Source organism: Sander vitreus, chromosome 16 (assembly GCF_031162955.1).
Source record: "Sander vitreus isolate 19-12246 chromosome 16, sanVit1, whole genome shotgun sequence".
NCBI classification, from domain to species: domain Eukaryota; kingdom Metazoa; phylum Chordata; class Actinopteri; order Perciformes; family Percidae; genus Sander; species Sander vitreus.
Window position 1 is genome coordinate 20,492,814 of NC_135870.1, and position 140,679 is coordinate 20,633,492.

At 40.0% G+C, this 140,679-nt stretch overlaps 6 protein-coding genes across 13 annotated transcripts in view; 4 read left to right on the top strand and 2 right to left on the bottom strand.

Annotated features, from left to right (window-relative positions):
* cntfr (ciliary neurotrophic factor receptor) overlaps window positions 1-9,639 on the top strand; it is a 265,866-nt gene extending 256,227 nt beyond the window's left edge. For all 3 annotated transcript variants that reach the window (XM_078272045.1, XM_078272044.1, XM_078272043.1), the window contains 2 exons: window positions 6,203-6,329; window positions 8,126-9,639. In XM_078272045.1, the coding sequence (XP_078128171.1) occupies window positions 6,203-6,329; window position 8,126 (128 nt within the window). In that variant the 3' untranslated portion in view covers window positions 8,127-9,639. The remainder of the gene's footprint in view (window positions 1-6,202; window positions 6,330-8,125) is intronic.
* An 11,373-nt stretch (window positions 9,640-21,012) lies between these two features.
* tmem267 (transmembrane protein 267) lies at window positions 21,013-27,560 on the top strand. Of its 2 annotated transcripts, none has more exons than XM_078271787.1 (3): window positions 21,013-21,088; window positions 23,018-23,482; window positions 24,577-27,560. In XM_078271787.1, exons 2-3 carry the CDS (start codon window positions 23,075-23,077, stop codon window positions 24,910-24,912), a joined length of 744 nt encoding a protein of 247 aa, XP_078127913.1. In that variant the 5' UTR covers window positions 21,013-21,088; window positions 23,018-23,074; the 3' UTR covers window positions 24,913-27,560. The 2 variants fall into 2 exon arrangements, with proteins under 2 accessions (XP_078127913.1, XP_078127914.1); XM_078271788.1 differs by lacking the exon at window positions 21,013-21,088 and adding an exon at window positions 21,147-21,337.
* Window positions 27,561-32,890: 5,330 nt separating this feature from the next.
* Window positions 32,891-89,994, bottom strand: il11ra (interleukin 11 receptor subunit alpha). The gene is made up of 12 exons (XM_078271352.1): window positions 89,877-89,994; window positions 52,427-52,523; window positions 47,530-47,596; window positions 45,537-45,703; window positions 44,654-44,768; window positions 44,111-44,274; window positions 42,912-43,075; window positions 42,120-42,264; window positions 40,922-41,014; window positions 38,494-38,593; window positions 38,273-38,352; window positions 32,891-37,591 (listed from the first exon to the last, which is right to left on the bottom strand). Exons 2-11 carry the CDS (start codon window positions 52,521-52,523, stop codon window positions 38,274-38,276), a joined length of 1,191 nt encoding a protein of 396 aa, XP_078127478.1. The 5' UTR covers window positions 89,877-89,994; the 3' UTR covers window positions 32,891-37,591; window position 38,273.
* Window positions 89,995-97,360: 7,366 nt separating this feature from the next.
* Window positions 97,361-101,232, top strand: LOC144531709 (cystatin). The gene is made up of 4 exons (XM_078271965.1): window positions 97,361-97,463; window positions 100,023-100,174; window positions 100,300-100,401; window positions 101,029-101,232. The coding sequence occupies exons 1-4, from the start codon at window positions 97,376-97,378 to the stop codon at window positions 101,122-101,124; spliced, it is 438 nt and encodes a 145-aa protein (XP_078128091.1). The 5' UTR covers window positions 97,361-97,375; the 3' UTR covers window positions 101,125-101,232.
* Window positions 101,233-104,863: 3,631 nt separating this feature from the next.
* On the bottom strand, window positions 104,864-121,513 carry rassf6 (Ras association domain family member 6). Of its 5 annotated transcripts, none has more exons than XM_078271682.1 (11): window positions 121,302-121,513; window positions 117,610-117,677; window positions 117,022-117,145; window positions 115,986-116,146; window positions 114,619-114,713; window positions 109,740-109,939; window positions 109,453-109,554; window positions 107,603-107,654; window positions 107,163-107,281; window positions 105,581-105,678; window positions 104,864-105,195 (listed from the first exon to the last, which is right to left on the bottom strand). In XM_078271682.1, exons 2-11 carry the CDS (start codon window positions 117,666-117,668, stop codon window positions 105,120-105,122), a joined length of 1,086 nt encoding a protein of 361 aa, XP_078127808.1. In that variant the 5' UTR covers window positions 117,669-117,677; window positions 121,302-121,513; the 3' UTR covers window positions 104,864-105,119. The 5 variants fall into 5 exon arrangements, 4 of the variants coding, with proteins under 4 accessions (XP_078127808.1, XP_078127811.1, XP_078127807.1 ...); XM_078271685.1 differs by having other exon boundaries at window positions 117,022-117,100; window positions 121,302-121,512; XM_078271681.1 differs by lacking the exon at window positions 121,302-121,513 and adding an exon at window positions 117,884-118,425.
* A 14,405-nt stretch (window positions 121,514-135,918) lies between these two features.
* Window positions 135,919-140,679, top strand: part of musk (muscle, skeletal, receptor tyrosine kinase) — a 30,871-nt gene continuing 26,110 nt past the window's right edge. The window contains exons 1-6 of the mRNA XM_078271964.1: window positions 135,919-135,946; window positions 136,115-136,241; window positions 137,829-137,980; window positions 138,344-138,471; window positions 139,088-139,229; window positions 139,394-139,518. Coding sequence (XP_078128090.1) covers window positions 135,919-135,946; window positions 136,115-136,241; window positions 137,829-137,980; window positions 138,344-138,471; window positions 139,088-139,229; window positions 139,394-139,518 — 702 coding nt within the window. The remainder of the gene's footprint in view (window positions 135,947-136,114; window positions 136,242-137,828; window positions 137,981-138,343; window positions 138,472-139,087; window positions 139,230-139,393; window positions 139,519-140,679) is intronic.

Below are 140,679 nucleotides of genomic sequence, written 5' to 3' on the forward strand. Positions count from 1 at the left end.
ATCATTAAATTGAGTACGCTATAAGCGTTTGATGGCCATGAACTTTTATCGCAGCTTAAGCTACAAGATCCAGCAGCCTCTAGGCAAGTCGACACACATGAACCTGAGCGCCTGAACACGGCCTCGGGGAAACACTGTGCCATCTTTAAAAAAAAGCTCACGTCCCTCCTACAGCCTCAGATTGACTCACCTACAGTACACCAGCACTACACTTTCTAGGTTTTAGTTATGCATGACAAATTATCATTTAAAATTAAATTCATCAGAGATTATTATATTCTGTGTGTCCCTTGACACACACACACACACACACACACACACACACACACACACACACACACACACACACACACACACACACACACACACACACACACACACACACACACACACACACACACAAGGATAAAAACTATCTCTGGGAATTATCTAGTTGGCACCCCTTCAGCATGTGGCTGAGATCAAGGATGGCTCTCTTGTCAAACCGAAATCTCTCAACGCACGTGATGATCCCGAACAACAAGACACCTATTCCAGATCTGATCGCTCTCCGCCATTCTCTCCGACCACGCTGGAATAGCAAAGTACAAATGGAAGGACTCATTTTAAATGAATACTGAATACTAGTGGAAGGTTTAAATTGCAAACCTGCAATAATCATGATCCTGAGGGTTTATCTACACCATCACCAAGTTGCATATCAGGCTATCAAACACGTTATTATATAATATTTAAGGTTTAAGGTGTTTTGTGTGTGGTTGAGACTTTCATGTGTGTGTCACCTCTTTGCTACTCTTACATTGCCAGACCTTCCTGCACAGCGCCGTGGAGGAGGGTCTGGCTAGTCCACACAGCATTCCCGGAGGGGAGAAAAACGTGCTCTGGTTTATTGACATTTATTTAAACCAATCACAATCGTCTTGGTCGACGCAAAGCACCGGACGGAGCCACGGTGCCGCTGCAAAATAGCCTCGGGAAGGAGCTTTGATGGAACATGCACGTTCAAAGGCTGTTTTAGTCGTGCAACAGAAAACTCAGATTGGACAGATAGTCTAGCTAGCTGTCTGGATTTACCCTGCAGAGATCTGAGAAAAGGTTAACCATAGTCCTCATAAATCCACCGGAGTCTAAAATGCCAAAACAAAGGAAGCCCAAGGCAACGGATATCCAGCCTAAATGAGTGAAATCCAGCGGAATTTCCGTCAGCAACGGAGCAATCCCGGAAGTGGAACGTCGTGGATATAGACTACCTCTTTTCAGTTTAAGGCGGTGCGAGGTGTGCTTTTGCACCTGTAACCACACCCTATAGTGATGTCACAGTGCACTGACCACACCCTAAGTACACTTCAACATCATTGCAACAACTTGTTGGCAAAAATTTAATTGTGTTTTTAAATTTCTTGCAGAGGTCAAATTTAGGGAGAGCAATCTGAATTGTTACAGTCTCACTGGATACAGCTCCTGACTAGAGCAGTAACTGTACCAGGCAAGGGAAAAAGCACGTACATCGGTCAGATACCGACATGTGCAGTTTCAGGATCAATATGTCCGTTTTAAAAACGCTCTCAGCAAGTATCCAAAGAAAAGATTTCCAACACAGAGGAGAATCTTTTTATTGACAGGTTACAGCCCGAATCGAACCACCAACTTTAACTATATTGTACCACATAACTTTTGGACAGACAATCTACAGTTATTTGCTTTTCACACTCAAAGTGTATCTGCTACACTAAAGATTTACATTTCGTTCCTCACACCAATAAAGGCTTCACAAACTGCAAACCTTTCTTTTTTTAACCTGGATTTTGCCTCAAAAAAACTAAACCTAAACTAAAAACTACCTCCACCTCAGTCTTTATGTTTTTAATACTAATAATATTCTCCTAATAGCAGGTCTCAATCAGTCATTAAAATGTGATTATAAATATGATTTGTGAATAAATAACACTGCACACTAACGTAGCATTCCTTTCACCGTTGCATGTCATCATAAAGATAAAGTCACTTGAGTAAGCCGTTTATTTATCAACTGGTGCAACTTGAGTTTTACATTAAGCAGTTTCATATGAGGCAAAGTAGGGGCGAGCAATCATACAGCTGTGACTTACTGACAATATGATCCAAATTTGAAATCTTTCTAAGAAAAGATTCTGTCTGTCTTCCTGTCTTTCTCTCCCTCTCGCGACCTGTCCATTAACATTTCTCAACGGTTTTAAAGTCCAACAGTGACTCCTGTTGGTCATGAGCAGCACAGACCACTCTGAATGTGCTTACACATGACTAGAAACACACAAACAAATGCTAAACAGCACACACATAACATGCTCTAACACTCCCGCACACACACACATGCACATAAACAGTGCTACACACACATACACAGTTCCTCCCTCTGATACCATACGGTGTACACACACTCCCACATAAACCCTGACTCAGTACACGGTGTATTATTCTTGATCTCAAAGAAACAACAGGAGGTTATTGGGATTCATCTCATGCCTCTTCTCGAACCAGCTGCGGCGTCTCTGCTTCCCTTCCCTCTCTCCTTGTCCCGTTCTCTTGTTCGCTCTCCCTCTCCTTTTCAGTCTTTTTCTTTCTCTTTTCCTCTCATTTCTCTGTCTATTGGTTACTCACTCTCTTTCTCTTACCTTTCCTCACCTCACCCTTTTTACTTTTTTCTTTTTCTGGCCTTCTGCCACCTTCTTTACAGATGTTACTCGCTGAGCGACTGATTACATCTGTTGTAGCTGTGTGCAGCTATAACTGCTTTGTTGATATCAATAAAGTGATTTTAGGTTTGGTTGTCGTTCCCATTGATGGACACCCCATTTCTCCATGTTTCTTTTTTGCCCCTCTGGTCTTTAAAATAAAAACAGTTGAGAAATAAGAAACAGTAGGTACTTTTCTGTAAAGGTTTGTTTAAGTTTAAAAAACAACAAAAAAAACCACATCATTTGTCAAAGTCCAGACAGGAGCCCTATTTTACAGAAATTTCAAAAATCAATCAAGTAATTTTTCACTTTCCACTTTCTAATTGAAATGATTGTACGTGAATCAGAATCAGGTAATCACGTAATCAGTAGGGAAACAAGGAAAATATCTTATTTCCAGAATCAGAATCAGGTAATCACGTAATCAGTAGGGAAACAAGGAAAATAGCTTATTTCCTGTCCACAGATGGACCAATAAACACAAAAACAGTTCAGCCAGGGCCAACTTTTTTTTCTCTGCTGACCAGCTTGTTAACATCTACACACTGACCATAATTTCCAGGCTGCTCAGTCGAATAGGTAATGAACGGACTTCCTGTGGCTTATTGATTGTGTAGTTTACAGTCGAAACACACGGATACACTTTCTCCATTTCCTCTCTGCCTTGTTCCCGTCTCTGCCACATTTCCACTTTCTCTTTTTTTTTGATGTTTGTTTCTGGTTTGTTTTCTGTTCATGGATCAGCAAGAACAGGTCGACCGTACCTCATGGAGAGTTGCACTTACGCGCCCGGTCTGTTTCCATCAACAGCCTCATTTTACATCAGAAGGATAGCGCAGTGACAGACGGACGACATTTAGAAATCCCATCCTCAGTGATTGGACCATCGCTTAGCAACCACATTCCAGGAAGTAAAAAGCAGATATAGTCGAGGCTTAAAAAAAGTTGCAGACATCCTTAGTGTTGCAACCATTTAAGATATACGTTTCGGCCTCGCCCACTCTGAGAGACAGAAACTGGACACTGTCTAGCACCAAACAGGCAGCACTAGATATCACTTCTTATATCCTTCATGTCTAGATCTATTTATAAATGCTTAGTTTCTGCGTAATAAGCAGAAACCACCACAGCTAAAGGTTGAAGCAAATGCTGAGGTGGCTTAAGGTCCTCTTCTGCTGCATGCTGGCTCCAATTCATAGAAAAACCACTACCTTTGTTATACTTATTATGTCATTAAGGTGATATAAAGTATTGAAACGGGAGGTGTTATTTCAGGCGTAAGGGATTCTAAAAGTAAAAATCTCATTCAATTCCTGGACAATGTTAGGTGAAATATATCTAATATAGTAAAATACATCTGTTTTGAAAGTCAAAGGTACGAAACAACGTGAGGCAAGAAGTTAACTAAAACTCCCAAGGTGTATTTTGATAAAAAAGATCCAATCATTGATCCTAAAAAGTAGGTGTGTGCACGTCTAAGGGCAAGCAGTGGAAAAGGCTTTGTGGAAAATACATGCAAGTTTAATCAGCTCACTTCTGGAGATAAGGTCAATTTTGGATGACTCTGGCTATGTGTTTTGGTTTTCTGCAAAGACAAACCATTTTGTATTCACCACAGCTATTGGTGCCTCTGACTGGCTTCTTCTTCATAGCACCGACAATTGAGGCTCATAAGTACAGTATAGAGCTATTCGCCACACCAAACTAGCTTAAAAAAAACAGCATTTCTCCGAAAAAGATGAGTAAATAAAACTCATGGAACATAAATAAGATCGTCCTACAATTTTGTTTATCCAGGAGACTCCTGTGTTTCTGTGTGGAAATCTTGGAGAATTTACAGTGGGAGAAGAAAACATTGTCTCCTCTGTTGAGATGTCTCCACTGACTGGCAACAAGCAGAACCTAAATTGAAGCTTAAAAACAGATCATCTCTGATGATCCCAGATGCTGATTTTCTTACCGTCTTTTACCTTTGAATATCCTAAAGACTCAGACATCAACATTATCAGCTTAAACAGGCAGAGTAATTGGAGTTGAAGTCATTCAGTAAATTTAATCTCATTAACTTCTCTTCCCCGTGTGCATTCTTCACTTTTTTTTTTGTTTTTCTCTTGTTTTTTTTGTACAATCTCCCTCTCACTTCCCTGCCTGCTCCGCTCCTTCTCTCCTCCTTTACCTGTTTTTCTTCCCCGCTGTTGTTCATCAATCTTCTCTCCCCGTCAAATCATTGTCTTGTCTCCTTGTCTCCAACTACCTTGTTACATCAACGTACACCCCATAACTGTCTCTTCTTGTCGCCACGACATTAGGTCTGCATAATTTGTATTTCCTCCACCACTCCGAAGCAAAATGCTGTGCTGCAGGCGGGATAGTATTGCACTGAGCTGCTGACTATGTTAAATGTGTCCTAGTTCTCTCTCTCTCTCTCTGGCTATTTCACACCTGGCTGCTTCTTCCCGACTCCCAACACAGTACTACACAACAGTCATTAATTGGAAGGAGAGGGAAATCATATTCTCTCTCCAGTAACAACAATAATGTTGGTTATAGACTGAGCTGCAAACAGTGTGCATGAGTTAATATCTACTGTGCTGCCTGCAGCTGTAGCAATAGCCCCGTTTTTATAAAACATTAAACTGTGATATTTGTATTTGTCAAGCTATGTAAAACCAAACTGAAGCACTAAAAACTGTTTAAGCATATAGTCATTTTAAGCATATTTATGTTTGCCACAAGCTTTCAAGTACCAGCCCCATACACTTGCACATTACCGTATTGGCTGGGAATGTCACTGTCAATGTCAATTGTTTCTGTTTCTTTAAAAAAGAAAAAAAAAGGATCATTTTTATGATCATTTTTGTATTGATTTATTGTTCTGGTATTTTACCAGGGCATGAATGGTTTTGTTTCCAAGTATGAATTCTAAAATCTCAGTCCAGTCAAATGCAAAAAAACAAACAAAAGTCAGCAAAAGTCTCAAGTCCTCAATTGTGTGACTTGAATTGGAATTAATTGGTCTACAGCTCTGGTTCTGTGCTGTAAAATCAAAATATGCAGCGTTATATGGGTGTGTAAATGGGTAGATTTTGTATCCGACCGTTTCTTATCAGCAGATGTGTCCTTTACCTCAGGGTTTTTTCCTCAACCTCTGTTTCCCTTTCTCGTATTTCCATCTATCTATTTTGCTCTCTTTTTTTTTGTCCTGTTCACTTCATAACTGCCTTGACATAAGTCCCATATTGATTGTGCTTGCAGATTAGAATTGATTCCACTCTGCACTGTATTTTTCCTTTCTGTGTGGTTCTTCCCCGTATGATGAGCGTTTTTCAGTGTCCATTCATCAAAATGACATTTTGGGTGTTTTGTCCCTTAGGAACAAAATGAATAAAAAAACTAAGGAAAAGGGGGGGGATCAGATTATAGATTTAGAGGAGTTTATTAAAAATATGCTCAGTAAGGTTTATTTTGTTTTCTGCTTGTTTTTCCAGAGACTAAGACGTCCCCCATACCGTCCTCCAACGCACCACAAAAGGCTGAACCTCCAGTGGGCAGAGCTGCCAGGCTCCTCACATTTTTCTCTCCTTTGCTGTTAGGCATGCTGCTGCTGTTCATGTGGTGAGCAAACACCACACACACCCACACACACACACATATACACTTGTAATGAGTCTACAACCCCTCATCTTTGAATTGATTATCAACTCAGTCATTCAGTCACATATTGGCAAGACGATGCATGTCTATTGATGCCCAAAAGCACGTTTAATAGAACAAGAGCCACAATGATTGGGTGAGTTTGTTTTATGACCCAGTGGGGCATTTGTTTTCATATGTTTCTGCAGAACCCCTGAAGGGATTGAGGTAAAAATCCAATCCAAAGCTGTCCCATTTCATTAATTTTACAGGTTTCACTCTGTAAATCATGCCGTAATAGTACGTCTCCAGTCGAAGATGTAGATATTGAAGAATGAATGTTGAAAAGCTTAATGTCATGGGTTAGAACAAAGCTCGCTGTAAAGGTGTGCAAACAGGAAATGCTTTTTGCAACCTATCTAGTATTGACTAGTCGTGTGGATTGCCTCCACACGGCTCTCACAGACCGTTCGCGAATACCGGTGCTTTCTCGCGGCCCTCGGCATCAGATACTGACACACAAGGTACTCACATGCACTAAGAAGCACGCATGGCCGGACCTGCAATCAAAACAAAGAACAGAGAAGCTCAGATAACAACACACACACAGGAGTGTGACTTCATTCTCTGCTCAGCACGCCATTGCTCCACTATATCTTTACACAGCAAATTGTTTTTTGCTGCTTATTAATGTTCTGCATATCAAGCAGACCCCCTTGTAACCCCACCAAATTATATTAAACATGGCTGCATCTCCAACTAAACACCTGTTGCTCAATTTAACTACTGAAGGATGAAGAAAACCAGGTTTAGTTGGATGAATATGCTAAAGACAAAATTATGCCAATTTCCTGACCATACCCTCTACTACAGCGAGTCCAACTGGGAATCTGTAGTGTGCTGTTTAAACACAGTAGTATCTCTTCAGAGCATGAATAATGGATCACGATTTGTTTTTGTAATACAGACCAATGCTAGTTTATAGTTCTACTCAACCACAGTTCAGAGGGAAATATTCTTCTTTTTGCTCCACTACATTTATCTGACAGCTACTAACATCTACTTTACAGATTAAGATTTAGCATACAAAAACATGTGAAATACAATGCATAGTTAAATATTAAACCAGTGGTTCCTACATGGTTCAATTTATATAACTATTTGAGGCCCCAAGTCCAAAAACTGAATTAGTGTATACACGTGGTTTTAAAAATGTGTCCCGGGCGATTGGATCACAAGTGCACAGCACTAAATACAAGTGTAAACGAGCACCAAGATGCATTGTGATCCGATCGCTCAAACCACTTGCGAGGTGGTACGGGGTGCATTTGACCACGCATCTTTTTGTAGTGTAAACACTAATGCATCCTGATGCGTCCCCAATAAGGACGAAATACGAAAATACGTCATTAATGCAGGATATGCTAGTTGTTTTGGTGACAGTGCACCAACGCTCTATAACTTGCCTATTTTACGACGAGTTGGGCAAAGTGTTGCATAATCGTCCATCGTTTTGCCCTATGGAACGAGATGTGTTTGATTCTGCTGACAGCGATTTCAGATCACCGAAATGCATTTTAAAACCAAGTGTGAACAGAGCCTTTAAAAGGGCCTGACCCACAGGCTGGGAATTGGTACTTTTACCTATAGTTAAAAGGTTAATGACCGACTGATAGATGGACAGATACAAACATAAACAACCAGTAAAAGTACTAACCAATAACAGATTCTGTTTGCAGCTTGTGATGCCTAATTTGTGCTTGTGTCTCTTTCTCCAGATGTAAATGTCTTATTCCTGAAGGGAGTAGGAGGAAGAAGAGGAGGAGGAGGAGGAGGAGGAGGATGATCTTTTTTCTATTTTGCACATGTTTCAAGGATACAGTGCATTGATCATTTCTGTCCATCACACAGTTACTCACCGAGATTACTTAGACATGAAACCAGACGATGATAATGCGGTTCAGCATTTTTTAATAATGGTGACAAAGAAATTCATCAGAGGAACTTTTGAAAGCGGCATCATCAACAACAGCAGCAACAGGAGCAGCAACAACCACAACAACAGCAGTGATATCAGCATAAACAGTCTTATATTTCCCCCTGGTGGCTTCCATGGGCCACAGCAGACTTTGTTTGGCAGACAACAGATGGTTTGGGAATCTCCTCTTCAGAGCAAGAAAAGCTTCAAAATCCTCATTATCTTTATTTTTTTTTATTTTTTTTATTGATCGATAGTCTTCATTTTCACTTTCTTGAAATTGCAGCACCGTACAGACAAACACACATATATAGAGCATTCGTGTGTGTGTTTGTGTGTATAGTCCCCGTAGCAGCCCCCATACAGCTAAATCATCATGCCAAAGACTCAACTTCACCTCCCAACAAATTGATTCCCAAACAATTCACTGAAGCCTGTGTCTGCCTTCGTCGTGGGTTAAAAAGCCCAGCAAGTTATGTGCGTCTGTGTGCGTGTACACAACACCTGATTGATGCCGACTCAAACCGTATACAAATGAAACTTGGGACAAGTCTGAGGAACCCCTACAGCAGCTGTCTGGTAACAAAGAAGCCACAAAAATACTCAATCAGACTCTGAATCTGTCAACTCCCAACGACTGAATCAAAATGACGGAGCAAGTGGTTTTTTTCGATATGAGGACTAACACTTTGAAGAATTCAGTAAGGGTAGTCTGGCTTATTTAGACAATTAGCTTTACACTCTGCTTTCAGCGACTGGCAAAGAGGACCTGGATTGTAAAACAATAAATAAAGTGGATTTGAGACTGAACATTTCTTTGCCCACCCATTTGTTTTGGTTCGACGATGACAAAGTTGGTTATTGAAACATTGGAACGAGCTATGTTGGTTTTCCAATCTGCTCTGTGTTGTAAATTACAATTACACAAAACAGTTTGCTTTCCAAATTCTGACGCCTTTACAAACGTTTTGCAGTTTACACTTCAATAGCCAATATCATCAGTTAATATTATGTTATTCAAAGGAATATTGATGTGTTTTATTGTATTTTTTTCTATCTTATGGACAAAAAAATACAAACACACATATAGGATTTTAGTTTGTTTTTCAGACATTCATAATGGCTTAATTTTCCTTGATCCTATTTTGTAAACTATGATATGTAACTTTAACATTGAACAAAAAGTTTATTATTTAATAATAATAATAATAATGTATGTAGTAGCAGTAGAATGTTGTAACCTGTACCTGGGGTCTTTTTTATAGATGTATATACAATGACAGGTTTCAACCATTAAATGTGACCATTTCACAATGAATGATGACACACTGGCCTCATACTCATTTTGCCTTTTGACTGATTCACTGAGACACAATATATATATATCAGTGCTGTTATTCTGACCGGGTGATCCAGATTATTTTCTCCTGGTAAAGCAAGAATGAAACCACCGCATGAAAGTCAGGTGTAAATGCAGGGTTTTAAACTGGCATGAGGACACAAGTAACTTTTCAGTGGAGTAACAATGATGATGCATTTCTTACTTCCCACAATCTGCCATAAACAAACACTGCTTCATTTCCAAATCAATACTTGTTTTCGCTTTGGCTCAATGGGAGAAGTGTATTTTACAGATTCAGATGAGCTATATTGGCATTGCATGGATTAAAGTTCTGTTTGGGTGTGATGCATCACTCTGTATTCACTTAATTGTTTGTTCCTCAGCACTTAAAATGTATCCTCAGTTGGTATTTCAACATGTATCCATTCTTTTTGATTTCATTTCAAATTGATTTCATTATGCATCAATCATTTGACATTAGTTATGTCCACTTTAGCGACTGATTTGAGCAACTTTGAGAAGTGCATTTGTAAAAGGACGCATTAAGTTAGTTTCTCACTCAATGAAAAGGCCAATGCTAACATCAGCATGCTAGCATGCTCACAATGACATGCTAACGTGGACGTTTAGCAGGTATGATGTAGCATGTTCACCAATGTAGTTTAGCGTGTTAGCATGCTGACATTTGCTAATTAGCACTCAACACAGCTGAAAGTACAGCTGAGGCTGATGGGAATGTCATTAGTGTTGCAAGTATGCCAACATAGATGAAAGTATTGGACAAATTTAAGTTTAGACCTGATAATAGTGCTAGAGAAAAAGTCAGGGGATGAAAGTAATCGCAATTCATCCTCTAGGGAGCATGCATGTCTGTACCAAATTTCACAGCAATCCATCTTTCACTAAAAACCAATAATGTCAACCAGCTATAGGAAAAGTGAAAGGACCACTAAAGTCAAAGATCATTATCTGAAGGCAATGAATGCCTTCACAGAATGCATCCACTTTGTGAGTTATTCCAGTCTGGACCAAAGTAGTGGAGCATGCCGCTAGCATGACTAAAAATGAAATAACTTGAAAAACAGACACCTGTATGATCATCTGCCACTTTTTTGCATTGTGTTTCAGAGGTGCATTTATTTTAAGGAAGGCATAAAGTAATTATTCATCAATGGAACAAAAATTCTGAGTAAGGACTTTAATCACTCCATATAATGTCAAAAGAGTATTAGTTCTTTTGAATCTACTAACAACAACCAAAACTGTTCTGCAGCTCTGCCACATTTTTCCTCTTTGTTCTGGTTCTCAGGTCTGTACAGGGATTCTTCACCTGCTGAAGACCATCTTTTTTATTTGAAACCTTTTTAGTCATGCTCACTTAACCCATCTGACATCACCATGTTCACATCTTGGCAGATAACTCTCCCAGATTAATACAATTATCAACATTCAGCCTGATTCAACCAGGAATTAAGAACAAATGAGATATGCTTGGTCAAAACTCTCTTTTTGACCTTTAGCTATCACTCTCTGTGCTTTCCTCTCTCTTAAGTCTGTCTTACACTCACTCTTCTTTCTTTCAATACTTTCTTTCAATATTCTGACAAATTCTGGCAGGCCGACGTGGAGGCCGAGGACAAATCAATACACCATCTAATAGCTGTCAGCTAAAGTCCTCTGTGTGTGTGTGTGTGTGTGTGTGTGTGTGTGCGTGTGTGTGCGTGCGTGCGTGCGTGCATGTGTGCATGTGTTGTGCGCGTGCATGTGCATGTGCCGTGTGTCCGTGCGTGCAGATGAGTTTATCTGCTGCCGTGGTATTGCATTCATTACTCCTTCCTTCCTTTCCGTTCCTTCTCCCCCTGCTGGGCTAGGGCACATGGTGTGTGTGTGTGTGTGTGTGTGTGTGTGTGTGTGTGTGTGTGTGTGTGTGTGTGTGTGTGTGTGTGTTTGTGTGTGTGTGTGTGTGTGTGTGTGTGTGTGTGCCATACAGAGCCTGTCAGTTTCAACAGCCTTGCTCTGCTCAAATGATTAGTTTGACCTTTCACTGATAACAGGATGAATGACACAATCTCTCCTTCCCTCTCACTTCTGCCCTTGCTTCTGGCTCTCGCCTCTTTGAACACTCAACTTGCTGTCTCTCCATCTTTGCTCTCCATGACTTTGTCTCTCCATGACTTCCTATATATATATATATACACATACCTGTCTGTTTTAACATTCCTGTCTCTGTCTGTTTATCACACAGTGTTTCAACTTACTTTTTACGTGCTACTTATTCAAAGTACCTTCCCTTGTCTGAGCATTATTTCACCAGTTTATATTTCATACAGTGTTGAAGCCACATATACAGAATATGATATACATCAAAGCCAGTTCAACACAATGCAATACAGTACCACACCACCACTAAGTGTGACCACAGTAACAAACTTGTAGTCAGTCTTGTATAAAGTACCTGAAAGCAGTACTTGAGTAAAAGTACAAGTATCTTTCCAGAAAATGACTTTGGTAGAAGTTAAGGTCACCTTTCAGAATATTACTTGAGTAAAAGTCTTAAAGTATCTGGTATTTACTGTACTTAAGTAATTAAAAGTAGTTTTATGATATTAAATGAAGTATTATAAGAAGTAAAAGTGAAAAAGAAATAATTATTATGAACTTTATTGTGGCTTCCTTATAGTAAAGCATAATATTCAGGGTTTTCACACCTTCTTAAACATCTAACTCAAAGTCTGAAATCAACAAGTAACGAAGATGCTTAGGGGAAATGTAGTGGAGTAAAGTTTACATGTTTTTTAGGATATGAAATGGAGTTAAAGTGAAATTTCCAGAAAAATGGTGATTTACATTTTTACCGTCTTATTATTATTAAAACATAATGTTTGCATAAGAATACCATATTATACACAGATTGTACTCTAAACAAGATACCATGGAGCCATAGACTGTACTTGTCTGAGCACGGTGATGCTGAGGAAAGAACAGGCGCTCCCTGACAGAGAAAGAAAGACAATGACTTCATTATGACTACATGTATATTCCACTTCTGATTACAAAAGCAGCTATAGAGCGCTTTTTGAGCCAGTCATATGTTGTGCTTTGCTGTAAGTGCTAGAATTTGACTCTACTTGCAAGTAAACAGGTTTTGAGATAATTCCAGTGTTTCTGTCCATTCCTTGGTAATTAATTATCTTAACCTCTCAAAACGTTTTAACAAAAACTGGCCAATATAAGCTTTGTAAAGGTAGAATATGTGGCTGTGCTGTTGTACTGGATTGCATTAGATTGTAGGAGTACCTAATAAAGTGTAACAATAGCATCCATAATTTTTTTAACAAATTCCACACAAAACAACGCACTTGTAATGAATGCTCAAACCAACTTATTATTCAATTCTTTGTCATACTCTAAACTGGCTCAGCTCTACGTTCAAACCGTCAAATTAAAAACGTGTTCATTTTATTTATTCATTAATTTAACACAATTGGAGAAAAGTGAAAAATAATGCTGCTTTTGGCTACTGGAGGGCAGCAGAGACAACCTCTTTCAATGTGCGCTGTCTATGGTGCTGAAACATTCAAACGCATTCTCTAGCTCTGTGCCTCTCTTCAAGGTGCAGAACCATTCAGACGCATGGTTTATCCCACTTCTTTGATATCATTTTTCCTCTGTCCCTGTGTGACCCGCAAATCAATCATCATGATGGACTGTCCAGTTCCTTCGCTATGTGCAAAAGGGAACGGTGTAGTAGTATGTCACATTAGCAAACATTTGTTAGTGAGTTTTGACACTCTGCTTGACCAGGTGGTTAGAATCCTGATGTTCACCTCTCAAATCCACCAATCACAGCAATTGGTGTCTGAGATGTTACTCACTACAGAATTCTGCAGGCCCATTCTCCAAATTGTTGTGCTATTCGTGATTACATTGATCTAGTAACTCTTTTCAAGAACTGAGGCTTATTGTCCTTAAACAGATACATTCAGAACACATTTAGACCATTAAACAAAATCAAGCAAAATATGCAAGCTTGGTGAGTCACTGTGTAAGAAGACATGCAGACAAAATACAAAGCAACTGTGGACACTATACCTTCATTCAAAACACAGAAATAGAAAAAAAAACAACAAGGAAACATGAAGCTCAGCGGTACAATGAGTCACTAAATCACTAAACAGGCACACAGAGGTTAAATGGAGAAAAAGCTAATCCCAGATTGAATTTGAAATTCTAACAGCTATCTACTGAGGAAGTTATTCAAAATAAAGAGAACCAGGCTCATTAAGACATCCCATTAAAGGGGATTTAACAGACTTCTTTAATAGATACATTACTAAAATTGGATTGTACATGAGTGGTGAAATTTAAATGTCTTGCATGGCAAGTTTCAGCATTTGAACTGACACACCTATTTAAAAACCCTGCACTCAGCAGGTTTGCCTCATTTGAAATACGGGAGACATTATTATCTACCAGGTAGGCTTTAATATTGGGATTATTCTGCCTGTCATATTCATGAAATACAAATACTATTTTAACAAAACTAAAAGCAACATTTATATGCAAGACAACCTTGTAGGGTTCATTCAACAGCACATTTTATATCCTGAAACAGTGTAATCTATTGTGAGATAAGTAAGCCATTAATATCTGACAATGGACACCTCGAAGGGCATTAACCTGTCAAATAAAAACATTTTAAACCAATGTTTTATGTTTTATTGCGTTTTACAATCAAAATCTAAAGTTTTTTTTAGACAATAACTTTGTTTCGCTGGTTACGCCTGAGGGTTTGACTAATACCGGGAACAATCATTCCCATCCCATATTGTTCTTATGCAATGCAAACATTGTTCACTGCTCCAGTAAATAGGACGGGCCTTAGATACGACTTGCCACGCTCAGCTCATAGAACCCTTCAGCTCAGACAGCTACAAGCCAGAAAGCTAACGCTATGCTAGCAAGATTCAAAGTCAATAAAATTAGGTACAGTTGGCAATCAGTAAATATAATTTCACAGTATGTTTCACAACAGGACAAGCTAGCTATCCAGCCATGCCATTGTCCCCAAAACAATATAAAGATTTTCACGAACAATTATCCGCCATGTGTACTGTCGGCCGCAGCCTGAAGTAGCGACCTGAACGGTTAACTGGATGTGAGATAACAGTTATTCGCTGTGAAACAAAGGCTGTGTCTCAAACCGCCTACTTGCACACTTCAAATACTTAGTTTTAAGTATATAGTGTAGATAACGCAAAACGTCAGTGCACTGAAAGTACCCGGACAAAAAACAATCAAAAAGTTCAGTGTGGAACAATGGACCCTACTCGCACTAAACAGGCGCCATCTTGACTACAACGCAGAAGGGGAGGGACCAGGGATGTCGGCAAGTTTATATTGCATGCTCCACGCCCCTGGACCAGCAGCTGATTGGACGAATGTGTCACGTGGGTCTGGCTGCTCCCGAATTTCAAAACCGACCATAATGGCGGCTCGTTCGGAATACGATCTCGTATTTTACGAAAATAGTTCACCGAAACGTGTTTCTGAAAACATTTTAAGGTAAATAGGCCATACAGTCTGTTTTTTTGATCGACAAGGTCAGTTTAAAAGATTTTTGTCAGATTTTAAGAGGCAGCGAGCCGAACAACCGCTACTCATTTGCATACAGGAAAGCCCGTGTTTTTGGCGGGCTGGAAAATCGTGTTCACGTGTTGCGTTTGTCGCGTTCGTCACGCTTATCCCACTTGTCATTTCCGGTAAGTGTTTTAACATAAGTGTTCCTTTTGGGACAATACTAACCATCGAAAGTGGGCACTACGGCAGTAAGTGGAGTCAGTGCACATTAGCAGTGTACTGTCGGAAGTATGCAGAATGAGACACAGCCAAAGTCAGTTCAGAGGGGCAAGAAGCACTTACTTCTTGCAGCTTGAGTGTTAGCGCCATCCTGTGGTGTTAAGAGGACGAGACACTGGAGCACCACAGTGTTGGAAACAACAGATTCACATTTTCGTTTTCTTTGAATGTAGTCAATTCATTTAGAACAGTAAAGGTGTCCAATAACACTTTTTATGGACATCCTGCAGCCAATCCGAATCAAGTATTCACCAAGACCATGGTATAATTCTTGAAACACCAAGGAAGGGAGCCAGGCTGCAGACAGTGTCAGTCACTTTGTTAAAGTATGTAGTTAGTTACAAAGGTTAGTACCCAGACATGTTTTCATTCTGTGATCTATTTCGCCCTCTAGTGGTGCTCAGAGCAACTGCAGACACTTAAAGTTAGATCTCTTTTGTAAGTGATCAAAAGACTTTCAGCTGTAGCTATAGAAACAGCAGTGCTCCAAAATGAATACACTAAAAGCGTATCACATATATGACAATTAAATTCCCTGTGTTCACCCTATGTTGTATGTGCTTTACCTTAGCCATGATACATGTTTTTTTGTAGAGGAGTGTTTGGTATTCTCTCTTCCACCTTTGGTTAGAATTAACCAGATATAATGGTGTGTTTTTTGCAGAATAGAGTCATACTTTTCTTTTCTCAGTATGTAGTCCTTCCGTGCAAGTTATAGACTTTTTACTAGAGGTTTAAAGCAAAGGTGTATTCAAGCTCTCCATTTCCAACTACAAAATTCAAAATAGACCAGTAAACAAGACTTCCAGTGTTCAACAAAGAACCTTTGATAATGTGTGGTTTGTGTTAATAATGTTTAATCCTAGTCCTGGTCACAGTACCAGTCTGGGCCCATAATGCCATAGAAGCGATATATGTGATTAATTGTATAAATAGTCACAGCCATTTTTTTTTAAATGTATTAGACTATTGACATGTTGGACTAAATAATAACTAGGCTAACATTTGTAATGTAAATATGTAATGTACCATTGATTGAAGTTGAAAAAGGCCACAACTGGACATTTTAATGTTTGACTGTGTTATGTGCTGTCCCTCAAAGATAGACAGGGTTTATAACCAGACCTCTGCTGACACTGTATTTGAATTACATTTTAATAGAGAGGAAAACAAGTAAAAGGGCTAACCCATTATCACTATAATAATAATAATAATAATAATAATAATAATAATAATAATAATAATAATAATAATAATAATAATAATAATACATTTTATTTAAAGGCGCCTTTCTTGGCACTCAAGGACACCACACACACAGCTGAGCCGAGATGTGTGTGCGTTAAAACACGCAGTATCTGACTGGGAACGATACAAAGAGGATAACCAACGACCGCTGGGGCAGATGAACTCACGTTAGTCTCGTTACTGTAAGTAGGCTACAATAAAACCTTTGTGAGTAAAAAGTCAAAACTTATCAATGCACTCACCTGTGTAGACCGGCATAAACATGTAGAAAGTGATATTTCAATCTGCTCTGTCTGCTCAGTCCACTCTTGTCCACCGCGCAAACACAGCTCTACTCTGCAAATAGCGAATTTTTACAAACAAGCTCAAACAAAAGCTGTCGGTTTGTAGTCTAACTGTTTCTTAGTTTGCCGGGAATCTTGAAATTTGGACAAATTCTTATGAACTTAACTGCTGGCTGAGCGAACCATCCTCTCCGCCGGAGCCGTAAATCTATGGATGTATAAGACCAAAACATATAGCCTACATGTGGCTACTTAATATGCACGTGAATGACGCGACCATTATGTTCGCGTTCTTCATTCTTGATGATGATGCTGGTTGTATTATTTTGCAACATCGTTTCATTGCAAATGATGCATACATGACGAATGCTTAGCCTGCTTATCTGTCCATTCATCATTAAAGCTGGGCTTTTCCACGTCAACTTTTCGCTTCAGCCTCTTTGACAGTGACATTCTTACCTGACTACAGCCGTTTCTTTCTGCAAGCATTTTCCACCAATCAGGACGCTGCATACTACAACCATGTTTCCTAATCACAGACTTTAACCATCACTCCTCGGTGAACTGCCTCCTAGTCTGAGATCTTTTTCTACTTAAAGAGCCAGTTATCATGATGGAGTTTCCATGTTTTTTAGGAGTTTGCTCACACTAATACATGTAAAAATAATAAATAAATATGTATAGCCTATATATAGCATTAATTCAGCAAGAAAGTGAACATTTCGAACAAGAATAGGCGTATTAGGTATAAATTCATTTTATTTTCTTTATTTGAAAGTCTGGCCCCCGGAGTGTCTGCTTAGAAAAATTCTGGCCCTTGGAAAAATGTAGTTGATGACCCCTGCCGTACAGGCATACATAAGACATTTAAAAGCAGCAAAAAATAAACAAAAAAGGTAGCCCAGTCAATGGTCCAATTCTTCAAATAACACAGAAGTTAGTGCGTTGTCCAACAACCTTCCGTTTTTTTGTTTTTTGTTTTTTTAAATAGATAGATAGATACATTTTTTGTATCTCTTCTAAAAACTCATCCCCCACTAGAATGTGATAATAAGAGATGTTGGAAATTATTTTTCTCTCGGGGTTCTATGGTGTTAAAAATCATCCCGCTAAATACTACTTCATATAACTAAAAAATCAAACGATACAAGCCTCTCAAACAAAGGACTGATTTTATCTGGCTGTTCCACCTATGACCTGTGGGTGGCAGCTAAGCGCCGCCGACGACCATCATACTACCACCATACAACAAAGAAGAAATGTCAAGCCAGGCGGTCATTCCTGTCCTCCACTGTGATGGAGATGAAGCTGTAAATAATAAAGGGAAAGCTAGTATGTTGGTCAAGCAATTCCAAAAACTCACAGCTCCAAAAATGTAGATGATATAAACAGGAGATGGAGATGTCAAATATCAAGAATTAATATGGCTAAATTGCTAATTGATTGTGATAATTCTGATGATATTAATGTATCTCAATAGAAGAACTAAAAACAGCTATTACTCAGGGTAAAGATACCTCGCCTGGCAGGGATGGGTTCAAATTATATCAATTATTTAAAAATTCTGGAGATTTGTTAGGAGAAGAAGTTCTTACCCTAATTAATAATGTATGGGAGAGTGGATGTCTTCCTAAAGAGTGGAAACATGCTGTAATTAATTCCAATTGTGAAAACAGGGGAAAAAACAGATAGCCCAGTCGCTTATAGACCAATTGCATTAACCTCTGTTTTATGTAAGATTATGGAGTGCATGATAACAGATAGACTTGTGGATAAACTGGAGAAAAGTGGATATTTTGTGGAATATCAGAGTGGATTTAGGCAGGGGCGTTCAACAATGGATGCTGTTTTAGATTTAGATATTGACATTAAAAAAGCCATCGCAAATAAAGAAGCCGTTGTTGCAGTGTTTCTGGACATTGAAAAAGCTTATGATATGCTTTGGAAGGAGGGGTTGCTCATTGCACTGAATGTTTAATTGGATTAAGAATTTTTTAAGTAACAGGACAATTCAGGTAAGGGTGGGAAGTGAATTATCAGAGGAGCTTGGGGTAGAGAATGGAACCCCTCAAGGTAGTGTTATAAGTCTGGTTCTTTTTAATATACTAGTTAATGTTGTTGCTATGTTTAGCAGAGTGGGGAAAGAATTTCGGTTTTCATTGTTTGCAGATGATGGAGCTCTCTGGAAGCGAGGGAGGAACTTTTCCTATATTTTTGGCCAAATTCAAACTGCTTTGGAGAGGGTATCTGAATGGGCTAATGATTGGGGCTTTAAAATATCAATAGAAAAATCAAAATACATGGTATTTGGACACACCAACACGGCTGATACAAATATATAATACGACTATTGAAAGAGTAAAAAACTTCAAATTCTTGGGGATGTGGTTAGATGAAAGACTGACATGGAAAAAACATACTGAGATGGTTTTGTCTAAATAAAAAATAATGAATGTTCTAAGGTGTGTGGCTGGGTCTGATTGGGGGCCTGATAGTGACTCTATGATGATGATATACAGAGCAATGATAAGATCAACTATTGATTATGGCTGTATGTTATATGGGTCAGCAGCCCCTTCAGTGATTAGTCAACTTGATATAGTACAAGCAAAAGCCCTTAGAGTGTGTAGTGGGGCGGTTCATACAACTCCAATACCGACGCTATTAATAGAAACAGGGAAGATGCCGTTAGATATAAGAAGACGTAAACTTGGGTTGAAGTATTTAATGAAACTAAAAGGACAGACTGGAAAATTACCAACAAAAAACCTGTTGAGTCAGCATTGGGAATTTATGGGAACAGCAAGATTGGTCAAAACAAACTTTACAGAAACACTTAAATCTATGGCAGATGAAATTGGTATTGTGAATTTGAATGTATGTCCACCAATATGTCGTTCAGATGTACCTTTGTGGTTGATTCCAGATCCCATTGTTGATTTATATTTTTTGAAAAAAAGCAAAAGAAAGATGTCAGAGGGGGTAGTGGAGGAGATAAAAGCCTGGCAGTGTCAAATGTGGGGAGGCTATACCTACAAATTCATACTGACGGGTCGAAGGATCCAGAGAGCGGTAAAGTGGCTTTTGGTATTAGTATACCTGAAATAGGTTATAAAAAAGGTTGTAGGATTCCAGATCATTTATCAGTATTTACTGCAGAGTTGGTGGCAGTTCTATGGGCAGTAAGGTGGGTTGAAGATAACAAACAGGAACATTCTGTCATATGTAGTGATTCAGCTGCATCCCTAATTACAATTAAAGGTACCAAAACTAAGTCCCGGCCAGATTTTCTTGTGGAAATTATGCAGGTGTTGAGTAGAATTCATAAAGCAGGGTATGAGGTGGGGTTTCTGTGGGTTCCGGCGCACATGGGTGTGGAGGGTAATGAGGAGGCAGATGAGGTGGCAAAGAAAGCAGTGCAGGAGGAAAGAGTTCAAATTAATGTGCAGTATGGGTCACCAGATTACGCAGAAGTAATTAATAGGTCAGTAAAAGAAATTTGGCAAAATTCATGGGATTGTGAAAGGAAGGGGAGAACGTATTATTCAGTACAATGAATGGTAGAGAAAGAAAGATGTGATTATAGATGTAAGAGAAGAGATGCAGTAGTTTTATCCAGATTGAGGCTTGGGCATTGTGGGCTGAGGAGTGGGCTGGCTCTGATTAGTGGACATCCTGATGGAAAGTGTGAATGTGGAGACAAGGAAACATTGAAGCATGTATTATTGCAGTGCAGGAAGTACTCTCGTCAGAGGAAGAAACTGTTCAGAGAACTGGGTGCAACTGGAAAAACTGTTTTTACTTTACGCACTTTATCGAATTTGGACAGTTGGAACAAATAGAAGAAACTGATGGAGTACCTGCGACATATTGGAGTATATAAAAAGATATAGATAATTACTTTTAATTAAGTTGTGAATAGCGATTAGAGAACAGTGGAGGGCAGCAATACGCCATAGATGCGTTTAGTCTGCCGGAAACAAAAAGAAGAAGAAGCCTGGCGGTCGGATAACCAATGCAGGGCAATGGGGTAAGTGTCGTTATATTCATAAGCCGGTCGATCAAAAATGACTCAAAAGACATATGAATTAGCCAATATACAACTGAATTACACATGTTAATTGCAAACAAAGAGTGCCATGTTGTGAAATCCACTGCAGTTATTGCTGAGCTAATCGTGACAGCTGCTGTCCGCCTACACAAAGCAGCATCTTCACTGTCACTGTTAGCCAGTTAGCTCCTAGCTAGCTGTCATCGTCAGTGATGTTATTGTAGCGAGGTAAGATAAGGTTATCCAACATGTCTTTCTTTTTAAACAGTCTAACGTTGACTTGTGAATGTCAGTCGGATATAACGTTAAGTGACGTTAAACACAGTTAGCCTTCCTGTCGTACAACAGATAACCTGGAGCTGAAAGCAGGTGACAACTAACGTTAGCTAGCGTTAGCTAATTAAAATGTCATACTAGGGGCATAACGTTAGAAGAAAAAACAAAAAAATTAAAAGCGAGACTGCTGTTCCATCAGCGACTTGTAACGAGATGCTGATGTAACAGATAACTACACTATTCAGATAGACTGCCAATTGACTCTGTCCTACATTTCAGTCAATTGCATCAGAGACAGAGACCTATTTTTAATATTCCCTCTGGGTTCAAAAGGCGAGACATGAACAGTGGTCTCTCAGATGAACACGCTGTGTTTGTAGTTACGGAAATGCTGCCTCAGGCTTTTTGACTTTAACAGTTTCTTATATTCGAATGCAGGATAACCTTCAGGTTAGGACTGTATGTGTATGCAGGGTTTTTTAAGGGTCTTTTTTTTTGTTGCTAATTGTGGTGCTGCAATGCTTCAGCAAAATCTAGCTGATGTACATGTTTTCGAATGTGATACTTTGTGCTTTTTATTATTGGGGAGGGTTAAGCCCCACTGTCATGTCTGTAATGCTCAGTCTGGTCAAATAGTTAAAACTAGGGTTTCACAATGAATTGCAAATGTATCCAAATCGCAGTATGGACTAGTGCAATATCCAAATCGCAGGTGGGGGGGCAATATTTGTTAAAGGCAAAATATTTGTCAAACCATTCTGAATTAAGTATTGTGGTGCTGCCGAGACGTCCCAGCCTACAAATCGTATCCAACAGACTAAGTCCTCGCAAAAATCGCACTATAAACAATTTCATTTGAATATTTTTCAATGAAAATGAGAATAATGATACGAAATTGATCATTCCCTCCAATATTGTAAATCATATCGCAATCGCAATATCAGTCAAAGTAATTGCAATTAGATATTTTCCTCATATCGTGCAGCCCTATTGCATACATTATGTGTACCAAGCAGAGTTAGTATAATGGAGAAGTGGCACTAAAATACCGTCATACTGAGAAGCTTTATTCATATAATCTGTAGGAACCTGCTTTTTTTACAGTCTATGGTATTAACGAGGGTTGGGCATCGAGAACTGATTCCTACTTGGAATTGTTTCAAAAATTAAGATTCCAGTGGAATCGTTTCTTTATTGGAATCGTTTGGAGGATTTGGTTTCAAATCTGATCATGGGTTCCAAATTTAACATGCGCAAGTTTTAGTTTCCGTAGCGGCCAGGCGCTTGTTGTGTTGCAGCATTGGAGCACAGTAAGCAGCGCTCTAGTGTGGCTTTATTTTACGTTGAAAAAGCATTGCCAAAACCTCAGGGGGGTCTCATTCCTCATTCATTCATTGAATGATATCAAAACAATACATATTTCTTTCTTAAAATGAGGAGGTGTTTAAGTCGCAGGTACTGTACTGTGATAGACTCAAACAGAACATTATACAGAGGTACACATCTTACCAGGATTTCATTTTATTATAAAGAACTGCTTGTTTACCTGGAACGTACTATTTGCATATGCGTTGTTAATACACCGGCCCAAAAAAGTAATCCTAACTCCTTCTCCCTTCCTTTCTTCTCCAGTCTACCTGACTCTTGCTGACCTTCAGTGGCGATTGGCCCCCACAGCCATCTGTCAACATGCAAGGATTCTACTCCAAGCTGGACTCCTCCCCCGCCTCATCCCCGTTATTGAGGGTGGGCCTCGGGGGAGAAGGTGCTCCAGTACCTCTCAGCCTGGCTGTGGAGACGGAGAAAGCTCAGGCTCTCCTACAGACATTCAGCTCCGCCTCTCTGCTGGCGTCTGCAGGACTTGGTATGTTCTGTGTGGTGGCGGACCACGCTCTCCAGCTGTCTGTCATCCAGAACCACCTGTGGCTGCGCGCTGCCTTAGACAACTCCACGCACGGATTGGTGGGGCTGTGGTCATGGGCAGTTGTTATCGGACTAAGGAAAAAGAGCGATCTGTATGAGGTGCTGCTTGCCGGTCTCCTGGCATCAATCATAGACCTGGACCACTTCTATATGGCTGGATCCCTGTCACTCAAGGTAAGAACTGCACCCTTACTGACGACTCTCACATATTTGATAAGATGAAAAAATGTACCAAACATGGCAAATTTGCAGAGTGAGCAAGAGTGTATAACTAATTCATATTCATTTTAGAGAACGGGTAATTCCACTTTTCTTTGTGTGCCAGAATTGTGCAAAATAAAAATGAAATAAAGAGTAAATTTACTCTGTAATGTTGATCAGTTTTTTTTAACATCTTGTAGTCAGTCCAGGTTTGCAATGAGTAAAGAGGCCGTCAGTGTTTACCCTTTTATTAAATATTGTGCAATGATGTGTTTGTCTGGCACCATCCGTCTTTAATTGTAGGAATATTCCATATTTACACTAAACAAGCTTTTTTTGTTTTTTTTGCTTCGCTTAAGATATAATTTCCCCTGAAAGCAGCCCAAGGATAAGAAAACAAGACCAGAGTGTGTAGATAAATTGTAAATTTAAAAGTCCAGTATCCTCAGTGACCGTAGATTATTTAAATGACTCTTCTTTTGGAGTATGTATTATTTTTCAACCAATTTCTTCTTGAGATGTTATCAAAGGACAGTTACAAAAGCTACATACCTGGCATGCCATCTTGCAGATTTGGACCACTTTTGACATACTGTGTTCACTTAACACATTTTAATTGACCTCATGACCACTTTCGTTTCATATCGAAGAACATCTGAACAAGGGGGCAGACGACAAGTTAAAACTCAACATTTCACAGAGCAGTCATTACGTGTTTAGCTCTTTCTGTTTTCAACATGGCACAAAACATTGACTGCTGAATTGATATTTGGAAGAACTGAGCTGAATAAGTAGCAATCGGATGAGGGAAACCCTTTTTTTGAAATATATATATGCTATAAACTGATTACATGGGAAATTGTGTGGTGAGCAGTGCCTTTAAAAAAATCTGGCAGAAATCAAGCAAATTGCTTATCAGTAGTGAGACGTGACACATAATTCTGCAGCAAATGGCTTGCAGTAATACTATTTGTGGATTGTGTAATGATATTATTTCACTTTCAATGTCGATATTATTTATCTTGCAAACATACTTAGGGGTAATTCCCTCTCCCACTTTCTTCCAGGCTGCTGTCTCGCTCCCTCAGCGTCCTCCTCTGCACTGTTCCTCTCTCATCCCCGTCCTCTGTCTCTCCCTCCGCTTCCTCATGTGGATCGGACGCCTCAAAGATGCGTGGTGCTCCTTGCCGTGGATGATTTTCATTTCCATGGCGACGCACCACGTCCGGGATGCCGTGCGCCGCGGCCTGTGGGTGTGCCCATTCGGCAACACGGCGCCGCTCCCTTACTGGCTGTACGTCAGCACCACGGCGACGCTTCCTCACCTGTGCTCTGTGCTGATGTATCTGACGGGAACCAGGGACGTGATCTCCACCAAACACGGGGTGGCCATCGATGTTTAGAAGTCACCACTTACCAACAACATCTAACGCTGATCTGGTATCGATCGCCTCTGGGCAAACATGTTCGTCGCCGTTTGAAAACAACTTTAAGATATTTGAATTACCGGAGAAAACATTTCTGGCACTAGACCAGAATGGCACTTAGAAGATGATGCTGAAAGATTAATATTGAGACATGTTTGTTCAGCTTAGTTGAAGAGAAATGTTGGCTGAGAATCCTTATTTTTTTATTTTTTTCAGTCACAAGGATGAGGAAACTGTCACTAAATAATAACGGGAAAAACAAAACAAAACATACAATTTGGGTTTCCATAGATGGAGACTGAGATGGATCTGTAAAATAACAAATTTTGAAAAAGGGACGTTCCCGAGTGCCAATAATGGATTTGTTTCTTTGATTTTTTTTTTTCCGGTATTATGGAAATGTATCAGAATCCTGTTCACTTACCTGCAGTGTAATGCCAATCTTTAGTAACTGTCTTTAAGTGCTTATGGAGTGACCCTTTAAAGCTTTGACATATCGTTTTGCAGAGGCTTGCGTGCTATCAGTTCATCTGCCCAAGCCCTGATAAGGGGCCGAGACTTCATCATAATGCTTTCTTGGCCCCTGAACTCTATATCACTATATCCATCCTCGTCCTATGATGGAACACTCAAGGAAAAGTCAACCAAAGCTCAACCACAGGCTGTATTACACTCTAACGTATATTGTTATCAGTGTCACTTTTCACCCTCAGTATGTTACCACTGTTATTCCACTGTCCATTTAAAATAGTGACATTTAATGTATTGTGCATTCATTGTGGAGTGATTTCTAAATCGTCAACATTCCAATGACAGATCCACCATTAATCACCACCAAACACAAATTATCTTTGTCTGTTAACGCCTGTGCTAGCCAGCTGTCACCTCTCTGCCGCTTTAACAGACTCTAACTCTGCTGCTTGATTGAGCCTTATTGTGAAGCCACTTTTTGCAAATCGGAGGTTTCAGTGCCAACCATGTCAGCCATGGTTATGGATCAGGACTTTGTTGCTGTGTAACCTGGCAGTTTGTTCGTTTGTTTGTTTCTAAAATTAGACATGGCATCGGCGTTGTTGGATTTAGCTGAAAACACATATCCTTATTCTAATTTCTGTTGGTTGTACTTGTTAAAAGTTGAAAAGGCTCTTTTAAATCAACCTGGGGAGTGAGAGGTTTTCCACTTATAAGAGATGCTGGCCTCAAGATGCTGTACAACTTAGGATTGTTGGCTAGTTTTCTGACTTCCTACTGTACCAATGCCAGAAATTGTATAGTTTCAAACAGGAAAATCCACTTTTGAGTATCATTTATGACATGTTGTGCCTCAGTTGTTGCAGCACAAGTTAAGGATGTTGAACAGACAGATGATTTTGTACTTTACTGTCAGTGTGATAAGTGTCATGACGTCTCTATTTTACATCAAGCATGGAAAGGATACGGGACCTGGAGAGATGCTGGATAATTATTTTTGAAGTTTTAAACATTCAAGGGAATTATTTGTTTAAAAGTGTGTCCATTGCCAGTAATATCTTCATATTTACAGAAATATAAAATGAAAAAAAAATGTTATTGCTGCATTAACTTGTTGTATATTGTTCCACTGCAGTTTTTGATATGTTACTCTAATTAAATGATTGATACAGTGCATAATACATACTGAAAGTCCCAGTTGGCTTTTATTTGGTGTTTATTTGAACTATGTATCACACATGAATATCATCATCCACTTAGACTTAGAACATTTAGAGGTAGAAGTCATTACACTGTTTTAGATGTAGACCAATCAAACACATTAATTCATGAAGTTAACAGTATTGTTTGCTATATTATACATGATGCATAATATGTGGTAAAAAGTGGATTTAATAGGTTTTAGAGGCATTATTCTAGTTATTGAAGGTGATTGCTTTTAGTATAAAAGGGTTGGTGGACCCCTAAAGACATTTCTAACAGTCTGCTTCAATCTTGAATTGAGACATATTTTAGTTTATGCTGAAAACATAATCCCAGTATTCTTAAATAACGGCCACAAATAAATATTTTAATTGAGTTTTTTTTTTTTTTTTCTTGTGGAGCTGCTGATTGTAAGGTTGCAGTTAGGCTTGCTGTCCACTAGGTTGCTGCACTGAGCTGTATGGATTCACAATTTGTTAATTTGGTACTAATCATGTCCTAAAGTATGAGATGTTATGGAAAAGAAAATGTATTTTTAGTTTTGGTACTGTCTTTGTGTTTGTTTGTTTTTTTATTTGCTTTTGCTATCATCTGTGTTTTCATTTTGGAAATATTTCCCTTTTCTGGATTGGAAACTGGATTGAAAGTCAGTTTTAGGAAGAAAAGTTTACACAATGGCTGCTATCCCATTTTAATTACCATTTAGTTATCATTTTGAGTAAAATGTGATCTCTTTTACTGCTGCTTCTGTTTACAATGTAATGACCTTCATTTATGCAATATTATGTTGAATTCTGCACATTTTAAGTTTTTTTTGTTTAAATTATGTTTTGTATTTGTTGAATGTTTTTTATGACAAAGTTTTGATTTCAATAGTAATAAAGTATAGATAGTAACAAGATAGTTTTAATGTAGTGTTCTTTTTATCTCAATAAAATATATCCTGTGTATATATTCTGTGTTTGTGCATTAATACATGCTGTAAACTAGAAGAATACATTAAAGGGCACATTATGAGATTGACATACTATGGCTTTTTTAGAAATACTATACTATATACTATTGTTTTCAACATACTATATAATATGACTTATTTCCACATTTCCGACATACTATACTATGAATTTTTTCGCCATACTATACAATGACTTTTTTATCACTTTTTTCGACATACTATACTATGACTGTTTTCGACATACTATACTATGACTTGTTTATCACTTTTTTCAACATACTATACTATGACTTTTTATCACTTTTTCCGACATACTATACTATGACTTTTTTCGACATACTATACTGTGACTTTTTTACCACTTTTTTCGACATACTATACTATGACTTTTTTTATCACTTTTTTCGACATACTATACTATGACTTTTTTCGACATACTATGACTTTTTTATCACTTATTTCGACATACTATACTATGACTTTTTTATCACTTTTTTCCGACATACTATACTATGACTTTTTTCAACATACTATACTATTACTCTTTAATCACTTTTATCAACATACTATACTATGACTTTTTTCGACATACTATACTATGACTTGTTTATCACTTTTTTTTGACATACTATACTATTACTTTTTATCACTTTATTCGACATATTATACTATGACTTTTTTCGACATACTATACTATGACTTTTTACGACATACTATGACTTTTTTATCACTTATTTCGACATACTATACTATGACTCATGTTTTTCGACATACTATACTATGACTTTTTATCACTTTTTTCAACATATACTATGACTTTTTTCGACATACTATGACTTTTTTTATCACTTATTTCAACATACTATACTATGACTTTTTATCACTCTTTTCAACATACTATGACTGCTTTCGACATACTATACTATTACTCTTTAATCACTTTTTTCAACATACTGTACTATGACTGTTTTCGACATACTATACTGTTACTCTTTATTCACTTTTTTCAACATATCATACTATAACTTTTTTCGACATACTATACTATGACTTTTTAATCACTTTTTTCAACACACTTTACTATGACTTTTTTCGACATACTATACTATGACTTTTTTCGACATACTATACTATGACTTGTTTATCACTTTTTTCGACGTACTATACTATGACTTTTTTACCACTTTTTTCAGCATATCATACTATGACTTTTTTCGACATACTATACTATGACTTGTTTATCACTTTTTTTTGACATACTATACTATGACTTTTTTCAACATACTATACTATGACTTTTTTATCACTTTTTTCAACATACTATAGTATGACTTTTTTCGACATACTATACTATGACTTTTTTATCACTTTTTTCAACATACTATACTATGACTTTTTTACTACTTTTTTCAGCATATCATACTATGACTTTTTTCAACATACTATACTATGACTTTTTTCAACATACTATACTATGACTTTTTTCAACATACTATACTATGACTTTTTAGCACTTTTTTCAACATACTATACTATGACTTTTTACGCCATACTATACATTGACTTTTTTATCACTTTTTTCAACATACTATACTATGACTGTTTTCGACATACTATACTATTACTCTTTAATCACTTTTTTCAACATACTGTACTATGACTGTTTTCGACATACTATGACTTTTTTATCAAATTTTTCAACATACTATTCTATGACTTTTTATCACTCTTTTCAACATACTATTCTATGACTTTTTTATCACTTTTTTCAACATACTATTCTATGACTTTTTTCGACGTACTATACTATGACTGTTTTCGACATACTATACTATTACTCTTTAATCACTTTTTTCAACATACTATACTATGACTTTTTTATAATTTTTTTCAACATACTCATACTATGCCATTTTTCGACATACTATACTATTACTCTTTATTCATTTTTTTCAACATATCATACTATGACTTTTTTCGCCATACTATACTATGACTTTTTTATCACTTTTTTCAACATACTATACTATGCCATTTTTCGACATACTATACTATGACTTTTTATCACTTTTTCAACATACTATACTATGACTTTTTTTATCACTTTTTTCAACATATCATACTATGACTTTTTTCAACATACTATACTATGACTCTTTTACCACTTTTTTCGACATATTATACTATGACTTTTTTATCACTTTTTTCAATATATACTATGACTTTTTTCGACATACTATACTATGACTTTTTAATCACTTTTTTCAACATATCATACTATGACTGATTTCGACATACTATACATTGACTTTTTTATCATTTTTTTCAACATACTATACTATGACTGTTTTCGACATACTATACTATTACTTTTTAATAAATTTTTCAAAACATACTATACTATGACTTTTTATCAGTCTTTTCCACATACTATGACTTGTTTATCACTTTTTCAACATACTATACTGACTTTTTTTATCACTTTTTTCAACATATCATACTATGACTTTTTTCGATCACTTTCTTTTCGACATACTATACTATTACTCTTTAATTACTTTTTTCCACATGCTATACTATGACTTGTTTATCACTTTTTTCAACATACTATACTATGACTGTTTTCGACATACTATACTATTACTTTTTATTCACTTTTTTCAACATATCTATACTATGACTTTTTTCGACATACTATACTATTACTTTTTATCACTTTTTTCAACATACTATACTATGCCATTTTTCGACATACTATACTATGACTTTTTTCGCCATACTATACTATGACTTTTTTATCACTTTTTTCGACATACTATACTATGACTTTTTATCAGTCTTTTCCACATACTATGACTTGTTTATCACTTTTTCAACATACTATACTATACTGACTTTTTTTATCACTTTTTTCAACATATCATACTATGACTTTTTTTACCACTTTTTTCAACATACTATACTATGACTTTTTTTATCACTTTTTTCGACATAGTATACTATGACTTTTTATCAGTCTTTTCCACATGCTATACTATGACTTGTTTATCACTTTTTTCAACATACTATACTATGACTTTTTTCAAAATACTATACTATGACTTTTTTTTATCACTTTTTTCGACATACTATACTATGACTTTTTTCGACATACTTACAATTACTTTTTTTGACAACCAATTCAATTTTCAATTCAATTCAATTTTATGTATAGTATCAAATCATAACAAGAGTTATCTCAGGACACTTTACAGATAAAGTAGTTTTAGACCACACTGTATAATTTCCAAAACCCATCAATTTCAGTAATTCCCCCAAGAGCAAGCATTTAATGCGACAGTGGCGAGGAAAAACTCCTTTCAGTAAGAAACCTCAGTGATGAGAAACCTCAGACAGACCCAGGCTCTTGGTAGGCGGTGTCTGATGATGTCGGTTGGGGGTGTGATGAACAGTAACAATAATAGTAACAATAAATATAATGGAACAATGACCAGAAATAGTAGTTGTAGTAGTTCATGGCATAGCAGGGCACCGCAGGGCGTTACAGGACATAGCAGGGCACAGCAGAGCATAGCAGGGCATAGCAGGACGTAGCAGGGCGTAGCAGGACGCAGCAGGTCGTAGCAGGGCACTGCAGGACGTAGCAGGGTGTAACAGGGCATAGCAGGGCGCAGAGCAGGACCACCGGGACAGCTGCAACCATGATTTAGGTGCCACCCTAAGCCAAGGAAACATGCTGGGTGAAAAAAAAACATAATGACTCCGTGGAATAAGCTCCCCAAAGCTAAGTTAGTAACAAGCATTTCTGGGACAAGGATGCACACAGATGGAAAGAGAGAGAGAGAAAAGCTCAGTGTGTCAAAGGAAGTCCCCTGGCAGTCTAAAACTATTAGAGCATAATTAAGGGAGACAGGTTAAGGAGAGGAGCCTGGTCGGGCTAGAACTCTCCCCTGCCGGATTGGGCTGCACTGGCCTGCCTCCCTCTACTTTGATTATATTATTGATTATATGGTAGATTAATCTGACGACTATGAAGAGAAGAGAAGAGAAGGGGTGCTGCATCTGCAGACACACACCCTCCCCCGCCGGTTTGTCTGAACGCTGCAACTCCTCACTCCCTAAATATAAGCTTTATCAAAGAGGAGAGTTTTAAGTTTATGCTTATGCTTTGGTTTACATGTAGGGACCCTCATTATGCTAGTGTGGAAGTGTGGTGCTATTTTGAGCCTTGTTAGTGGTATAGAAATAGCAATTTCTTTTTACTTTATCTGTGCCCTGATGTAGTCAGTGCGTTATAAGCTAATTAGTGGTTTGCGATAAAACTGGTCACATTTGATTAGCATGAAAACATATCCCAGAGAACGGTCGACTCGGTACGACTCGGTAATGTGTTATTAACCCCTAGATTAATTTTGCGCCGGATTTGTCCTTTAAAGTCAGAAGCCGCACATTCAAAACAATCAATCATGACCCATAATGATGACATCTTTAACTGACAAAAGAAGTGAAGGCACCATGTATACTGTAATTACCACTTGTGGCCACAGTGAGTGCTGTTAAGCAAAGGTTACATATCCTCACTTAACAGGACTTCAAATGTGTTGCTGCTGCTGCACTTCAGCTGCTGAGAATTTGTATTAGAGCTATTGTGCCGAGCTGTTGCTGCTACTTTTGAATATCCTCAATACAGCAGGAAAGAAGCTTTTGGCCTGAGCCAGAGTTGCCATTCCACTGCATTAAGTTACATAAAATGACTCCCACTGAGAACTATGTTAAAACTCACGCCCTCCACTGTGCGTCCATGATTCTGAATGTGTTCTCCACAATCACACCAGCACAAGACATATGATACCCTGAAGATGCTAAAGTCTGCATGACGACATGTTTGCAATATGGGAATTGGAGCCAGAATACCAAGGCAATTTCCCTCCAGTTGTCCATCTTGAAAGATCCTTTCATAAAGACAACAAAGCCGGCTGGAGAATTTGGGATTCATCAGACACTGTCACAATCAGATAATGGAAGCTTTCTAAAGGAAACAAGAAGCAACAGGCTTCAGGGTGAATTTGGTAAAGTTTTTGAGAATCATAAGCACAAGTAATACCAATGGCATGAGAAACAGACCGATCCTCTCCACTACTGGCTCTTCTGTTCAAAGTACTGTAGTTGCATTCTTTGCACCATATTTGAAATATTTTGGACATAAGACATTTGTAACCAACCAAAGACTAAATTGTCACGATTTAACTGACCAATAGACAGAAGCAGATAAACAAACCTGTTTCTGATGAAAACAGAAAAAAAGAAAACCCCAGAAGCTAAGACTGTGATAAAATAGTATTTATTTCACAGACACATACAAAGACAGGAAAAAAAAACAGCTTATGGTGATATCTGTTGTACACATAAAGCAAAAAAAAGAAACAAAAAAAGACTATGTACATCTGAGAATGGATGCCTGAGTGTAATTTGAGGTTTAAAAACTAAAACCAACAGGCTCCATCTGCCATCACATACTGCAGAGGAACATAGAAAAACTGAGAATACCACAAGTGTGTTGACAAAAACAGAGAAGACACCACTTGAGTGAAACAGAAAGTTGGCAATCCATAGCTACACACCATACAAAGAGAAAACAGGTCACACTGAACCTCAAATACAGGATGGACAGGGTGGAAAACAGTCACTGATACATGGCCCACATAAAACTCAATCTGATGGATGGTTTATAAAATTTGAAGTGTCTTTGCAAAATGCATCATAAAATATCTTATTTTTTATATTTTTATATTATTCCTGACTTTTATTTTGCTGTTCAGATTGAAAAAATATGAACTTTGTTACCCGTGAAACTGAGCAATTATGAAACAAAGGCTTTACTCATGTCAGTTAGAGCACTTTTATATTTACTATTATTTCTAAATTACTAACATTATTTATGTGGTTATGCTGAATTAAACGGCATATACAGTATTTTAAGTAAAATGAGTGAGCAGGTAGCGTGTTTATTATCTTGATGAGGGTCACATTAACCAGACCTTAAAGGCCTAGAAAAGCATGGGAAAATAAATTAAATATCCATAATTATAAAATTAGGAAATTATTGCCGACTTAATATTTGGAGGTAATATTTTGATAAAAATAAAAAATTACGTTCATTACTGGCCTATCCATTGCCAGTTAAAGAAAAATCAAATCCAATTTAAACGAATGATTTATATATAATTTAGATTTTGTTTTTTTAAGTTTTGTTTTTAAAAGCTCTAAACGTTCCTTTCGTCGCTAACACCCATCTCATATATATACACATATATATATATATATATATATTTATTACTGGTCAAAAGTTTGGGGTCACTTAGAAATGTCCATTCCACTCCATTATAGACAGAATACCAGCTGAGATCAGTTGCATTGTTTTTTTTAACCAGGGCAGCAGTTTTCAGATTACATTATGTGCTTACATAATTGCAAAATGGTTCTCCAATGTTTTCTCAGTTAGCCTTTTAAAATGATATCAGATTAGTAAACAGAATGTGCCTTTGGAACATTGGATGAATGGTTGCTGATAATGGGCAATGTAGATATTGCATTAAAGATCAGCCACCCACTCAGATCAGCTGGTATTCTGTCTATAATGGAGTGGAATGGAAATTTGTAAGTGACCCCAAACTTTTGACCGGTAGACCGGTTTGACTTTTGACACACACACACACACACACACACACACACACACACATCTTACTTCAATTTAAACAGAAAGTGGAAGATCAGCTCTCTGTCAAATATAATTTGAATCATTTGAAAATGTTTGACTTTCTTTGGGAATGTTGCCACAGGAGCAGCTGGAGAACAAAAAAGGCCATTCATCTGAACGCAAAGAAATGAATGAAACCTAACAATAAAGTAAAGCAAGTTGGATAAAGACGAGTTTAGTAAACACATTGTCCATACAGTAATCGTACAGTAACACAGCTTCATATAACTGGGGAGAAAGACACAAATACACAATGTTGGGAAGGTTCTCCAGACATGGATTATCCTCAGTCACTTATACTTTCTGTAGGAATCTCCCTTCAGTCTTTGGGATTTTACATGGCAACATTATGCTACACAAACATCAAAAGCGATATAATTTGATTATTGACTGAATATTTATTACCATTTTCTCTGATTAGATCCATTGTAAGAAAGATGTTTTTATTTGAATTATTTTCCAGTTAAATAAAATGCATTGTTTTGTCTAATGGGTTTCACAATTTAATTGCATGTAATGATTTGTAAAACTGTGATTATCTGCCAATTTGTCGATTACAAATTATCATAAGATGGAGTTAAACTATGTCTGTGAAACTTTCCCTAAGAATATGTTTTTCTTCTCTACATATAAACATCATTTATAATAACATACATTACATAAAAATGTACTATTTAAAGTGTGATATACAATAATATACAAAAAAAAAGCTTCAACTGGATCCATGCATAATATGTGGAGCTAGCTTGAGAGAGCATACAGTTGTCAAAGTTTGACTCTGATGCACCTTGTGTTTCTGACACAAACTATAGTTTGTCAATCAATCAATATGGTGATAACGACACAGCTTTGGATCAACAGGACATAACCACCAGACTAACAGAAAGTGAAAGAAATAAAAAAATGTTTTTTATTGTGACTGCCCCACTCGAGCCTCTCACTTCCATGTGTTACAGACAGAACACAAGGTTTGTAGGTGCCAAACGCAAAAATGAACCAGATATAGTTTGGGGCTTTTCATACACTGAGCACTGGCCACCCAGCGATCGATCATTTTTCCACGAGTTGGCGGATCGTGAGACACGAGTACAGTGAGCGAGGGTCGCTCTTGTCAGTTAATCGTGTTGTTGCTCATCTCCTGTTCCACATCCACCAACCAACATGCTCTGCTACATAAACTCCGCTTTCATGTGTGAGGTGGAGACATTCCTGCCTTATAAAGTAAGACAAGTGCATCAGCTACCAACACATCCACATTACAGCAAACTCTAATGTACCACTGTAAGCGTACTGGTGCATACGGTTTGTTATATAATGTGGTGTAGAAGAACATTATGCCACTGAATGTTTCCATAGCAACTGTGCACAAACCATCTCAATTCTGAGTAAGTGGTGATGGTAGCAGTGATTGTGAGAGCCCACTCGCCATGTGAAAAGAACCCACGTCAAGGTTAGCGGTGAGCTGAACGAGGAAACCTTCTGCATCCACTTTCATCCCATTTGAACTGCACTTATGGTAGCGCTGTCTAGGAGACACCCAAAATATATGTGGGACTTGTTCACAAGAGCAGTGAGAGCAAGGATTTTTAGATTATTTCTCAAAATAACTTGATGGTAAACAAAGTGCTTAATCTATTTTTAACATCATATTAATGAACCAGCTTGTTGCGTTTCTACCTGTAAATCTACAACCTCTTTTTATTTTTATTTGATCGGTATAGGTTACCTTTAATATGCTTTTTTTGTCTAGTTAAAATATGCATCTTATTACCTTGTAACTGATGAACCCGGCTGAATAAAACCACACCAACAACTAACATGAAACACTGTCAAGTGTCATCAAGTCCAAAAGGGGTTATAGTAACTATAACGGTGTAACAATGGCCTATTGCTGAGAGTCGATGAAAACCTGTGGATGAAACCTTCAACCACAAAGGGCAGAAAAACACTGTTTTTCAGCCTGGTGAATTCAAACAAAGAAAGGAATTGAATGACACATTAAGAAAGAAGTTATTATTATTTGGGGTTGTTTGAATATCTACGGTTTAATATTCTCTTGCTAACTAAGTGTCTATGTAATGACATAATGCGGGTGGTTTGTGAAAGGCCTGTCTCTTCTTCTCTCTCGCTCTCTCTTTCTATAGCTCTCTCTCTCTCTCTCTCTCTCTCTCTCTCTCTCTATATATATATATATATATATATATATATATATATATATATATATATATATATATATATGTGTGTGTCTTTCATTCACACACATTCAGTAACAGTGGCTGGATGGATGGATAGAAAGAGGTATGATAAAAGAAACAAAAGTACACCTGTGCTATATACATCAGACAACAAAACAAGCATAGCATGCAACATTAAATCAGTTGGCATAAATGAAATAAAGTCTCTACAACCCAACCCGCCCACCCTGGACCTTATTCTCCATGTCCATCCCTCAGGTCAGGAGCCAGTAACAGGTTGCCTCCTGTCCCTCAGATGAGACCATTAATGCCCGTAGTTGCTGCTTTGGCACCAGATGCACACACAGAGAGTTATGCTTCCTTCACAGCATTTAGTCGGTCGGTCAGTCGATGTAATAACGGACAATGTAATAACGGACGCACATTACTCTCTCGAAAAAATAAAAGAATGCGAAGAGTCCTGGGAGAAGAGAGGAAAGTTGTCCCAGAAAAAAAAAACTTTCCCTTCCCACAAAGAAAATGCCTATGTTCTCCTGTTTGGCAGCTGCACGTCTTGTCCTTAACTTGTTGCTTAAAAGTAAAAAAAAAAAAATGTTGCTCCTCTCCAAAAAGGCTGAGGAGTGAGTCCACCTGAAGCAGCATTGGTTGTGAGTGAACTCTAATGTCCTGATGCTGTGTCGCTCGTACAGTCTGCTGAGCTGCAGTGAAGTTGCTGAAGTGAAAATAAAGAAACAGACTAGGGTCTGTTTACCCTGTCCCCATGGACAGTAGGTGGAGTCTGCTGATGCATTATGGGTAGTGCACTTAGATGTGACCACTTTATGTGTCCAGGAAAATCTCGCAAAACATACCCTTCAGTCAGCTTTTGTATGGTAGTGGGTAACTTCACCCTACTCCGCAAAGTTCCCTGTATGGGTTCATCCCTGTCCTGGATCCCGGTTGGACCCTCGCTGATGCATTCTTGTTAATGTAGTTAAATATGGACGGTCAGCTTGCTACAGTGGTAAAGGCAGAGGCTGACTCTTGGGAGGAGCCCTAGAACGGGCTGACGAGGAGAAGATGCTTTAAATCAACCTGAGAAAAGAGAAAAAACAAAAGAGAAGAGACAGAAAATCAGTTAGTGGGGGGGAAAAAAAAGCAGAAAAGAGAGATTGGAGAAAAGAAGAGGAGACATGAAGGAGAGTTGAGAGGAGGAAAACAGAAAAGGACAACTTTACATAAATCATAATGTAATTAAGCACTGCCTTAAAATCACAAATTTAAATAACAGAGCTGAATGAGCGATTTGCAGGCATACTTTCAGGGTTATAATCTGTGTGTGTGTGTGTGTGTGTGTGTGTGTGTGGGGCTTATAATCACATGTTGGCTGGCTATCTGAAGGGTTGTATGAATGTTGTTTATAGCAGCACTTTGAACCATTTAAGTTCCTACTAGGGCAGAGCTCTGCTATGCTCTCCTCACTGGCATAACTCACATTTGAGGAAACGTTGTGGTACTCTGAAAGAAGTGACACTTAATTAGGACTTTAATTATCCCCGCAGCAGAGGCTGTTCGCCATGCAGAGGTCTAAAACTATCTGCCAAACAAGCTAAACTCAGAACATAAACTGCTGTGTGGCCATTGGTGAAAACTCAACATACTCATAACACATGTGCAACAAGAAAGATGTGAGAGGAAAATGGAATCTGACATGAAATGCTTAAGAGAAGATTTTAAGGCAAAGAAGAACAAGCATCGCGTCTATGTGTGTCTCACATTAGATTGGGATGGACTTCATCTTGACCATGGAGGTGAGTTCCTGTTTGGTCGCATGATCACGCCGCCTCTGCCTCACCCTGGAAATATAAAACAATAAGTAAACAACAATAAAATGCCATGCTTTAAAATACTTACTCAAATACAGAGAGAAAGACCACACAGGCTGTGGCCTGTGGATGTGGGATACATGTGTGTGTGTGTGTGTGTGTGTGTCTTACCACACGACAAAGATGAGGGAAAGGATGGTGGTGAGGATGACCACGGAGAACAAAACCAGCAGAATCACCAAACCCAAATTACCTTCATCCTCAGGATGATCTGAATGGGAAGAGAGAGGGGAAAAAAACCAACAGGGGAGGTCAACAAAACAAGCAGGCTGGGAGATCGAGAGAGTTAAAGCAACAGAGAGGAGGGCTGACTCAAAGATGAAGGGCTGGGGAGTAAGATGAAGAGGGAAACAGAGGATGCACGACAGAAGAGACAGATGTAAAAGTGTGGTGAAAAAAAAGAAAATTAAAGTTGATAACCAAAACCAAGTATAGTTAAGGAATAAGCTAGACAATAAGACAGTTCACACATCGCTGGGTTGTCGTCTTCTCAGCGACAGCAAAACCTGTTTTAATCCAACGCGTTTTTGTGTCTGAGGCAAAATAAAGAGCAAAAATAAAGAGTGCTATGTGTGTGTTCTCAAATATAATTACTCTCTGGTGAGAAGTTAATTTTAAATGTGCCATTTTGGCTTTCACACAAACATGCATTTATCGTACGGAGAGGGGTAAACAACTCTCGTTCACACACACACACACACAAACAAGACAAAACTGTGTTCAATGTGAACTGTAAAACAAAGCAAAGAAGAAACACAGCAGACACACACATACAATGAGCAAAAACATAACGATTTATGAGCACATCTGTAAATGAGTGTGGGCGCGCGCACGCACACGCACACACACACACACACACACACACACACACAGAGAGAAGAAGACATCTGGTTAGCAGCAGACCATCTTAAATTTGACAGCATCAGTCACGGCAACTTTCAGCTCTACTGCCCAAACTGTGTCTATATGTCTCCTTGTATATACTGTATGTATGTGTGTGTGTGTGTGTGTGTGTGTGTGTGTGTGTGTGTGTGTGTGTGCATGTTTACGAATGCATTCTAGTTGTATGTATCCTGCATGTGTATATTTTAGATGTCATATTTGCAACTGCAGGCTGCTTTTCCCTGTGTTTTTGCCCATGTAATGTATATGTGAGCTGCTATGCACTTAACTTTTCAACCAGGGCACATACTGTAGAGAACATAATACCTTGCAGGTACAAATTACGGCAGTTATATGCAATTTGGTAATGAAGCCAGACACAAGGTACTTGTACTGCTCTATCTAGAGTATAATAAACAGTAAATATTGCCTTGTTACTGCATATATGTTTGCATTAATGACTGATGCGGCTTCTTGTTGGTGCCAAATAATGGGGTAAAAAATATCCTCGTCCTGATCTCTGACTAGCTATGATTCACATAGCTCATCAGGCTTAAACCTAGACTGACATGATTGTAAACAAGCAAGGAACAGCCTTGTTTCAAAACCGATCCTACCTTTGATCAACTTGACCGTGATAATAATTCCACCTTAAAATGAGATAATGGATGTTTTGGTTTTTAACATAATGAAACTGGTATGCGCTAATAGTAGCAGTGTAAAAGTATCACTTGTGGTTGAATAGCAGTATTACTTACACTAATAGTAACAGTAGTGACTATTAGTGTATCTGTACTAGCAGGGTGCGATTTTTCTGGTAGACCTTTCTGGTCTATATATCCCTGCCTCTGCTGAATTATTGTTTATCCCCGGTGGGGACAAAATGTATCCCCCCCTCTCCAAGTGATCAATGCTACTTCACCAATAGACTATTATTAATAGAAGTATTTTAAACTAAGTAAAGCGCTGTGTGATAGAACGATTAAATCCGAGCCGCTCGGTTTAGCTGCTACAGAGCTCCGTCGTATCAGCGGCAGTTGGTAGATGTGTTTAGCCTTGACTGTGAATGTGAGCCGGCTACAGGCGCCGCCAGATGCCGGTCCTTTCAGTAGTTGAATTTTGCCGCGAAAAAAATGCCGTGTCGACGAAAGTTAAGTTTAGGCACGAAAATGTCTAGTAAGTTTAGGAAAAAGGTCGTAGTTTGGATTAAAACACCCCCCCAAGGAACGAATGAGCGATTCCTGGGTGAAGTGGGAAGTGAACACAGCTCCCAGACTTGAAAGCGCTGTGTTTTATGCTGACACCACGTTGTGCTATGTCATTTTGATATTTTCCATTGAATATTGACGATCATAAATAAGTGTTTTGGCATGCCTGGCCGAGTGGCACAGTATTGGAAGAGGGATTTAATTCTTACATGTTTTGTTTTGTTGTGCATGTTAAAAAAATACCCCCCCCTCTGTTTTTTTACAAATCGCACCCTGTGTACTAGCAGTAGTAGAAATTGAAAGTAGCAGCTTTTGGTAATTGTAGTAACTGGAGAGGAGCAGCTCATAACAATAGTAATTACAGTAATTGTACTGCAGTTGAGCTACAATAACACATACAGTATTAGAGTTGCTCCTGAATACAATCACATTCATTTGAAATGACTTACTGTGTGGCTTTGCAGTGGAGGTTTCGGGTTTTGTGTTGAAGGGGAAGATATAGTCTGGCGGGAGCAGCTCTGGAGCTTCAGACGTGGAGGAGACTGTAGTACAAACAGCACGCACGCGCACACACACACACACACACACACACACACACACACACACACACACACACACACTTTAGGGAGTTATTCTCATGAGTAACAATGAATATGCACACAAAACAAAGTCGGTTGATAAAGGCGTAAAAACTACTGCCAATCTATAGCACTAGATACAGTACATGCATGAGCCCTGATCTGTTGCAAAATATAGAAAATGATTCCTTGTTGTGTAAGGATGTGAGGACCTCGGTAGTTGCAATTCACTCTACGGAGGAGTCAGTTAGTGAGCTTTATCTCGCTTACAGTAAGTCCAAAATGAATCAACTAGACTCCTAATGGGTACCAAGAAGAGATATATCTCTGCTTTACTGCCCTCTCTTTACTGGCTACCAGTGAAATACAGAACTGATTGACCCAGCTCTTCATCAAGAAGGCATGACTGGTCACCCTCTGTTTTATTACTTCTTTGTGAAACATGCAGGGCTGCAACTAACTCATTTTTGTTTTGAATAATATATTAATCTGAAGATTATTTCCTGAATTAGTTTTTTTGGTCGATAAAAAGAAAATACTAAAGATAATGTCTATTCCACTTTCACAGAGTCCAGTTGTCTAACCAACAGTCCAAAACCCAAAGATATTCAGTTTACTACAGTACATTATTTAAGACAAGGAACAGCAGCAACTATTTACATTTTAGAAGCTGGAACCAGGATTGGGGGGGTGGGGGGGGGGTGCTTAAGAATGGACTGAAACGATGACAGATCAGCAAAACAGTTGGATTTATTTATTTATTAACTGTCCATTACATTACATTGTCCAGTTCATTCGAACTACAGATCCGCTACCCGATCTGGCAAACTTGCATAATGTAATGTAATGGACAATTCCGCTTCCAACCTGTAGGGGGACTGCAGTGGGAAAAGTTACCTAGTGTTGCTTTAACGTATTCTTTGAGTTTCATAATTATGTTTTTCTATTTATGTGACTGTATTGTGTCATCTCTCTGTCAAGCACTTTTGTCTAAGTTTGTTGCTTTTAGATGCACTCTAAAAATAAACTGACTTAGACTTAGAAATGAACATTTCATTTTCTTTCTGACCTTCCCAAGGCCTGACGACAATCAGGGGACTCCATTCACTCCACTGGCTCTCAGAGTTCACCTCGTCGCGGGCTCGAAGCTGAACCTGGTGGAAGTAACCAGCCAGGGCGTCGAATATCACGACCGGACTCTCCTCCGCGTAAACCTGAGTGATTGAGAAAGAGACAGGACAGGGAATTGTTTATGGCCTTAGTGTAAAAATCTAAGTGAAATTCTTGTGTTTTGTCACATTCTCATTTGTTTTTTAATTTCTTTTGTTGGGACTTAATTTGTAAAAACGACTTGTGCATTACACCGTCATTATACAACAAAGAGCCATTTGGCATTATTATGCTAAATAAAATAGCTTATTGCAAGTTAATATACTATCTGCAGTTTACAAGAAGTCACAAAAAATAAAATCTAACCAATTATTGACGTAGGGTTTTACAAAAAACATATTTTAAACTTAAGTGCTCATGAGGCATGATTTCTGGTGGCGACAGAGAGGGGAATGTCTTCTTTAACATCAGTAAAAATGAATAATTTTGCATTTTTACTTCAGCTTTATATTTTGATATGTTCTTTCTTGTTTTAAGTAGTATGTTCTGTGATTGGCTTGGGTTTCAGAAATAAGGTTTGTGACCAATCACAGTAATTAAATAAATGTACATAAGTTAAGTTTCAATTGCTGGTATAATGGGGGAAACTACAATTGTATTTTCTTTAATGATGCATGATGAGATGCACAAGTTAAATCCACACTGTGCACCAATCAACATAGAAATGAAACCTTCTGCCTTGCTGACTAACCTCTGACCAGTATATAGAGCCCTGTGGCCTGTATCTGATCTGAAACATAAGGGGGAAAGCATCAAGCAGCGGCCAGGAAGAGGGAAAGTTCCAAGAGACGATCAGCCTCTTTGGATACCCTTCTAGCTCATTCACCAACACCGACTCTGGAGGGTCTGGTTTCACTGCAAATAAAGACAGATAAAAACAACGTGAGATTTAGCCATAGGTATTTCCTCTATGGTTTGCACACTAGAAAACATGTCAAAACAAAGATATCAAGTACAAGAGGGCAGAACGTAACAAATCAAACCGAAGCTGTTTGTCTTGACCACACCTGTGTTCAAGACATAAATGCTCAATTTCTTCACCTGATTTGCTTTTAGTCTTTTTTATTGATGCTGTTGCTTTTAATCTGATGAACGATCTAGCTTTGCAGCATTGGGGAATGTAAAGAAAATCCAACTAAGTTTCGAAATTCGAAACTGCCATTACCATTTTCTCTGTATATACTGTATGACCTTGCTATTACTAGAACTATCCATTCATTCTCTGAATCTTATCCCACAGACTCTCATCTGTATGACTCTGAAGCGTTTTCACACAACTGTGACGAATGGCATGTAGTGAGTGGTGAGCGCCATCCATTAGGCACATCTGCTGCTATGAAGACTGTCTCAAGTACGCTGTGAATGGCTCTGTTCGAGAGCGACAACACCACCATGTACACAGAGAAGCAACAAAACAAGATAATTGAGGTCATTATATGGGGACCAAAAGGACACGGTAACAACAGCTGTCAGGAAACATTATGGGCCGCATTGGAAATCCTGCTGCTGTTGTGTTTATCTACTGATTTTAGGAAAAGGAATGAGAGTAGATAATCAAGGTGCTATGGAAGCATGAAGCATGTATCCCTGTAGTTGCAACAGTTGAAAAAGCTTCTTTTTAAATGGGTGGGTTATGTCACAACTGTTAAAAATAAAAGAGGGGACAGGTCCAGCAATATTGCAAGCCAATCACAATACAAGTTTTTGAATAGTAGAATAGGGCTAGTGTTTCAGAGAAGAGAAACATGGTAAAACTAATCCATTTTCAGAGAAAGGTGCTTCCTAGACATGTGTCACTAACATGACAAAAACAATTTTAATCACCCCATTCCTGTGTGTGTGTGTGTGTGTGTGTGTGTGTGTGTGTGTGTGCGTTTTATGTGATCTTACATAGCTCATGTAACCTAAACCGGACAGATGTTGTCTCAGAGCCGAGGGCGTTGGTCTCTGAGATTCTCAGGGTATGGATGGTCTGCCAGAAGGCAGGATGATCTACGTCACAGTGCTTGCGGGCGACATCCACAACGCATGGCCTCCACTCATGACCAGTCCCCCTTAAAAACAAAAACAAAACGTGTTGCATTCTGTCGGGTAAAAGGCAACCTAAGTGTGTGCCGGAAACCGTAGATACCTTCTAACTAAAAAGTCACCACAGCTGAAAGCTGAAGCCAACGCTTCAGTGTCTTTGACACTTTAAAAGAAACTGCTGTAATGTGTCATGGTTGAAAGTTTCCACTGAGTGCCATATGGCAGAGTGAAGAGAGGTGAAGCAAAGAGAAGGATAGACAGGGTTCACATTTGGATACGACTCACACTACATGCACTTCATTCAAAATGTAACTCTGTGGCACATGCACTATATTTAGATTCTTCATAGCCCATTCTGAATGGGACCTTGGGCGTTGCTGTTGACATGCATTAACTCACTGTTACCTGAAGGAGGCGTTGTACTTGGCTGGCAGGAAGGTCTTTACTGAATCCACCCAGGAGCAGCGAACATGCGTGTGATTGGGCACTTTACAGGAAATGCTCAGCAGCCCAGGGGGGTCTAGGAAACAGGAGTCAGAAGACAGAGTTTATTTTCAGAACGAGACAGGGAGTTTGTTTTTTTCCAAGGGTCCTGTTAGATGTTATATATGAAATGTTTCTCTGTTTTGTCCTCAGGGCTAAAGTGAACAGCTCTGTGCTATGGTGACCCTATCATGAACCAAAATATTTCAGGAGAAGCTTGGCCAGGACCATGGAAAACTCCCTGTCCGTCAAACGGAAGCCTACATAGGAAGCCATTTCCTCTTTGAGACAGTTACAGGAAGCGGAGGGCTTTGTCTATGTGACGGCCGATAAGACCCGTTTCCTCTGAGGACCAGTAGCGCTGTTCTGATCATCACTGTTGTAATAAGATGTCTTGTTGTAGCCAGAGAGCAGCATAAATCAAATGTTTAGAATGTAATCTCATTCATTAAAAAAGGGGGGGGAGAGAGAGTGAGAGAGAGAGAGAGAGAGAGAGAGAGAAAGAAATTGTCAGATGACAGAGAAGCATAGAGGGAAATATGTTGAGGTAAACTCAAGAGAGAGATGGGAATGTGCGAGTAGGAGAAACTTATTTAATGCTTTTATGGTGAATTATCCAAAGACTGAAATGAACTGTGAGGGACTGGGATGCTGTGTAAAACACGAGGGACGTGGCCATGTTCCTGCTGCAAAGAGTCTTTGTCTTTAAAGGTGCAGTCCCATGGCGAGAGACTGAAAGTAGAGCAGAGCTGTTAAACTCCTAAATTAGGCGCTATAAGCCTGGACAAGTCACAACAACACTTACGGCCCAGTCTGAGTTTGACAGAGTGGAGGAGGAGCCCCCGGTTGTCATAGCAGCTGTAGTTGCCCTGTGCTGAGTGGTCGACGTGCAGCAGCACCAAGGTTCCATCTGATGTCACTTTGTGCCATGGCAACACTGAGCTGTGGTTGAGATGCCACACCACAGGTATCCTGGTCGGGAACACATCAGAGTTTAGTTATGCTTGTGAGGACCTTCCTCACTAACCTGTGAGCATAACGCTCAACCCACGACTAAAAATCTTTCATGGCATTATCATAGTCATCAAATACCTACGTCTGCATGTTACAACTTTCTTTTAAGGATCAAGAACAAGATTAACTTTATTGTCCCACAAGGTGGGAAATTTGTCTTGGGCACTTAAAGGACAGTTCCGGCGTAAAATGAACCTAGGGGTTAATAGCATATGTGTACCGAGTCAATCGTTCTCTGGGACATGTTTTCATGCTAATCGAATGTGTCTCTAGCTTTTAACAAGCTGATCGCAAATCCAGTGGTTAGCTGCTAACGCTAGCTTTCGGGTCAGAGGGTAAGTCACTATTTTCTACCACTAACAAGGCTCAAAATAGGACATGCAAACCGAAGCATTGAGAACTTTGTAAGTGTACAGACAGTTTATTAAAAAGATAGATTATAAAGACAGTCGCATTCGTGTTTACATTCGGCCGCCATCTTAGAAAAAGGTCATGAGCAGTCGAATCACGAACACTGTGTTTGAGCTATGTTACTGGTTACTGGTTGCACGGCGTTCGTGGTTTGACTGCTCATGACTGTTTTTCAAGATGGCGGCCGAATGTAAACACAAACGCTACTGTCTTTATAATCTATCTTTTTAATAAACTGTCTGTCTGTAAGTCCAAAAGCTAGCGTTAGCAGCTAACCACCGGTTTTGCGGTAGCTTGTTAAAAGCTAGAGACGCATTCGATAAGCATGAAAACATGTCCCAGAGAACGTTCGACTCGGTACACATATGTTATAAACCCCTAGGTTCATTTTACGCCGGAATTGTCCTTTAAGCCATGCTGCAGCCATACGAAACAACATATACAACATGATACAAATACAATACAACAAACAATAATATGACCCTAATGGTGTGTAAAACACAACATGGTGTCACACAGTGCATATAGTTAAACAACAAAAAAATAAACAAATTCTGTGCAGTGATAACAAGCGCAACAATAACAGTGCAATCGATGCAATGAAATGATACATTGATTACATGATTACATTTGGTATTATTCTGTAGGTTTTCCTCACTGTCAACAAATCCCAAGAGACTACAACCAACCTTTAATAATAATACGTTTTGGACAACAATAAAACGTCTATAAGGAATAAGATATGTCAAGCTTTGGCTACACCGGCAATACCTGTTAGCAGGATCAATTAGCTGTCAGGTTTTTCTTTTTCATGGGATTTGACAATACTCTTCAGTTTTACGTATAACATCTTATGTGTTTTTGTCGTTTACTGACTTTTCTTTTCTTTGAAAAGATGGCACACATTGGCTCTCTCTCAAATCAGATAATTTAGCCTTTTTGCACCTGCTTTAGCAATGCAGGCACCGTTTAACCCTTTGTATCACGATAAGTTATCTTCGGTTGCCTTGTAAACAAAAATGTTGACGATGAGATCACCATTAAAACAGAAGGGTTGTTATGCTATTTTTGTCTGTTACCTTTCAGTCAAAGCTAAACAAATATGCATTATTGCGTATATGAATACAGTTAGATGGCTGATTAATGCATTCTAGTCTATGGTTATACAAATGGATGTCACCGCAACTTTTCTGATGAATTTGTTCCTGTACGACTCTTGAATAAATGTAGCCGCTATACTATAGCCGTTTTGGATTATTGAAAAAAATAAAAACGTTCCAACTCCCATTTGACTGAGCTGAAAATATCTCTTTGTCATTAGAAGACAAAGAAACACAACTTCAAGGCACACAGGAAATTGTCTTTTGTCTTACCCGATTTGTGACTTCCCGCATGACAGTGTCACATTTGACTGCAAGCGTCCATACTGCACGCCTGACACTGCAAACACAGACATCACATAAAAATTTAAAAGCACACTGTTGTCGCTCTCAGAGTACGTTCACAATCTGACATACCGTGTGTCTCCATTGTCTGTATAAATGTGATTTAAGTGCCACTATTTACAGTAATAGAGTCAACAGTATCACAATAACATGACCATACAAGGTTTGGGCCCCTGCAGACACTAGGCGGAGGAGACTTTGGCATACAGTATAAAGCTGCTCCAGTGTTTCATTTTTCTGGAAGTTTATCACAATGAAAATATTATTACTCTGTAGCAGCAAATCGACTTTAAGATATCTTCAATAATAGACAGAGAAGAAGTGGTTAAGCATTTGAAGAAGATATTAAGAACAAGATACAGATATAGACTTTAACTCTAAAAATCCATTTAGAAAACATTTTTTGATATTAACATTCAAAACAGTCTGCGTTTGTAATGGGAAAAGTTACTAGTGCTGAGTAACAACACCCATTTCTGTTGATTTGGACAACTGCTCATTGTCTTAAGATTCAACATCGCCGTGTGCTCCCAGCCCTAACTTCACAAACCTGAACCTTTGGACAGAGGTGGCTGCAAGTTTCTTTCTTTTTACTTATTCCTGCCCAAAATCACCTGTAGTGGTATCTAGCCATGCAAATAGCTTTTTTTATCTGCTGCGGTTTTGAGATATCCATCTCTGAGATTTCTGTCTCCACCCTTATACAATGGGGTGCTCATATCATTACAAAATTTGAAAAAAACAACAGAAACAATGTCATCATTGTTCACCATACCTACAGAAACCTCGATGTTCACAATTTTTATTGGAACTATTGTAGCAGCACAAACAAAGAAAATAACTGGGACGGCAGCACACGTTTCAGACATGGTCTCTCCAAACCTGGGCATATACAACCAAAATTATAGGTTGTGCATGGTAAACTGACCATTTAATGTGCCAGCAGACGTGATGTAGCCAAGTAGTTTCAGAGATCTTTCAGTAACATAACGCCACAGTTTAGACCACCAGTTTTATAAGTATCCATTAAGGGGAGACACTACAGGCAAAAACATAATTTTTCAATTTGGAGTTTTTAGGCTAGTTTGCTTTCATAACACCATGTCTTCTGTCAGACCATTGGGGGAAAAAAACTAACCCCAAAATTTCAGAAAACTTTTAATACAAAAATAATTGTCTTAAAGCTTTAGTGCGTAACTTTTTGATATTAATGAACGTCCGTTACAGTCAAGCCATTGCTAAATGAGTTGCTACAAAGCTAACTAAGACTATCAGCTCCACACAACTCTCTCTGTATTTCTCAGTATGGCTATGTTCAGAAACCGGCGTCGTCCGGCGACTTTCGCGCGTAGAAAGTGAAGAAACTCGAGTGAAGATAATGACCTCTTCTGAAGAGTACTTAATGTTTTTTTAATCCTCCGTGTCCTCCTCGGCTACTAGCAACTGCGTAGAGGAGGGGTGGAGGCGGTGCACGATCACGGAAGGCTTGTGTCATGTGGACGTGCCGACAGTGTTGTTGTCATTACTTAGAATTCCTCATGGTGGCGACAGAAACTACGCACTATAGCTTTAATGTAAGTAATCAAATTGGGTGTTCATGTTGTTTCATGTTGATATCTGTTAGTTAAAATGTTTTACCCTATTCACCTGCAGTGTCTCCCCTTAATGTGTCTAAATATGTAAGAAGCTGGGGAGCCCTTTATGAACTGAAGTAGAACCATTTGTATCAATAACTTTAAGGATGAGATACAGGCTGATAAACTGTTACTTTCCATCATGCAAAATTGAAAGGCAGTGTAGATTTAAAGCAATAAGTGCAGTGTATACCTGAACAAATATTTGTGGTGACAAGTCATTTGCCAAGTAGATGCTCTATCTGCAGTATGTGTGTGCATGTTTAGCTTGGCTCCATAATATGAAAGCTGGCATTTACAGTAGATCTGGAGTGGGAAAACATCACTTTGACTGCCAGTCTGCCATGCACACATCTTCATTAATTCTCAACCTAATCACTCAGGCATGCACACTCCCTGCTGGCCTCTCCTCCCTCAGTAACAAACAATTTGTCCCAGGTTTGCATTTTGTTTTTCTCCTTCATTTTTGAAACAAACCTCTCTTCATGTCACAAGTTTGACTGGCATATCACGAAGCATAACAGCAGGTGAAGGAGTAGAAGCTTTTGGTGGATGTTGTTATGTAATTTGCTGTATTGGTATATTTATGTTAGTTTGCCCTGCTGCAATAACCTAATGTGCCCTTCAGGGACCAACTAAGTTAATCCAAAATTACATTTTACACATAGTTAGAGGCTAAACTGAGGGCCTTTTCAATACTTGGTTTTCACTCACACCTAAAGCTCATTTTTCTACTGTGGTTTGTAGCGGCTGTGCAAAATGAAACAGCTGGGGAAAAGAGCAGCAACGTGCTCCACAGTGATTTTGTGGCTACATTTACATTTTTGAGTGGAGGAGACATGCAGAAAGGAGGACAATGAAACCTACTGAGAGTTTTCTTTTGGTAAATAAGCAAATGAAAGCCTCTTCATTCGGCTGCGCTGTGTATGGGAAACAATTTATCATAAACAACACATGGCATGGTTAATAAATCTGTGCTACCAAGACAGCGGTAATGTATGGGCTACTGTAAACAAAGCTGTGTGACATTAGAAAGACACAAAATACCTGTAGATATCAAATCTAGATAGGACATACACACCTTGTTCTTCGTGATTATTCTCTATGTAAAAAGGAAACTCATTTAGTTTCGTATTTTCATAGTTCTGTCCACTACTGTTATCAATCACGATGCCATTTTAATCAGCAAGTTAATGGCTGAGATCAGGGAAATAGTGCAAAGAGAGCAGACACACGCTCACACACTCCAGCTGAGCCAGATTATTTAAACTACTCGGGAAGTGAAACCAAAAGTGAGCCCAACCAGACATTTTGATTATAATCATTTAATGTAGGGCTGAACTATTTCAGAACAAAGCAGCATTTGTGGTTTATGTAGTTTTAAACAAGATGGGAAAGTGCCAAGCATACCGTATCACAATACACTTTTTTAAATAGTCAGAGAAAAGTCAACTTCTAGTCTAAACTTGCTTGACATACATGTTACATCACATTGGAGGTATACTTGACAAAACTGCGTAATATTCAAATTCATAATTTAGACATTCAAAAGTGACATCTACTAGTGATATCTACTGATAACAGCCCCTCGAATTAACCAGAGAAAAGGTCAAGAATATTGGTGTTGTTTCGCCAACCCCCAAAATGACCTAAAGTTTCCCAGCAACAGTTCATTTGCTGTTCATTATAGCCGGTGAAAACAGCAGTTGCTGGCAAAACTTCAATTTTCTGTAGTTTGTTAGGAAGACACTGTTCCCTATATAATTAACAGTCAAACACCAATTGAAATTATGGCTCTTGCGTTTTGACAACTGCACTTTTAAATTAAAGATATAAAACATATCTATGGTTGACACAACCACGCAACTGCAGTGGGTCAAATTCCTTAAAGATTCAATTTCTCCTTAAATGTATCTATATTACACCACATCATCAAAAATCTTCCTCTGTCTCTTTTCTTAATTATTTCTCCCCTCTGTGTCAATATTTTCCCCTATCTCCATCTTTTTATTCAATGCCCCTCTCCCCAGTTTTAACCAGATTTTCTTTTTCCCTTTAACCACCAAAAATACAGACACAGACACACACAGACACACACACACACACACACACACACACACACACACACCCTCCATCTGTTTCTGTGAGTGTGTGTATTACCTGGGGCCTTGGTGCAGTGCAAAGACTTGGCTGGTCTGAATGTGTGTATTCATGTTTTATTGGCAGTGAAGTACATTATTCCCCAAACCCGCAGCGTTCCACTCATATCTGATTCTGCCTCTGGCAAGAGGGCCTAGGCGCACGCACACACACGCACACACACACACACACACACACACACACACACACACACACACACACACACACACACACACACACACACACACACACACACACACACACACACACACACACACACACACACACACACACACACAGGAAGGCTGCAAGCTTCTCCTGACATTAAAATCAGATGGCAGGGTGAACAAAGAAATTGCAAGCTAGATGAAACTTAGTACTTTCCAAACAAAAAGGACTCCGGAGCTGCCGTAGTGTCAAATTATTTGGGAAGGGAAAGATGGACAGTTTCACCTGAAGGGCCAAGGGTGAATGTAGCGGTGAATTTATCTGATTTTAGAAAGAGATACAGTAATAAAGGTATAAAAGAGAGAGACAGAGACAGAAAGAAGGGAAGAGGGAAAAATAGTCTTTCAAAGAAAGAAAAAAAAGAAAGAAGAGCCAATTTCTTAATGCCAGACAGATCCCTTAAGCGCTGTGTGAGGCAAAACAAAATATGCTTCAACAATACAATTCTTGTTTGCAGAGTGCTAATCCAAAAAACAAACATGAATTCCAATTCAACTGTCAATTTAAAAAAAAATATAACGCTGGACATCGAAAATTGGGCAGAGAGAAAACAATTGAACAATGAACAAAGTTTCAACAAAAAGAAGAAGATTGTGCTTGGAAAAGGTGTTTTTTGGAAGGGTTTCTTTCCTTCTTTCTTCTGCAGACGCTTCAGATCCCACATGTACTTTGAATCAAGATAAGTCAAGAGTGCCCAAAATAGTTCACAAAAGAATCCATGCCTGATCCTTAACAGAATGTGTGTTTCTATGTGTGTGCTTTAAAGATGTCCATGGGAAAATGTCTTTTGGCTTGGTGTGCATGCATACGTGTGCATGTGTTACCTTCATCAGTCCGAATCTGAGCACGACTGGGACGCAGCGACCAAGACAAAAAACAGATGACTGTCAGACAAACAGGACTGGACAAAAGGCCTGGCATCTAGAAAGACAGAGAGAGGGGGAGGTGGGAAAGGAGGAGGATTAATGATTAGGGATTTTTTTTTTTTTAAGCCTAAGAGGTTTGGCAGTAAGCATCAACAACATCAGCAACAGCATCATCATCATCATCATGAGTCCATTTTGTACAAGCAAATGGGTATGAAAGGAAAACAGCCAGAAATGTCACATTTCTTTCATCAATTTCCTCACCAAAGCAACTACATACCAATGTGTAAATTGTTTGGCAACATGTTGCAGGTAATCACTTCACAAATCAGGCTATGTCCGCCTTTCCCTTATTATTGACAATTCTATGTTACATAAAGTCCTATAAGGCAAAGACAACAAGACAATTGGCACCTCTATTTCTGGCTAGTGGAAATCGTTTCTCATAAAAAAAGAGAGAAACTATGTTGGACATGACTTTTTCTTTCCACTGGCTTTACCAGAATCTCTGGGAAATAAAGTTCCAGGTCCACTTGTGCTAGAGAACAAATCCATTAAGCAGTTTTGTACCGTAAGTGAACTCAACACATTTTCTTTATAATTTAACCAAGATGTACACACTGCAAAAAGTAGAAGCCAGGAGCGTAGAAAAAGTAAAAAAAAAGTGTATTTGTTTAGAATTATACTATGGCCTGGTGGTACTTTGGTGAGCAGGATGTGTGTCATACATGAAATAGACTTTATCTCTCTCTCTCATTTCATTTAAATTTTAATAAAATGAAGCTATACTGGCATGGAGTTTGACGAGTGGAGTAGCTCTGTGAGTCTGTGTTTAGGCACAGCGGTGCTTTGAGCTAAATGGTAACATCAGCATGCTAAATCGCACTAAACACACAGTACAGCTGAGGCTGATTTACTACGTGTATTGACACATTCATAAAAACAGCATGATCAGGGCCCGGATTTCAGTGGGGGGATAGTGGGTATTGCGCATCATTTCAGTGATTCCTGCGAATCTAGCACTTATGAGGAAAATTCACACACAAATTTGTCTGTGTGTCTCATAATGTTCAGCCAATGTTTGCACCGGTGCGGAATCATGTGCGGAATGCGGGACGACTGCCTGGAGGCGCATCGACGGACGCATGAAAACATGAATGGACCGCTGGCTGAAAGGTTAACATCCAGGTGTAAACCCCGCTCAGAAAACAAACAAACACCGAAACCCGAAAGGACTAACGCAAACGGCACTGTGTCAACCACGTTTATCAGACAGATGGGGGCAACGTTAATAAGAAGCAGCAGTCAAAAGACAAGAATCAGACTACAGCTGTGAAATAGAGCTGCTGGATTTGTAAAATGTACGGCACTGCGCCTTCTTATCAGCTGTTACAAAATGTCATGTCGTGAACATGGATTCGGCACACAAAACGGGATTTAAACTAAAATCATAAATTCACTGAGTAATACAGACCTTAACAATCTGATGCTCTTTTCAGAGCGTGCCCCTTGCATTTCAGGTACTGATCAACAGGACATACATGTCATTCAACTGCTTTATGCAAATATGTGATGATGATTTGATTGGCTGTATGCACGTCTATATATCTATCCAAGTAGACAGAGAAGGCATTTCGACCATAACATTGTATGCACAGAGGTCATGAAACAATTACAATATTAAATATACATTATTCCTGAGTGTAGTGCATGTAATTAAGAGAGCGTGGCAGAAAGAAAAAACATACAATATACTTTCAGCTGGACTGAATGGAAGAAAACATTCTGGACATTACAGCATATAACAATGACACTGTCATGTGTCATGGAGTTATGAGAGTGTGATGTGGTGCTGCTGATCATGTTATCCTCAGGGGGGAGAGAGAGACACTAAAAAAAGGCTCTGTGAATGTGATAAAGAGTGAACGACTACATGGTGTAGGTGTTTGTGAGCTACTAAGCCCAAAAAAAACAACGCGCTTATCATATGTCTGGTGCCACTTCTTTGCACGTGAAAAACTCATCAACACTTTAGTCGGCCCCTCCACAGCGAGAAAGGGAGATTGAAGGCCCATAAAATGCATTTCCTGTTCAAAAGGGATGTTACTGAAGCTGGGGGTCATAACACAGCAGTGACTGATCCATAGAAGCACAAGCAACAGACCCATAACAGACCATTCCGCACAGTTTTAAACATAAACATTTGTAAATGTGTCCCAGTTCATGAATGACGTCAGCTGACAGGAAGCGAACATGGACCTAATCTGTTGCCTAGCAATGCAATTCCAGTGAAACGGTCTATATGAGAAGAAGACTGACGAAAGTGTTTGCTGCACACCACAACTCCGCCCTGGAGAGTGGGAGCAATGTGATTTCCTCATGCTTCATTAAGAGTTTCTTGTCATTGAGGAGAGAGAGATATAGAGGAATTAAATGATATGTCCACAAGCTCCACATACGTTAGTGTGCAGTGCAACAAAATATCAAACACACTGTACGGATAGATTATTAAAGAATTTTGCCCATTTTCTAGAATAAGTATACAAATATCTCCGGAGCCTTCAAACCTAATAGAAAAGCAAAGTGACAAATGTAGTTATAAATACGTTGTACTGTAAATGGGACTTTTAAAGCCCCAATCTGTGACCACAGCAACACTTGGATGATGTATACCAAAGATAAATGTTTTTTTTTTTTTTTTTTACAGTAAAACATAGAAAGTGAAAATCTGAAAGACTGGAAAAGAAACAAGGATACAAGAAAAAGGGAAACAATGAACCAGTTCAGTGTGTTGCTGTCTAATACTCAGAATCAGAATAGGATGTATTGCCAAGTAAATAACACAAGGAAATTGCCTTGGTGGTTGTGCATACATTAACAAAATACATTTTATAATAATAAATAATAAAGGGTGTATGGTTTAGTGCAGGATGTGCAAAAATGTGGAGGGAATGTGCAATAGTCAGGTATACAGTGCTGCTCATGAGTATAGGAACCCCCAAAAAAAAATCATCTTTTGGAAATTGATCTTAATGCCTTAATTGAAAATATTTGGAAAAATCCAACCTTTGAGAACCCCGATTTTCTTTGTGACTAAATAATGTATCGTAAATAAATAAATGTTCTTCCTTAAAATACAGGGGGCATAAGTAAGAACACCCCTATGTTAAATTCCCATAGAGGCAGGCAGATTGTTTATTTTTAAAGGCCAGTTATTTCATGGATCCAGGATACTATGCATCCTGATAAAGTTCCCTTGGCCTTTGGAATTAAAATAGCCCCACATCATCACATAGCCTTCACCATACCTAGAGATTGGCATGGTTTTATGTCGGTTAGCCTAATAGCTGGTTTGATTTGCATTGAGAGATGATCTTATGGAAAGTACCCCATGCCAATCTCTAGGTATACATTATTCATTCACAAAGAAAATTGGTGTTCTCAAAGGTTGGATTTTTCCTAATGTTTTCAATTAAGGCATTAAGATCAATTTCCGAAAGATGATTTTTTTATTCCTCTTTTTAGTCAACTTTAGCGGGGGTTCCTATACTCATGAGCAGCACTGTATAGTGCAGGATGTTCTTTAACTTTTGTGTTGACTACATTCAATAGTGCATGGTTGCGTGGTTAAAACAACGCTGAAAAGCAAGTCTGAAAGGATTAAATCAGGTCATCAATCAGTCAGCGGTAATCATGCAGCATGTCAAAGAAAATAGTGTCCAATAGCTCCTTTAAAAATGTGTTTACGTCATAGAGATTATTCATCATCCTGCTTAACATTATCAACTTCTCAATGCCAGGTTTCTACAGAAAGTACAAGTGAGACGTTTTCTGTGGGTCGACTAAAAGTCTAATAAAGAGCTCACTGCTTTCATTTGTACAAATCTGTTTCTCAATGTCAAACACACTGTTCTGCTTCACAAAGAGCAAAATGTGGGGTGAGTGATGAGTTGGAAGGTTGTGAATGTGTAGTGACGGTACCTTATCTTACAATATTTTTTGTGTATTATATACAGTGATTATGGTTTAGAGTCTTACAACAAGGCAAGCAATCACTTGTTGGATGATTACTAAAAAGATGGAATCTACTTAGCTTTGAGAGCTTTAGGCTATTTGTTTTCTGGTTTTCTCAAATTAGGTTTTAAGCCCAGAGCATTTTTCCAGGCATATCAAAAGACAAGACAGTAACAGAGTAAGTAGGAGCAATGAATGGCAACTGTAAAATACCACATCTTCGATCTAAATCACAAATCAGCCTTCTCCATTAAGGGCTGTCAACTCTGGAACACATCACCAACTGAAATCAAATGAATTCCAGACATAACATATTTTCAAAAGGTTAAGTGCTGGCTAAAATCTAACCAGAGCTCTACCCATTTTTGGCTAATTGCACTGTAAATTACCAATGTGGCATGTGTATTGTGTGATGTGTTTTTTATTGTTCCATCATTTCCATATTGTAGTGTATTTTGGTTTGATGATCCTGAAAGCGGTACCCTATATTTAAATGATACTGTACATGTAAAAGCCTAACTAAGGAAACTACATGAAAATTAACAATAGCTATAAACTCTTTGCAGCACATCTGTTTCATGCTCTGTATTTGGAACTATGTTTAATTGCATTGCCTCGATCAAATCAAATACAATTTAAATCAAATTCAATTATATCCTCAAACTGCAGTGGATGATGCATCCATCTCATCGATTCAACAATACAACACTAGCTTGGCCTAAGCATGTTTGTGTATCACGCCATTTATGTTTCAATGTGCCAGAGAATCAGTTCATTGCTCTTCATGTATTTGTTCATAGCATCTACTGTAATGCTAGCAGTTTAGCTCTATACATGATTCTGTAAAATGTATAGTTTCCCTCCTTTTCAATGAGGTCAATGCGATGAAAACATGAAAGACATTAAAAGTCAAGAGCTAACTTAACTTGCCGACTGACATGTCATTATTGAGTGGAGTTTGGCTGGCTGTCAATCTACGTACCATTACGTAGGGAGGACAGCTGTATTAATTTACCGTAAACTTAAATACCACCACCATGTTTTTTTAGACAGTTTGTCTTATTTGAGTATGTGTGTTGTTCCATTTAAAAAGGAAAACATCTTCTTTGACTTCTATTTATAGTCTTTTATTTTTATTTTTTTAAGATTGCTTTTACACCTGTAGTTTGGTCCAGACCAAAAAGATGAAAAAGTTCCCCGTTTAACTTTTTGTTCTAGTCCATGTTGTTTCACATGGACTTTTTACAGATGAGGCAAGATTTCTACGCAGAATGTACATGTACTGACACATGAAACTCATTTATAGACAGTTTTGGAGTCATCCTACATCACCAGCACTATAATGGAGCAACAGAGGAAAACCAAAACAAAGTTTATTCCAAAGACTGACAGCCGGTCATGCAGCACTTTACTGCAGGTTAAGGCTTAATATCTTCTCTGGTGGTCACAAAGGAGCTCAAAAGGAAAAGTTGGCTATGAGTATCATTAGCTGAGACTGCAACTAGACCTCAGAAAACTGATCTGTAATTGGGGGGGAAGACGACAAAATAAATGAAGCCAAACATAAAGGCAAACCCCTCATTTTTAACCCCTTTTTACTTCCTAAATACTGCATAGGAACCTTATAAAAGACAGATCATTATAAGGTTCCTTATACCTGCACCAACACCTTACACGGTTCTGCTACCATGAAGATTTGAACATGACCGATTGCTTCCTAGTTGACAGTTGTGTGTGATACTGGGCTGCACAAATAAACTGGATTCGCGGAAGAAAACATTTTAAAACATCCTCGGCGGCTGTGCGATTAAACCTGTAACCTCCGGTTCTTGGTCGCTCTGTAAGCGTCCCGCTGCCAGACTGCCAACGGTTTGTTTAAACCATGAAATAAACACAATCAACGTTTCATCAGGAGAACGAGGTGTTGCGTTTGGCTTATACAAGTGATGTGAGGCTGCCAATGTCTAAACAATGGTGACGGCATGTTTGGTGGATTATAGACACTGATTAACAGTGTTGTAGGTACATTTTAGATTCGGATTAACAGTGTTGCTGTTAGTGAAACTATAAGGGTGATGATGTGACAGTTGTGTAAGTCAAAAAGGATGATGGCTTTGGCTTTAGCAAACGGGACACTATCAAACTGAGAATCAGGAAAACATAAGCAAATCACTCACTGAGTAATCTATAGAACAACACACATCAGCGGTGTATGATGGTGTTAAAACACCTGCTTCTCTTGTTTTCTATGTAAGCCCCCCCGGGCAGTGTCAGGATAAGCTACTGTCCCATTGTTAAGGCATGTCAACACGCCATAGAAGCTGCAATTTTGATCAAATTCACTCAACGTATGGACACATCCCGGTTATTCTACATATTGTGTGACGCAAGCAAACCTATCAATCTCTAGCACTGCATTATTTAGCTGCAGTGTTGCCTTTGATAATATGCATATATGTTTTTGGAGTCAAAACAGATTACCAAAGTTTTAATATGTTTTTAAGAAGGGAAAACTTAAGAAACACATTTGGGATATGCACAAAAAAAACAGCAAAATACATTGCTGATTATATATCTAAAGACACAGGTATCAGGCAAACACAGTTTAGCAAATCCATCTCCTCTTGAGCTAAATATATATAAAAAAAAATAAGTACTTGGAAAACCTCTTTCTTCTTTAGTTTTTTCATGCCCTACCTTTATTTGCTCAGCAATGTTTTCTTTTTCTTCTCACACTAGCTCCGTTGAAGGTTGAAACATTTGATCCCACTCAATAAAACACACCATTAACAACTTAAACACTGGGATAAGTATCATGGCCCATTTATTAACCCACCATTGGTAAATGTAAATCACCTGGGCCTGCTTTTCAAAACATATTTTAGCACTTTAAGAGCAAAATGCACATGCAGCACATTACTAGATGCAGATCCACCATGGGAAAGTGATGAAAAGATGATGAAATCCATTATTCAGTGAAAGTGGTGCATGTGCATCTGCCAAAAAAAAAAAAACAGATGTGCGTTGCTGTGAGTTGAGACTAGGACATACACAGTGGCTCACAAAATCATACCCCCCCCCCAAATAAAAATAGCGTACACCGAGATCTGGAAAGCAGAGATAACCACTATTTCGACTAGCGTCTTACGATGTAGCAGGACAGTGTTACATTTACCACTGCGGCACTGTAACTTCACACAGCAGCGCACTCGGCACATTCAAATCTCACCGACTCCTGTCTCCCTCACTTGTTTACATTCCTCTTCCTATGTCCATCCCTCCCTTCATGCTTTCTTAAGCCTCTATACATTCAGTACATTCTGTATCCTGTAACCCAGCTGGTACACTGGTCAGCTCTTTTTGTTTACACGGACACAGGACTCTGAGCAATACCTCACACTCCAATCAAACTGCGGCGTAGGATTATAAATGGAAAACATACTCTACGCTGTATTTAGCTGACTGTGCACATCACTAAAGAAGTACTCCATCATTTGAGTATCGAATACTACTCACCCCGTCTGCTTATAAGGTGGCTCGAAAAAAGTTTTTTCTGGGCCACCTTTTAGGCCTGCAGGCGGTGATTCCTTTAATTAAAACCGTACAACATACCTCAGCGTGCCCCGCGACAGTGGCAGTCTAACCGCCACGATATCTTGATGTGGCATTGCTAGGACTGTTGTGTTTACTATAAATGGGAAATGGCCCTTTCATGCATAACATATAAATAAGGTTATTCTTTTGCCTCCTCTAGAAATGCCTCTAGTGAATGAGAAGTAAATATTTGTTTATGGACTTGAATGGGTTAAGGGAATATTGATTTAAACGGTTGCCTCCAAAGTCTAGCCTGATGGTAAACCCCAAGGACACTTCTCTTCGCTGTCCACAACTGTTTTTGTCTGTCGCTTACTTTTTTTAGATCTTGACACAACCCCCCTCCCCCCAAATCTAGTTTGCAGTCAGTCCTTGACTACGGTTCTCGAAGCCTCTAATGCCACAACGTTCAAGGTTCAGTAAACATATTAATGTCAAATTTTATAATGGCTTACCCTCTTCCCTTTCCTGCTTCCCTCCAGAGTAACTACAGACCAGAAAATGCAGGCTGCTCCATGTACCTTTCCTTCACTCCCATGTATTTTTCCATTCTATCAATTCCCATAATTAGCTCTCTCTTATCTCTACCTCCACCTCACCATCCTTAGAGGTCTATTTTCTCTCTCCCTGCCTGTGGTTTCCTGCATAGGGCCTCTTTATTTTCCATCACTAATGCCACACAGTACAAGGTCCTGTAAACATATTAACACAAAGGTTCCACTGACACTTGAGAACAATGCCGTTCCTTGAGAGCAAAGTGCTAATCTGTCCTCTCAAACCAAAGCAACACGTTCCTGCTCATACTTGAGTGCGAGTTGACCTGTCGCAGGAGCGTTTCTTTCTAACAGCTCGGCTGTATTTGTATCATGGGTCTGTTCTAAGTGTTTATGGTGGGCATGTCTAGATTGACTATCTCAGGTTCCACCTGAAAACGTGGAGCTATTATTGGCAGATGGCCATGTTAGAGGATCCCTCCAGCATATTTTATTCCAAACCGTGCCCCTTCAGCCCAAGAAAAGACTAAACCAGGGACCTTAGGTCAGATATAAAAACGACATCTTTCTGCTTCACTTTTGTGACCTTCCCTTGTCTTTTTGTGCTTTGGTGAAAATGAGGTATATTTTTTTCTGACTCCAAGTGCACAAATACAAAAACACAAAGTTTGAATTTTTCATCTTTGCTGTGTATATTTGATCTTATTCCTGGCAATAAACGTAAAGCTCCACTGTACAAGACTCCTGTAAAAATACATTAGTATTGGCAAAAAATGGTTTTACACACACACACACACACACACACACACACACACACACCTTCCCCAGTGAAATTCTAGTATCAGATACGGTCACTTTTCCACTCAACATGAAATTACTCAAAACAGTCTTCTCGATAAAATGCTCAGTTCAGAGAAAGCCAGACTCACAAACATTCAATGTTTTGCCTCGGATGCCAAAGAAACAAATACTTGACAGTTCAGTAAAACCAGTGAAGGCACAGCTGAGTTTACTCCTCATCCTATTAATGTATACGAAAACTCCCTCTGGAAGCCACACGGCTACTGGGATCTGTACAAGTCTATTACCACAAACCACTTTTCTCAGCAGCTGGAGGAGGTCTTTCTGAAGCTAAATGTGAAAAACCAGACTTTCATCCAGTGCAAACATGTCCATGGTGAGCTATGATGCCTCTACGGTACCATGGTACCTGCACGGTGGTTAGGAACAAAATTCTTATCTTTACTCAGCCTACCAGTTACTGAAAAATAATGCTCAATGCAAAATGTTACGGATTATAACTGCCAATAGTACACTAAAAAGTGTCACGGACCACTATGAGCTTCTCAAATTTCAACACTCTTCTTTCCGAAGGTTGTGCGAGAGAGAGTCAGGGGGTGTGTAATCGCAATCCTATTCTGTGACTCACCCCCACCAGTCACCTTTCTACTGTAACTCTTCCAGCAAGAACCAGAATAGACAGGGGAATGTAGCCATGAATACTGTCACCAGGATACACCCATAATGGAAGTATTCTCACATGCACAGAGATGCAACAGTGAAGATCCAAATCCACAGTTTGTTCTTGAAAATAAAATTGCTCAGAGTCATTAAAAATAATTGCAGGAGCAGGACATGCTAAAATTCCTGGGTGAAAAACATTCCTTCCGAGACAACAGTAATAATAATAATAATAATGAGGTCAAGGGCAATAGCCAAGGTCTGACAAAAGTCACACAATAGCTGTGCTTAGAAGCACTGGGAAAAGGACTGCTGAAGGAAGTGGAGAAGAAAAATCATAGTAAAATGAGGTGTGCACACGCTGAGTAATCCAATTCAAAAGAACTCTCTTTTAGCAAGTCCTCTCTGTGGCAGTATTATCCCACATGGTGAGTCACTTACACTCTGGCATGCCACTGCACATTCAGTCAGCTTTACAAGAGCAGAAGCAAGACAGTGAAAGGGGAGAATGGCAGAGAAAAGAAAAAAGAGAGAGCAGAAGACAGGGGGCTTGAAAACAGGGTAAAACAAACTGATGGGCAGAAATGTAGACGTTACGAGTTGCGAATGCAGAAAAACGGTCAGGCTCTTTAACATTTTCCACAGGCAGGTGCGCGCGCACACACACACACGCACGCCCGCCCGCCCACACACACACACACACACACACACACACACACACACACACACACTCCGGTGACATAACAGATTATTACAGGATGTCCTGTTTATGAGGACAAGTCATTAGAGTTTGTGTCATAAATTAAAGATTAACGAAGACTGATGTAATTCGGCCTACTGCTTGTACAATGTGGTCATCAGTGTGTATGCATGTGCATATTTCTTTGTGTCAGTGTGCATTGTGACGTGCTCCAGTAATGATCATACGGAAATAATGGCAAGCAAGTTGAGGGATTAGCTAACCTACATGATACAAGTGCATGTGTGTGAGTTATGGACTATAGAGAGTGTGTGCACTAAACCAACAATATAGCGAGGTCAGGCCAAGATGGTGGGGGCGTATTACAATGGCTCTGGTGTTTACCCAAGTCACTATGGCAACCATTGCACACCCTGTCCGTCTGACCTTTCCAGGCGATAACAACACTGCTGAATGACATGTGTGAGTGTCCGTGTTGTATTTCCATAGGAGAAGCTCCTCGGTACAGGCCCTGTGTGTTTGTGGACATGTATGTCTTTCCCCATATGTAGAGAAATATTTTGAGATATTGATTCAGAGGCACAAATATGATTAAAAAAAAAAAATGCATTTTTTGCCCATTTTATTTATTTTTCTTATTTCACTAGCAACTGCTGTGCCAGTGATATTAGAAAACAATACAATCAAACATTCAAAAACCAAGGTAAAAGTTAAAACTTTAGCACTCTCACTTTTGTGTTTTTCTCCCTATTTTTTTCTATTATTTAAAGCATCCTGTATGAGAACAAAAAATCTGGTGGAAAATGTGTTTCATGTGATAAGCCTTAATTATATACCTTAGATGGTGGAAGATGAAAATAGCTCACACCAATTTCTGTCTGTCTTTCTTTCTGCCTCTACTGTGTTTCTCTATCTTTCAATCTCTTTCACAGCCTGTTTCCCTGATGATACTGAACGCCAATATCCGTTTGACTGTTGCAAATTAAAAAATGAAAGATCTGAGGATTCTCTTCATCTCTTTCCCCTCTTTGTGACCCACTGAGATATTTTACTCTGCAGCATTAAGCCTAAGTGCCTGCTCTTGACGACAATCGTCTTATGAGAAAGGTGTTTACAGATGAGAAGTGAAGCAAAGATGGGCCAATGAGTTCATCCAAATCCTAACACCCATTTGTCCGGGAGAATTCCCCTTATCAAAATTATTTTATCAAATATTTACTAATGTCAACTATTTTGGGGGTAAAAAAAAAAAAGTAACTTACTTTTCTTCATTCTCTTTTTCTTTCCCAGCTTAACTACTTACGTCCCAGTGGAAGCATTACACATGACAGGGTTCTTGCAGGTTTTTAGTAAGTCAAATTTAAGACCTTTTTAAGACATTTAAAAGACCATAAAGATTGAAATTTAAGACCTACAAAACTGGCTAATTGGCCGAGACTGCTGAAGGCATTTTGCGGCTAGCTTGTGTTTCTCCGCTCTGGCGTGTGACTCCAGCGCCTTCACACCCAGAGTCCCTAATTGAATTTTTTTTTTTTTACAAAGTTTGCAGCGAGCCTCGTACCTGGAGCTGGGTACCGCTCGTAACCAACAGCGGAAATCGCTGTGATCCAGCCATGTCTCGTTAGAAGTACACTTTCCCATTTTCCACACGTAGGCCTAGCCGAACTTTAACAAACTCTGAGGAGAGGCAGACGTATTTCGCGGGCAGGTATCGCATTTATCACGGGATTTGTAGTTTTATCACCGCGGACGTACCAACCCCAACATCCCCCAGAAAGAACCACAACACACCGAACCAACGTGCTGAGGGCAGCGTTCTGCTGGTTTTGTTACAGAGCAAAGACTCTAGAGCTCCGCTTTGTTGGCTACGACGCCATCCTTTTTCTTTCTGTGGCCAGCGTTTCTGGAAATGAATGAGGGTAAACCCTTTTTTAGACCTGACTAAATGAAATGTAATGCCTTTTTAAGACGTTTTAAGGCCTTAAATTTAATTTTAGACCTTTTAAGACCCCGCGGGAACCCTGCATGAAGGTTTAGTCAGGCTCTGATGTTGTCAGGGGGTCCGATGTGTCCATGTAGAGCCTGTTCACCCTGCAGGATAATCTGATGGACTGTTGAGCTGAAGGGAAAAAAAAACGTTGGCCTTGTGGTTGGTTGGTCAGACTACAGTATCTGGCGCTCTAAAGACCAATTGAATCCCCACTAATTTTCTTTTCCTTACATTTGGTTGGTCCAGGCTGGCCAGGCACATCAAATTTACCAAGGCCGATCCAAAGGAGATCCTCGCAACAGCCAATGAGAGTTTAAAACAAAGTGGAAGAAAACCACAGAAGACTGATAACGGAGACACACAGAGGGAAAGATACATGCTATTAGCATCCAGTAGGCAGAGAAAGGTTCAGGAAGGCTCTGAAGTGAAAAACGTCTAATGTGGACAGGGCTTGAGTGCACACGAGATAAGGAAGCAGTTGAAGTGGAAAAATGACGCTGTTTCCGAGGAGTATTAGAAAGACGATAAGCATAGGAAATCTGTTACCAAGGAAGCCAGAGCAGCGCTGAAAACATCTGGTTAGCCAGGGAGGAGATACAGACACATGTTAACAGGTTATACACACTTGCAGAGCTTTGATTTAGAAATGATTCTGTATAATAATTTGGCCAAGAGGCTTTAAATTCTATTAAATACACCGGCTTCTCCCATGCTTATGTGTAGCCTAAACAATATACATTTTAAGAGGGTTTGGTAAATCAAATATACTGTGTTCATCTTAAGTTAGGCAATTATTTAATATTGTTGTTAATCCACTTTTTGTGAACTCTTACAATAATAATATGGTAATTGGGTTAACATGCTTTCCAAATTTAAGATTCTGAGCAAAAATGAGCAAAAAATTGACATGTTTTATTGAAGTTACTGCAAGAAAAAAGCAGATGAGACGCATAATGGAAGATTTTGACACTGCCACAAGCACTGCTAGAATGCATACATTAAGTTGGACTTTTGCAATGGCTCCGACCATGATAAATGGAAGATAGACAGGACTGTATAAACACCTTAAGCCATGGTTAACACTGAAAACAGAGAAACAGACCCTACAGAATCCAAACCTTGCCAGCACAATCTAGCGGTGGAGCTGCTGGTCGACTGCTAGGCTTACTTCCAACTTTTGCCCAAGCCTAAACACACAAGGAGTAATGGCTGCCAGGTGTGTACAGAGATAGCACCCAGCCAATCCACAATCCAAGGCCTGAGTGTGCGTTTTAGCATGCGTGCGTGTGTGAGACAGAGAGTGAGCGAGAAAGAGTGAGAATATTATTTAAGTAATTATATGTTAAGCAATCAGAAAACGCAGAACAGCTTTTTGGCTTATTACTGAGAGCAGAATTTTCCGTCAACTTGTTAGTCCTTTCAAAAAGGTAAAAATAATACTTTGTGTGTGCGTGTTTGGCACAAGAATCACAAACCTGTACTGTACTGTGCTGTGCTGTGTGTAAGTGTGTGTGTGTGTGTGTGTGTGTGTATGTGTGTGCAGCGGCGGTATCTTGGCCTTAGTTCTACAATGCAGGAATTTCCTCCAGCTCTGCCGCCAGTGCAAGATGGCTACCATATGCCAGCTATTCACACACATGCAAAGACACACACACACACACACAGTTGAATGAAGACCACAATCCGGCAAGTTTGTAATACTGAAGCCAACCTCACATATAAACAAACATGCCTAAATGCATAATGGCTTGTAGGCTGAACTGAAAACGCACACATTTGCACTCGCATTCACACACATCAGCGTCGGTCTGTAAGTTTTAGCCACATGGCTAAATTTGTGTTTTTGATCGTACAAGTGCATGTGTATAAATTGGAGAAATTATAAAGACTGCAAACCCATGAACACACTATGCAAAGCGCGCACGCGAATACAGTACGCAGTTGTCCACGTTCATTTTGTCCTGTTTTGACAGTTCTGTTATGCAATGGATACCCCGCTGGGTTCACAAAAAGCTTTTTAAGTTTGGTGACAGATCAACAACGTTCCCTAAAGGCACATGCATCATGCATGTAGTAATTAACATAAATCTGCCAACAACATTTTTTTTCTTTTGTGATTCCTTTCTCTAATCTTTTGTTTGTTTGTTTTCTGTACACTCTTTCAAGGAAGTGTTTGAGTATTTGGTGCGTACGATTCCCCTCCATGCATTTGAGGACATACGTATGTTGTTGTTTTTTTGGCTTGTGTCATTGTGTGCAAGATTCCTTCATTGGTTTAAAAGCAGAATCTACCAACTATTATGTTAAATAAAGGATAATAAAAAAAATGGTATGGACTCTGTGGAGAAACTAACAAGCACCATAAAAAAGCCATTTTGTAAGCACTCTGACTCCAGCGTGTTGTGGGTATAAAGCTGAAGATCAGAATAAATCGTGAAACATGATCATTATAGCGTTTCAAGCGGGCTCTAAATCAAACACAACTAAGCCACACAGCCAACGGACGGGACGCAGCGCTCCACAAAATATTGCATACGTATTGCGACACTTTCGATACATTGTGATTACGATATTGAGTCGATATATCTTGCACCCCTAGTGTACAGTTAGTGCCAAGGGACTACGGGCGGAAAATAGCACTTGTGCTACAACCTGGTACAATGCATCGCTCCTTGTTCTTATACAAGGTTAATGTTAACTTTTGCATTGTCCCTGTTTAAATAAATGAATCAAACTAACGTCCCATTGCAGCAATGTTTCTGTTGCCTCTAACGTCCGTTTCGGAGCATCAGAGGGCAGCGCAGACATTTCAGCGGCAACGAAATCCTTGCTATTCTGTCCGGTAGACAGGCCAACCGGTCGTTTAGGCATCGGTGCCATATTAGCACCAGATTTTAACACACGCCGTTCACGTGAACAGAAAATTGCGTGTATCTTTTCACGGCAACCCTCCATAGAAATTTATCAGCCTACTTAAAAAAAACTGACTGTTGATTTCTATCGTCTCCGTCACCGTTTTTGGTTTAACGAGCCGATTCATGATGCCAGAGCGGTACTCTTGGTAGCCACCAACTGTGTTTTGAATGATTTGCAGTGTTGAGGCTAGTCTTTACGCACACACTGCTTGTAAACACTTTTTCCGGTTTGCGCACGTATCTATTTTTATTCAGAATTCAATCAACTACAATGTTGATAACCGATTAATCACTTTGGCCGTGAATTCGGTGCGACTCACAATTTTCACCAATCACCGCAACTTTACCGTATATTTGACCAATAACCGGAGTTTTCCGCGACTGCAACCAATCACAGCAGTCCCACGTGCCAGACTTTGCTTGCCAGTATGTGACTCTAAGAGCCACTGACCAAGCGGGAGTGAGAACTCAAACATCTCGCATTTTACCAACAAAGCGAAAGACCGTGCAAAACATTTCAGACCGTCCTGCCAACCTGTATACATGTTAACATCAACGAACGCTGTAACGATTTCTCACTCTAAAGTCACTGAAAGCTGCTGCCGTTTTAATCCTGTCTGCTCTCTGCAGCGGGCGCGGCCGGAGATGAGACGTACACATACATTTAGCACAGATACGCTCGTTATTGTAAGTGCAATGATGAGTTAAAGTCCAATAAGTAGGCTACTTTATCAAACCGTATGAATGTGTGTCCCAGCCCGGGCCAGGATAAGAAATGAACTAACAATGTAACGATCAACAAGCCCCTGACAGATACAGTATGTTCAAATTTGATTCATCAATAAATTATTATTTTATGTCTTAAATCCACCAGCCATTTTCATATTATACCAACATTTGCAGCATCCTGAGCCTTTTTGGTAAGGTTACTAGGAAAACTCAGCCCAGAGTAGTTTTATTCTCCCCTTTTATTTTTAAATAAGGAAACAAAACAAAAATCACATTTTTTTTTGTTGCAATTTTCACAGTGACTCACAACTTCATTGAAACAAAAATACAAAAGACATCGCAACATTTATCGAATTTTTTTTACAAAAGCTCCCACAAAAATCAGGCATTTTGAACTGCAACAATCTTTAAAAAAGGGGCTGCGAAATCCTGGAGGGACTGAATATCTCCACATCCACATTATAGAGGAACTTTAACCCTTTAACTGACTCAAATCATCTCATGGCGTTGCAGCTGGGAATAACACGAGAAACGATACTTCGGTACCAAGTCGATGCTAAAATTCTGAAAACGTGACGGTACTAGTTTTTCTTGTACCGTAGGTGTGTGAAGAGTTCGTGGGATGTATTGTTTTGTTTCGTGGTATCAAACGGCACCCCTTCTCTTCTCTGCTTCTCTTCGTAGTCGTCAGATTCATCTATCAACCCTTATAGAGCGGGCTCAGGTTTGCCTTGGACAAGCTCTTAGTTATTCTGCTATAGTTTTAGACTGCCGGGGGACTTCCTTTGACACACTGAGCTCCTCTCTCCTCTCTCTTTCCATCTGTGTGCATCCTTGTCCCAGAAATGCTTGTTACAAACTCTAGGGAACTTATTCCCCGGAGCCCTTATGTTTTTTCGCCCCAGTTTTCCTTGGATTAGGGTGGCACCTAAATCATGGCTGCAGCTGTCGCCGTGGTCCTGCTCGGCGACCTGCAGTGCCCTGCTACGTCCTGCAGTACCATGCTACGTCATTAACTACCATTTCTAGTCATAGTTCCATTATCTTTATTGTGACTATTACTGTCACTGTTCATCATACCCCCAACTGGCACCGTCAGACACCGCCTACCAAGAGCCTGGGTCTGTCCGAGGTTTCTCCCTAAAAGGAAGTTTTCCTCACCACTCGAGGTTCCTGCCTAAAAGGGAGTTTTTCCTCGCCATTGTTGCACTAAATGCTTGCTCTTGGGGGAATTATTGTATAATTGTTGGGTCTTTGTAAATTATATTATTATATCTGTAAAGTGTCTTGAGATAACTCTTGTTATGATTTGATACTATAAATAAAAATTGAATTTGAAGTGAAATTGGGTATCAAGAATCATGAAATTTCACTTGTGCTCGAACTACTACATTTCCGGTATCCTGACATCCCTAATTACAATGCCCTGAGAATTCAAAGAGTAGTGGTGTCCATGTACTCTACCAACATTAACAATATCGCTTTGTGAATTAGCTGAGAAGGCTTAGGTACGTCTGAGAATAAGCATAGCAAGGCATATGAAAAGACATAGGCCCTCATTTATGAACCGAGAAACCAGCGCAGATATGAGCGCAAAATTCATCTCAGGACAGGCTTTACATGTGATTCATCAAACGTTCGTATCACACCAATCAGGGCGTAAGAATGGTCGTACATTCACAAATGCAGTGGCTGGAAACAATTGTAATTTAAATATCACGCCCCAATATATTCTGGGGTTTGAGGCCTCGCCCCTACAATTTACGACATGGCGAGACGTAATCTGGCTGAGAAGCGGCACTTTTCAGAGGTGGAGATTGAAACCCTGATATCTGAGGTTCATTTACACTAACGTGTGTACTATTTGGCAGCCTGAACACTGGTATTAAAGGCTGTAGAAAGAATGCGGAATGGAAAGAGATCACTGATGCGGTCAACAGTGTTGCCGTGGTAAATCGGACTCCAGCTGAAGTTTATTTCATTTATACATCCTTGACATATGTCTGCTATAGTCCTAATAGTAATATACAGGTTTGTATTGCAATCTCTTAGGCCTACATGTTGTACCTATATTTAAATAAACACACAGTAGCGAACTACCCCGACCACCACCCCGACCCTGTCTCCTGACAGCAGAGGGGCCGGAAAAACAAGCCACAATATGTCAGTCAATCCATCCATCCATCCATCTTCATCCGCTTATCCGGGGTCGGGTCGCGGGGGTAGCAGCTCCAGCAGGGGACCCCAAACTTCCCTTTCCCGAGCCACATTAACCAGCTCCGACTGGGGGATCCCGAGGCGTTCCCAGGCCAGGTTAGAGATATAATCCCTCCACCTAGTCCTGGGTCTCCCCCGAGGCCTCCTCCCAGCTGGACGTGCCTGGAACACCTCCCTAGGGAGGCGCCCAGGGGGCATCCTTACCAGATGCCCGAACCACCTCAACTGGCTCGTTTCGACGCAAAGGAGCAGCGGCTCTACTCCGAGCTCCTCACGGATAACTGAGCTTCTCACCCTATCTCTAAGGGAGACGCCAGCTACCCTCCTGAGGAAACCCATTTTGGCCGCTTGTACCCTGGATCTTGTTCTTTCGGTCATGACCCAGCCTTCATGACCATAGGTGAGGGTAGGAACAAAAACTGACCGCTAGATTGAGAGCTTTGCCTTCTGGCTCAGCTCTCTTTTGTCACAACGGTGCGATAAATTGAATGTAATACCGCACCTGCTGTGCCGATTCTCCGACCAATCTCCCGCTCCATTGTCCCCTCACTCGCGAACAAGACCCCAAGGTACTTGAACTCCTTCACTTGGGGTAAGGACTCATTCCCTACCTGGAGAAGGCACTCCATCGGTTTCCTGCTGAGAACCATGGCCTCCGATTTAGAGGTGCTGATCCTCATCCCAGCCGCTTCACACTCGGCTGCGAACCGATCCAGTGAGTGCTGAAGGTCACAGGCCGATGATGCCATCAGAACCACATCATCTGCAAAAAGCAGCGATGAGATCCCCAGCCCACCGAACTGCAACCCCTCTCCACCCCGACTACGCCTCGATATCCTGTCCATAAATACTACAAACAGGATTGGTGACAAAGCGCAGCCCTGGCGGAGGCCAACTCTCACCTGAAACGAGTCCGACTTACTGCCGAGAACCTGGACACAGCTCTCGCTTTGGTCGTACAGAGATTGGATGGCCCTGGTCAGTCAATGGCAGAAATAAATCGTTCACTTGTGGCCATTAACGACACTTTAAAAGAGAAACGTGAACCTGAAGAATAAATAAAAATGTTGTGCATTGTCATGTTTCCTGTATTGAATATCATTGCCAAAGATCCTGTAAGTGATCAACTGATGACTTCTCCTTCTCCTGTTAAACTGATTATATTCTGCATCACAAGTCCACACTGACTCGAAAACTTGCGTACACGAGTTTAAACTTGACGCGAGATTTGATCGTAGCGTCCGCTTAAGTCCATATTGATAAATGCCGAGCTTTGCGTGGAAATGACCGTACGCCGGTTATATGCTTGTTCTCTGTTGTCCGTTTGTTTCGGAAATGAGGGCCCCATAGTGAGCACAGTTCACGTGATGTGACGTGTTTTTCATACAGTACATACAAGTAGTGAGGATCAGAAATCTGTAATTTTCACAAATTACAGAACAAGATTTCATCTGCAGAACTGATGTCATTTCTGTGATCTAAAAGAGAAGAATTCTATTTTTTCCAGTGACATGTCCAACTTTTCTTCTTTTTTGGTAAACAGCTTCATAAAGTCTGTATTTTAAATCACTTCTATGAGCTGAAACATTTTGTTCCAGCTAAGTGTCACTCAAGCACTCCTGCAAGAGAGCCTAAACACCGCAAACAGAGTGGCCAAACAGATGGACAACTTCTTGGCTGCCAAACTGAGCCATTGGCAAACCTTTCTCAAAGGGTGTAGCTGTACGCTAAATTAATGGTTCAATAGCTATCACAGTTTTAGGGTCAATCTTTAGAAGCCAGAAACAGCTTGAACGCTCTGCGATGAAATAACTTGCACCTCATCCTTTCACAATGAACACGCAAATGCAACATTGTGTTAAGTCAGGCTACTATTCTAAATGGAGAGTGGTTTTTGCATCTCTGAATTCCTGAAGTTATGTAAGCCAATAACAGATTAGAAAATAATGAATGTGATTTCTTTATATTGGTGGTGGTGGTGATGATATCGGAAGTGGTGATGACGCAGTGGATATGACACATGCCTTTGGTGTGGGAGATCTGGGTTTGATTCCCACTGCGATACATCAACCAAGACACTTAACCACTACTTGCTCCAGAGGTGTGTGACCTCTGATATATAGCAATTGTAGGTCGCTTTGGATAAAAGCGTCAGCTAAATGACATGTAATATAATTCTTTAAATAATATTCTTCATCCCATGCTCCAGTTAATTAGGAATACGATTGTTAACTAAACCAGCTACAGAAAGCAAACGTTCTGGTGACATTTGTTTACAAGCTCTGGTTTGCCTGTAAAGTAAACCTAAATGAACCAAGTACAAAAAGGTGACAAAGGAAACTTTTCCACAAACATCAACTGGAACATGTGATCTGACCTCTTAACATGTTTGGCTATGTTTAACTATGCCTAACCATTTGGACTAGGTTCAACTGGAGTCAGCTGGCAGTACCAGAACATTACCGTAAACCGCAGCACTTTATAACTGTGGTTTGGAAAATTCCACAGCAATAGCGTCCTGGATAAGACTCCCAGTCATCTGTATACTGACCTTAACATCTGTCAATGCATCTACCACTGTGCTCTGACTAATCATGCAGCTTAAGAGTGGTGTGATCGCATGTAGTATGAGCTCTTGTATCATTAGTCTACTTGATGCTGTTTGGTTCAGTATCTGAAATATAGCAGAACAGTTTGAATCAATACCTCTGGTAGCCAGAGGAAGATGATGGCCCAACAAAAATCTGTTCTGTATGAGCCAATGACAGGCTCTAAACATACACCCACCTACCCACCCACATCTGCTCTCTGTTATCCAACAAGGCCTTACACAGAGACAGACACAGCCACAGGCGCATACACAAATTTTTGCTGTGTGATCAATGGCTAGCCCTGCACAGCCAAGCCATCATCAGAAACAGCAACAAAAAAAATCCAACAACGGGCAGAGGCAGAGACCAAAGTTTGGAGAGAAAGGACATGGAAAAGATGGGTTTTGTGACACTAAAATAAAATTCTTTATATTTTGGGTAATAATGTGGCACTGATTGTAAAACAGCTGCATGTGCTTTGTTTGTGCTAACCAAACCAATAGCTAGATTTGAACCGCGGTAGATAGATCAGCCATGTGTCAGAAGATGGCTTGTCATCAGAGCATGAAAAACAGAAAGTATATCACATGCATGAACACACACGCACACGCACACGCACACACAGCTGATGATAGCTGTACTAAACTCAGTCAAAGTCAATAAACCAGCAGGTTGGCCAGCCAAAACACTCGATTCTGCTCTGCCACACTCTGATGATGATCTGTGTGTGTGTGTGTGTGTGTTGGAAATGCGCGTCCATGTACATTTGACTGGCGCCACACTACTGCTGGGAGCAATTATAAAGACATGAAGCAGATAGTTGAAGATTGCTGTTTTATGCAACGTTGAGAAACACACATGCATTTGCATGAATATACACAATGTGACAAACTGAGTTGTCTTTAGGAGTATTATCATTTGCTCACAGTGACACTATGTCATCACAATAAGACAAATTAATTCAAACACAAGGCATCCTGAGGGTTTAGATAGGGCCAGTCGTGCTCCAACAAACTATCCAGTAAAGAAAAAAACTGAAATGATCAAAAACACGTTTTCTCTATAAACCCTGACGCAAACCAGAACACAGACATCACACAAATAAATAATCCATACAAAAGCGGTTACTTATAAGTTGCCTCATAATCCTCGTGTTTAGAATTTTTCTTCAGTATCACACTTACACTTCCTGTTGACATCATCCAAACCATAGTGGCAAAAACCATGATCATATTCATCCCAAAAACACATGAAATATGCTTAGATTATTTACTATCAACACATTTCTTCGTTTTTACATCTGTGGAACGCTAGATTTTTCCTCTATCTGTTCATATATTTGTTGACATACAGGAAGAGAAGCCAAACTTTCATTCATTCATTCATTTATATATATATATATATATATATATATATATATATATATATATATATATATATATATATATATATGCTGTACTTGAGCATGTATAGTACTACTCCCAGTATTACTCCCATGCCAAATTTATTTGTAGCCTGACTAATTCTTTCTAAAATTAACAACAACAGTGGCTGACATGTCAAGCTAAGATATGTCGTGGCTATACCATAGACCTGTTAATAAAAAAAGAGTGAAAATCAAAAATAACATTCATGGGGTCGGGGAAAGATTGAAAACGAGATAAAGAAGTAACATTACAGTGTGGTAGTACAGCCAAACACGTTTTCTTCATATTGGATAGAAGTGTGTTTGTGTGTGTTAATGTGCGTTTGGCTTTCACCGACAGATGACCTTTAACACAGCCGGCAACGAGCTTTCACCATGTGTTCAGCCGGAAGGAAACACCCAACACACTAAAATTACACAAACATGGTAGGGGGCGCACACACACACACACACACACACACACACACAAACATGAAAAAAACCCGCCCCCTACCACCAAATTACACACACACACACACACACACACACACACACATAAAAAAACCCGCCCCCTACCACCAAATTCCACCCACACACCCACACACACACACGACCCCTGTTCGCTAGAGCCATGAGTCACTCTGCTGGGAACTCCATGCTTTCCCCATCACTACCGGCTGACTGACTGTCCGAACACGCTGAGAGAGAGGTAGAGAGTTCAGTAGGTGACAGGTAACAGAATGGAGATGACAGAAAGGGTTAAAGGGAGAAAAATAGAGGTATAGACATACTGAGATAAAAAAATAAAAATAAAATAACAGAGAGAAAGATGAACCAGAAGTTTGTGAAATAGTGAGAGAAAAACTTCCAGTCAAAGCACACTCCAAACCAGCGGAATAAACATAATCCTATGAGAGAATTAAAAAAAAAAAAAAAATGAGAGTCATGCTTTCTCAATTACTACTGTCTGACTGTCGGTTCAAAAATGCTCCTGGAAACGAGACCAACAAAGAAGAAAGAAAGACCCAGATACTGCATAATCCTAATGTTAGACACATTTAAATAAGTTCATGTCTTAGTAAGGATATTGACCGAATGCATATACAGTACCTAAAATCATTTACATTACTGTAGGATGTTCTAAACTAAACACTTGGTTGATGTTTAGGACAGACGGCAGACAGGAAGTGATGCATTTTATATGTTCACTGCAGAGTGACATTGATACCAAAACCCCCTTTTTTATTTAACAAAAGAAGCCAAAGTGCTCAAATTATTAATGTTGTCCAAGTACACGGAGCAGTGCAAGAACATTACCTGAATAAAACATTTGCAAAATTGTGATTAAATCGAGAGCAATCGGATCAAAGAATAAGTAAAGAAGATTATGAATCTGACCAGTTTGTGACAGTTCTCTGTCATCGAGCTCCAGGCACATTTTGGACTGTAACAAAGAAGATCCTAGAAGATCCTGATGCTCGATACGCGGCCCTATAGCCGCCAAAGAGTCACTACCATCACGGAAAAACACCAGGACAATGAGCTTTCACACTAGCAATAGAAACAAAAACAAAACAAAAATAATGAGCTTTTGGCACCAAAGGAATCAAAACCAAATGGTAAAATGGAAACAGAGAAAAGACATCAAATAAAAGGGAACGAGCAAAAAAAGAAATCCTGCGGATTACTCCGTCTGGTGCCGTTATGTTTATGGTTAGCGTATGTTACATATTTTCCCGTTTCAACTGTGTAAATGCAGAAATAAGTTGTAAGCATGATGAACTTGCATCATTTGACCACAGGGAGTCATTTGCTCCAACCCTACACTGATCATTTGGGATTTGTTCATATGTCATGAGTTGCAGATTGAGCAATGGAATTGAAATTGAGAGAGAAGGGGGTTTAAAAGCATTAACGAGGAAACAAACAAACTTTGGAAAGATGTCCATCTAAATGGGCTGAAATATGCATATATACTGAGCAGACCAGTAGGGTCACAACTGGATTGACACAATTAACATCTGGATTACTCTGTATTCTTACGGAATGTGTAATATGCATACCTTACTTTCATTGCTTTCAACATTTTTGTGGCGCACAAAGATCACAAAAGTAACTCCGATGTAGACCTGGACCCTTGGAAAAAAGAAAAGTGCTTTACAAGCTAGCATTGGTGGGCTACCACATATCATTCCGAACATCAACTGTAAACCACCATTAAAAACAGGGGGGAAAAAAATGCAAAAACAGTTTCGGTGGCTTAGTTTTTATGCCATGCTAAATCAAACTCTCTATGACTGGATCAGGCAAAAAGATCACGCCGTGAAAGCAAACAGCCCCCATACACTGTACGCCAGGCTGAGGCACACACACACACACACAGACACACACACACACACACACACACGGAGTTGAGCTGCAGTGTGCACTGTCGGATCTACAGTAGGACTATTCAGTAAAGACAGACAGTGGGGCAAACGGACCCTATGTATGTCATGCTGAAGTGAATACTCAAAAAGCTCATCTGCACTGTTCACTGCGGAATCTACAGTGTGACTATTCAAACAAAACCAGACGGCAGAGCAAACATGTTTCACATTTGAACGAGTGCAGCAGGCTAAGAAGGTTAGACTTTCATCCGCGGAAAGACATTAGCAAGGAGAAGATCATCCACAACCTCATTACTGTCGAAATGGGTCGCTGGAAGCAGGATGCAACACAAACTATAACAAAGTTCCTTTCAGAATAAATGAGTGACACAGAAAGAGAAGGCCCTCGGCAGACCGTTTGGCTCTGCTGCACAGACCTGGCTCACAATCAGCTGACTACCCAACCTGTTTGCTTGAGATAGAAAGGCAGATAGGGAGCTGATTTACAGTGCACCCCCAGGATTTGGTTTCAAAGTTTGTTGATTTTAAGACACTCTGTGTTTGTGTGTACGTGTGTGCGTGTGTGTGTGTGTGTGTGTGTGTGTGTGTGTGTGTGTGTGTGTGTGTGTGTGTGTGTGTGTGTGTGTGTCTTTGTGTGTGTGTGTGTGTGTGTGTGTGCCTCTTGAGTGAACCAGGAGACAGATTAAAAAGCTTGTTTGTTGTTTTGATCTCTTGTCTAGAGATCAAAAGGCAGTATGATAAGGAGGGGAGCTTTTCAGAGTTAAAATCTGTCAAACTAGAAGAAAAAAAGCTCTACATGACCTCACTAGTTTACGCATTCGTTGTACTCCGTGACTGACAACTCCTATCAAGTACAATGCGTTAACAGAATATACACTGTGTGCTATGCTTGTAACGTTACAGGTTCAGTGAGCTGATGAGTAGCTTTTCAGCTTTTCATAGTACATGAACTAAAAGGGATTTACTTGGGCGGGAACATCAACTTAATATGAATAAGGCATTAGGTGTTGATGTTGATCTTGTGACAGTTTAATAAGAAGTACACGCATTACATTTTTTAATTTATTCTAATTCTGCATTTAGGCTTCTTAGACAGTATTTTTCTTTCCGTTTATTTGTAAGGGACAAGTACAGAGAAACATCGGCAGTTGCAGAAGCAGTGTCCAATGTTCTGTACAGTACAGGTGTATATAGCTGAAGCTAATTTGCAACACCAGTCCCTTGATGGGCACTGATAGTTCAAGTAATCCTTTAAAATTACATGTTACCGTTTAAGATTGGAAAATGTGTATGAAAACAGATGGATGGAAACACACTTACAGATATCCAAGGTAAGGCATGCTTTCCCCCGTGCCGTTGCTATCTCCCTCTGGAGTGTCATCTAAACACATTAGCCTAATATTGACCCAGGGAAACCCATCTATTTAAAAATCGTTTGACTAAACAGGGTCCATATGGCCATCAAATATGCTAATCAATCACAGGACAGAGATGCACGTTTCTCCCCACCTATTGTCTAATGTGGCATTTGATTTTATAGTTTGTCTCATTCACAGTATTTCAGCATTTTCTCTGTCACATTTATTGTTCTAGTTTTTGGTGGCAGCACGGTGGATAATTGATTGGTCCTTTAAATTCAGATTTAACACACCGACCGACAACTGCAGTTTATTTTCACCTCCAAAAGACTCCGCAAGGCATAGTCTGTTATGTAGTTAAGAACAGTCTGTCGGGGCGCCCGGGTAGCTCACCTGCTAGAGTAGGCGCCCATATATAGAGGTTTACTCCTCAACGCAGCGGCCGCGGGTTCGACTCCGACCTGCGGCCCTTTGCTGCATGTCATTCCCCCTCTTTCTCCCCTTTCATTTCTTCAGCTGTCCTATAAAAATAAAGGCCTAAAATGTGCCCAAAAAATAATCTAGTCTATAGTGAAAGGAATTACATGAAGGTTAGGTCATGTTGAATATTTTCATGCTGCATTATCTCTTGACTGACATCTACCAACAACTTAACACCACACACTTGGCAAAACAAAACAGGCTGAGAATCATATCTATTTAGCTATTGTAGATTGAAAGGACAGATTAACATCATCATCATGTTATCATTTCTTTTTTAGCACCGAGCAGTGTTTTTGAAATGCACTGATGTCAACACTGCTTGACTCATTGCAACCAATCTTAACTCGGGCAATAAAAAAAAAACGGTCTTCAACGCAACATTCTGTTCAGCAGAGAAATTCCAACAAACCGCAGCCGGCAGACAATGCCATATTTAGCCAACTCTGATCTACCGATTGTTGCGTGAGCTCAGAACTCAGGCCCATTGTAATCAGTTTCAATTTGTAAGCAATGTATCTGCCCTTAATAAAGTAAATCATTATGACAGTAAATATTATAATACAAAATTCTAAATATAGTGTAATTTGATATTGATTTTTATTTTATTTTTTTAGGTGGCTGAAATACCAGTCACCACAATGCCAGTGATTTTACCTTCCAGAAAACTGGAGTTGCTACCGTTTCCTTGATTGGTTAAATAGAACCAAAGTCACACAATAACAACTTTGGTCCAACAAAGTTGTGTTAATGCAAAGTTGCAGACTGATCTGATGAAGTGGGTGTTATCGAGCATGGTGATTTCTGATTTGGCAGACAGGTGACAGAAAAGCATGTTTATCAATGCCGTTTGGCCTCCATTGACTTACATTACCTTGCGATTGCGTGTGAATTGACGCCGTAGCGAGTAGTATGAAAGGGCAAAAATCCGCGTAGGGAGGGTGGACGGGGTGGAGGCTGGGTCAAACTCAGGACTTTCACCCAGGAGAGCGGGGATCGTGTCCCGCGTGTCACGTTTCCTAAACCCAACCGTAGCCTCGCGATAACACGCCACGTGGCTTTAGAAAGTGGCGTGTATGTTTACACTGTGACGTTGCAGACTGCCGCCCGCTGTATGCAGCGTAGACATACACGCGGATTGCTCAAAATGCGTACAGATAACACGCCACTTGGCTTTAGGAAAGTGGCATGTACGTTTACGTGAAGTCATGTTGAAAGTTGTGTTAATGTGTGACTTATGGATCCGACCTTACAGTACTGTCCACAGCTCCAAACATGGGACCGTGCCGACAGCAAGTACCAAGTTATTGTACTGCTACTGTCCTGACGTTACGTCATCATACACAAACTTACGTCAGATCACATGGGAAAATGTTTTTTTTTTTTTTTTTAGAAAGGCTTGAGAAAACAGCATTTTGAGGCTAAAACATACTTCGACCAAAATGTGAATGTTTGGATTTGAATAAATAAGGAACACTACTGGGAAGCAACAGCATGATACTCCGGCCTGTGTCAAAAATAAGAATGTGGACATTTTAAGCTGCCGTGTAAACATATATAGCGTAGTCTTGGCTTCATTCTCATTTTTTTCTGTCACCTGTCTGCCAAATCAGATATGATCACCATGCTCGATAACACCCATGTATGGTCCTCTAAGACTGCCAACACTCCATGAAGACAACAAACCACGCAGAAGCAATCAGGGAGGCAAGGCAAGGGCAGCAGACGGATTCAGAGTGAGACGGACGGCAAATCAAATAATAAAGATGTCGAAACAAGGAGGAACAGGGACAAAGAGGTTAGTAAGGTAGGCAAGAAAAAAGAAGAGAGGGAAAATAGAGATGTTTCATACTTCGCTTTCATAGACATTCCAACAGAATGATGTCACTACAGTTACACACACACACACACACACACACCTTTGCTACCCCAGAGACATTTTGCTACATCATACCCGACTGTCACATAATTTAAACAGACAAGTCTATCAATTACGTATGACCAGTCCAGTAAAAATAGTCGCCTTGTTGCAGCAGAAATGCATGAACACAATGAGATCCAGTAAAACACTCCATGCCATACGTCTCTGTCTTTGATACATCTTACACTTCAAAAAGGTATTTATCAATGAATCTGTCTATTTAAATTTTTCACATTAAATCATACGAGATACAACTCCAATCAAATGTTAGTGTGTAGTGCGTATGATTCATCATAAAGCAGCGTGTGGCCGTCAGATCACAGAAAACGAGTCAGCCGACTGAACAGCACCGGCACTCCAGGATCCAGCCAAGTCTCGCCAAAAGGACACCACAGCTCCTGACATCCCGCTGGAAACCGACGCAGCCACTGCCTCCGTTATGTTTTTGTACCGTTTAGTAGTAAGGCACTGATGCAGAGTACCTCTCCATGGTGGTCTGCTGCTTGTGCGATGTTGCAGCTGCAGATGTTGTTGGACGCTGCTGGCGAATACGGCTGTGCTCCAAAGGGTGAGCGCGGCTAAGGTGGTAAAACAAGTTTGTGGTATTACCAGTCTTGGTCGGGAAGACGGTCTTGCATAATTTGGCGACGACATTGGTCTGACCACGGTCAGACTTATGAAATCCAAAAAACTGCCAGACTGGCGAGCTGACTTTTTCCTGTTTTATTAACGATTTCCTCGCTCACTGCGGCACTCATTTTCCACTTATCACTCCACGCCAGTTCTGTAATTGAAGAATCCAACATGAGACAACGATATGGCGCAACCAAACGGGATAATGTTACATGATTGGCTGTTAGAGTGTCACTCCCTACGTTGCTAGGTTACCAGAGAGTGAGTGCCTTTGTTTACGCAACCAAACTTGCTTCGCAACCTCTGGTTTCTTCCGACGAAGAAAAACAAGTTATCAAACGTTTTCTCCAACGCATTCTTTATTGATATTGATTACATATCATATCTTCTTTATCGTTTTATCGCCCAGCCCCACTCCACGCATGCCTCGGTGGCCCCTCTGATGTAGAGATGGACGCACAGACAGTCTTGCTTGTAGTTGGGATTGTAGCCTTAGGTCATAGCTGATAGCCATCTCCACCTTTTCCTCTGTGTTCACTCTGATGTTCACATTTGGAAAATTTTGACAGGTCAGTCTAGCAGAGTCAAAAGGAGTAGAGCTGTAATCGGGCCTTAAAAGTTAGGCCCGACAAGGCCCGAGCCCGACAAGTACATTTTGATTGACAGTTAAAAGCCCGAACCCGTTTACAGCCCGACATTATTCAAATGTGCGCACGCACACAGCTATTTGCCTTTTGTCAAGAATGAGTCGTTTATACATTTTTTAACATAATTTATTCATGACTAACGGAGGCTATAGGCCACTTGGAAGTTGGAACAAAGAAATAAAATAAGTCAAATAATATGCAAATAACGTTTCCCTTCTGGATACAAAATGTCTCCTACTACACTGAAGTCCATTCTCAGCCCACGTGCAGCGGAGCTTTCTAGTTTCCACATCACACTTGTGTAAATGTGGCATACTCTGGACCGTCAGCTTCAACTAGTTGTAATGTCCTGCTGGTAAGTCCGGGGGTTAAACTGAGATTTAAAGTGAGCACAGAGAAACTCTCGCCCTCAGCAGACGAATGTGAAAACTCTGCCCATACATCATTCTGCACAGTGAAGCTCAAACATCCAAGTCAAGTAACAATAAGCAAAACACATTTGTGAGTGAAAGAAACTACTAGAAAACTACCACCCAAGAAGAACTCAATCTGCTGCAACAATAGCTAGCCTTAGTAGCCTATATATTATACGTATATAGCCTAGAGTCCAAACTAGGGATGCAGGGCTTAATCAATTTCACTTTTAACCGCCCTTTAAAACGTCACGGTTAATTAATCGCAAAGGCTCCGCTACACCGAGTGTTAACTGACTGCAAGTTATGTGTAGCAGACTGTGCAGTTCTTATTAAACCTCCTTGGCAACATAAATGTTCGCGTTTGCGCACGCACACGGCACACACAGTTGAGGAATGTAATTTTTGCTGATCATACACATACATTATTCACACCAGGAAATGTCCCTTTTCTTGTGCTACAATTGGGGATCTGAGTTATGAGTTTCAGCAGCAGTCTATGACACAGTGTCTCACTGCCGTTTGAGGAATCAGAACCTGCAACCTTAAAGCCAATAGCTCATCCTCCAACATTAGAGTTGCTGAAGTCTGAAAGTCTTGTCCACACTGTCTAAGGTTTAACCATGCTGTAGCCTTTCTGACTCAAAGCCAGCACTGCTAATGTCTTTAAAACCTGGACAGACGTGATTCAGTCTGTGCCAAGCTGGCCACAGCTGCCTACAAACCACACTTCAGGGATTACTGCTTGCTATTTTCAACACAGTGTGTCTTTAGTATTGTGGAAGTACTTGTTTTGGTACCAATTAGCACTGATATGCACTTCGCAAAATCCACACATCCGAGAGAACTATAACAATTAAACTATTTGTTTCAATAGTAAATGTGGGCACTGGGCAAAGTGCAGTTCCATTTCAAGTCACAAAGTTCCCTGCCACCCTAACTTGTAATGGAGACAGACAGATCTTTTCACTGCTTCTAAAAAATGAACCCTACTGAGACAGCAAATTGAATTTGCATTAATGAATGCCTTCAATAAACCTATTATCTAACAAGATGGTGGATTGATGTGCTGGGCTTTAGAGCTGCTTTTCATTTCTTGTCAGACATCTGGTTCACAAACAGAACATTTTCAGGTTGGCAGCGACGGTAAATATGAACACCTGCAGGGTGGGAGTCAACACCAAGCAGCCAAAATGCTGGCACAGGTTTGCCACAGCAGCTTGTAAATCAATCCACAGTATTCTTCATGCTGGTTTGGCAAGCAACCACTCGTGATTTGGAGGTAGAATTGTATACCAAAGCAATCAATAGAGTGTTTTTCCAGTATAGACTAATATTCTGGCAAGCTACAACAATTTCCCCAGTTAGCTGTATTTCCACAGTCAACACTGCACTGGACAGAGTCGCTACAGAATATATGGCCAACCTAATATGTAGCTTTCACTGGCAGGATTGCAGCAATATGTCAAAGGTGCACAGCAAATTCCATAAACATATGGTCATTCATCTCTGAGATATTGGCATGTTGGTTACAGTCAAACATAGGCTACATATGCACCTCACATAACCTCTTCTCCTTACCATGGTAAAATGGTAAACTACGTGAATTTTGGGTTTATCGTCCTCTGTGACCAATAGATAAAAATGTTTTAGTGGAAGTCTGTAGAGGTCCAGAAGCGCACGTAAAGCACATTTGCATGGGAAGGAAGCACATTCTTTAACATTTATCTAGCATGCATGCTGAGACTTACAGTTATTCACCCCAGCAAGTGATAAGCTTACAGTGAAGCTGTCAGCATCAGTCAGTCCTCGTAGACGTACACGTGTCAGTGAGTGTCTTATTGCACGACTTGTACAGTTAGTGAACTGGTCTGATCCCTAATCGTCTCCTTCGCTATCCTTTTATACTGTATGTAGGGCTGGGCGATATGGAGAAAATCAGATATCACGATATTCTTGACCAAATACCTCGATATCGATATTGCGACGATATTCTAGGGTTGACAATTGGTGCTTTAACAAAATATCTTCACACTTAGATTTTAGATAAATAATCATCAGTAATGTGGACATAATGTCTAAGTGGGAAAAAGGCAAATAATAGAACAGCTAGAACAGTCCGGTAAGTTCAGAAAAGTACATCACTTTACTGTAATGCAGCATTTAAAACCAGGAAAAGACAACACTTATGTCATATCATGATATTACAATATCCAAAATCTAAGACGATATCTAGTCTCATATCACGATATCAATATAATGTCGATATACATCGCCCAGCCCTAACTGTATGTAATGTCTTCTCTCGTCTAAATGTAAACTAATTCAAACCTTGCATGTGATATAAAAGGCCAACATATACCTCCACATTTTTATAAACTGAGATGTGTGCTAGAGATAATGTCAATATTAGATAGAGTAGGGTGTACTACTACTACTACTACAGGATTAACTAAGCAAGTAGTAATGGCTATTAGCGGCCACAGTAAAATAAAGACAACGTTGAGCTCATCCTGTTAGAAATGGATCCATTATGCAAGTGCAGTTTGAAACTTTACACTACTGCAGCCTCTCTCCTTACCGCTGCTGTGATGGCACCTTAACTTATATATACAAATGTGAAACAAGGTAGCAAAAATACACCATCACCCGCAATAATACAGTCTCCACCTGGGCTAATCAGCGGCAAACATAATGTCTTCATTTGGCCTTCCAAAACTGTAGTGCCAAAGACAATATTTCCGTGGCCAACGCTGGAATCAGGGTAGGAGAATGGCTGTGAGTGACATAAAAGGAGAAGGGAGTTGGTGACTCCCCTGCTCACAGAAATCATAATCATACATCCATATTGATCCGTTTTCTGTTCGTGGTCTGTAACATTTTAGCTTTCAATATTAACATGACATAGCTTGTCATTTTGTGTAGGTTTTTAAAAATAAAACTCCTAAACACGCTGTATGTTGAATTCATCTTAAATCACTTGGATTTCTAGGATACCCAGTGTCCTTTAATAGTCTTCTACACAGTGGTTATCAATTATAATCTTGTAGCCTACAGTATATGATACTAGGCCAAATGACGATGATGTGACTTGAGGCTGAGATATTTCCAGAGTCCAAAAATGGAGTCTGCTGGCAAAAAAAAAAAAAAGTTCTCCTATCTAAAACAGATGTGGCAAACTTCAGATGTTTGGCATCCGTTCCCATACATCAAGGAGCGAGTATAGGGTTTATTTGCAGAGCAGCCATTATATTCAACCATCATTCATCTACAGGCAGAGCTTGCACTGACAGACGTTTCAGCTGGGCAAGGAGCGTACGTGGCCATTTTCTTTCTTTCTCTCGTTTTAACAAATATTACACTTTTACTATCATCATCACACTATCGCCGCCCGTATTGGTCAGTTGATCTCAAAAGAAGCCACAGCTCCAACCCACAAGGTTAAGCCCTACTTACGTGGCTTGGCCTTGCGGCTTGGATCGGTTTAAACTGTAGCAAATGTAGAGAATCATAGCAGAACGAGAAATGAACAAGCCAGGTTGGGATTAAATAACTAACAACTCTTTCTCGCAGAAGAACTCCTCAAATGCACTGAACAATTGAGCAGAGCTCCTGGTAAGCATGAGTGGGGATAAAGTGCACGAACAGCAGCACAGAGGAGAAGAAACACCCCAATCTAGGCCCCTCAGAGTTGGGTTTAATATCAAGAGCTGGCTCTTTCTGTTCTCTCTGACACACACACACGCACGCACGCACACGCGCACACACACACACACACACACACACACACACACACACACACACACACAGAACAGTATGGCCTCAGACCTGGCAAGCGGCATTCAAGTTCTTGGAGCAGCTTTCTCTCTAATTTAAAGTTGATTGCCGTGGGCCCTCTGTGTGTGACTAGTGAAATATGAGTGTGGAGAAGAGAGTATGGAGGCTTGGACTGAGTTTAGCCCTGTGTGCATGTGATTATGGGGAGTGTGTGTACGCACAAAACTATTGGATCGTCTGCGTGTGTGCCGATGCGCATATATGTGCATGCATGAGTCTGTGTGAAGGTCTAAGTGGAGCCTCTGCATACTTGTGTGTATATGTGTGTGCGTATGTGGTTTTTGGCCTGAGCTTGTCCAGGGTTTGGACTGCCAGTGAGAGCTGTCTGCAGGGAATCAGGCGAAGCAGAAGGCAAGCTGAATAACAGTACCTTTCACTAACTAGAATGAGGTGTTCGGAGGGGAGTTTGACTGAATTGAGCTGAACTAAAAAAATGTACTAAAGAATAGACTAAGTACATCTTTGTGGGTCTGTTTTCAGCAAACCAAGCAAAAAGAGCAAGTTTGGACTTATGATGGATGTGACAAATGTAAGGACTTTGATGGAACAGTGGGGCAGACGTAGGTCAGATTCCTGTCTCCGATTGATTACTTCTCTCTGAGCATTCGTGTGATTAAATGTGTGATTACTTGAGGGCAACTCTTCAAAATGACTCCCACGTTTGACTGGAACCCCAGAAAAACTCTTAATAAATGGGTTATAGCGAGTAACGGTTTTTTCTCAAAGGTTTGCTCTCTACAGTCATCTTACATTTAGTGCAAATCTCAGAATTTAAGCATGAGCCTTCCCCTTGACTAGACTACAGTTAATATGACCACACAAAGCCAAATCTAGGCTACTAGGTTTAGTTGTCACATGTGTTGCCTTACAGCCAGAGTGTAAATGCTTTGGAACTTTTAGGATTTTACTTTTTATTACAGAGCCACCTTGCATATTTCATTTTTCTTACATCCTTACAGGCTCCAAAGGCGTCAACATGTGTTGTCAGCAATGTTTGAATTAAAGGGATTTCAATATTCTCAGAAATCTGAGCACCTCTAATGGACCTTTCTTTTTGGATATCCCTGTAGCACCTGAGTCCAAAGAGCACATTTGTTCACTGAGGGTATTTATAAATAATCTTTGTACAGGTTTTGTTTTGTTTTTTTCGGTCACAGTGTTCACAAAGCAAAAATACACTCCAGTTTTACTTTTACACAGACAGAAGACTTGGGAATTCATGGGCAGGCTAAGTTCCCAGAGGCAAACAGCAAGGCACCTGGTGTCTCTCTTGTTTTGTTTTTTTTACTCTGTGTACATTTACTTTCACAGTGGTCAAGTGGTCAAGTGAGTGAAAGAGCTGATGTTCTGCTACACAGGTTTCAAAGGCAGTCTTCTATAATGTACTGTGACTTTGACAAACTTAGAGTTTAAACTTAAGAAGCATTTTCCTGCTCGGGCCACCCAGTCTGTGAAGTGAAATCCATTAACAGCAAACGGTGTTGTAACTGACCAAGATACTGGAGGTAGTGGCCAGGTGTTTGGCTCCACTCTCCACAGAGCACATATAGGGACTCTGGCTAAAGACGTAACAACAATCAGCCCATCTCTGTGCTTTGACTCAGATGACAAGTTTCAATTAGCTGAAGGGATTTCAAAACAGAGCAATAAACAGTGATCAAACTGGAGGGCCACCGAAAAACCTGGGACATATTAACATCACAGGACTGGCTCAAGCCCTTCGGTCTCTGGGGAGTGCAGGAGGAAAATTGGCTGTGTGTCAGAGTGTGAACTCTTCCCTTTCATATCTCAAGCAACCAACAGTGACAAGCCACTCTCCAGTGCCTACAAAAGTCAAAATCGGTCAGTGCAGTCACTTGCGATTGGGCCAATCCCTGTCAAACAGCCAAATGTGATAGGGACAGCCAAAATTTCCTGAAAAACAAATGTTTTTTTTTTTTTAATCTAAATTGGGTTATACATGAATGGATGCAGCTTGATACACCCACACAGGATAATCCCTACCTTAGCTTGGTTTTCATACACCAGTACACGCATAGTCTACATCACAACCCCACTGATTCCTGTCAAATGTGTTCTATTAAATAAAAACAACAGAACCGCCAAACAAGAAACAACCAGATGACGCCTCAAAAACAGAAACACAATAAAAGTTTCAACGCATGAATGACAATCTCCTTCTGTGCCCTCTACAACATGTGCTCTGTACAACATAACATGTTTTCCTGTATCATCTCTTGTCAGCCCGTTTCATAAACACGAGCGTATACACTGATGATGTCACATCACAGGATTTGCGGGCAAGGTTCAAGTTCTGTCACTGATACGCAGTGTTGCAAAGCGTCGCAAGAGCCAAGATCCCGCATTTAAATCTCCCTCCTGAAAAACTTCACGACTTTCTTAGTGGCTTTCAACCTATAGACAGGTGGCAGCTCCCTTTCTAACATGAACTTTGACCCACATCATGCTTAAAAACAGGGAGACATTTGAGAAAGGGAAACAAATTGGGATAATTTGGGATAATTTGGAAAAAGAGCTCACAGCCTAGTCCCTCTGCCTCCTTCTACCACCTACCTTCCCTCTCCTACTACTGAGACGCCCCCGGGCTTCGTCTTTCTGCTTGGTCTGTTTGCATTCCCGTCGAGCTATATTTAAAGGCTTGATCACTCCACTGGCAGGAGGAATGCACATCTGTAGCGAGACCCCGTCCCACTGTCTCTGTCCCTCTCTTGCCTGTCTGTCTGTATTTGTAATTGTGGACTCAGAGCATTAACCTTTACTGCTGCCCCGGAAATATAATTGTGTATATACATATACAAAAAGAAAAGAGCAGGATGCAGACTAATGTTGTTTATCACATCAACAAGTGCTTTTGGATGACTCATGATTTAAAGGCTTCATTTATACATTGCCAAGTGTGTTTCTGTGCTGGTGTTTGAGCGCTAGAAGCAAAACAAGTTAATCAAAGCCAATGCAACAACAGTGCTTCTGATGGATTAGGCTTTCTGTTACTTTCCCTATAAAGAGACAAACGTACAGCGTGCATGCACATCAACATACAGCTCACAAAAGGCATATACGCACATAGGCTGAGTCTATCAAATTAAAGGCGTTATCTTATTATGCTAATTTGTAATTCTACAAATGAACTTAATACATGTTATACTAAGCCAAAACAAAATCTATAATGCAATCTGCAATTTTCTTCCTACAACTTTCACTAACAAAAAGGTCTGAATTAAATTTGAACCCAAAACACAGTCAACACTGAGTGAAGAAAGGAGCCCAGTTTATCTCAGAATTATCAGACATAAAATTACAATACATGTTCATTTTTGGGACACTGTGCGAGGCATACTCATAAAGCATACCATTAAAAAAAATACATATGACATTAATATGACAAGTACTCAGGGTACCACACAAGCTAAAGGGGACCAACACGCAAGCTAGCAGCATGACACATCCCTACTGTGAACAACATTGGAGTAAATCTCCCTCTGTTCCCTCCTGTCCCGTGTAGTGAGGCGGATAAACTTTTCGCCCCCCACACACTCGCAGCTTCCTAGCCCGTAATTCATTCCTCCCCGGTTTGAACAGTTTGAATCACCAAACCTACCTTGGAAAATCTTCCAGAGTCAAACAGGCATTATTATGTTGTCGCCTTCCATAGTTGGGACTTTGTCGAGTGGTTCTTCGGCTCCGCAGGACGGACTAGCGGGGTACGAGAGCAACAAAGTCGGACAAGGAGGAGGAGGAGGAGGAGGGAAGGGAAGGAGGCCAGACAAGTCGGCCGCCGCCTCGTTGGAGGAGCCGGCTGTCAATCACCCCGTTTAGTGGGCGGGTCCTAATTGTAAAGGGATTATGGAGGATGAGCTATCAACACTGATCCCAGGTCTGAGGTCTAAGGAATGTTGCGTAGGAAAAACAGATACAGGTCTCCTGCAGCAGGATTATGATGGTTTGTAGTTGCGTCACTTTTCATGGGAAATGTTGCAGCAAACAGACATCGCAGGGTGGTATTGGTTGGTAGTTTTACAAACTGCAAACTGAATGCAAAACTTACAACAACAAAAACGTTTTAATTAATGCAGTTTTAGTTTATGGTGAAATGATGTACAAAATGATCAAACTATGTATGCATTGGGTTAACCTAGAAAAGCTAGTGATTTAACAATGAATTGACTATTACTTTTATATTTTGTCTTTATGATTATTTTTTATTTAATTAATAATTTATTTTTATTTATTAATATAATCGTGTTTACTTTGAATCAATGACATTTTTAAATAATCCAACTATAATAAACTTTTTTTGTTTTCATGATGAGTTTTTGCCTTAGTTTAAGGAGAGTAGAGGAAAACACGACGTAAGTGATCAAAAAATATGTATGTATTATTTATGTACTGCTAACTAAAGAAAAACATTAATTTCAGCCTTCTACTGGTAAGGACAAATAGCTCATGAGGGACAGCTTGTGTGAAGCTCATTACAATCAAACAGATCATGGTAGACTGTCAAATAGCTTACTATTTTCACAACAAGCTTTTTTTGCCGGATTTTATCTGCTTAATTGTCAATCCTACTTCATGAGACAGGACCCTGATTTATTTATGTATTTATTATGTAACTCACCTGTTGTGTGATGATGCCTACAGAAACACATTAAATCCATTAATGGCTCCAGTGCTCGATGCTTCAGCAGGCAATAAACTGGATGATGGAAACATCTCATTAGCCAAATCAATGACCTTTTATCCTCCCTTGTGAATGTAAATGTAGGTGGAAAAAGCCATCTGTCAATGTGATGCAACGCTACAGCCTCAACATTACCATGGGGTTGAAACAAAGCACATTTCATACAGATGTCATTCAAAATGTTACTGTGTGTTATAGGTTCAGCAACATGTACTACTCGTTTTTTTTTATATCATATACCAAATATAGCCTACAGTGGATAGTTAGATAGACAGATAGATAGATAGATAGATAGATGACTTTATTAATCCCCAATGGGGAAATTAAGGTGTCTTCATTGCCAGGTACCTTTAAAACCGTCTCAACACAACACAATACTATTAATACAATCACAATACAATACAACACAGATGCACTTTTAGAGGAGGGATACAAATACAAATGCAAATAAAGTGGGAATGCCCATATACAGAGGCTCAGTCCTCGACGCAGCGGCTCAGGGTTCGAGTCCGACCTGCGGCCATTTGGTGCATGTCTTCCCTCCCTCTCTCCCCCCGTTTCCGGTCTACAGCTGTCCTGTCTATTAAAGGCTATAATGGCCACACAAAAAAATATAATGGAAATGCATTGCACAGTAAAGAGTTTTACAATGTGATAAATAGATAAGGTGCAGAGAGGTCATAAGGCAATTATATAGTTATGCTTGTAAATAAATATTATCAATAGTATATAAGTATGTGGTAGTGTGAAGTGTGGGATGCAAAAGTGCTAGCTAAAAAGTCCAGTTTCCTCGGGGCGCCTGGATAGCTCACCTGGTAGAGCATGCGCCCCATTTACAAAGGCTCAGTCCTTGTCGCAGCTGTCCTACAAGTATAAAATGCCCAAGAAATAATCTTTAAAAAAAAGAGTCCAGTTTCCTGACCATAGGTCAGTAGAAGTACAATATGATGGCCATAATGATACAAGAAAATGCTATACAATTACTTGTTTTAAGTGTATTGTAAAATGTACAATTAACAACACATATGACTCTAAAATATGTTTGAAAGAAAAAAAAATCAGCACACAGCAGTTGAAGCTGCTCTGTTTTGGCTGTTTATTTGTGAAGTAACTTTGACCTTTGCCCTGGACAGACTGGACAAGAACAATTTGACTGAAAGCTGTGGCAGTTGGTGTCCAGCCCACTCATCAGGCAAACAACACTGACATCAATTATTCCATTGAAAAGGGGGATTTCCAAATTGAGCAAATCCAGCGAGCCGCATGCTGAACCTGATTGGAAGAGTTACAGTTAGTCTCGTTGGGGACAGTGAATTCAAACCTGGCCTAAAAGAGATGTTTTTTTCCGTTGTCTTCCTGCATGTTGACTTTTAAGTGTGAATCTATTTATGTATTTGTATTGTTGTATATTATCTTAAAGGGTGTAACTTGCCTATTTGTGTTATACTACCTGTGTAATTTAATATAGTAAAGTAAAGTGTTCAGTATAACACATCAACAAGCACAACGTTTGTAAAGCTCTAAGTGCTGCATGTTTATTTAGGCTGTCAGAGTGGTGTTGATTCAAATCTGTTGTACATTTTGAGGCTGTAGTGTGTGGTGTTGCATCTGCTCCTTGTTTTCCAACTGCCTCTCCATCTGCATGGTTCTTTTCTTTCAGTCTGTCTTTTCGTCTGGCGTCTATCTGCCTGTCCATCTGTCAGATCCAGTGTACCTGTCATTCTGATGCCATCTGCCTATCCCTTTGCCTCACCTGTCTTTATCTATGCTTCCTCTGTCAGAGCTGTCAGAGTTTTTTGTATATCATTTAGCTATCTCTATTTATGATGCATTTACATCTAACTTCTACATCTCTTATCTGCCACCAAATCCTAAACTGACTAGTTGGTATAGTGCCCCTTCTTGAAATCCAAAATTGTGTACCTGAAAGACAGAGTGACCATTGAGAAAAATAAACTTACATGCACAACTCTTTGTATGTTTATTATGTTTTTAAATTGAAATTGACTGCTCATAATGTGCACTTATTGTATTCAAGCTTCCCTGTTATCAAACACAACTAACCATGAAAATCCATTTATTGAGCCTCGTCAACCACCTGTTGCATTATGTGATATAGTGTTGCTTCCCCCTACTGGGACTTCTCACTCATGACACACTGGAGTTGAAAGTGTAGGGCAGGAGCAGCAGCAGTGGCAGCAAAATCTGTCCTATCCTGTTAGTAGTCTCCTGTACACTGTCCTGTGACTCCCAGACACTGTCCGGTGACTCCATGACTGTCCCGGGACAGTCAGACACTGTCCTGTACACTGTCCGGTGACTCCATGACTGTCCCGGGACAATCAGACACCATCCTGTCCTGTGACTCCATGACTGTCCTGGGACAGTCAGACACCGTCCTGTATACTGTCCTCTGACTCCCAGACACTGTCCTGTGACTCCATGACTGTCCCGGGACAGTCAGACACTGTCCTGTACACTGTCCTGTGACTCCCAGACACTGTCCTGTGACTCCATGACTGTCCTGGGACAGTCAGACACTGTCCTGTATACTGTCCTGTGACTCCATGACTGTCCCGGGACAGTCAGACACCGTCCTGTATACTGTCCTGTGACTCCCAGATACTGTCCTGTGACTCCATGACTGTCCCAGGACAGTCAGACACTGTCCTGTGACTCCATGACTGTCCTGGGACAGTCAGACACCGTCCTGTATACTGTCCTGTGACTCCCAGACACTGTCCTGTGATTCCATGACTGTCCCGGGATAGTCAGACACTGTCCTGTGACTCCCAGTCACTGTCCTGTGACTCCATGACTGTCCCGGGACAGTCAGACACTGTCCTGTGACTCCCAGACACTGTCCTGTGACTCCATGCTGTCCCGGGACAGTGACGTCCCCTACACTGTCCTGTGACTCCCAGACACTGTCCTGTGACTCCATGACTGTCCCGGGACAGTCAGACACTGTCCTGTGACTCCCAGACACTGTCCTGTGACTCCATGACTGTCCTGGGACAGTCAGACACCGTCCTGTATACTGTCCTGTGACTCCCAGATACTGTCCTGTGACTCCATGACTGTCCCAGGACAGTCAGACACTGTCCTGTGACTCCATGACTGTCCCGGGATAGTCAGACACTGTCCTGTGACTCCCGAGTCACTGTCCTGTGACTCCATGACTGTCCCAGGACAGTCAGACACTGTCATGTACACTGTCCTGTGACTCCGAGACACTGTCCTGTGACTCCATGACTGTCATGGGACTGATCACTGTCACAGGACAGTGTACAGGACACTACTAACAGGACAGGACAGTGTTTGCTGCCACTGCTTCAGTCACTTTATCAGTACAAGCAAACCAGAAACTTCAGGAAAACTCTTGCTTTTTGTCTAAATTTAGAATACATTTTTAAAGTTTAATTAGATTTTGCCCCTTAACTTTTCTAAAAGGTATATACATTATTTTGTCCCTGTGTGGGCATATTTAAGGTGAAGGTTTTGTATGCTACTTGAATCTGTTTACTGATAAGACATTTAATTGCCTTTGTATCTGAATTTGTAGTACTATACTAATGAACTAGCAGCCCCAACTATTTGTATGGATAAGTCTTACTTCATTGGGACAAAATGTAATGGATGCTGTTTCCCATCTTGCAATGTTAACAGCCTGGTCCTGGAACTCCATTTAAAATAACACTTATTCCTTAGTCAGTGTTTTAATAAAAATCTGTTGACAGGTTTTTGACCCTGCCAACTAACAGACAAACAACTATTCATGCCCACATTCAATGCCCACAGCAAGACTCAAAACTGAGAGCTGAGAGTGTGGAAATTGAAATGAAATTTAAACCACAACCACTACACAAAAAAGTACTGTGACTTTGACTGATAAAAGTGGGTATGAGTACTTTCACCTCATATGGCCCATACAAAATCACAGTTCATTATTCTGCTACATTTATTAAAGTCATATGACTGTAAAGTTCCACACAAGTAACAAACCCACAAAGGATTTTCACTCAACTTTGCAGCGCCACTGAGCTTTTTATACTCTTTTAGCTCTTTATTTGGTTTGGTTCAGTGTCACTGCTCTCATCAACTACATTTCCAGCTTCAGCAGAAGCTGGTTTTAGCAAAAAAGCTCCAATAAACCAAATATACACTGCCTGACCAGCACCTAACAGCCGACTAACAAACTTGGCAACGATGTGAAGAAAGTGGAACATCAAGGTAAAAAGCCAAATATATTTTTCTGTCTTTATTATACATTTTTGACCATTTTCTTTTTTTATTTGATAAAAGAGAGTTGAAGGGAAACAAGTGAAAGACAGAGTGCACCCCTGCCATGTTGTTAGCAGCCGCGACAGTAACGCTGGTAGGCTATTGTTTTCACCTTGTGAGTCTGTGTGTGTGTGTGTGTGTGTGTGTGTGTGTGTGTGTGGGGAGGGGGGGCGCTTGTTTAACTATATTAGTGGGGTCCAAAAACCGGGAGTCCAGTATACTTGTGGGGTCCCGACAGCTTTGTGGGGCCAAAATGCACAAGTTTAAAGGGCTGTTTGAGGGTTATGACTTGGTTTTAGGATTAGGGTTAGAATTAGGTTATGGTTAGGGTTAGGGTAAGGGTTAAGGTTAGGCATTTAGATGTGATGGTTAAGGTTAGGGTAAGGGGCTTGGGAATGCATTATGTCAATGTCAGGTCCCCATAAAGATAGTGCCACAAACCTCTGTGTGTGTGTGTGTGTGTGTGTGTGTGTGTGTGTGTGTGTGTGTGTGTGTGTGTGTGTGTGTGTGTCATCATGACAAAATGTGGTCCTGGAGACACCTGTAATGGGAATTACCACAGATGTGGTTTTGAGTACTTTGCCAGGTGTTTATATGTCTGTCTGCGGCCAGATTTTGTCACCGTGACAGTGTCACAACAGTGCTGATGCAGTCACGAAACTTTACAAGTGTGTCATTACGATCAAAATGAAAGCCGAAGTTCAAAGATGGGTGTGGTGTGTGAACAAGTGTGCTGGAACTAGGTGTAGGAAGTAAGGGCCACACTGTAGCCTTACAATTTCATGAGGCAATAATATGTCAGGGCTGCCTGTCTGTTAGCTTATTGTGGAGGTCTTCTGCCCCCTAGTGGCCCAAACAATCTATTCTTTGGCAGGCAATTGCCCAGTGTTTTTGGGTTAAAATTATGGAGTGTAGCTCTCTCATTTACAGGCATACAATCAGCATTTATTAAAATCTGACATATGTCAGATTTAGTAGAATTTGACATAATGAATTGTGTGTCCTCATTTATAAAGATTTATTAGAATCTGACATATCGAAACATTGCTGTTAGCCATCACTCTGTTAAAAAGCTGAGGGACAGGCATCCAAAAGAATCTGCCTTCCTGTCTGTCAGCCACATCTTTATAAATGAGGACACACAATTAATTAATTCCACTCAGTTCAACTCGCTGACGTTTGTGCCTTTTAATCAGAATAGCTGAAGCCTTTATCACATAATAACAAATGTTCTAGACAGGATGTTGATGTACCTCGAAACGGTGTGTAATGAGGTTCTGCTGTGTGCTATAGTTTGTACAGTGACTCACCGCCTGCCAACAAGAGTAACCAGCGGTTAAGTCACCTCTCCACAAAAGTGCAGTGTTCACCCTTGTAAAGAAACTGACGAAATGTGCATTCACATATAGACGCATCACATTAGCAGGCCACATAACGCATGAATGCAAACACACACATAACGCATGAATGCAAACACACACATAACACATGAATGCAAACACACACACACACACACACACACACACACACACACACACACACACACACATACACACACACACACACACACACACACACACACACCAAAGCTGCTGATGGTTGTCAAATCCCTGCATGACGTCATTGTCAGGCAGTTGGGGGGTGTGGTCTCCACTGGTTTGTTTAACATACCAGAGCTAAAATGCATACTGACGACACCCTCCCTCTCTCTCTCTCTCTCTCTCTCTCTCTCTCCTCTTCACTCGCAATATTTCTCTCAGCCTGGCTCACTGTTGCTCCAGCATTCACTAGGTGAAGTCCTATTGTTTTTCAATATCAGAAAGGTAAGGAGTTGTAATGTTTCTTTCTTTATAGCCATTTCTATATCTGTCATTTTTGCACCTTCTGGCTCTATTGCTGTATTTTTATTTTTATTTTTTCAGTAACCGTCTTCAATGTCTCACCTTTTTGTTTTGTTTTACTGCTTTCTCCGTGGACCCAAACACCATCAGTTTGCTGCAAACACTGTAGGACGTCTGCGAGTTGATTGGCAAGTGGTTCACTTCACTTAAAGTGTCCTGCTCATCTGAAACCTTTTTGTGGAGATCCATCTTCCACCAGTTTTCCCCTTGTGGCGAGCCCAGCCCGGTTAGAAGATGTATCTCCCGCTTGCAGTGGTGATATGTCTGTCAGCTATCCAGCTGTGTTTGGGAGATCAGCCTGTGGAGGAAGTCATGACAAAAAGTAAGTACTGATATGGATAAGAAACATGAGTGTGGAAATGGCGAGTTACAGGGAGGCAAGCGAGATAAAAAAAATAAATATTATAGGACAGAGAATAAACTGAGCTACTCTGTTTCTGAGTAATTTCTTTCGGGAGAGCAGACTTCGGAGGTTGATATCACGTTTTGAAAAGTGGTAACAGAATTGATAAACGAGTAAACAACAAGAAACAAATAACAGATTTTTCTTCTTCCTAAAACACATTTGAAGATAGAAATGATAGGTGTCTTTAAAGCTCCACAAATACTAGCTACAACTACTTACACTGCCCTGATCTCATTACCCAGCAGGTTACACTACATATTATTTATATATTAATTATAATTACTATATATTATTTGTTGTTGTGATCCAGATGAGAGAAAGGGGCTTTTTGACACTTTTCTATTTTGTGCATATTTTAAATATGTACGACAAATTTGTATGAAATAGTCATTTCCTGATTTGTCTCCTGAATTCTGGTGAGTGCCCCAATAAGTGGATCTGTGGATAAAGGAAAATATAATTTAAGTCTAGTAAAACCAAGTGAAGCATGCAATTCTGAAAAAAGGCAATATAACCAAGTGTCATTGAGATTCTAATATTTAACATACAATGCAATGTGTGTAGTGATAACGTAGACAGTGCAGTGAGAAAAGCGTGAATAATATTACAACAGAGAATAACTTTGTACTGTGTACACACTCTTTTGCATAAGGAGATAAATAGGAACAAAACAGGTTGATTGAGAGGACAATGCAACTATGCAACAATGACAGCAGCATGGGCATCTGAGTCATGACTAACAATTTAGAGACCATGCCAAAACAAAAGAATTATAGATTGAACTTTGTGTGTTCATATGCCATTTCAAATACTATGATATGACACAAATAAACAATTTCTATAGCACTTTACAGAGAAACAATGAGATAAAACGTAGAAATACTGTAATTAGTATGTTTATGTTTGTGTATGTTTATACTAAATAAAAGACAGAAGATATAAACATCATATCAATAAAATTAGGCAACAACTCAAGGTAATGAAGGAAGCCAGCTAGTTTATTTCTAAAAGCTGGTATAGTCCCATCTGACCACTGAAACCAACAGGGAAATTAGGCCTATGTGTAATACTGAAAAACATGTATTGTATGAGCAGATTACCTAGGCCTGGGCTATATAGTGTCAAGTTAAGCAATAAAATGATTCAACCTAAAAGTATTTCAAATAACTAAAAGAAATGCCTTTATGACATAATGGCAACATAAATAGGTCACTCATGTACTCGGTGTGTAGACAGTGACTGTGTACTGCTGTCTGGTTGGGTGCAGTGAGTCAGAAGGTTTGGCATTGCCAGCAGTCTGGGAAATATGTCATTTGTCAGATGCTATTTCATTTGGCAGAATGGAGTTTGGTTTGGGAGTGTTTGGAAATGAAAAATGATCCATCAGTGCCACTCTGTACCAATTCATCAACTTCGTCTGTGGCTTCTGTTAATGAAATGGTTTTACTGAGCAGATAAATATTCTGGTTGGTTCAGCTATGTACTGTATACTGTGAATGTTACACAGGATCAAACAGAAATAGCCTAGATGTACATATTTGTCATGTCATGACTGTGTTGCTCTTTCCATTTACATTCACAATTGGCATAATAGCGATGTTTAACTTAACCAAATAAAAAGCACACTCATACTTATATACACAAATAAACTGACTCCAATGGCACAATCAGTCAGTGTTATGATTCTGTGTGTTGCCATTTGGGGGTTTTATGCTCCTTCATCCTGAAAATGTGCTGTTACAGTCCAGAACACCAAACCCCTGGATTCAGTTTTACCCTTAACACTGCCAAAACGGCTTTACTACTCTGCCAAACCTCAATCATCAGGTCAAGGACAAAGCAGTGTTTCTCTAGGAAAGATAATTTATATATACAGTACATAGTGAGCATGTTAGCATGCTGATGTCACCATATTGATGTCACCATGCTGACGTCTCCATGCTTGTTTGTACTTTCTTGTGTAGATAATTGGTGCCCTCATCAAAATTGCTTTGATTTTTGTGTCAAGCGTATCTTCAACATTGGTTGAAATTCCTGTTTTGACTACAGGTTCTATCCACACCCTGTTAAGCAATGAATAAGTAATGAATGAATAGATTCACTATGCATTGTAGCCCAATAATACACTTGGGTGTGTTCAGAAGTGCAACAGACTACACCCACAATGGCAGTTGTGTAATATAAGACAATAGACTTGAACCGTTCAACCTTCTGTGGTCCGTGCAAACATAAGTTTCCCCTCATAGACTTAATGTGGAGTTGCTTTTTTAAAAAGGGAAATTACGTAAGATTAGAATACAAAATATGTAGAATCAACCATGATACTATGTGTATGAAATGGTGCTGTACCACTTTAATGTCTGTTATTTGATTGAGAACATAGAGTAGGCCACATGTCACTTAGTTTTTTATCATTGCCCTAATTAATGCAACTATGTGACATGTACCTTGTGTCTGTGTTTAATTTCCTCATAGAGAAAGTATCTCTCCTGGGTGGCTGGTTTGAAAGGAAACCAGAGTCATATGATGTTCAGAAAGCAACTCAACATGCTGTGGAGATGTTCAACACACACTCCAAGAGCAAGAATATGTTCAAACTGGTCTCCATCACCACCGCTCAGTCTCAGGTTAGATTCATCTTTCAGAAACAAAGGAACTCCCATGCAACACATCATGTCACCACCATGCAACCCATTATAGCGTGACACCATCTAATAGTTCTGTCCTCTGTCCACTCGTCTTGTTACTATAGGTGACCAACGTGATCAACTTTAAGATTGATGCGGTCCTGGGAAAAACCAAGTGTCTCAAGGCTGAAAACCATGACTTGGACAGCTGCAGTCTGATGAAAAAGGTACATTTGTTTTAACGCCTGCGTTCCTATGTGTTTAAGACGTTATGTTCAACTCAGCAATAATTCTGTTTCACACAGTTTTAAAGCCAAGCAACTTTTCCAAGCCAAGCAAGCTTTTCTGTCTTATAATCAAAAATGACTTATTTACGGAAGCCCTGAGAGGCAAGTGAGAAAAACATAATTGGTGATCCATTTTCTAAGTCTGATCTAAACTGTTTTCTCTCCTGGTTTTGCAGAATAATAGTCTTTAATAATTTAGAAAGAAATTTCCCTTCATTGCACTCCATCCTCTTGTTACCTAATAGAGTATTACAACACTTCAAAATGATCCGGCCAAAAACTATATTTCACGTGCCAAAACGTTTTTCACGTATGATTATTTTTTTGAATGGAACTTAGGATGATTAACCAGGCAAAACTTCTCTTTTTCATCTGTTCTTAAGTCCTAAACACAGGAGAGAAAACTATTTAGCTCAACTTAGAAAATGTCTCGTCAGAATTGTTTTCTCTCATTTGCCTCTCAAAGCCTCCATACCTGGCATACTGGCCGTTGACAGTACGTTAGATTTTGGAGATTTCCCCCAATGCATTCAAACGTCATAGTTATTGTCGTTTCCTCCTCCGCAGCATGTGAAGTGCCGCTTTGTGGTGACTTTCAACACTCGCAACAACAAACATGAGCTGCAGACACACAGGTGCAGGAAACTTGTGGACAACGTTTAATTTGTTTTTTAGTTTAGCGCTACAGCTTTGACTACATTATTGTATTTTGATACAATGCTGATGTTTTTTATTCTCAACCCAGTCTCAATAAAAGTTCTTTGGAAATTAGTTTTGTTACCATAATGTGAAGAGTATTTGTGGTTTGCAGCTTCATATTATTTCTTCTTTTAACCTTTATTTATCCAGGTAAGTCGATTGAGAACAATTTCTCATTTGCAACGACGACCTGTCACATTCACACAGTTACACATTCATACCTGGAAGCTGATAGTCTGATCTGCTGGCCACTGAGCAGCTCCACTGGAGCTGTTGGGGTTAAGGGCCTTGCTCAAGGGCACCTCAGTGGTGGTAATGAGGGAAGGACAAGCACTGCTCTTTCACTTTCCCCACCCAGATTTTATCCTGCCGGCGACCTCTTGGTCCCAAGCTCGCTTCTCTAACCTCTAGGCAACCACTGCCATATTCTTTATTAATTTATTTTATGGTTGTGTATTCTATCAAAGATAGAAAAAAAAGAGTTTGCTTACATGAGCGATTAATAAAAAAAATAAAATAAAATAAAAAATAAAAAAATTATTATTTAATTGCTGGGATTTTTACATACATGAATCAACGATATGATTGCACACATTGCCACTCATAACATTTTGGAGATATCTTTTGAAAGCAGAGCGGTCTTCATTTTTTTTCACATTTCTGAAAAGATTGATGAGTTTAACAAAGAACAAATAACACAGCCTACCCGCATTATGACTTCAAAAGCATAAATGTGTTCCCATAATTCAAACCTTTAAAAAGTCACACAGCCAAAAGATGCAGGGACGTCACCCAGTGGTTAAAGTACCATCATGTGACGTTTTGGTTTAAGTAGTTTGAATGACGTTTATTCAATCAAGCAGAAAAGTCTTAACACATGCTAAAAACATGTAAGGAGAGACATTATATTGTACTGTATCCTTAAACATGTATATACTTACTGCATTCATATAACGAAATGAAAGAATGGAAAATTGTCCTTGTTAATGTTGCGTATAAAAATGCTGGAATATTTAAGTGTCATGCCGAAAACAATGACTGATTATTGCCACCTGTGCACATTTACATTTTACAGTTACTTTACTGTAATCTGGCTTCACATCTTGGTGACAATACGTCAACGTTGTATCGACAGCTTCTTACAAGGTATCCAAGTGGCCAAAAAAAAAAAAAGAAACTAAAAATGAAAGAACAAAATAACAATTGTTCGAATGTTTTGCAGGATACCGACAACATGAGAAAACAAATACAATAAAAATATAATATCTTGCCAACAATAGCACTGTTAATGACATTAAGAGATGTTACCTTCCGTAATGCATGACAGAAGACGTGTTCAAGTTGATGGTGTCCATTTTTTGGAAGTTGAAGGCATTTTCTGTAGAACAAAACAATGTTTAATATACTGTATATCAGTGGCGTAGGCAGAAATAGTATTACCATATACATACACACATACATATATACACACACACACACACACACACATATATATATATATATATATACACACACACACACACACATATACATATATATACACACGGACATATACATATACATATATATATATATACACACACACACACATATATATATATATACACACGGACATATACATATACATATATATATATATATACACACACACACACACACATATACATATATATACACACATATACATATATATACATACATATACACACACATATACATATATACACACACATATACATATATATACATATACACACACACATATACATATATATACACGCACATATACACATACATATATATATATATATATATACACACATACACACATTTTTTTTTCATTTTAGCAACACCAATGAACCGTTTTAAAACATAACAATGAAGTTGATCCTCTTTTGACCCTTCTAAATGATCCTTACAGTAAAATAAGATTACATTTCGCAAGTAGGCTATATTGTATAAAGTATGACGCCGTATTAGGGCCAAAAATAATAATAAATTGATTACGGGGGGGAAGCGATCACAGATTCATGATTTAATGATGTCAGAGAGAATTTTTCTGTTAAAAGTACCACTTTTATCTCGGAGAATATCCTTTTTCTCATAAAGTTACGACTTTAGTTTTTTTTTTCAAATATTAGCCCCCTGACGCTATAATATATTTTTCTTTTACCTACAATGGCCCTTATGCGCTGTTGTAGGCTACTAAAGACACATAAGGCATAATCAGTCTTGGCCTTACATGTATTTTACTTTACACATTTATTATTATTAGGAATTAGGTATTATTCTATATCGTCGACGTTCCACTTCCGGGATTGTTCAGGTGCCGCCGAAAAGTCCGCCGGCTGTCACTCTTTTTGGCCGGATGTCCGTTACCTTCCACTTTGTTTGTGTTGGAATTTTAAACTTCGGTGGATTTTTGAGGACTATGGTTAACTGCTCCTCAGATCTCTGCAGGGTAAATCCAGACAGCTAGCTAGACTATCTGTCCAATCTGAGTTTTCTGTTGCACAACTAAAACAATCTTTGAACGTACACGTTCCACCAAAACAAGTTCCTTCCTGAGGCTATTTTGCAGAGGCACCGTTGCTCTATCCGGTGGTTAGCACCACCCAAGATGATTGTGATTGGTTTAAAGAAATGCCAATAAACCAGAGCATGTTTTTCTCCCATCCTGGAATGTTGTGTGGACTAGCCAGACCCCAGTCTAGAAGGTCTGGCAAAGAGAGACTAGGGGTCACCCAACCAACATCTGTGGATCTCCTTCACACAGTAAAGCAACGCCACACTCTTTCCATTTCTATAAAGCAAACTAGTTTGGGCTCCTTGGCGGGCTTCACAAAGAAACTCTATCCTTTAATAAAACAACCAATTGCCATTTATTCTCATTGGGTCATTCATCATGTCAGAGGAAAATTAGACTCAGTGCTGCTGGGTAATATGAGGCTGTCTAGTGGGTTGGCAAGTGTTTAAAAAGTCTTTGCCACTAAACAGCCCAGGCACCACCACTCACTACAGCATTCATTACAATGACAGGGTTTTCCACTTGTAAGCAGTTTTCTGTTTTACAACTCCGGTTTTTATGGCTGCCTCGTTTGATCAAATGGAAATAATCTAGATGTCTGGTGAATCATTTGCGAAGCATTTCTCCAACACTCAACCTGAAATATCTATTTGGAATCAAATTGTGGCTGCACAGAGTGAGTTAGTAAAGAGTGGCACGGGCCTCTTAGTGAGGCTCAGGATCAAAGCAGATAAGAAAAAAAATTAGCTTTACTGCATTCCTTGGAGAGCATCAGAGGTCAGCAACAAGCAGTCAGTCAGCAAAGGCAAAGTCCACACGGGGCCAGGCAAACAAACAAGAGCAGAGGCTGGAGTGCTAAGGCTTTGGAGGCCCAACAGGCGATCTGGTGGGAGGGACTAAGACGCGAGGAAGCGAGGCAAGTGGAGGACTCGAGGCAATCTAAGTGTACACAGAGGATTTGTCCTCATGACAAAATTAAGCACATCTTCTAATGTCAAGGGTAACTATATATTTCAAGACTTATTTCCACTGTGGTCCTTGATGACCAGGTAACACTTTCAAATTAAGCCATATTTACATTCAACATTTGTTTATGTGTATAGAATATTTCCCTGATTCTAACTAACCTCTGAAAAAATTCAGACTTCCCAAACAGAAAGCACAAACCATAAGTCATGCTGGTCCCACAACATATATTTAATAATAAACACAAATTTACAGTTATTTACAGCAGTATCTTATAAACATGTTGTACTTATTTTACAGATTAAAAAAAATGTAAGGAAAATGAAATGAATGATATAAGTGACCCAGTTTGTAAGACTTGCAAATGAACCATGTATTTTGTCAGTATGTCAGGTAGGTGGTGTTATCTGTAGCGTTCTCCACAGCTACTCCTTCATCCTTACAGTGATGCTAGAGCCGGCAGTCGTCAGACGCTGGTCTCAATGTGAGGCGACATCTTAGAGGTCAGCATATGGGACAGGAGTCTATGCTGGTGGTGGTACCTGACACACACACACACACACACACACACACACACACACACACACGTGTGAGCTGCAAATGTACTGCCATAGAAGGGTTTTTGTTTCCAAATATAAGTGAATATAGTCTATGTACATCTGTATGACAGGTGTGTAGGAGGATGAAGTCATGAAAAGAGGACAGTAAACTGCACAGTGTCAAACTATATGAGTGATTGGTTGTGCATGAAGATTGTTGTTGAAGTTGTTGTTTCATATTGTGAGTTTAACGCCTGAAGGTCTATAACCAGACACTTTACTTCACCGCCTATAATTTACATAATGCACTGTGACGAGGTCAACTCTCCAATTCAAGCTAATGGCATCCTTTAAGGAAGAATATACGTGCATAAGATCATATACTGACTTGCTAATGACTCTCTGTATCTCTCTGTTCTCCTCCTCTCTGAGTTTCAGTAGAACCTGCTCCAGGATAGGAAGCTCCAAGTTCAGATACTGGGCTACCTGAGAGGAGAGGAGAGGAGAGGGTAGAGGGGGGAGAGGAGAGGAGAGGGTAGAGGGGGGAGAGGAGAGGAGAGGGTAGGGTAGAGGGGGGAGAGAAGAGGAGAGGAGAGGAGAAAGTAAATCAAATCTGTAATAGGGCAATATTAAGATTGTGGCAAATAAACTTGACTAATATAGCAAACAAGACACTACCATATATGCTTGCTACAGCTGCATTTCCAGCGATGATTAATCAAAAACCTTTTTTTAATTCACTGCTTTGTTCTAACGCCGCTGGGCTCTCCATCTCTTCAGTCTCGCTTGACCATATAACGTTACAACCCGTTCTCACTCCGAACTCGTAAATATGGACGTTTGGACAGTGGCTGTCAGCGTCTGAAACGATGAAAAAAATGCCCGTCAGCGTGTTTGTAGAAAGCACCAGGGAGAGCAGCAGCTACGACTACGGTAGCGAGTAGTATGAAAGGCCGAAAATCTGCATAGGGAGGTTGGTTGGGGTGGTGGATGGGTCAAACAACACAGGACTTTCACCCAGGAGACCGGGGATCGTATCCCACGTGTCACGTTTCCTAAACCCAACCGTCGCTTTCTTCTTTTACTAAACCCAACCGTCACGTTATTGTTTTCCTGAACCCAACCGTCCCGTTCTTCTTTTCCATAACCCAACTGTCCCGTTCTTCCCGCGTCACAGAAACGTAAGCCCACCCACGACCTTCTCCTTAACCTAACAGCGTCAAAGGTGACGCCAATAGTCCCGATCAAGCGCGTTTAGATAAAGCGCATTTAGATATGACGCTAAAGGAGACTTTTAGCGTCAATAACAACGACAAAGGCACCTGACCAAGCGTCCGTATTTTACGAGATGGGAGTGAGAATCTGTTGCACGTTACCGTGGTTTCGTCGTTGAGGCTCCGTCTAAAACTCTGCCATTTCGACCAGCTGTTTATAACACAAAATCAAATGGATTATGGATAATTTTATTTCTATAGTTTATAGCTGACTTTACCAACTGACTTCTCTATTGTCTGTTGCAAACAGGTGACATCCCTTACGTTCTAAAACCAGCTCAGTCGCAGCGAAACCATCAGCTGGTTGAGTCGAGCTGAGACAGACCGGTTTAGACCGCTGCAACTTTTCTCTGCAACGTCCTAAAACGGTTTTGTCTCGTCGCCAATCTTTGGTCTGAACTGGGCTTTTGTCTCTTCAATTGTACATGTGAATACACTTCACATTTATGTGGCCAGAACATTTAAATTCTGTAGAAATGTCCTAAGGGAATGAGTGACACCAACTCCTGACAAATATTCACATTCCAGATGAAGGATTCTTCTGTCGTTAAACTCAAATCAAACTGCACCGAAATACATGGATGCAACGTCTTTTACCAAATCAATATTTTTCCAGTACTGGTGTTAGAACATGCTTGAAGTGTTTTGGTCTGGTCTCTACGTTAGTCCCTCGGGAGGCAGGGTTAGAACACTCACATCGTTGCTGACTTCCTCTTCGTCCATGTCGATCAAAAAGATCTTCATAATGTCATCAGAGGGTCCTTGTAGTATACGCTCCCATAGTGGCTGGTCTCCGTTACTGAGCTTCCGCTTTTCTGAACAACACACACACGCACAACATCAGTGAAGCATCTTTATGGACCTTTTTCACAGCAGATTCGTTGACTCGTCATAGTAGGAAAAGCACAGCTGAAATTGATAACCTTAACGACAGCTCAATTCCATCAAGTGTCCCAGTAAACTATTTCAGTGAGTCAGCATGCACACTACCAGGGCCTCTCCTAAGTGGAATGCAGCCATCATTAATGGTTCTGAATACACCTGTGCTTTTCCTACTATGACATGTCTGCCGTGAAAAAGGTCTATTGCTGTCTTCCAGCGTCTAATAATTTCATTGACTGTGTAACAAACCATACCTCCACTCTGGTGAACACAGAACAGAGCAAACTCCTGGGGATCGTTCATTATCTGGTGGATGAACATACAAAGACAAATATTTAAACATCTATCAGTAAATCCTTGTTCTGGTTGGCCAATTAAGGTCTATTATTCTATTACAATGATTTTAATAAATCACATTACTTCACAGCCTATAAATCCCTGTTATTTTTTTTCTTAAAAAGATGTTTCATAGGTACTTTTTTGAACAGCCCAAATATAGTTGATTTTATTTCTTGCACATATCTGTGTAATCTATAATAAATGGATTAAGCACATCATTTGCAAAATTAACCCCAATTCAGTGAGCTCTAACTCATATTCATTTACTGATTAACCCTGTCAGAACATAAAAGAATGATCAGCTCCTGTACCGTCAAAGCTAATTGTAATACATACTGTGTAATTCTTACTTTCATCAACAGTCAAATAAATACACACATTACATACAGGGTTTAAAGCTATAGTGTGTAGTTTCTGTCTCCCCCATGAGGAGTTCTAAGTAATGACACTGTCGGCACGTCCACATGACGCAAGCTTTCGGTGATCGCGTACAACCCCCACCCCTCCTCCACGCCGTTGTTAGTAGCGTTTATCCCGTCAAATCAAGGAGGACACGGAGGATTAAAAAAACATGATGGACTCTTCAGAGGAGGTAATTATCTTTTAATTTTTATGTCCTCTTTGTCTCCAAAGCTGAACGCTGCGGTTGTCCTTTCTCAGCGGTGATCATTCTCACTCACAGCGCGTCAAAAAGCGACACTTGGTCAGGAGCCTTTGGCGTTTTTTTACTGACGCAAAGAGTCTCCTTCAGTGTCTTGCCCTTTGGCGTCATATTTAAAGATTCTTTTTTTGGGGGCATTTTTAGGCCTTTATTTTCACAGGACAGATGAAGACATGAAAGGGGAGAGAGGGGGGGAATGACATGCAGCAAAGGGCCGCAGGTCAGAGTCAAAGCCGCGGCCACTGCGTTGAGGAGTAAACTTCTATATATGTGCACCTGCTCTACCAACTGAGCTAACCAGGCCATTTTGGCCTTGGTCGGGACTCTTGGCATCACTTTTTGGCGCTCTGGGTCGGGACGTACGTTTAACTGACATGCGGCATTAGAACGGGACAGTTAGGTTTAGGAAAAGATCTTGGGTGGGTTTACAAAATGTACGTTTCAGTGACACGCAGGACAAGAACTAGACACAAACCCCAATCTCCTGGGTGAAAATCCTATGTTGTTTGACCCCCATCCACCACCCTAACCTACCGTCTTACGTGGATTTTAGGTCTTTCATACTACTCGCTACCGTTGTCGCTCTTAATACTACGTCATCTTACAGCACCACGGTCAAGCTGCTGCTATGCCCGGTGAGTCCCATAGAGAAGCTGAAGGGTGATTTTTCTGTCAGTATCTGACGCTGAGAGCCACTGACCAAGGGTCAGTATTTCACGAGTTGGGAGTGAGAACGGTTTGGTAAAACGCATCACTCAAGCTTCTGCGCTCGAATATCGCCAGACTACACCATTTCGTAAACATAGCCGTAATAAGAAATACAGAGAGAGTTGTGTGGCGCTGATAGGCTTAATTAGCTTTCAACTAATTTGGCAATGGCCTGAATGTAACGGACGTTCATTCCTGTAATATAAAATAATTGCGCACTATAGCTTTAATCCTGTGAATGTCTCCTTCTGAGAAAGTCCATTTAAGTCTGTTTAAATCAATGCAGTGGCTCATACATACTTTTGATTAAAATGACATCACTGCGATGCATGTTAGTGCCGTTGACCACGTCACTGTTTTTCTCCTGTACTTTGAAGAACGTGTACAAAAGCTCACCTTGAACTTGGTTAGTAGCTGTTCAATGACCTGGTTTGTGTTCATACTGCTGGAGATACGAACTTTAGTTGGTGTGCCGAAGGATGGGGTGAAGATAGCGGTCTGCAGACAATGAGAGGCGGGTGAGTTACAGTGCGGATGGGAGTGAGGGAAAAATAGTGACATATGTGTTACATGGAAAGGGAGGGGAGGGTTGAGCTCGACAGGAAGAGAATGATAAACGAGAGATGAGGGATAGATGAAAACTAGGTACAAGTCATGAGCGGGGGTGCTGAGCAGAAACCTACCTTATAGTTATAGAAGTGTCCATTGATTGAAAAGCGATGCTGTCTTTCTTTCTCTCTTTGTGCTGCTGACTTCCCCCTACCCCTCCTCCTCTTGACCAACGAGGCGTCACTCATACAGCGAAACAGGTTGGACTCCGCCTCCAGCTCCGAGTTCTTCTGCCTCGCAGGACGCAGTGTGGCTGTCTCATAAACAGCTGGGCCTAAACAAACACACAGATAAAATGTGTCATATTCAATGTATACCACGGTCTTCTTCTTTTGTGTTAGTGCAACGAAACTACGGTGGCCGAGACGGTTCAACACAAATGCAAAAGCCACAACACAAACGCAAAAGCTACAACACAAATACATAAGCGACAACACAAACGCAAAAGTTACAACACAAACGCAAAAGCCACAACACAAATGCAAAAGTTACAACACAAACGCAAAAGCCACAACACAAACGCAAAAGCCACAACACAAACGCAAAAGCCACAACACAAATGCAAAAGCCACAACACAAATGCAAAAGCCACAACACAAACGCAAAAGCTACAACGCAAAAGCCACAACACAAATGCAAAAGCCACAACACAAAGCGCAAAGCCACAACACAAACGCAAAAGCCACAACACAAACGCAAAAGCCACAACACTGGCACGTAAAAGCCACAACACAAATGCAAAGCCACAACACAAATGCAAAGCCACAAAACTGCAGCTCGAAAGCCACAGCACAAAGCCTGCCAAAAGCCACAACACAAACGCAAAAGCCACAACACAAACGCAAAAGCCACAACACAAACGCAAAAGCCACAACACAAATGCAAAAGCTACAACACAAACGCAAAAGCCACAACGCAAAAGCCACAACACACGTAAAGCCACAACACAAAGCGCAAAAGCCACAACTACAAATGCAAAAGCCACAACACATGCGCAAAAGCTGCAACACAAATGCAGCCACAACACAAGAGCTGCAACACAAGTAAAGCCACAACACAAACGCAAAGCTACAGCACAAATGCAAAAAGCTGCAGCACAAGTGCAAAAGCCACAACACAAGCGTCAAAGCTACAACACAAATGCAAGCCACAACACAAATGCATAGCGACAGCGCGAGCGCTTTTCAGAAAGCATCAGCCATCACGAATATGCTACGAGTTGATCGAGCAGCATAATGCTAACAGCTGCGTTGCCTACGTTTGCGTTTGATAACTATGTTGTAGCACGCGTTTGTCGTTTAGCCACAACTTTGTGCTTTGTGCTGCTATCACGTTAGTGCTAGCTTTTATGTTTGTCACTGCAACTGCGTTTATATGCTGCAACTTTGTGTTTGTGATAACTTTATATTTGCGCTAATGGCCTTGGATGCTATTAACACTAAATGCACAAAGCCACAACACCAGAGTAAAAGCTACAACACAAATGCAAAAGCTACAACACAAGCGCAAATAGCCACAACTACAAACGCAGAGCCACAACACAAACGCAAAAAGCCACAACACAAATGCAAAGCCACAACACAAGCGCAAAAGCCACAACACAAACGCAAAAGCCACAACACAAGCGCTAAAAGCCACAACACAAAGCGCAAAGCCACAACACAAATGCAAAAGCCACAACACAAAGCGCTAAAAGCCACAACACAATGCATAAAGCCACAACACAAGCATAAAGCCACAACACAATGCTAAAAGCCACAACACAAACGCAAAGCCACAACACAAGCGCAAAAGCCACAACACAAGCGTAAAGCCACAACACAAATGCAAAGAAAGCCACAACACAAGCGCCCAAAAGCCACAACACAAGCGCTAAAAAGCCACAACACAAAGCGCAAAAGCCACAACACAAGTAAGCTACAAGCACAAGCGCAAAGCCACAACCAAGCGCCAAAAGCCACAACACAAGCGTCAAAGCCGCAACACAGATGCCAAAAGCCACAACACAAGCGTAGCCACAAGCACAAATGCAAAAGCCACAACACAGAGCGTAAAAGCCTGGCACAGTGCAAAGCCACAGCACCAGCGCAGAAGCCTGCACGAGCGTAGAGCCACAACACAAATGCCAAAGCCACAACACAAGCGTAAAAGCATGACAACACAGCATGCTAAAAGCCACAACACAGGCGTACAAAGCCACAACACAAAGCGCAAAGCCGCAACACAAGCGTAAAAGCCACAACACAAGCGTAAAGCCATGACACAAATGCCAAAAAGCTACAACACAAGCGCCAGCCTAGCACTGAAACGTAAAGCCACAACACAAAGCGTGAAAGCCCGACAACACAGGCGCAAAAGCTACAACACAGACGCAAAAGCTGCAACACAAAGTGCCAAAGCCACAACACAGATGCCAAAAGGCTGCAACACAAGCGTAAAGCCACAACACAAACGCAAAGCCACAGCACAGGTGTAGAGCCACAACACAGATGCAAAAGCCACAACACAAGCGCAAAGCCACAACACAAATGCCAAAGCCACAACACAAGCGCAAAGCCACAGCACAAATGCAAGAAGCCAGCAACACAGATGCAAAGCCCTGCACACACAGATGCAAGAGCCACGACACAAAGCCTGGCAACGCAGCGTAGAAGCTGCAACACAGGCGCAAAGAGCCCTGCGACGCAGAACTACAACACAAACATGGCACTTAAAGCAAAGCCACAACGATAAAGCACCTTAAAGCCACAACACAAGCGTAAAGCCACAACACAAGCGCAAAGCCACAACACAAAGCGCCAAGAAGCCACAACACAAACGCAAAGCCACAACACAAAGCGCAAAAGCCACAACACAAAGCGCAAAAGCCACAACACTAGATGCAAAAGCCACAACACAAATGCAAAGCCACAACACAAGCGCCCTAGCCAGCCCAACACAAGCGTAAAGCCACAACACAAGCGCAAAGCCTGCAACACAAATGCAAGCAGCTACAACCTAAAGCGCAAAAGCCGCAAACAGCCAAAGCGCAAAAGCCACAACACAAGCGTAAAGCCACAACACAAAGTGCAAAAGCCTGACAACACAAGCGCCCGAGAAGCCACAACACAAGCGCCAAAGCTGACACAAATGCCAAAGCCACAGCCTGGGACGTAGAAAGCCACGGCACTGTGTAGAAAGCTACAGCACAGGCGCAAAGGCCACAGCACAGGCGTAAAGCCTGCAGCACAGATGCCAAAGGCCACGGCCACAGGCGCAAAGCCTGGCACAGAGCGACCCAGTAAGCTGCAGCACAGCGAAAGCCACAACACAAAGCGTAGCCACAACACAGATGCAAAAGCCGCAACACAAGCGCAAAAGCCACAACACAGATGTAAAGGCTGCAACACAAGCGCCAAAGCCGCAACACAAAGCGTAAAGCCACAACACAAGTAAAAGCCACAACACAAGCGCAGAAAGCCACAACGCTGCAAAAGCCCCAACACAAGCGCAAAAGCCACAACACAAGCGTCAAAAGCTAGCAACACAAATGCAAAAGCCACAACACAAACGCAAAAGCCACAACACAAATGCAAAAGTTACAACACAAATGCAAAAGACACAACACAAACGCAAAAGCCACAACACAAATGCAAAAGCTACAACACAAACGCAAAAGCTACAACACAAATGCAAAAGCCACAACACAAATACATAAGCGACAACGGAAGTGAGCGTTTCAGAAAGAGAGGTAACTTCATAGATATAGTACAGTTGTGTTGTGGCTTTTGTGTTTGTGTTGTAGCTTTTGCGTTGTAGCTTTTGCGTTGTAGCTTTGCGTTTGTGTTGTGGCTTTTGCATTTGTGTTGTAGCTTTTGTGTTTGTGCTGTAGCTTTTGCGTTTGTGTTGTAGCTTTTGTGTTTGTGCTGTAGCTTTTGCGTTTGTGTTGTAGCTTTTGTGTTTGTGTTGTGGCTTTTGTATTTGTGTTGTGGCTTTTTTATTTGTGTTGAACCCCATATGGACCAAAGTATGGCGGTGGACTGGTAGCTGGAGAGGTGCCAGTTCACCTCCTGGCCACTGCCAGCTACAAGTGCTCTTGAGCAAGGCACCGAACCCCCAACTGCTCGAGGCGCCTGTCCATCGACAGCTGCAGCCCCCTCACTCTGACATCTGTCCATTAGTGCATGTATAGGTACTGAGCATGTGTGTGTAATGTGTATTCTAACAGAGTGAAAACATTGTAATTTCCCTTGCGGGATTAATAAAGTATATCTTATTATTATTATTATTATTATTATTATTATTATTATTATTTTTATTATTTTTATTATTATTATTATTATTATTATTATTATTATTATTATTATTATGTGAAAAATAAAACAATGAAGAATGAAGTTTAATTACAATCTATAATTTGCTTTCTATCAGGATTTTATGTCCTGGAAATAATCTAGTCAATGCACTGCAATGTAATGCAACTTAAAAACATTTTTTAGTAGCGGTGGCAACTGCACAATGAGCATTTCAACTTTTGGTACTTTTAGTACATTTTGCTGCTGAAATGTTTGTACCTTTTCTTAACATTTTTCATTTTCTTTATTTGTTCATATAAAAAAGAAGAAATACATAATAACACAATAAAATGCACAGATGGCATACAAAAAACAACAACCTAAGGGCTTGTAAAAGGAACCCACCTAACAATGACATTAAAGACAGCTTCATATGCTGCCACACATTTGAAAATGAACAGAAATATATTTTTTTAAATATGTAAAAGGAAAGAAAATAAGAAAAGAAATTCCAGACAAGGGGTACTACAAACATATTGAATGCAGGGCTTGTAATTAAGCGTTAATACACTGTGGGATTGCTTTTACTTAAGTAAAAGTATACTTCTTTCACCACTACTTTTTAGATAACATTGTTGAGAGTTCAATTATGGGACATCGGAGGAAAATAAAAACCAACCTGGTAAAGGTTTGGTGACTACTGAGTCCTGTGGTGTGTCAGTCATCTCATCTATCTGGTGGAGGTCAATATATTCTCCCCATCGGGACATTCCCCTGCAGAGAGAGACAGACAATGGAGGGAATCATCTCAGAGACTTCAAACTGATCCGTAACCTACCTGCATGTAGATATTAACTTCAATTACATTGCACATGCTTTAATCTAGGTGTGAAACATTTGATTTACCGATTTGTTGTCTGGCTATCACCAGACCAAGCTCAATCTTTTAAGACTGAACATTAGTCTGGGGAGTCTGCTCTGCATTTTCTACTGCACAAGAGGCGTGATCATCGGGCATAGTTCAAATGACTCTGTACGCAATTGGATAGTCCTTCAACCAATCAGGCCAACGTTCCGGGTGACGTAGCAGCGACAGCGGCATCAACGGGTTGCTGGGCTTCAGTGGCCCCCATGTTGAATGTAAATAAAAAGCTGCTTGGTCACTTCTCTATCGTCATCGTGTTAAACCCTCCAATAGCGTGCCAGGTGGATAAGCCAGTTTGCGATTGGTCCCCGCAAAACTGTAGCGGAAGCAGGATATAAAACTGCACAGGTTTCCAGCCTGAGCTGCAGGGAGAAATCAAATCACCGGCAGATCGAGCTGGGTTTACCCAGTCTAGATGATTTGTCTACATTTGTCTTGATTTGCCATTGTTAGCATTATCGGTCGGAAAGTCAAACGTTACCTTGTCATGGTTGATGACTGAACAGCTCCTAATCTAACCTGTTCCCTTTTACAACAAAATAAATTACTAATTCACTCATCTTAGAATTTTTTCCTTTAAAGACGGACTTTCTCCGTCTTTAAAGGTGCAGTAGGTAAGACTTATAAAACTAACATTCTGTCATATTTGCTGAAACTGACCCTATGTTCGAGTAGAACTACATGAAGTAGGTAATTAAAAAAATCTGGCTCCTCTGGCACCACGTACAGCCTGTAGTGTGATTTGCAAAAATCCACCGCTCCCTGTTCAGATGCACCAATTAGGGCCAAGGGGGGTGTCTAACTGCGTGTCAATCACTGCTCATGCACACACATTCATTCTCCCTTGTGGGGGGAGGGGCTTAGGAGACCGTTTTGGACTTTAGCAGAAAGGGGGGAGGGACTGAGAAGTTGTCGATATTAAAAATGTTTGGCTAAGTCCTAGATCCGATGAATCCTACCTACGGTCAAATATAGACGACGTAACATCATATTGAAATTGAAAAATGGAGTTTAGTAGAAGAAAATCTTTTTTGTAACGCCAATAAACATCCATTCGTCATATCTCTCTGTGTTGCAGACATGTAAGTGATATCACAAAAAAAATTAAAGCTGAAAGCAACCTCTTGTCTCCCATGGGGCTGATTGGACTGGTGGGGTCAGGTGGGAACACAGGAGCAAAGGGCAGCATCTGTTTATCGTCCTGTATTTTCAGCCGGATGGGTCTCCGTACTCCCCAGGAGATATTCAGGAAGCCTTCCACCACCACCTTTCCATCACCACCCTGTTACAGAGACAGAGCCATAGACACCTGCTGTAGGGTGTATAATTACAGTCACACATTTAATTAACACACCACTGATTCAAAAAGCAGCCATGTAATCGCTAAAAATAAGAGTTCTGAAGATAAGATACTTTGTACGTCTACACTTTTCGCAACCTCTTGTGATACACAGCTGAGACTCGGTGCAAAGTGACAGTCAGGCCCAAACAGAATCTGCAGATGTTTTTTTTTTTGTCATTTAAAATGAAAATCCATGGAATTTAGCAGACTGATTATTCTGCTCCTGTTGCAGATCTGTTAACCCCTTAACACTCCTGGAAAATTAGCCAAAAACGCCTATCCAAGGCATACACAAAGTAAATTGGAAGCTGTTCTTGAACCATTTGTTCTACATGCATGTCTATGGTTTCTTTTGAAAGGTAACACTCTGAGGCTTCTTCTCTAATAGTTACCATCACTGTAAGTGCTATTAGCTTTGAGTAATAAAAGTTTGAATATACTGGAAAATAAAGTTTTTATGTCCGCCTGAATTCTTTTTATAGAAAAATGCCTGTAGATGACTATTGCTGGGACTTATTAGCCTGAAAACACAAATGGAGCTACAGCAAGACGTCTTAACTAGTCCCAGTTGAAATTTGATAACAATATCTCATAAAATTCATATTTTACACCTGAAAAAAAAATTGACGGCCCGTAGAACGCTAAGGGGTTAACATTCAGTTTTTGTTTTTAAATATGCGGAAAATTCTTGGCGGAATTCTGCGTCCGCAGAGTCCGTCTGGCCCTGGTTATGACATATGTCTAAGGGCAATAATAAGGCTGACAAATATTAATTAATGCACAACAAAATTGAAAAGGTGAAAATTATAACATACCTGAGAGTAACTGAGGTGCAGTTGAGTGTGGTCCTTTAGGAAGCAGTTGTAGGTGTTGAGTAGTGAGAGAAACTGTGCTCTGAAATGAACACAACAGCAACATCCACTGGGCCTGTAAATAACACTAACATCCACTGGGCCTGTCCATTACATATTTTATAGTTTAAATACACACTGTTTTTTTAACATTACTGTCAAAAATAAATCCAAGCACGCTGTATACACTATATACTGTCATACCTCATGTACATAAAGCACCCATGTGACATTTCTGCGTATGTAAAATAAGAGCAACGAAAAACCAGAGTCAAATCCTTTGTCTGAGTGCGCATACTTGGTCAATAAAGCTGATTCATATTCTGAATGACTAAATACAAAAGGTGTAGAAAACCATGACGCAGCACAGAGCAGCGCAACACAAGAGTCATGTTTGTTTAGTCATGGTCCAAATATGGCTGATTTATGTCAAACAACGTTCATTATTGCTTATCACGGAGCTTGATAAAGTGTGTCGATATGTACCATATATACCGGAGTACTTTCAAACAAAACTCAGCAGAGTCTGAGCTGCATACCAAAGTGACCCACCTGGACAGTGTCCTGCCGTCCCCTGCCTGGATCACTGGGAGAAGAGGTGCTTTATTCATCTCTGGTTACTGCAGAGGGAAAAACAAATGAAGACATTATTCATAGCAAGGGCTACTGTAAACATCTGGAGCTCGAAGCAGGAGACGAAAACGAGAGGCTGCTGACTTGTTGAATGGTACTTCCTATGTCAACATGGAGTAAGGAATTGCACAGAAAATGAACAACACTGCACTTGTACAACTCCAGAAACAGAACAATGTAATTTGAGTCTTACCGTCCTTTAACATGACAAATTCGAGCTCTCTTCTTGATTCTGTTTCTTAGTCAGTGTCTTTCTTCTCTCTATGCTTTAAATATCTCTTTTTTTTCCTCTCACTCTCTCTCTCTCTCTCTCTCCCTCTGAAGTTTTTGTTATATTTATCCCTCTCCCTTACTCTTTCACTTTCTTTTCTTTTTTTGTGCTGTCTCCAAGAGATTTAATAACAGTACTCCACCCAGTAACCAGTGATGACAGTGTAGAGCCAACCGTCTGTTTATATTCTTTGGTCGGAGAAGCCTGTGCCTGTGAGAAGAGATTGTTAAGAGCATCCACGTGGCTTCACTCTTTTCTATTGTTTTGAAACTCTTCTTTTTTTTTGCTGTTCTTCTGAAATTGTGTGAAAGACACAGCAGTGTGAAAGCAGGGTCTGTCTTATTTGTCTCTTTCCGTCACTATTTCCACCTCTCCGTCTCTCTCTGTCTCAACTAGTTTTCTGCTAGAAGAAATATCTCAGGTATTCAGCAGTTGTCATCCCAGCAGCTCCAGCACTCCCCGTTCTGACTGACAGTTCACTCTTGTACAGAGGGATGAACCCTTTTACAACAGCAACAACAGAATTTAAAGGTGCAGTAACGCAACTTTCCATGCAATGTTTATAGAATGTAAGCAAATCCCACATTACCAATCTAAAACTAACATGGGTGTACTGATCTTTTTCAAAATGTGTGTGAAATGTATGTTCTCACATGTAAAATATATTTCAAAATGTCCATAAAACAACATGTACCTCTATGTGAATTTATACTTTTTCATGTTATATTACACATGAAATGTCTGGTATCACACATGATGTCGTCTTACACAGGTTATATATCTGACATCCGAAAAACACGTAATCAGAATCTATTACATGTGAAACTGTATTTCACATATCATATGTTTCACATCATGGTGAATTCATATACTTTTTTAGGGCTGTGTGATATGGCCAAAATCTTCTGTCCGATATAGGTCATTTCATGTCTCGATAATGACATATATCACAATATAGAATGTATTCGATATATGAAATAACAACATGGTAAAGCCCTATGTTTGTATATTCCTGTGTGAATTAAATACTTGACAAATGAAAAGCACTGAGTATTTTCTCATTTTACTAAGAACTTTAGTGCAAAATGAACATAACGTGCAAGCATCACAATGTAAAGCTTCGTCCAAATAACGTAAATGTTGCCATAACGCAGTTTGGCCACTGTTTTTTTTCCCGACATTGTGATAGAAAACGTATATAGAAAAATATGTACCATAGACATTTTTATACCTATTATAGACAATATATAACAGCTCTACTTTTCATTCTAATAGAACTTATGTGAGAACACCTTTCTAACATGACTGCAAGTTATGAGTTATACGTTAGATGTTAAGAATTACAATTTGTCAATATTATCTAAAATACAGAAGTGCATACAATAAGATGACAAAATATATACTTCATATACATACTACAAATCATGTAATAGGGCTGAGAGAGTGAGACTGAGTGATAAAATAGCTTAAATGCAGATCTTTAACTTATTCTTTCTTAAATTTAGTGTGTAATAATTGGAATATTTTGAGTCGGTTCATGATGCATTAGAAATGCTTTTCTTTCTGGATCTCAACGGCAACCCATGGACACCTGGCCAGGTGCAGGATCTCTAGATGCTTTAGACCGTAGCACTCATTTGCCTTTATCTACTGCTTCGACGCTGCTCAGTTGCTCATTTGTAAATCCGAGTAGTACACGATTCCCAGATGTACATGTTTGTGTCTGAACAGGCATGACATCGGGCATTGCTGAAGACAAGCAGATGCACAAAAAAAGTTTTAAAAAGCCTCCTCATTGCAAAATAAATTACAGGCAGCAAAGCACAGAAGAAATATGTGGTTTTTGGTACACAGAGATCAAAGATCCATTGTTTTTCTCTTTATCTCTAACCTGAGCTGATGTAAGCACTTGACTGTATGTCTTTCAAGCCTCAACACGCAGGTTTTAAGGTTCCCATGGAGCAAATGCATCCAAACTGTGTGTGTTTGTGTGTGTCCGCATGTGTGTGCTTGTGTTTGATTTCGGAATCACATGCATGTCAAAAGTTAAAGCAAAGCCATCAATGGAGAACTACTGATAAGTGGTAAACATAGCAAAGTCAATAATCTGAGTTCATAAATCCAAGACAGACACTGTTCTATCACCAGCAGCGGTCTTTTAACCTGAGGTCAAAGGAAGACAACTGCTGTGAGCCTGGACGCCAAAGAATCTCATAAAACAAGACTATCAGGGATTTTTAGTTTTGACAGTTGAAGTAATTTGTGCAAAACACAACAACGTGTCACGACTACTTCCTCCTATTTAGTGATCCATCGTGTTCCACTTCACTTCTAGTGAGGTATTGATATAAACATGAGTTTAAGTGGTTCTTGCAACAGTGCCAGCTGCTGCTGTGGAAGTGAAAACACGAATAAATCAAAGCAATCCAACCGGTGGCAATGATAACCGAATTGGACTTAACGGAGAGTCTACATCATGACCCCATGAGGCTTACTAGACAACACATTTTTGGGATGGACTAAAATTGGACAGCTTTTCTGTTCTTAGAAATGTATCACCAATGGGCCTAAATGTAGAGCAATAAAGGATGCAGTGTATATACACAGTAAAGAACAAGTTTTTTTTATTGTTAAACTGTGAGCCGGAAAATATGTAGCCAGCGGGGAAAAAGCCAAGGTACGCCATGACACACCTATTTTTTCCCTTTATTGCCTTCCTGTATGTCACGCTGCCTCTCCCTCTCTCTTACTCCACTCCTCTCTCTTTTGTACTGTATTCTAGTGTTTGACAATTGCTCTTTCTCACTCACATGCTCAGATTGGACCTAAATATGATTTAATATTTAGTGCCTCCTGTTGAACCTCGGTCCCTTTGGGTTCTGTTCAATTTTACATTTACCAAATTATACTGATTGACTAGACACATGTATTACTTGTATTTTTAAGCACTATATCTGTTGTGACTTTTAACAAATTAAATTACAGCAGACCCATATACTGAGTTGTAAAGAAATATCATAATTATGAAAAAGTTATTACTTTGCCTTCATATATATATTTGCAGTCATATACATTTTAAATTGTGGCAGTATTACTTGTTTCATGAAGTTGACATTTAAAGAGGAGTATGCTGTTAAATATTCACATATACAACAAACATTAAACTCTCATACTAGGTTTTAATGAACTATTAGACCATGGGTACATCAAGGTCAATTCTGTATTAATACGTGTTTTTTTATTACCTTAAAGTAGCACAGGTTGGTTCCTTTACTTCCACAGAAAAGCTTACTTTAACAAACTGATGCATAGAAAAGGTCAATCACACGTTTACACTTACCTAGCTAGTCCTTCAATCTCCAAACAAATGAAGCTGGTTCACTCCATGTTTGAGGTCCCGCACCTTGTATGTATGTATGTGTGTGTGTGTGTGTGTGTGTGTGTGTGTGTGTGTGTGTGTGTGTGTGTGTGTGTGTGTGTGTGTGTGTGCGCTCATAGGTCCAGAGTACAGTGCGTGTGGTTAGAGGTGAGCTTGTGTAGCACACTGTAGCAGCTGGTTAATTATTGCAGGACACGTTGAGACATTGTTGAGAAGGAGGGGCTGGCTGGCTGACACCAGATATGACTTGCCTGCTTTGTGTGTGTGTGGTGTGTGTGTGTGTGTGTGTCTAGAGAGAGAGAGAGAGAGAGAGAGAGAGAGAGAGAGAACGAGAGAGAACGAGAGAGAGAGAACGAGAGAGAGAACGAGAGAGAACGAGAGAGAGAGAGAGCCCATGGATTGACAGTTTGCTGTTGGCCAACTTTCAAGAGTTGTCCTCATAATCAGAATCAGTTTACTCAGTTCCAGTTTTAAGTTGCTGTAAATGTAAATACTAACAACAAAACAGGAAAGATAAAGACAAAAGCATACAGCCAAAACAAGTACAACAAAGCTGAACAAATGAAAAGTAAAAAATACACATAAACACCATTATGTACATACTACTTAGTGAAAAAATAAGTGTAGTGTATATATAAATATATACTGTATAAAAACAACAATGACCAACAACATTATGTAGATTCTAAACAAATATTGAGCGTGTACCAGATAACTTTATATTCATAAAGTGGGTAGTTATGTACAGTATGCATGTATCCATATCTATACAGTATATAGAGCGTGCAGGATTTATTTAGATCGCTCCCCAAGCTGATTAGAATGTAACATGTGAATTGCAATTGGTGCAAAAGTGTGTAGTAAGTTCTTATTAAATACTGAAATGTAGTCACTGAAATGATGCAGACACAGTGGTTATAAAACCAATAGACATCTAGAAAACCTAGACCTCAATTATCCAATCTTAGCTCACTTGATATGGCTTTCTGAAGCTGGGATGCCACAAGTACAGCATTGAAGAATATATAGTATGCAGCTGGTCCTAGCAGATGATAGCTGCAAGTTCATACAGTAGAATGAAGAGAACAATAATCCAGGAGGGCTTCCTGTGGACAGACATCCAATACACATAGTAATTGGGTTCAAGCTAAGGCATCCCAATCATGATGCTGATTGTTAGGTGCAGAGCAAACACTCAATAATGCCAAACCAGGACAGGTGTTGCAAGCAATCTTTCAAGTTTGGCTAGGCAAAGCGGCTAAATCCCCTGTGCATGTTGAATACAGTAAACACAGATAAATGAGATATTCCTCTTAATTCCATAGAGGTGCTGTTTTGGATTGGTTTAATTCCTATCCTGAAAATATTTTTTTTATGTGACTATAGGGGACATCTGCCACAACCATTTCATGCATGGAGTACCACAGGGATCAGTGCTCGGTCCTTAACCTTTCTCCTTCTACATGTTACCTTTGGATCAAATATTTTGAAAGCATCATCTTTTTCATTTTTATGCATATGATTCTCAGATCTACTACTTCTTTGATTTAAATAGCATAATGCAACTGAGCAAAGTACAGGAGTGTCTTACAGAAGTTAAACACTGGTTATGTCAGAACTTCTTTAGGTTAAACTCAAATAATTCAAAATGTATTATATAATTTTAAAGATCACCTGTATGGGATTGGCTCCTGACTATTATACGAGACATATGACTGAGTGCAGCCTGAAATCCTGTGGTAGGTCTCTATTAATAATTTCAACTTCAAGGCTAAAAACTATAGAAGACTTTTGCAGCCTTTGCAGTCATGGCCCTTCGACTCTGAAATGACCTGCCACATGACATCAGGCTAGCTAGCTCATTATTTTCACTACTAATAAAGTTATTGTTTGTTTAAGTATATACAACAAAAATGTGGGGCAACCTCTAGCTCACCCGGTAGAGTGTGCTCCCCATGTAGGCTGAGTCCCTTGCAGTGGCCTGTATTCGAGTCTAATCTGCAGCCCTTTGCTGCATGTCATCCCCTCTCTCTCCCCCCCATTCCTGTCTATTTACTATCACTATCTAATCAAATAAATAAATAAAATAAATAACAGGCATTTGCTGATATTTATAACATATTAGAGCTAATCTGCTTCACTATTTTCTCTGTTTTCCCTGCAGGGACAAAACTGTGGGTTACAGAGCATCTCCAATGGAACAAATGGGGCTTCCATTTCTTGATGCTGGGAACTTTAGCAGAGAATGGTCTCAACATGTAATCTAACCACAAAGTGCATTTAGTTTCTATACAGGTCCAGCCTGAAGCATGGAGCTTTGAAAGATCTAAAAGTAAAACTTTGTCCTCCAGTTATTAAGAATACCACTTCCCTCACAGGGATTACGAATATTAAGAATACCACCAGGGTCAAGTGTTCAAGAGTTTTAAGTGTAACCATGCCTAAGTGATGCTCCCTCAAGAGAAAACAGCTGTTTAGTTCAACTGTTATGAAACAGAGTAATCCAATGCTCCACAACATACAGGATGACTGGATGCTATTTATCTGTAAATGCCATGCCAAAGATAGATTGATAAATGACTGTTCAGTCTCTGAATGAAATATATTTTAAAACAATGTTTGCAAAACTCACAGGACTGAGTTTACTGTTGTGATTCTGATTCAGGAGCAGTTCATTTCTGTGTCAGCAGAGAGAGTCAGAGTATCAATACACAAGTGTTCCAGAATTATACTGCTGAGTCAGTGGTCCCTGGCAAAGCAGTAGCCCGACACTGTAATGTGTTTTCATTTTTTCTTGTGGTCTGGTATTGGTTCCTTGCATGTGTTTGATATATGTGTTTGAGATACTTCAGCCTTCATTAGAAACAAATCCTATACCTTACACAACAGCAGCACCTAGTGGTGTGCAGTGTCAATGAAAGAACTGCTAAAATAATGTACTGTAGCTGACCTGCTTTATGAATAGGACATGGGTGTGTTGTGTTATCTAAGAAATGAAGATGGAGGGAGATGAGAGTCAAAATATACAGTATAACAGAGATAAAGAGGAGGGGATATCAAAAGGACAAGTCAAATTGGGCAAAAAAATCTCCTAGCGTTTAACAACAACCAATATCACTAATGGCAACCTCACCATTGCAAATGGTATTGTCCATAATATAAAATCTGAAGCCTCATACTGTAGCACATAACTACATACACACAACAACTAACCTAAACTAAGGTTTTTTTGAAGCCTTAGACTACAGTTTTTAACTTACAGTAACAACAATGTGTAGCTCTGCCTGCTTGGGGAATACAATAGTTGACTCCATCCAAAGCAGAATGGATAAGTGAACTGAAATGCCATTCCTTTCCCAAAATAAAACAGGACATACAGGCTGGCAGGCAACAGGTGGACACAAAGGCTGCCTCCTGGCAGTGTGTGTGTGTGTGTGTGTGTGTGTGTGTGTGTGTGTGTGTGTGTGTGTGTGTGTGTGTGTGTGCAAAGACATGTTAAGTAGTGAGTTGGACTATGCCTTGCATGTGTTGTGTTATTTATCTGCATATAAGACTGCGTAATGATAAAAGAGGATGCAGTGTATTGGGACCTGCTGTGTTGTAGACGCTATTCTGACACTTCCCCTTTCTGATAAACACGCTTTTTTATGAAACACAAGTTTATGAAAATAAAAAGTTCTCTTATCTGGTAACCAACCTTTAACGGGTGATGTGACTATTCTCTTTAATGTTTGTTTGTCCCCTTTATGTCCCATGTAGGGTAAAATACTTTATTATGTATATGTATATGTAACATGGACTAGATTGGATACAAAAGTGAATTGGGGATATGTGACAACATAAAAATTACAGCATGTCAATGCAAAGTGGATTTGTATAACATATATATAGTATTGGTTGCTATTTCTGTCTTTTGACTTCTGTTTCTGTTTTAGCTCCACTGACACAAATGTGGCTTATTTCAACCTGTCATGGCTCTAAAGAGCAGAGCCTTGAATGCAGCTTGTTCTGTGCTTTGATGAGTAAACACTGTGGCTTATTACTGTGGATGAGGATAGCTCTCCAGCACTGGAGCCGTCGGAGCTTTGAGCAAAGCTACAAAACCTGAGTGACTGTGCATGACGACAGCTAGCAGCTGCCACTGTCCATCTCGCACGCATTCACACACACACACACACACACACACACACACACACACACACACTCCTTGGTAAGCACAGAGCTCATGGCTGTCCCTGGCTAAGACACACACAGACGCACACAGTGAGGAAACACACCAAGTGAGAACGTCTCCTTACCTGCCATGGGAATCTAACCAACCGCTCATTCTGTACACCGGTTAAAAAGCTTTGTCAAGTCGGATCATTACAGAGACAGAATGAAGGTTGTGGAAACCATTTCAGTGTTTCTGCTTGTTCTGGTCACTTCAAGTTATGGGATACAGAGAGGTATGTGTGGTTTCCATATATGCTTGCACTCAGAGAGCTTTTTAGGGTGTCTGAAGCACATTTAGTTACTGTTACTGTTACTGTAAAAAATAGTGTTACATGTAATTCTGAACCTTACTTAATTCATAGAAGTGTAGAAGCTGTCTTGTTGCTGAGAAAGATATAATATAAATAGTCTTACATGTAATTCTGAACCATATTTAATTCGTTGAAGTGTAGAAGCTGTCTTGTTGCTGAGACAGAAATAATATAAATAATTATCAGACAGAATATACAAAAACAGGAAAAGGAAAAATGACAAGGATAACACAATAAAGGGCTTATATATGATCTTGCCTCTGAATGTGTGCATGTGTATGAGTAAATGTTGACGAGCTTATTATTATAGGCTAAAGAACTACACAGTCAAAGGAAAAAATAAATATCACTGAGAGCATCCTTTATTCTGGCATCTGTGTTTCAACTCCTGTAAAAACGTGTCCTTAAGCGAACGCATCAGTTTCCCCACACACGTAGCATTGAGATCACCTGTTTCCACCACATCCTGCCGGGAAAAGGAGAAGGTGTTTATAGGCCTACATAGTGTAAATGTGACTAAATCTATATCCTTCCTACACTCTGGCATACACTCTTTGAAGGCTGTTGTAAAGATGGTTAGGAACCGATTTACCTCCACCACAGCCGCACTGTGATCAGAACCTGTAGTGTAAAGTGGGCACCATACATTCCTGTATTCTTGTTTTGAGTAATAGAAGTCGTGGGCTTTAATAAACTTCAGTGGCTCTCATCTATTTTGCCATAAGTTTTGCCAAAAAGAAAACAGGTCCAGAAATATTGAAAAATGGACATCATGGGTCATTAAACACTTTTGACCAAGTCCGGCCGTGGCCTCGGAACATGTGAGATGGGTACCATATCAAATGCTGGCACAATTTTACAGTCATGTGCACAGGCCTGCAGAGGAGACCATTGACATACAATACATGTTTTATAAGTACAGATGTAGAGTACATGCTGCAGATTGGCTCAGAGAAACAGGTGGTGTAGATGCTGTCACATTCTGCCAGGGTAGATAATGTAGATGGGTTGGGTTGCCATGGTGCAGGGCTGCAGGCTTGGCAGATGACTTGTGCTTTGCGTAATGTGTCACTAATTAGAACGCTGAAATTAATGTAGATGGCATCTTTCTTTTTGGTCCAAGTTACTTTAGGCATCCTGTCAGTAATAACTTGCTCACAGGAGTGATAATAATGATATATGTAAGGGTTAAAAGATCCCATGGCATGAACATTTCACTTTATGAGGTTTTTTAACATTAATGTGAGTTCCCCCAGCCTGCCTATGGTCCCCCAGTGGCTAGAAATGGCGATAGGTGTAAACCGAGCCATGGGTATCCTGCTCTGCCTTTGAGAAAATGAAAGCTCAGATGGGCCGATCTGGAATCTTGCTCCTTATGAGGTCATAAGGAGGAAGGTTACCTCCCCTTTCTCTGCTTTGCCCCCCCGGAGAATTTGGCCCGCCCATGAGAAAGAGAGAGACATCATGGCTTAAAAGCAAGCAAAGCATGGCAGTTGGTCAAAGCTGTTGAATTAATTTCCCCACCATATTTTTCGGGATATGAATGTATGAAATAATTACGGTTTACTATGCCATGATATGAATTATTGAAACACGTATTACTACTCAAATGTATAATTAAACTCGTTAAAATGTACATTTCGGCGTTATTACGTTTTTTCTAAAGATATCCTAACACAGTACATAATACAATATCACAATTAGGTATTTATCATGAGAGATTATAGAGTTTGGAACCTGGCGGTCAAAATGTCCGCTCACGGCAGTAGTTATGGAATTTCGGCACTTCTAGTGTTAATGGACAACAGCGAGGCGTAAACCGTCCGACGTGCAAACATTAGCTTATATTTTTAATTTGTTTAACAATCGAAATCTAAAGTTTATCCAAACAATAACTCTGTTTCCCTGGTTACGCCTGAGGGTTGGACTAATACCTGGAACAATCATTCCCATCCTATAAGGTTCTTATGCAATGTAAACATTGTTCACTCCTCCAGGAAATAGGAAGGACCTTAAATACGACTTGCCTCTCTTAGCAACGGGAGATATTTATAGTCCGCTCAGCTCGTCGAACTCTTCAGCTTAGCTACGAGCCAGAAAGCTAACGCTATGCTAGCAAGAGCCGAAGTCAAAAACATTGTGTACAGTTGAAAATCAGTAAAAGTAATTTGACAGTATGTTGAACAACAAGCCAAGCTAGCTATCCAGCCATGTCATTGTTCCCAACACAATATAACGACTTTTACAAACAATTTTATCCGCGATATATAACGTTACTGTCGGCCGCAGCCTGACGTAGCGACCTGAACATCGAACAGGATGTGAGATAACGTTATTCTCTGTGAAACAAATTCCGTTCAGAGGGGCAGCATAACTTACTTCTTGCAGCTTGTGTCTTAGCGCCATCGTGTGGTGTTCAGAGGACGAGTTGGAAATAACAGATTCACATTTCCTTTTTGTTTTAATGTAGCGCATTCATTCAGAACAGTAAACAGTCAGTTTCACCAGAACTCCTTTAGTAGGTGTCCTACATCACTTTTTTATGGACACCCTGCAGCCAATCAGAATCGAGTATTCACCCAGACCATGGTATAACTGTCAATAACCTTATCAGGAAATGGAAATTCTACCAAAAACACTGTTTAAAATCAGCAACTACTGGTTTTGCAAATAGTGGAAAAAGTAGATGTAGAAGATATTGTCCAAGCTAATGGGATTCTTTCTAGAGTTACTGTCATCATACAAGATGAAATCCATCATCAAAGTGTACATTTCTACACCCACAGTATCTTCCGTACTCAACTGTGTGTGTTGTATTGTAGTCTTGCATTGCCATACCTATCTCTGCTAGCTATGCTTTCAACCCTATGTTGAACAGAGAGCGCCATCTATTGGGCCCAGAAAATAAACTCAGAAGTTCCAGCGTGAAATGCCCCCTAAAACCCTAAAAGGTTAATGTGCTGGTCAAACAAACAAGATATGTGTTAATAAGTCAGCAGCTGTTTTAATTTAACTCTGGACAGAACAATGCTAGCTTTCCCCCCTGCCTCCCCCTTAACACGTCCAGGCTCCAGCTTTGTACTTCACCCACAGACACAGATTGATACTGTATCTATCTTTTAATCTCACTTTAAGAAAGAAAACAAATAAGAATACAGTATTTCTCATTTCAGGACAATTCTTTTAAATGCACAAAAGTTACTTTTTGAGATTTGACCAAACTTAAATGAAGCGACCAAATATGAGTAAGGTTTGTTTCCTTAAGATCGGCCATGACTTGATCGAGCACAGTATTTACAAGCTGTGGCTTCAAATTAGTATTAAGCAACTCTGGATTGACAGTGTTGTAAAACGGGGCAGTTGAGCAAAGCTGAGACGGATGAAATAAAGGAATTCGCTTTCATGTGTTCTGCTGGCTTTCATTACAGTTTTTCTGAACTAAACACATTTCACACTGTGATGCACTTGTGTTGCAAAATGGTTAGCAAAAGTTAAACTACGACACAGTTGTCATCGTTTACACCAAGAGTCTTCAACGTTTTCTAAGACAAGGATCCCTTAACTGAAAGAGAGAGAGAGCAGGGACCTCCTACTACATATATTGTATAAAATTAAGTTACATTAAACTGGGCCTACAATATTGTGTGGGCAGCCTAAGGCCTTTATACATACCTTTTTAGTGCATAGAATACTAAGCTATTACAGTTTTTTCCAACTGCTGTCTCCTTTTTTCAAAAGTCTACACACAATTCCCAAAACTGCACACACAAAATGCAAAATGCCTCACATCGCCTTCAAAATGAAACACTGCATTCAAAATACCATAAACACATCTCAAAATGAAGCGTTTGCATCAAACGGCAAACACTTTTTTCATAATAGTACATTTTTGGATATACCATGTACACACTGTTGTTCTAAATCTAAAGCTCTTTGGTCTTTCATAGGATTATATCTACATTTACAATGTTCTAGAAAGAAAGTAATCTGCTGAGAGTGGTTGAGAAGTGTAAACAACAATGCAAGGTTATAGTAAAACAGTAAATATTTATTGGGCAAAACATCACGTTTGTAAGAGTAGCACAGTGTTGTATACAGTAGCATGAAACAAGAAAACAAAAGTACGAATATATGTAAACCAAAGGTATCATTTTTAGAATAAAGAGTGTGTGTGTGTGTGTGTGTGTGTGTGTGTGTGTGTGTGTGTGTGTGTGTGTGTCGTGGCGGGGTGGGGGGAATTGTATGCACAAACAAAGTCTGATTGATTTGTAATGCTGAAGTAGTCATTAGATAGTTGCATGCAGTATGGACGCCACTGCAAAGCTACTCAAGATGGGCTTCTCTCGTTGGTCAATCTGTGGTTGATCACATGATGAATAAGTGTGGCCCTGATCTCATCAGAGATGGCTCTCTCTCGCTTCTCTTCTTCCCTCCATCTCCTCCTCGTTGTCGTCCCCTGTCTGTCCCTCCTCCTCCCCTTGCTCTCATCCATTGTTCAAAACAGGTAATCTGACCTTTGACCTATGTATAGGCCTATTCTAAAATCAGTGATTGGTTAGTGTTCAGTTATGACATTATGTGTTTGCACATGTGAGGAGTGTGCCCTGGTAAATAAGTGTAGCATTTTGATTGGTTGTGTTTGGAAAAGGAAAGCAAGTCACTTCCTGTTAGATTTAGGTGTTGTCTTAGGTAGAGAATTGTGTGTAGGTTCTTTGAAAAAAGTATTTCATGCAATTGAAAAGTGAGTGAAAGGCTGAGAAATGGCTTCTGGTTTTGGAGATTTGGTGTGTAGTTTTGCACTTTGAGTGAGAGGTTTCAAAAATCGTGTGACATGAAAAGATTTTGTGTGTAAGCAGTCGGAAAAAACTGTAAGACATTTACCTTTTTGAAAAAACTTGAAAAAAAAAAAAATAACGATAATTTGGTGGCCCCCCCTGCAGTAACTCTGAGGGCCCCCTAGGGGTCTCGGACCCCCTGTTGAAGATCCCTGGTTTACACACAATGACTCAAAATTGTACACACACGTCTCTATGGAGGTGATCAAACCAACTGTAGAGAATATAAGCCAGTTCAGAATGCACAGGTGGCACAGGAGCATTACCATAAGTGTTGATGTTTGATTTTGCGGTTTCACAATATTTTTTTATGTACCGTCATCTGCTTTTCATTTCGTTTTCTTTGTTCTTTGGCCTTTTGCAGTTGAACTACTAGATTGTTCTACAAATGCTTACACACGTTTTCAAAACTATGTCTCCTAGTAGCACAGTGTTGTATACAGTAGCTTGAAACAAGAAAACAAAACTACAAACATATGTAAACCAAAGGTATCATTTTTAGAATAAAGTGTGTGTGTGTGTGTGTGTGTGTGTGTGTGTGTGTGTGTGTGTGTGTGTGTGTGCGTGTGTGTGTGTGTGTGCGTGTGCGTGTGTGTGCGTGTGCGTGTGTGTGTGTCGGGGCGGCGGGGGGGGATTGTATGCACTTTGTGGAAAACAAAGTCTGATTGATTTGTAATGCTGAAGTAGTCATTAGATAGTTGCATGCAGTATGGACGCCACTGCAAAGCTACTCAAGATGGGCTTCTCTCGTTGGTCAATCCGTGGTTGATCACATTATGAATAAGTGTGGCCATGATCTCATCAGAGATGGCTCTCCTTTCTCTCTTCCCTCCTCCTCCTCCTCCTCCTCCTCTGTCTGTCCCTCCTCCTCCCCTTGCTCTCATCCATTGTTCAAAACAGGTAATCTGACCTTTGACCTCTGTATAGGCCTATACTAAAACAGTGATTGGTTAGTGTTCAGTTATGACATAATGTGCACATGTGAGGAGTGTGTGTGTGCGCCCTGGTAAATAAGTGTAGCATTTTGATTGGTTGTGTTTAGAAAAGGAAAGCAAGTCACTTCTTGTTAGATTTTTGTGTCTTAGGTAGAGAATTGTGTGTAGCGTTTTGAAAAAAGTGTTTTATGCGATTGAAAAGTGAGTGAAAGGCTGAGAAATAGCTTCTGGTTTTGGAGATTTGGTGTGTAGTTTTGCAATTTGAGTGAGAGGTTTCAAAAATCGTGTGACATGAAAAGGTTTTGTGTGTAAGCAGTTGAAAAAAAACTGTAATATACAGACATTCAACGTTTTAGTACTTAGTAGCATTGTTTGATTTTGCCAGCGGAGTGAGATGTTTTGTGAATATAGTTTGAGGATTTGGTTTTGTGTTTACCGATTTGAGAAAATGGGTGAGGGTTTCAAGAAATATGTCTGAGCAATCGAGAAAAACTGTAACTGTGTTTAATTCCGTTTGAAATTAGTGTCTTAGCAAACAAATACAATGGCTGTGTTCAATTGTTCTTTAATGAACACCATAGGCCAAAATTACACTTCTGGTACTGCAGACAACATGCAACCATGTAGAATCAACATTTTGATGACTTTTATAATTACCCATGCACTCACTCAACTATGCAGCCAGCCAGTATTGTAAAATGTGTTCTAGCATAATGAATCAAGACCACTTACGTATGCATGACAGGTTTAAAGAGGATGTCCGTGGGAGCTGAACCACTACAAACAATGGATCACTCCCCTGCAGACATCTGATGCCCTAACATGCCACGAGAACAATACTATTTTTGTTTGTTCTTGATTGACCACAGTGAAAGAATCAAGTAAAAAAAATTCTGTATCTGTTCTGCGTGATAGAAGTGGAGAGAATGCTGTTTCCAATTGAGTTAAAGTATGGAAAAAACCTAGAGGATAAACTGTAAATCAAAGCAAAACACCAAAGGAACCAAAGGATGTTAAATACGTTTCAGGCTCTACAGAAGGCATCTATTATAGGAAAGAAAAGGTTGACAGAGACATAATGAATATGGGAGGGGGGAAAAAAAGAATAGACACAGTTAAAAATTGAGTGAGAAAGATTATTTCAGTGGTCATTACAGAGAAATGCATAGACAAGGAAGACATAAATGCATATGTTGTAAAAGACATTTGTAGGATAGATAAGAACACAGTGATATCTATGACGAAATGGCAAAGATGTACTTGTTCAACAAATTCTCATGAACAGCCTGGTACGATACATGAAAATGTATGCACACCGATACGTATATATATATATATATATATATCTCTTACAAAAACACGCGACGGTCACGTGACGCCGGCTACAGAGCTCCAACAAAAAGTGTGCGTCGTGCGGCAAAGTTTAGGCACCAAAACGACTAGTTACATTTAGTAAAAAGATCGTGGTTTGGATTAAAATGGGACACAAACGCCACGGCTTAAAAGCGCCGTTTTTTGTGATCCACACATCCACCTCAAACTCCTCCCTGGGTGGTCCACAACGTTGTTATACAGTGGCAGTCACTGTATAACACTTTTTGTACGAATGATTCTTGTTCATGAACATTCACTTATTGGCTATAATATCTGAACATTTTACAAGGACACTGATTTTTAGACTTATACATACCTACATAGTGCAGCGAACTAGCAACAATTTTAAGCTCATCAGCAACATTACATTTTGTGAAGTGATAAGGAGAGCCAGTTGGTTTGGATCAAGTCCACACAGTAAAGGCCAGATGTGGCCACTGTAACTGGCGTCCTCTGCAGGCCTGAACAGCACTGTATCACTTCTGGTGTCCAAACAGCAATTAATAACAAGAACCAAAAGGTCAAATCCGGTGAGGCTCTTGTTTGCTCTAAATAATGAGTCATGGGGCTATACATGAGCCACAACGAAACCTTTGCTCTCAGATGTTGTCCTTCTGTTCAGACATAATACTGGCAATAGCAAGAGTAACATAGTGTGGAATAAAAACTCTTAAACACCAACCCCAAATCAATCATAGTTTAGCATGCTAATAAGATAATTCTCACTAAACACAAAGCACAGCTGAGGCTGATGGGAAAGTCATTATAGCAACTAAACAAAAGTATTGGATAAATTAAGGTTCTGACCTAATGAGGCCACTAGATGAAAAGTCAGAGGAACACCAAAGTTATTCAAATTCACCCTGAGGGGGACATGAATGGTAATCCATAAAATTGGTGTTGGGAAATTTCACACACAAAATCCACAAATGTGAACCTTTAGGTGGCACTAGAAGAAAAGTCTTCAAACTCATTGGGATTTATCCTTTGGGAACCATGTATCTTCACCAAATTTCATAGAAATCCATTGAATAGTTCTCAAGACATTTAACTAAAAGCCAAAAATGTCAACTTGCTGGTGGCGCTAAAGTCCTAGGATCACCAATCTCATTGGGATTCATACCCTAGGGGACATGAATGTCTGTACAAAACTTCATGACAATCCATCCAACAGTGTCTATATCCTCAATGTTCCACTTCCAGGATTGCTCCGTTGCCGACGGAAATTCCGCCTTATTTCACTCATTTAGGCCGTTTATTTATAATTTAGGCTCCGTTGCCTTGGGCTTCCTTTGTGTTGACATTTTGTACTCCAGTGGATTTATGAGGTCTATGGTTTTAACTGCTTCTCAGATCTCTGCAGGGTAAATCCAGACAGCTGGCTAGACTATCTGTCCAATCTGAGTTTTCTGTCGCACGACTAAAACAATTTTTGAACGTACACGTTCCACCAAAACAATTTCCTTCCCGAGGCTATTTTGCAGTGGCACCGCAGCTTTTCCAAATCATAGCGCCGCCCAAGACAATATTGATTGGTTTAAAGAAATGCCAATAAACCAGAGCACGTTTTTCTCCCATCACGGAATGCTGTGTGGACTAGCCAGACCCTCCTCCGCAGCGCTTTGGAGGAAGGTCTGGCAAAGAGAGACTACTGATCAACAGACCGATGGTGCCATCCATAGAGCCACTCTTTTTGCATGGCTAAAAATGAGATTTTGGACTGTATACATGAAATACCATAATAAAGCAGGTACTAGTGAGATATTTGACCTTGGCTAAAATTGCATCCCAGTGTTAAAAACTGATGTTTAACCCCGTGCCAGGGTTTCAGTTTGATTTACAGTAAGTAGCTGTCTTCCCACTCGTTCAAGGGGGGGGGGTGTAGATGTGGGTTGGCTTTTCCAGCTATGTTATTTCAAAATGTGTGTTTCACAAGAGACAAAACAAGCACAATGTCCATTAAACCCTAATCCTTTCCTGTATTCTCCCTTTTTCTTCTCCATTCCTTCCCCCTCCTCTGATCTCTCCTTCTCTTCTCTACTCTGTTTTCAATTTTTCCTCTTCCTCTCCTCAGTTCATACAAAGTTTAAAGCAAGCCTGATGCCTCTGATCTGAATCCACATCTAAACAGTTGCTGCCTCACCCCTCTTCTGCTGCTACAGTATCTTCCTCCATCCCTTTTCCCTTTGAACATGTCTTTTCATTGTTTTTACTCCCCCTCTCATTTTCTCCTGCTCAAAATATTCACCCAGAGTAATAATAATGCTGAGTTGCTTTCCCTTTTACGCTTGTCTCACTTTTCCGAGAAAAAAAATAATCGTAAAGCCTATAACTCCCCTTCGTGATTACCTATATGGATGAAATACATATTGGTCACATCTTTACTTTGGAGTTACCTAGTTTGTATCATGGAAAATAACAGGTGGTTCCAATAACTTGTATACTCGGTGTACGCAGAACTGGTAATTTACCCACTTTCCTTTTTAACAAAGACCATCTGTGAAAACGAGATAGTGGAGAACAGTGTGTGCACTGGGGATGGAGCCTCTCCTTGAACCTCAAATTACATTGCTGTCCTTGCATCAACTTCTGCTTTAATAAAAAATAAATACAGCCTAAAACTCGAGTTCAACTATATGTCTTTCCCTCTCTGTCATCCTCTCCTCCCTCCAATCCTTTTCTTCTTTTCTTTCTCCCTACTTTATCTAAAGTTGCAAAATCTCTCTTCCCCTCAAGTCACTCCTCTTCTGCTCTACTCAGGTCAAAGTTGGAACAAAACCTCTGATATCGTCCCATTAGTCAACAGTCATAGGACGCTGAGTGACTGAAACAGACAACTCAATCTGAAATACGAATGCCAAGAATGCTAAATAATTTGGCTGAAAAGATGCAGCTGTGATTCAGCTCTATGGCTCATTCAGCCAAGTGTGATCATGGTCACAATATATTGCACAGAAAATCAAGAAGTCCAGTATCTGGTGATAGGGTTGATTAAAAAATACTCTTGTTGCATTTTATCCCACATGTCCCTTTTGCCAAATACTGTAACAGTTTCTTGTTTTGTAACAAAAGTCTTGATGTTTTCTTTGTGTGTTCACCGCTAGCGCCTCGTATCATCACCTTATTAGAGACAGTGGATGTGCTACTGGATCATAATGCCACCTTCATCTGTGAGGTGGAGTCCCGTCCCCCCGCTGACATCACTTGGACCAAAAACAACCACCCAATAATGTAAGTTTACACCGAAACCTACAGCATTCAGACTGAAGTGCGGATCGGGCCGCATTTTTCTGTCCGAGCCCGGCCCGCGTCCGACAGAGCAGTAAACGAGCCCGGCCCGAGCCCGACAGGCATTAAGATATTTATGTCCGAGCCCGACACATTTTTTTCTCATACTAATGACACGTCTACGTTTGTAGGAAGGCATTCGGAAATGTCAACAGATGAGCGCATCAGCGCACACGGGGCAACAAGCGCCTATATAATAAGCTTTTTTTTAATTTAAAATGTTCAATGCCTTATCGCGCTGATGTGACCGAGACCCGAACACCATTTCTAAACCCGCCGGGTCCCAACGGGCTCGGTTCGGGTATCCATCCTCTAATTCAGGTACTAATTTAGGAATCTACCCTTGCAGGTTAAAGTTTATGACCAAAATGAAATGCAATCTGTGGAATATGGTAACGTGATTAAAAAGCCAGTAACCATAGTTGCTGAGAATGGCCTTACAAGGCTAACATTGGCAAACATGTACCGTTAGCTTCTAACTTAGGCCATCACAATGCTACAGTTAAATGATAAAATGGCAGTAAATTAAAACAATTTTCAAAAGTTTGTGACGTCAGCATATCCTACTATAAAAAATGATGATAAAACATGTAACACTAGCAGCTAATCAGCTAATTGCAAGGCTACCATTTGGTAACATGTTAATATTAGCCACTAATTGTGGCCATTACAATGCAAAAATCAGCAAAAAAAGTATAACATATACTAAGGTCATCTGAAAATATTAGTATTCGCCAACAAGTCCTCCAAATACACAGGTTGATTATTTCTACCCTCTAAAATAACCTATGAAGAGTTAAATAAAATAGCCACTCTAGCGCTGGCAGGAAATACGACCCAAAAGAGCGTTTTTCATCCTCAGTCACAGTTCTAATAACACATTGTTAACATAGTGAAAAGATCGCAGTTTGGTTGAATTTCGGTGAAAAAGACTTCTCGGTAATGTTTACAAAAATTAAAATCAATATATTTGTTATGTTACTTCACTTCCGGTCACGCACATGACACAGAACGTGATGTAGTTCCATTTGTTCCTTAAAGAAATTACAAACAATAAATGTGTCGTAATTGCAGCTTGAACATGTCAGATGGCGGCGTTGTTCAGTGTAGGGAAGTCTCGTATTCACCTACATCACATTTTATCATATGATTGTTCTGTGTAAGGTTCATACTGGACAAAGAGTATATTTCTGAAGCTATTAAAGCAACACCAAAGCTTCTTTTGTACGTTAAAATAATGTTTCCTAAATCGTTTCAGTGGTTCATCAACTCGTAACAGGATGAACAGCACTTCTGCATTCGCTTTGCGGCCCTCTATCGGCTATAACCGCACTATGCAAGTTTGCCAGATCGGGTAGCGGCTGCGGTAGGCTAAATTATTTACGACAGCGGTAATGGACAATTCCGCTTCCAACCTGTAGGATGACCGAAGAGGAAAAGTGCTTTGGTGTTGCTTTAATATTTTAAGACAATTAAAACGTTGAAAACTTCTGCTCACAATCAGACTCTTATTTGTTTGGCACCCACCAGGTACTATGATCCCCGGTACATTACCAGGGAGCACGGCCAGATGCTAAGCATCCCTCATGTAAGAGAGACAGACAAAGGAGAGTACTGCTGCCTGGCCAGTAACGGCATTGGAGAGGCAGCAAAGAGCTGTGGAGCTCTGCAGCTCAAGATGAGTATGTCTGCTTTCTTTCAAGTTTGTAGGGCTGGAGTCTAGAAAATCTTGATCTTGATTTTTAAGAATTTGCAGATGGTATAGTTCCATCAAGAACAGCGCACTCACAGTAGCCCAACAGAGCAAAGTGCAATAAATACACCAGCACTTTAAACACACTTTAAAATGTCTTATGTTGATTTTATGTTGATTTTAGAGTGGTTACCTCTGTTACATGTCTGTGTTGTGAAGCAACAGATTGTAGCACTATGCCCAAGACAAGTTTTCCCCTCCGGGACAATAAACTGTATTCTATTCTATTCATTGAGATAAACAGCTAAACCATTGTATCTTGTCTCTTATGTCTTGTCTGTCTCTCCAACAGAGCCACAGATCAAACGTCATCCTACCAATCAAACCTATCTGGTAGAATCCAAAGCAGTGCTGCCCTGTGTTACCCTCGGCAACCCCAAACCAGAGGTCACCTGGCTCAAAGATGATGAGCTTATCAATGTATGCGCTTTTCCCCCCCTTCAACACATAGAAAGTTGGTCTCGGGAGGGAACTTGTTTTGGTGGAACATTTGCACCCACCTTAAAAGAAAATGCCACATATAACATAAAATGAAGTTAACTTGTTCACACAATACAGTAACGTGAGCTATTTAAATAAGCTGGATACATGGTTAAACGTAATTTGGTCTTACCAGTGTATTGCCCTTGTGTAAAAATACTTTGTCTACAGCAATCCCCACCAATCGGTCCCAAAACGTCCCAGTTAGATAGTAAATGCCTTAACGTTAAGCATATTTTTTTGTAAATGGTTACAATTATTTCGCAAAGAACCAAGCACTTGTAGCGTGTAGCTTGCTAGCTCGAAGTTTGTTGTTGTTTCCCGAGTTTTGCAAGGCGAGGGACATCAGCTGGAACACAGGCGATTATCCGGTAAATGAACTGTTGTTGATCCAGACTAGTATTCATCTGACCAGGGCTGGGAATAGGTACATACAGCATATTAACATAAAAGAGCCCATCTGTTCTTGGCTTGGTTTCTAGTGTTCCATAAAAAAAGAAGAAGCTATATGTTAAGATGTCATTTCTATCTTTAAAAGTGGTCTCATCTCTCCCAGTTCAGTGACCGTGTTACCATTCTTGACTATGGTACATTGAAGATCCATAACATACAAAAGGAGGATGCAGGACAGTATCGCTGTGTGGCCAGGAATAGCTTTGGTTTGGCCTTTTCAAAGCCTGTCACCATAGAGGTACAGGGTATGTATTTTAACGTGGTTTCACTTACTATGCATGGTACAGTATATATATGATGTACTTTAAAAAAAACTCTAATTCAAACCAGTGCATTGTAATTGTTTGGCTGCAGTATATGTGTATGAGTTTCTGTGTCTACACTGTGTGTTGTTTGTGTGTGTGTTCAGCTCCAGCACGAATCCTGCTGGTTCCTAAGGAGAAGAGAGTAGCGTATGGTAGCCAGATTTCCCTGGAGTGTAACGCCACAGGAAATCCGATCCCCACCATCACCTGGCTGGAAAATGGGAATACTGTGAGTGTATTTTTCTGTTGAATTTTATCTCTATTAGCCACATATAATGTGACACTAAGGCTTTTGGACAAAGTAGACAATGTTACTGTGTAGGTTCCAAATCTATGCTACAGTATGTGAAGATGAAGGTTTCAGAAATACAACTTGATGTGCAGACTGCAATGCACGTTGGCTTTCCTGACTATATCCTCTGTTATTGTCAGAGCCTGTTCCCATTGTGTTAGGCTCTTCGGCTGACAATGTGCCAAAGAAATAACATTATTTATGGTGGTTACTACATCCATCCATCCATCCATCCATCCATCCATCCAGGCCCAATCCCCTAGGTCTCTTGTAAATGCTTGTAATCTTACTAGGAATATTGTTGTCGCCTTCACAGCGTTTGAGTTTGGCTCAAATGTCAGTCAACACAGCCAGCATCAGAGACATTTCATCACGTAGCTGACATTGCGACACATTGTCAGCCGCAGAGCCTAACACAATGGGAACAGGCTCTGACAATAACAGAGGAGATAGTCAGGAAAGCCAACATGTATTGCAGTCTGCACATAAAGTTGTATTTCTGAAACCCTCATCTTCACATACTGTAGCATAGATTTGGAACCTGCACGGTAACATTGTCTACTTTGTCCTATTAGCAGCAAACAACCGAAGAACAGACACAGGGCTAAAGACACAAAAATTGACTGCATAAATACAGTGACATACTATATATTTTGGGAACAAATCCATTACTTGTTCAGTACCAGTCCTCCAGTGGATCTCTCTTTTGGTGTCAGACATACAGATCTGCATGTTTACATATCCCCATTAGGTCTATAGTGTCCCATTTGTTTTGTTCTAAAGAAGCAACACGATCTGTTCTAAAGTGGTTTAAACTAAATGATGTTCTCTTTTGAGACAGCCGTCACTGTACGGCTCTCCATGACAACAGCAAATTATTTTATAGTAATAGGGTTATGTGCATGAGCAGGGGGAAACCAGGACACTAGGAACACAAATCCACACATACAGTAAACTGTAATGCAAGCTACAAAATAATACTCACTTATGCCTCTCTGTACGGCTCTCTCTCTTTCTGTCTCTCTACTTCACACACACACACACACACACACGCACACACACACACAAAGATTGGCTGTGGGATCAGTGATATAAACA

Coding starts and splice junctions, on each gene's coding strand:
- tmem267 (XM_078271787.1), top strand. CDS start 23,075: ATGCAAGGATTCTACTCCAAGCTGGACTCCTCCCCCGCCTCATCCCCG. Junction 23,483..24,576: donor CTGGATCCCTGTCACTCAAG/GTAAGAACTGCA, acceptor ACTTTCTTCCAG/GCTGCTGTCTCGCTCCCTCA.
- il11ra (XM_078271352.1), bottom strand. CDS start 52,523: ATGCCAGGCCTTTTGTCCAGTCCTGTTTGTCTGACAGTCATCTGTTTT. Junction 47,597..52,426: donor TCAGATTCGGACTGATGAAG/GTAACACATGCA, acceptor CTGTGTTTGCAG/TGTCAGGCGTGCAGTATGGA. Junction 44,769..45,536: donor TGTCAAACTCAGACTGGGCC/GTAAGTGTTGTT, acceptor CCTGTTTCCTAG/ACCCCCCTGGGCTGCTGAGC.
- LOC144531709 (XM_078271965.1), top strand. CDS start 97,376: ATGTATCTCCCGCTTGCAGTGGTGATATGTCTGTCAGCTATCCAGCTG. Junction 100,175..100,299: donor TCACCACCGCTCAGTCTCAG/GTTAGATTCATC, acceptor TTGTTACTATAG/GTGACCAACGTGATCAACTT. Junction 100,402..101,028: donor GCTGCAGTCTGATGAAAAAG/GTACATTTGTTT, acceptor CCTCCTCCGCAG/CATGTGAAGTGCCGCTTTGT.
- rassf6 (XM_078271682.1), bottom strand. CDS start 117,668: ATGAATAAAGCACCTCTTCTCCCAGTGATCCAGGCAGGGGACGGCAGG. Junction 109,940..114,618: donor AGTCACCAAACCTTTACCAG/GTTGGTTTTTAT, acceptor GTGTTTGTTTAG/GCCCAGCTGTTTATGAGACA. Junction 107,655..109,452: donor AGCTACTAACCAAGTTCAAG/GTGAGCTTTTGT, acceptor TTCATCCACCAG/ATAATGAACGATCCCCAGGA.